At 51.1% G+C, this 142373-nt stretch overlaps 3 protein-coding genes and 1 pseudogene across 4 annotated transcripts; 1 reads left to right on the plus strand and 3 right to left on the minus strand.

Moving 5' to 3' along the window:
• Positions 1 to 2207: 2207 nt before the first annotated feature.
• On the plus strand, positions 2208 to 2650 carry LOC130864360 (programmed cell death protein 5-like; annotated as a pseudogene).
• A 27785-nt stretch (positions 2651 to 30435) lies between these two features.
• Nacc2 (NACC family member 2) lies at positions 30436 to 99402 on the minus strand. Of its 2 annotated transcripts, none has more exons than XM_057755261.1 (6): positions 99269 to 99402; positions 63888 to 64828; positions 38788 to 38952; positions 36908 to 37013; positions 36276 to 36373; positions 30436 to 35208 (listed from the first exon to the last, which is right to left on the minus strand). In XM_057755261.1, the coding sequence occupies exons 2-6, from the start codon at positions 64765 to 64767 to the stop codon at positions 34697 to 34699; spliced, it is 1761 nt and encodes a 586-aa protein (XP_057611244.1). In that variant the 5' UTR covers positions 64768 to 64828; positions 99269 to 99402; the 3' UTR covers positions 30436 to 34696. The 2 variants fall into 2 exon arrangements, with proteins under 2 accessions (XP_057611244.1, XP_057611243.1); XM_057755260.1 differs by lacking the exon at positions 99269 to 99402 and adding an exon at positions 66119 to 66403.
• Positions 99403 to 120391: 20989 nt separating this feature from the next.
• On the minus strand, positions 120392 to 124161 carry Tmem250 (transmembrane protein 250). The gene is made up of 2 exons (XM_057755154.1): positions 123737 to 124161; positions 120392 to 122488 (listed from the first exon to the last, which is right to left on the minus strand). Exon 2 carries the CDS (start codon positions 122375 to 122377, stop codon positions 121958 to 121960), a length of 420 nt encoding a protein of 139 aa, XP_057611137.1. The 5' UTR covers positions 122378 to 122488; positions 123737 to 124161; the 3' UTR covers positions 120392 to 121957.
• Positions 124162 to 133716: 9555 nt separating this feature from the next.
• LOC130864720 (60S ribosomal protein L10-like) lies at positions 133717 to 134454 on the minus strand. The gene has a single exon (XM_057755459.1). The coding sequence runs from the start codon at positions 134417 to 134419 to the stop codon at positions 133781 to 133783; it is 639 nt and encodes a 212-aa protein (XP_057611442.1). The 5' UTR covers positions 134420 to 134454; the 3' UTR covers positions 133717 to 133780.
• Positions 134455 to 142373: the final 7919 nt, after the last annotated feature.

Raw genomic sequence — 142373 nt, forward strand, 5'->3', positions numbered from 1 at the left:
GGTCTGGCCCGATGTCAGTCTGTTTTGCGCTGGTAGAACTGGTGGCGCTCCAGGGCTGGATGAAGGAGCAGAGTCTCCCGAGCCTCCCTGCAGCAGCTCTCCAAGGCTCTCTCTGCTGTTTAAGACAATTAGAGGCTGACTCAAGTGCCCAGTAAACCACAGTTTACTAAGTCCACAGTAAGTGAAAAATCAAATTTCATGATGTCCTTCCCTGATTGTTCTTGTGGGAAAGAACACTTTCCAAGATGCCTCCTTTCAAGAGTGACAGCACATAGAAGGGCCACCCAGACCCCGCCCCACCACGCACTATCGTCACGACCGCTGCTTCATCCCAGACTGTCTAGAGAAAACCCCTTTTCCCAACCTTCAGAGGTTCCGTGTGGTGCCAGCTGTGTGAAGCTCTCTTGCCCTCTGTACCCTCTGTTCTCCCTCACGTTGCCCTGTGATTCACCCAGGGCAATACCTATAACAGAGCCCACAGGCTCAGAATTAGGTTCCACCACCTCCCCAGACCCCACCTCCAAAGTCCTCTGGGATCTCATGTAGCCTGCCCACTTTGGGTCCTCCTTAGCTCTCCCCGTCCCCAGTGTACCCGTGAGCCAGTGGGGTGGCCACAGTTACTCTTGGCTGTCTAGAAGAGCTGGGGATTTAGCTCAGGGGTCTAAAGCTTTCCCAGCAAGCACAAGACCCTGAGTTTGGTCCTCTCAACTCTGGGAAAAGAAAGAATATAGGAGTCCTAGGGATGGCCATGACAGAGACCAACGCTGCACACGAGGGGGCCTGAGAGATCAGCTCCCTGTGGAACATGTCAAGACAACGGCTGAGGATGTGGAAATAACAAGGTTCTTGCCGGGTGGTGGTGTCGCACGCCTTTAATCACCCTGAATTTGAGGCCAGCCTGGTCTACAGAAGGAGTTCTAGGACAGCCAGAGCTACACAGAGAAACCCTGTAGTACGGGTTCTAATTGGTCTTAATAATAAAACCCGGAGCCGGGCGGTGGTGGCGCACGCCTTTAATCCCAGCACTCGGGAGGCAGAGGCAGGCGGATCTCTGTGAGTTCAAGACCAGCCTGGTCTACAAGAGCTAGTTCCAGGACAGGCTCCAAAGCCACAGAGAAACCCTGTCTCGAAAAACCAAATAATAATAATAATAATAATAATAATAAATAATAATAATAATAAAACCCAGAGTCAGATATTAGGGGGTGAAAGCTGAAAGACCAGAGAAGCAGAGCAGCCATCCACTAGTTCTTACCTCTACCGAATCCTCGGAACCAAAGCACAATATCCTGTCTCCACGAATCCTCAGATTGAATGCCATGAACTCCTATCTCCTCCTGTCTTATCTTCTTCTCTCCATCCAGCCATATCACTCCTGTCTCCACCTCCCTAGAGCTGGGATTAAAGGTATGGGCTCTGTTTCTCTTTTAGAATGATTTAATCTTCTGTAGCCCAGGGTGTCCTTGAACCCACAGAAATCCGTCTGCCTCTGTCTCCCAAGTGTTGGAATTAAAGGTGTGTGCCACCACTGCCTGGCCTCTTTGGCTAACTTGGGCCAGGTATACACAAGCAAAGGAACAGGGGCCAGAGCTCCCCCACTTCCTGCCCCAGCCTCATCTGACCCTTCCTACCCTGGCCAGGCTCTGAAGGCCCAGGAAACCCCTGAGAACATGGAGAGAATCAAAAGTCCAAAGATGAGCATCAGCCTTCTCCAGGATACTGTGGTACACCAGAAGATGAGACAGAGGCTTCTTGGGACCCCACTGGGGACTTCCTGTCCTTCAGGGCCTCCCAGCACACTCCTTCCCTCTACTGGGCTAGGGTCCTCTCTGTGTACAGCTCCAGGAGGTTCATCTTCTGTCCCCTTCACCAAGGGAGCCCTGTGAGTAGCCAGCTGAAGGGTCAAAGTCCTGAAGAAGGCCCGGAAGTTTCACCAAACATCTGCCCTGCCTGACAAGAACAGGCAGAGACCAGAGAGAACTAGACCCCCATTTCCTAGGCAGATTCCCCCAACCCCTCCCAGATCCACCCTCACTTGCTCACACCTTCACGCCCTCTTTTTAAAAGACATTTATTTATTTTTTTTATCTATGAGTATTTTTCCTATGTATATGTGTGTATGCATGTATGTGTGTACTATGTGTGTGCCTGGTACCCATGGAGGCCAGATGAGGGTATTCTAGAACCACAGTTAAGTATGTTTATAAATGTGGCTGCGTGACCCCCCGACGGCGGCTGCAGCTGCACAACGTGGGAGGGCTGCGCCATGGCGGACTGAGGAAGAGCTCGAGGAGCTGAGGAAGCAGAGGCTAGCCGAGCAGCAGGCCAAGCACGGGGATCCTGGTGATGCAGCCCAACAGGAAGCAAAGCAAAGGGAAGCAGAAATGAGAAACAGTATCTTAGCCTAACTTCTGGATCAGTCAGCCCGGACCAGGTTAAGTAACTTAGCACTTGTAAAGCCTAAAAAAACTAAAGCAGTAGAGAATTACCTTATACAGATGGCTCTGTATGGACAGCGAAGCGGGAAGGTGTCAGAACAAGGTTTAATAGAGAGATACTTGAGAAAGTCAGCCAACAGACAGAAAAGAAAACAACAGTTAAATTCAACAGAAGAAAAGTAATGGACTCCGATGAAAATGATGATTACTAAGAGGAAATGCTTAGACTTGCGGAGCAGCGTCTAGGGCAGTTACAACCTTTTAAATGTTTACTTTATTGTCTATATATGCCTTTTGAAAAAATAAACTTGTTACTCAAAGTAAAGCAGTTTGAGTTTTTCAGAATCAAAACAAAGCAAAACAAAAAGAATGTTTATAAATGCCAGGTGGTGGTAGTATACACATTTAATCCCAGCACCTAGGAGGCAGAGGCAGGCAGATCTCTGTGAGTTCAAGGCCAGCCTGGTCTATAAAGCAAGTTCTAGGACAGTCAGAATTGTTACACAGAGAAATCCTGTCTCGGGGGGGGGGGTATGTTTATAAGGCACCATGTAGGTGCTGGGAACTGAACCCATGTCCTCAGGAAGAGTAGCCAGCGCTCTCAACTGCTGACTCATTCTCCAGTCTGGCAGTTCCCTTTCTGGTCATCCTCACGCAGGGATATGAACTGATGGACTGATCCAGGGGATTTCTAGTGAGATAAGTGCCACTCTGAGTGACACATGAGGGAGAAGAATGGTCATGGCTCCCCCAACACCTTCCCACTCCTGTTAGGTGAGCCAGGGCACAGAGGCCACCGCCTGTGGTATGAGCGATGGCTTCCAGTTCAGCGCTAATGCGTAGGAAGAGTTCAGTAGCTGGTGTTTGGCGCCCGGATGCAGGAAGAACCCAGCGCCACTTCTGGGAACACAAGACATTTAAGTGACTTCCTTGATGAATATTTCATGATTTACATTAATGGCTTTCTGGTGTTTTTCATAACAAAACTCTCCACATTATGATGGGTTAAATGTGGTTATTCCGGCCACTGTCTCTCTCTCCGAAGTCTCTCCCAGAGCCAGCAACAGTGCCCCTCAGCCCTCTGCCAAGCTCTCCCCCAGACTCCCCTTCTGTGGGGAATGGTGCGATGTTTATCACAGCTGAGACATAAAATGGGGCAGCTGTAACAGCTCTGTGCCCCATAGATGGCCAGGGCCAGGGTTATGGCTCGAGCCAGCTTACAAAAGAAGTCTGGAGTCTGGGACTGGAGGAATTCACACAGGATCTGGTCCACATGTCCCAGCCTATGAAGTGTGTGGCTTATCCACCTTACACCCCAGAACTGCTTGGTACCATGCTCCCAGGAATCTAGTTTCTTTCAATAACTGAAGCTTCATCCGGGTCTGCTGTTTTCACTTGCTGTCCATCCTGTCCCGGAACAGCACGTGTTGTATCCAGTATCCCCCTAGGTTCCACTTGGCTGTACCAACATCTCAAGCATTCTTTCCTTTAGTGGCCTTGCTGGCTCAGAGTGCATCTGAGCAGGGGTTTTCTCTCCCTTTGGCTGGGTTCTCCCCTTCATGACTACGGGGATGTCCTGCAGAGGCCGCCCTCATCCCACCTTGCCAGCGCAGACTGTCATTTCTGTTGTCAGCCTTTTGCTCTCCTGGCAGGCCCCGTGCCAGGCTACTCTGTGGGAAGTGCCACCCCATTCCTGGCCCTAAGAAAGTAAATAACTGGGCTGGAGAGATGGCTCAGTGGTTAAGAGCATTGCCTGCTCTTCCAAAGGTCCTGAGTTCAATTCCTGGCAACCACATGATGGCTCACAATTATCTGTAATGAGGTCTGGTGCCCTCTTCTGGCCTGCAGACATACACACAGACAGAATATTGTATACATAACAAATAAATAAATATTTTTTTTAAAAAAAAAAGAAAGTAAATAACTGTGCCCCCACATGTGAGGGGTGAGCAACCAAGTGCCTGAGTGACCTGGAACTCTCTTCTGTGTGAGAGATTTGTCTCCAATCCCCCACTCACCCCTTGGCTCACTCCATGTAGCACAGACCCAAGGTGCTCATGTACTCACTCCAGTTACAACCCAGGCCTTCAGCTACTCTGGTTCCACCTGCTTCCATTCTTGGCCTTTCCGGTGGGCTCCTGTGCCCCTTTGACACAGGCATAACTGTCCCCTCCCCAAGGATTTCCTAAATACATAATTTTGCTAGTTTTAATTGCAGCTATACAGTGTGCATGCTAGGGTGCACGCGTGCACGCACACACACAGACACACAGACACACACAAGGTATTTGTTCTTGTGACTGGCTGCACAACGTCTCCAGGGCTCATCAATGTTGTAAGAAACATCAGAACTCCTTCCTTCAAAAGGCTAGCAATCCCCAGGAATTTCCCGAAATTATAATAAGGTATGTGTATTAGACCTTTTTTCCTGGTTCCAGACACAAGTGTCACAGAGATAAGAATGACTTTGGGAGGCTTAAGGAGGTGCCTGTGGTTTGGGGACCCTCCTTCAGAGTGAGTGTTCTAGGAAGAATGGCTGTTTCTTAGAGAGTTGGGACTACCACCCTCTTGAGTTCAATCCCCAGGACCCATATGGCGGAAGGAGATAAGCAACTCCCACAAGCCGTTCCCCCGAACTCCACATGCGCACTGTGGCATGGCATGAACGTACCCACACGTACATACCGGGGCACCTGTGAACGAAGTCCTGCAAACGGTGCGTGGGCACAGTAGACAGACAGGGCGCTTTTCTGTGACCCTACTTAGAGCTGCACAGGAGGAGTCAGGGATGGCTTGCTTTTGCCTGGGTGAGGTCTGCCAAAGCCTCAATCTTTGCCCCTGGACAAGGTCCCTTCCTTTCTTCTACCAACTGTGTGAACGTCACAACTGGTAGAAAAGACAGTACTCAGTCACTGGAATGAAAGCACAAAATAGCCACTGTCCGTGACTCCAGGTCTGAGTGGAGCTTCAAGGCTAGACAGAAGCTCAGGCTTCTCATTAGGGAGTCTTGGGAGACCTGAACCATGGAGGATGACAGGGACCCACTCCCACCTACAGGTGGCAGTTACCTATTCTAACCTAGAGGCCACATGAACACACCTGCTCTTCCCCTGGAACACCCAGAGATTAACTTCTAGAAATGTCTCTGCTTGGTCAGGTCCTCCCACTAGAGAGCTCAGGGACCCCACCCCCTTTTGGTGTCCAAACAGCCCCTTCCCGAACCGAAACCCCTGCTGGAGACAAGGTGTCACCAACCTCACTGTCTCCAGTTGTTGTGCCGAAGTGGGCAGGACCAGCTTACAAGAGACACTGGGAAGGATGGGTTTCCCTTCAAGTCACTACATATGCCTCCTATACCCTGAGTGCCCTTAGACAGCTCATGAGACCACTGAAGCAAGTGTGTGGGCACTGCCAATGCAGCCCAGCACTCAGAGTCTTGGTTCCCACAGTGACCACAGCAAGCACCCATTTGGTCCCTGTGAGACAGTCTCTAGCCTGGGCAGCAGAAGTGTGGCTGTCCAGGAGAGTCACACTCTCACCACTGAGATAGGAAATTGAGGCAAAGAAGGGATAGGATCATTTGCCTGGGTATTCCCAAATATTCATTCCTCCACCAACCCCAGCCACCTTATCCTTCCAGTAAAACCAGTCAGCTGGCCCTGCCCAGTTGGCACTCCTGGCCTCAAAGCCGAGTAGCCAGGCTGGTATCACCAGCCTCTGCTCCTTGGGCAGGTCGGGACACATGAGCTTCATTCATGCTCCCTGCTGAGGAGGTGGCAGGGACTCAGTGTTCTCCTGGTGCCCAGCCAGACAGCATCCCTGTCCCTTCCCAACTCAGGAGCTACTCACCTCCCAGATACACACAGCTCACAGTCCAAGCCCCAGAAACGCTTTTTTTTAAAAAAATATTTATTTATTTATTATGTATACAATATTCCATCTGTGTGTATACCTGAAGGCTAGAAGAGGGCACCAGACCTCTTTACAGATGGTTGTGAGCCACCATGTGGTTGCTGGGAATTGAACTCAGGACCTTTGGAAGAGCAGGCAATGCTCTTAACCACTGAGCCATCTCTCCAGCCCCCCAGAAACGCTTTTAACTTGAAAGGAGGCTTTATAGGTAGGGGACCTACAGGCTTGAAGGAGGAGAGCAGGAGCCCCATGTGGGAGAACCAGGCCACCCCTGACCCCTGGCCTAATCAGTGGAAAGTAGGAATATGAGCACCCTCCACCCCCACAGGTTGTCATAGAGACACTCAGCACTGGATTCTTTTATTTTTTTATTTATTTATTTATTTTTTGCTTTTTCGAGACAGGGTTTCTCTGTGGTTTTGGAGCCTGTCCTGGAACTAGCTCTTGTAGACCAGGCTGGTCTCGAACTCACAGAGATCTGCCTGCCTCTGCCTCCCAAGTGCTGGGATTAAAGGCGTGCGCCACCACTGCCCGGCTTCAGCACTGAATTCTTGGCACTGAGCATGGCTGTGTGAATGTAACCAAGGGTTCTCTGGAAGTGTCCTCTGGATACCCTTTACTTCAAGTGCTGGGCCCTACAGAGCTGTGGGCATTCACCTTCCTTCTGAGGGGTCACCCTGGGAGGTACTGCCAAGTCGCTCTTCTTCTAGAATCTTCCATCTACCTCTACCACTGTGCCATCCTCTCCCTTTCTCCTACTTTACCCTATCATGGCCTGTCCTCCCCTGGTCTGTCTTCTGTGGTCCCTTTAATGACATTGCACTTAATGGACACTCCACAGGGGCCCAGCCTCCACCATCACCTGGGAGAAACATTCCTAGGATGTCTATCAGGTCTGGGTTCACAGCCTGAGAAAATGAGACTACAAGATGTATGTGGATACTCTACTCTTGAGTTGGAAGCTATGGTTTAGACATTGGTCAGGGCTTGTCTGGGTCACCAGGCCCAGGACTTCAGGGTCAGAGCTGTCACAAGTCTCAACAGCCTTGCCTCTGTTTGAGGAAGGAGGCTACACCCCAAAGTGGGCAGACTTTGTCATTCAAGAGGGACTGGACAGATGTCAAGGCCATGGGACCTCATGACTAATGGAATTCCAGAGTCACAAAGCCTTGGCACCAACACACACACGAGTTGACTCCACATTTTGCCCCACTGAAGCCAATAGACCCTTGGAACTCTTTTTAACTCCAGGCCCAGCCATGAGCCTGGGTACTGAAGGACAACCTACTTCCCATTAGTCAGACACCCCACCAAAGAGCAGATACACCCAGATTCCGCAGGCGGCAATGACCCCAACAGCCAGGAGGAGGTAACCCCAGAGAGGTCTTCTCTGTGTAGTCGTCTCGGAGTTGAGTGGTACCAATTAGCTTCCCTAAGGAATAAGACAGCTAGGGAAAAGAAGGAGGGATGCTGATGAAATAAATCCCATGCCTGTAACTGTGACCAGCTCTGAAATGGGTCTCTAGCGGAGGCTGGAGAGAGAATGTTCCAGCAAGAAACTGTGCCCTGTAATGATCCTTGCCCATTTCTCTAATTGCACGTCTTCACCATGGGAAGGGAAAACAAACAGGGGTGAGGAGCCAAGCAGCAAGAATGGCATCATCGTCCCTGCCCACCCTCAGTTGTTGCTTGTCCTCCCTGTTAAGACCAGGACTACTGCTATAATATGACCCTGGTCATAGCCCCCAAATATACCTAGGCCCTGGCCAGTGGCTGCCTTTCTCCAGGGTTCTGGGGGACCCCTTCCTTCCTAGCCTTGCTGGGGTAGGGCATTTCCCAAGCTGGCACAGAGTGAAGCTGAGAATGATTTCTAATTAAATAAAACACAAACCAGGGGATTGTAGAGTGATTTCCCAAACCAGTTGGATCTTGAAGAACAAACATCCCGTTACTGTCACTTCTGCCAAGCGTACACATCCACGAAGCAGGGCAGACAGGAGCCAGTGATGAAGCTGGGCCTTTCCGGGCACTGCGCTTTGCCGAAGCCACTTTATGGAGCTCCTACCAGCAGAGGGAAATGACTGCTGCCAGCCTGATTTATTTGCCCCGACACTTTACGGCACTTCAGATTAATAAAAATATTTAATAAAGAATCAAGATGGTTTATCTGTAATGCAAAGAGAATCACATCGCCTATATTTTTATTACTGAAAAATTGGAAGCAGGAAGAAATAATGATATAAGCCACTGTGTAAATGACAAAAATACCCATTCTAGTGGCGTGCTTTGCACAGCAGCCTCGCTCTGCCCTGTAAACATAATGTATGGGTCGTCTCTTCGCGTGGATTCCGCAGTCTGCTCACTGTGGAGTTAATATCACCCCGCTCTCTGCGGCGCAGGGAAGTGATTAAATAAGAAATAAATTTGGCTGTCATTGCATTTAAAATCAAATCAAGGATCATTTGTTACCCCAAATGAAGCTGTTCTCCTTCCCTGCCCGTGAGTAGGCTGCTGTTTGCCGAACCATTTAGAAATGTGTGTACAGTAAACCGGCGCGTAATGGCTTGTACTATAACATGATCTTTATGGGGCTGCCACACCAGGCTGAGCTGGAGCCCAGAACAGCACATGGCTTTTTTTTTTTTAATTTAAAGTTATAGGTGTGAAACCCGGCAGGCTCATTTCAGATCTATCTGAGTCTTGTTGGCAGAGGTCCCGGGCAAGATGGCAAGAGGGTTACAGTCCGGGCACCCCGTCCCTCCCCGTTTATCAGCTCATGCTAATTGAGGTTCTAAGTGGCCCTACAAGATGGGAGGAAGGTTCATCTCCTGGGGTAAGAGCCACAACAGTAGCAAAGGATTCAAGAGTCTACCTGGTGCGTGGTGGGGATTAAGCAGCACATCACTTCAGAGTTTGGGGGTCCTAGACAGCCCCTCCAGGCTCTCACACAGTGAGCAGGGTACCTCCCATCCTGCTTTCCTCAGCTTCCAATGAGGATAGTTGGGCTAGCTTTAGCGTACAAAAGGGTCAAGCCTGAGGTAATGTGCTGAACCTATACTTTGGACTTGCCTGTCTCCAACTGATAGTGCAGGGTGGGAGCCAGAGGGAGCAGACTCTAAGACAGGTCTAAGTCCTGAGCCCCACCCAGTTATTCAGACAGTGCTTTCTCTGGGTTTGGTTGTCAGGAATATAATCCACTAGTTGAAGTCCAGCCACACTGAGTACAGAAGACCTTGACTCTGCTGTGACCAGTGTCCTCAGGATATGACCATACAGAGACAAGAAAGCCACTTCTGGGCAACAGAGGCACAGACAGGAAGCTAAGAACACAAGGGTACCCAACACCATGGGGAGCTGAATGAGGAGGAAGGGTGTCTTCTAGTGCCTTCTTTGACTGTAAGGTTTCTCCCAAAGGGACTTGGGACACCCGGATTTAAGGGAGGAGCTCTCAGCACTCAAATGTGCCCCAGGTAGCACAGGCCTCTGGAGACTAGGTGTCCCATGCTGCTAGTCAGGCCTTGAGAAGCACCACCATGAGGGAGGGAGTGACTGACAACCATACGAGGTGAGTTAGTGAAGGAATGGGTTGATCTTCTTTTTCCAGCCCTCTGCCCTCATCTTGTCTACAAAGCCACCTCTTCCAGCCCAGTCATGTGGTATGTAGGATACAGGTTCCTGCCTGTGTCAGGCAACAGGGACCAGCGACAGGACTTAGCTGAGCTAGAAGCCAGCTCTGACACTCAGGGTCTGATGGAGAGTACCTGGTAGGTGCCCTTGCTGTGGCCTCTGCTGCTTTCTTTAGATGTAGGGAGCACCCCTCATGTCCAGGGAAAACTTAGGGTGAGCCCACCTTTCCTGGGCTCTGCCCCCACACATCCAGCCCACATAACTTTTATCCCCACTCCAGATCCACACAAACTGGAGAGGGGAGACGCTTTGCTGGGGCAGACAGGCTAGAAAAGCTTCCTGGAGGTGACAGCCAGCCCATTCCCTAGCTGACAGCAAAAGGACCCCACTACTGGCCCCTAGTCTGAGTCAGTCTTCCCAGTCCCTCCACTCCTTGCATCTCCTAAATCTCATGTCCTTACCGTTTCCAGCTGTCACCTTTGCTCAGCTGTGGAACGCAGGTGTGCTCCATCTTCATGCTCCAAGCTCCCCCCTCGACTTGAGACCCCACTGACATCTGAGTTGGCAAGCTTCATACCAGAGAAAAGATACAGTGCTGGTCTGGTTCCCTGGCTTATCCCCTCAGGGCAAACCTTCTCCTGCCTGCTCCTGGACACCCTCCTGCCCAGCCTCTGCCAGTTACTCCAGGGCCAACCACAGTCCACACCTCCTTGCCAGCCACTCCCAGCCATAGAAGCCTATGAAGTCCAGATGGAGTAGAAGCAGGCTTGTCCCTTGCCCTAGCCAAGCCCCCAGCTAGCCTCACCGTTGTATCCCCTGAGATGGTGAGGATCCTCTAAGTAACCTCATGGCCTGTGTGGCCTGGCTACTCAAGCCAGTTCAAAAGCTTTCTGTTTCTGCCTCTTGTGTCCTGGCCAAAGATTCTCCACCCCTCGTGGCCCCTCCTTCTTGTTCAGGAGATGACCCCAGGGCCTCCCACGTGGGGATACTACACAAGGGCTCCACCCTGGAGCCACAGTGCTGCCTGGGATGCTTCTTTCAAAGATGAATTGGCACACATTTCCGGTCGCCCTTCTCCCTGGTGTCTAGACGCCGCCCCTACCCCCAAGAGTGTCTCTACTGGTGTAGAGTCTGCAGAGGACACACTGTAGGTGGGGTGCAGCCAGGGGCAACAGAAGGTGTGCAAGGGCCTGGAGAAGGGATGCACTCGCTGGCTCTGGAGTCACCGCAGGCAGGAATGCCAGCCCTACCTGGTGCAGCATTGAACCGGAACCTTTCCTGGAAAGTGGGAGCACCCTGGTGTCTACTCTGAGGGCTTGTTGAAGGAGATTCTTAGTCTACGGGGACACATGTCTCTGCCTTCTAACTATAGCTCTAGACTGAGCTCTGTGCTCTGATCCCAACCAACACAGAGAGACTCTCACGACTCACTGGACCCTCCCCAGCTTCCGTCTTCCTTGTGGGAGAGTCCAAGCTGTCGCTTTCTACCCAGGTCTGGCCCAGGACACTTTTGCCTTTTCCCTTGGGTGGACAGCAACCACTGCCACCAGTCTGGTAGACTTGGATAGAGGCTTTTCCACTGGCTGGGGAAGTGGGATGAAGTCCCTCAGCCCTGGCCTATTGGATGTCCCGGGTCTGTGCAGCTCAGGAGCCTGGCCAGCCAATGTCCACAGCTGTCTTTGCCAAGTACATTAAGGTTAATGTTGCCATCTTGTTAATGGCCTGCTGTGTTATAATGTGCAACATAAACTTAAAAATTAATTGCCTCACCTTCTGAAGTGACTCTAACTGCTCCTAAAAGGAAATATGGCTAATAACCGTAATTTTAACATCGATACTTATTGGGAGGTTATGTTTGACCAAATATCCTTTGTTAATTCATGATTTTACGTTCTCTCTTCCCACAAGGTGGGGGTGAAATCTTACTATGTGTTTTAGCCCTAACTTGAAAAAAGCCCCAAGTCATATAAAGCAGTCTGTGTGTACTCGTTGTGAGTTATGGCTACGGGTGTCATGCATGGTTACAGAGTGTCCGAATCACCCTGAGACATGGGTCTTTCGACTGTTCAGCTCCACAAGCACAGGTAGCGATAAGCTCCAGGTGGGCAGGCACTGTCCTTAATCACAGGGAGAGCATGGGGTGCAGAGGTGAACCCCTCTTTCCACTGTTGGCACCTGCCAGCTAGAGTAGAGTCAGTGGGAAGGGGAAAGAATGGCCACCTCTGTGGCCATGAGCCCCAAGTCTGCTTGTGGATCAGAGGCAGCTGCTGTTCTCCTCTTACCTTTCAGATCCGGGTGGAGCTGGAACACAGAGTTGTGGGTCAGGTGAGGGTCTGGTCCTGTAGGGCCTGAGTCACTGGGGTGGCTCCCAGTGACCTGGCTCACAAACCTACACCTGTGAAGGCCACGTAACCTGTTTGCCACCACAGAACACGGCCCAGACGGCTGGGGAGGGTTCACTGGCCCAGAGTGCCTCAGGGCCCACTAGATGGGGCGCGACAGGTATCAGAGACAGGCTGTGTGTGATTGTTCATCTCTCGATACAGGCCTCCTTCTCAGAAGTGGAGGAGGACACAGATCTGTCCCACTTTACGAAGATGGAGTCAAGGACGCAGGAGAAAGAAGAGCTGGGAGGAGAGGCCGAAGACCCAGTCCTGGAGAGAGGTGTGTGTGCATGTGTGCATGTGTGTGGGGGGTCGTGTGTACGTGTGCGCGTGTGCATGTGTGTGTGCATGTGTGTGTGTGCATGCGCATGTGACACATCACTTCTGAGGTCATCCATACCACTTCGTAGCATCTCTGACCCCTGAGGTTGTCCGGTGGGGTCTGCTAGATGCCAGGGCCAGGCCATCTGCAGTCCTAGCTTCAGGCAGCTCCTGAGATCAGTAAACAAGTCCTAGGGTTCCGGGCAGTGGTGGTGCTGCCGCCTTTGATCCTAGCACTCGGGAGGCAGAGGCAGGCGGATCTCTGATTTCAAGGCCAGGCTGGTCCACAAGAGCTAGTACACAGAGAAACCCTGTCTCGAAAAAAACCACACACACAAAAAGAAGTCCCAGGGTTAACTCTAAGTCACAGAACATTTGGGAAACTAAAGCAAAGGAGACATGGTCCCAGGGGTGGGCACCCCATCCCTTGTCTCTGGCATCCCCTGCAGGCTGGGGTACCGGCCTTGCTCAGTAATTCCGGCAGAGCTGCCCGCAGGCCCCTGCCTCAGCAGGTGGACTTTCATTGTCCAGAGAACAACAAATCATCCTGATGATAATGGGGATGAACGAGCACTTAATTATGAGGCCATGAGACTGCACGATTATTAATCTTAAAGGATGTAGGCCAGTCCTAAGGCCAGGCTTGGTGTCTCCTGGCCTCAGGGGACCCTGGACCTGTGGCATTGGCCTCGATGAACCAGTTAAAATAGAACCAGCTGAGCCCAGGGGTGTAGAAGGGAGCATGCTGCCTTGAAACTGGGGGGCTCTGAGAGTGCCAGGCCTCGGAGATTGCTGGAGCCTCTAACATCTTCATCCCTCAGCAGGATGCGTGGCAATGCAGGTCTAGGCTGACAGGAAAGCCAGTCCAGAGTTCTGGAATCTCAAGAGGCAGCACACAGCAGGGCTGACGGGAGTGTGACCCTAGCAACTCCTCACGTCCACAACGTTGAACTTGGACCAAGGACTGGAGCAAATAAGCGCTCATCAACTGCTAAAACCTCTCCCAACAATGATGGTCCACCACCCCATGCATGCCTAGGGCCAGGAAGTTCAGGCTGAGGAGAGTTCAGGTCCACAGCCACTCTTCTAGCCGGACTGAGTATCCAGGGTCCTCAGGGTTAGGAAGGAAATATCTCAGGACAATAAATGTACTTGTAACGGATTGACCAGCATCATCTGATAAAGAGACCCAAAGGCAGTCAGGTCTCCAGCCCCAGGTGAACCACAGAGCCAGTTCAGAGGATGCCCACTTGCCCAGATACAGGTGGTCCGTACCCAAGCCTCAGGGGTACTGTATACCCCTTACCAGGGTCCTGAGGGGATTCCAGGGTTACCATCTCCCCAGACTTCTTCAATCATTCCTGAGGTGTCACTGAACCCTGGGATCCCCTATTTCCTCCTGGGTCTAGGGGTACTCAGAGACTGCAGCAAAGGTGGCTGGACAGAAAGCAGCCCTTGGCAGATGAGGACACCAAGGGATGACACCCTGGGGATGCTGCCAGCTCCTGGGGGAGGCCGGCTAACAGCCTGGTGCCAGGCCGGGCAGCTTGTGTGAACCGCCTGCGAAGCAAGCTGGCGGCTGGCAGCGCTTGGCAGGCAGCGTCGGGGGCTGTTTGCAGACTGCCGCCGACAGCTTCGCAGCTGAAATTGCCCTGGGTAAACACAGGAGTGGATCGTGCCCACAGAAACTAGGGGGCAGGGAACAGAAGATGGAGAGGGTTGTTCTAGGGTGGCTGGAGCCTTCTGGGGTCTCCTGAGCCTCTGCCTGCCCTAGCTGGATCTGGCTTGGGCTCTGAGTCCCGGGTCTATGACTGGCACCTAGAAACCCAGCTTCCCATCTCAAAGGTGTGGGCCCAGAAAGACTGCTGGGGCTAAGGTGCCTGTCACCCTCCCCTCTGTATTTTAGGGCAATTGCTCTCCTGTCCAACACATTTTTGTCTAGGCTCTCTGAGGAACCCCTGGCCTCATCACACTGACCGGTGGGAATCTACCACCCTGTCCCTCCCAAGGAAGGTACCTGAGTGCTTGGGTCCCCATGTGTTTGAACTGACATGCATGTATTCTTCTGGGCATCACCCACTGTCAAGTGGTTCTGACACCCATGTTCTACTCTCTAGGGCCCAGGGAACCCACTTTAGGAGCTCTGCAAGAGAGGAGGTCGGGAGAGGAACAGAGAGAGCAGAAAAGAAAAACTGATGCAGAGGACAGCAGGAGAGCAGGGACTAGAGATGCCCTGGGCTTCTGTCCAAGCCTTGGGGCCTCCTTGGCAGCCTACCTGTGATGCAGTCCACACTCCCATTGGGACCGCCTGCAAGGTCTTGGCTTCGAAGATTGGCATCCCCTGACCTGGCCTAACACCTCAGGCTGCCCATAAGCTGCCTTAAGACAACAGACAGAAATTTCTGGAGACGAGGTCTCAGAGAAGCCCTGGGACTCCTGGGGTTAAGCGAGCCCAAGCAGAGCATGTTACTGAAATGGTAGAGCCATCATCATTGCAGGCATGACTTTCCTGCAGTATTGGGAATCGAACCCAGGACCCCATGCATCCCTGGCAGCTGTTCTGCCATCGAGTATATTCCTCGATCTAAATGCAGGCAAAATGCAGCGAAGGATGTTGGGACCACACCTTACACGTGAGCCTTGGCCTTCATAACCTCTCCAAGTGGCAGTCCCCAGCCTTTGGTTCAGGCCATTCCATTCCATCCTTCCTATCTGATCCCAGCAACCCAGTACACTGCATGCAAATGGAGGCCTCACCTTAGCTGGTGGGGCTCCCGTCCAGGCCAGGGATGTATGTGGCTGCTTTGCTGGCCACGCACAGAGAGGCCACTAACTCTTCTTAGGGCCACCCGGTACCACAGACCTACAGGGCCCAGCCACCTGCCAACCCCTACGGAGGCCCCTGAGTTCCCCAGAAAGAGGTGATAAATGTCGGCCAGGTTGCTTATTAATAGCACAAATGCCTGTTACAGGAAGTGTGGTGGGAACACAACTGGCCTGTGGGGAGAGCTAGCTGATGTTTGTCCAGTCTAATGCCTGAGGCTCCTCCTTTTCCTGGAGGGACAGAATGATTAGATTTATTGTGGGCATAAGATCGCCCAAGCACTTAGCGGCCTCCTGGCCTGATGTGAGGGGAAGTGAAGGAGAGGCTGAGGTGGGCTGGCCAATGGGGCAGTGGGGGTAGCTCCAGGAATCATCCCTTCCCCCACAAAGTGGACAGGCTTGTGGGAAGGGAGAGTGCAGAAAGACCACACAGAAAACACAGGAGGAGCAGAGACCCAGAAGCCCTCCTGCACCCTGCTCAGGGAAGATTTTTAACCATGCCTAAGTGCTAGTATCCAGGGAGGCCCCAAGTTCCTAGGCCAGATGCTCCCTGTCAGTAGGTCTTCCTCCCTTAGTGTGAGCTACCCAGACAGGCCTCACTCTGAGCCCTATCACTCTGGCCAAATGTTTTCTCTCAGCCTCCATTTCCCTTCCTGCTAAACAGACAAGGAAGGAAAGAGAGGCTTCAGGAGGATCCCATGGTGTGCACCAGACCAGCAGGACCCAACTGTGTGGAGCTACTGTAACTGATCTCTGCCCCTGAAAGCCAGCATAGGGGGTGGGGGAGAAGAGGGAGGAGGCTTGGAAGACAGAAGGGCAGAGCAAGCTGTCCCTGGGGAATGGGAAGAGGCTCTCTATCCATTTAGTATGTACGGTACCTCTGGGTGGGAGTTGGGTGCTTGATACAGAAAACATCAGTTTGGAGCTGTCAGACCCCACCAATATTCACAAATAATCAATGAGTCTTTAATTTCCATACAATGGCTATCATACTAAATCTTAAATGTAATGTTTGTGTGGAATTCTGAGTTTAAAGTGTACCTACACAGGCTGGACGGTGGTGGTGCACACCTTTAATCCCTGCACTCAGAAGCAGAGGCAGGTGGCTGTCTGTGAGCTCAAGGCCAGTCTGATCTGTGGAGAGAGATGCAGGACAGTCACGACTACACAGAGAGACCCTGTCTCAGAAAAAAAAAAAAAAAAGTGTCCCTACATGGCTCTCTGCTCAGTGACTCTACTTTAAATACAAACACAGTAAGCGTGCCACTCAGAGTGGCTCTGTCACCTGAACACTTGAGTCTGGTACCTCTCCAGGACGATTGGTTCTGTGAGGAGAAGGGCTTGACTGTGGAAATCACCAGCTGGTGGGTGGAGCCAGTGCCTGATATGATATCTGAGCGCATCAGGGACCCTGGAGACATAAGGCCGTGCCAAGGCACTAAGGGGTGGTTCACCACAGCTTCTGAAGTACGATGGCAAAGGAGGTCGCTACCCCAGAGTACTAAATGAGTCTCAGCCTGGGCCTCAACTGCTTCACGCCTGCCAGGCTAGCGTGGATTGGAGCTCCTAGTGAGCTTGTTCATGAGGGGCTACTGAGAAGCCGGCCTTTTGCGCAGGTACATTTGACAGCACCTGCTGTCAATGTGCTGTGCATTGCGGTACCCAATACATACTGAATGGCCAAGGGACTTCCAGCGGCCATCACACCCCAGTCCTGTAGCCACTGCGACTCTTCTACAAAATCTCAGAGTTCATACACTTCCAAAGGTCTCCCACAGACCATGGTGCTGGGGCCCCATCACTGGCAGCTCTGGCTTCTGAGTGCAGGGCCACAGTGCGCATGTGTGCCTGTGGCTCATGGCACAAAGACTGGCTGGAACAGCTGGGCGGTGCTGGCGCACACCTTTAATCCCAGCACTCAGGAGGCAGAGACAGGCGGGTCTCTGTGAGTTCGAGGCCAGCTTGGTCTACAGCGCGAGTTCCAGGTTAAGCTCCAAAGCTACAGAGAAACCCTGTCTTGAAAAATGAAGAAGAAGAAGAAGAAGAAGAAGAAGAAGAAGAAGAAGAAGAAGAAGAAGAAGAAGAAGAAGAAGAAGAAGAAGAAGAAGAAGAAGAAGAAGAAGAAGAAGAAGAGAGGAGGAATGGTGGGCTGGGGACACCACAGTGTGCCAGGTCCACCTCAGAGTTTTGAGGATAGAGGACAAAGGGGAAGATTGGAAGTCAGAGAGGGACCTGAAGCCCTGACCAAGGCTTATGAGAGAGAAGGTGGCATAGAGCAGTGTTAGCTCCCTTGTGGTACAGTGGGACTCAGTGCATCCCAGCTCAACAGACAAGGATGTCGTGGGGACCCCGTAACAGCATCACTCCTTCCTGGACCACACGCAGGAGGTGTTGTTGCTCTGTTTATAGAGGAAGAGGTTGAGGGTCAAGGTGTCATAAACCACAGAGCCTTCTCTTTTTATTTCAGGCAGGCATTTGTGGCTGGACTAAGTTTTCCCTCAATTCTTAGTACAGAATCATCCTGAAACTCTTTTTTATAATATTTATTTGTTTGTTTTATGTATATGAGAGTTTCGCCTGCTTGTGTATATATGCATTGCCTGCATATCTGATATCCACGGAGGTTAGAAGGGGGCGCCATCATATCTTTCTGGAACTGGAGTTACAGATGGCTGCGGGCCACCATGTGGGTGCTGAGAACCAAACCCAGGTCCTCTGCAAGATCAACAAGGGCTCTTAGCTGCTGAGCTATCTCTCCAGTTCTTTAGGGTCAGGTGGGTGGTGGGATCCCTTTAGAGGCCTGGTGTTAGGCCCAGTCTTCCGACCTTTGGCCCAGCCTTCCCGCCAACACATTTACCAATTACTTCCTACTCACCAGGCACCAATGAGCAAACAAAGCCTCCGACACCCTCACTGTGGACATGGGTGTTACCTCATCTAAATGGAAAGGCCAGAAGTAAGGCGGAGCTGGAGCCAAGGCCAAGTGGAAAAAGGGTGGCTGGGGCATTCCACACCTCTCAGCCTGTGCCTGAGCTGTGGACACTCCCAGGGAGCCTTGGGTCTGGCACCCCTCCCCCAGGCAGGCCATTCCTCGGAAAGTTTTACACATTTTTTTTTTCAGAGCTGGTTCTCTGCCCGGATCACAGCCGTGGTCTCCACGGTAATTGACTGCTCTCTAATCAAATTGATTTTCATTCCAGAGAGTCCTGCTGTCCGCCTCCGTTCCAGGAATGGTATTCTGAGCAGTCGGCACTCGGTACGGATGTATAATCCAACGGCAAGAAGCAGAGGGCATCGTGGGCCTCTGCCAATCGAGTGAAGCCTAAATGGCCTGAGCTTTCAAGCCTAATAATTTATGCTTCCCACTCGGGAAGGGTCACTTGCCAACCTCTCTGCCGTGGGAAGAGACGGTTCTGTATTTCTATAGGGTGGCTCTGGAGCCTGGCTGCCAGGCATCCCTCTTTCCACCCCACCCTGAAAGACCTCAAGGGTGAATCTTCCACACCCAAAGTGCAAGCCCTCTGCAGTGGCCCAGCGTGAATCTGAGCGTTTGTTTGGTTTTTCCCAGACAGGGTTTCTCTGTAGCTTTGGAGCCTGTCCTAGAAATTAGCTCTTGTAGACCAGGCTGGTCTTGAACTCACAGAGATCCGCCTGCCTCTGCCTCCCGTGTGCTGGAATTAAAGGTGTGCCACCACCGCCTGGTGGAACGCTCCTAGAATCCCAGCCTAAGCAAACCCAAGGCTGTTGCAGCCCTGGACTCTTATCTTCTGACCCCACCGCCCCAAAGGCTAATGACTTCCCAGTCTCTAGGCCTGAGCATGGAGAACATATGTTCCCTCCAAAGGACCCAGGTCCTCTTTAGTCGGGGTCAAGCTCAAGGTCTCTCAGACACCCCACATTCTTCCAGTGTGCTTTCTGTAGTGTTCCGTGCCTGCCCTGAACCCAGTTCCTTGCCCCCATGCCAATCAGAGCCAATGTCGACTACATTCCATTCTTTTCATGACTCTGGGTAGAAATGAGAGGGACAGCCAGTCCTAGGCCCTAACACCCTGTCAACTCTCCCTGCACCCCTTGGCCTGTGGCACTCATAGGTAAAGAGACTAGGCACCTGCCAACACTACACAGGGCTCCCCAGGCTTTGCTGGGAGCAGGGCAAAGGCCTCCTTCTTGCTCCTGTTGCTTCCTGGCTGGGTGGGAGCTGCCACCCTCTCCAGGCCTCAGTCGCAGCATCCATGTGGTAGGGGGTTGGGGGAGATAAGACAACAGAAGAGACTTCACTGTATGAGGTGGGTCCGGGTGACTTGGATGATCTCCTGGGACTACCCAGGTCCTCTTGGAAACTGCCTTCATGAGCCAAATGATGAAGCCCTCTTTTCCCTGAACCTTCATGGGATCTCAGGGTTCATAAAATTTAAGCCTTAAGACTCCCACGGTCTGGGGCTCCAGGGACTGAGGCTACCTATCCTGCTCCCCTGGGAGCACAGGCCTGGCACTTAGAGGAAATGAGGGACTTTTCTGAGACCCCTGGGCCCACTACTAGGCACAGGCAGGCCACTGGTCTCACGCCCATCTTTTATCTAGCTCCAGAATCCTGGCTTTAGCGGGGCAGAACAGTCACTGGTCTGACGAAGAAGAGAGGCTGTGTCTAGGTGTGCTAGGTACAGTGACCATGGCTGTTGATGACGCACCATGACCAAAGAAACTCGAGGAGGAAAGGGTTTGTTTGGCTCACACTTCCACATCACTATTTATCATCAAAGGAGGTCAGGACAAGAACTCAAATAGGGCAGGAACCTGGAGACAGGAGCTAATGCAGAGGCCATGGAGGGGTGCTGCTTTACTGGCTTGCTACCCCTGGCTTGCTCAGCCTGCTTTCTTTTCTTTTTTCTTTTTTAAGAATCATTTATTAATTATGTATACAGTATTCTGTCTGCATGTATGTTGCAAGCCAGAAGAGGACACCAGGTTGTGAGCCACCATGTGGTTACTGGGAATTGAACTCAGGACCTCTGGAAGAACAGTCAGTGTTCTTAACCTCTGAGCCATCTCTCCAGCCCCCAGCCTGCTTTCTTATAGAACTCAGGACCACCACTGGGATGGCCCTACCCTCAGTGGGCTCTCCCCAATCAATCACTAAGGAAATACCTTTTAGCTGGATCTTATGGAGAGATTTTTTTTCAGTTGAGGTTCCCTTCTTTCAGATGATGCCACTTTGTGTCAAGCTGACATAAACTGGTAAGGACACTGGGCCTCCTGCCTTCACATGCTGGTGCTCCTGGTGGCAGCTATCTTGGGAGTATAGCTTACAGGTTAGATGAGAGCCCAGCCAGAAGCCAGGTTCTCCCAAGTCATTCTTGTTGAGCCTGGCTGTGGCTTGTCAGTGGTCACAGCTTCAAGATCCTGATCCCAGAAATCCAGGCTAGAGGCATTGTGGTTGTAACCAGCTTGCCCTTGGAACAGATGGTTCATCCACCTATACTGGGGCCTTACCCTCTGTGACATTAAAACAGATTTGGAACAGCCCCCAGGACAAGCTGGTCTCCCTGTTCCCCCTAATTTCTCACAGGCAGCTCAGGGTCTATGAGAAATGTTTTCAGGAGGCCAGTTATGGTGGCACACACATCTAATCCCGGCACTTCTGAGGCAGACACAGATGAATCTCTGTGAGTTTGAAGCCAGCCTGGTCTATGTAGTGAATTCCAACCCAGTCAGGGTTACATAGCGTAGGAGTAGAGAGCTGCTTGTTGGTTGCTGGTTGCTTAGCCCCGAAATAATCACACAGAAACTGTATTAATTAAAGTCACTGCTTGGCCCATTAGTTCTAGCTTCTTCTTTTTTTTTTTTTTTTTTTTTTTTTTTTGGTTTTTCGAGACAGGGTTTCTCTGTGGTTTTGGAGCCTGTCCTGGAACTAGCTCTTGTAGACCAGGCTGGTCTCGAACTCACAGAGATCCGCCTGCCTCTGCCTCCCAAGTGCTGGGATTAAAGGTGTGCGCCACCACCGCCCGGCCTAGTTCTAGCTTCTTTTTTTTTTTTTTTTCAAAATATTTATTTATTTATTATGTATACAATATTCTGTCTATATATATGCCTGAAGACCAGAAGAGGCCACCAGACCTCACTACAGATGGTTGTGAGCCACCATGTGGTTGCTGGGAATTGAACTCAGGACCTTTGGAAGAGCAGACAATGCTCTTAACTGCTGAGCCATCTCTCCAGCCCTAGTTCTAGCTTCTTATTGGCTAACTCTTACATCTTAATTTAACCCATCTCCATTAATCTGCATATCGCTACGTGGCTGTGGCTGTGACTTACCGGGTAAAGTTCCCAGCATCTATCTCCAGTCGGGGTTGGGGTGGGTGGGGCGGGCTAAATGGCTTCTCTCAGACCCCGCCTTTCTTTCTCCCAGCATTGGGTTTAGTTTTCCCTGCCTAGCTAAGTTCTGCCCTGCTATAGGTCCAAAGCAGTTTCTTTATTCATTAATGGTAATCACAGCATACAGAGGGAAATCCCACATCACCATAGTGAGACCCTGTCTTGATTAACAGACTAGTTAAAATAAAAGAGAGAAAGAAAGGAAGGAAGGAAGGAAGGAAGGAAGGAAGGAAGGAAGGAAGGAAGGAAGGAAGGAAGGGCTTTAGGGCACATAACTAAGGCACAGAAGTGCCCTAAAGCTTCCAGGGCTCTTCTCAGACTCAGGAGCAAACCGCTTCCTGGCCAGAACTGGGAAGGGGAGACTCCAGGGCCCAGCATGCTCTCCAGACCCAATCCCAGGTCAGGTGTGATCGCATCAGAAACTTGGAGAAAAGTGCAGCCCATGTTTCCTGGATGGACAAGGGTAACACTGGCCAGTGCCCACCCTATAGCAAACAAAAGTCACAGAAACACAGAGCCCCGTGGGACAGGCCCACAACCTGTTAACAAATGGCTCTGTGAGTGTGTGAGGACCGAGATGAAGACCCAAATTGGAACCAGAGGATACTCAAGGTGCCTAACACGTGTAGGGCGGCAAGCAGCCTGTGGGCTTGCCGGTGGCCATGGAGAACTTTGACAAAACAAATGAGGGACAGGAGTGTAACTCAATAGTGCACCTTGTCTAGCATGTAAGGGGCCCTGGTGCCATCCCCAGTACCACAGAAAAAGAAAAAATATGTAAATCAGCATGATTTGTGAGGGTGGGGAGAGTTCTCAAGTGGAACTGATGTGTTTTGGGGTGTGTGTGTGCCATGGTTCACATGTGGATCTTGTGAGGAGGACAACTTGTGGGAGTTAGTTCTCTCCTTCTCTTATGAGAATCCAGGGTACCCCACTCAGGTTGCCAGTCAGCCTTAGTGGAAAGTGTGTTTACTGCTGAACCATCCCACTGGCCAGTGGCTGTGAATTCTTTTCCCTGTCAATATAGCTCAAGCGAAAGGACCCTAACCCCTAGTGCTGGTGTGAGGACAGAACAGGAGGCAACACAGGATCCCAGGGGCACTGAGACCTTTCCTCCTGGGGCTGTTGTGAGTCCAGCAACAGAGCTGAGCAGACGTGGGCTGTTGGGGTTCAGTGAGCAATGGTGCTATGCAGTGAACTGTGAAGGGTGACAGTGTGGCTTCACAAAGGTCAGTGCAAGGGTGGCCGTGACCCAAGCTCTGCCTCCATTTATAGCATCACCTACTCTGCACACCAGGACAGAGTCAAGTCCACCGGAAAGCAGGGGCTACCCTCTCTATGCCAGGGGAATAACACATGGTATGCAGCCTGGTTCTGACCAGAACTTTTCCATCTCTAGGACGTCCCCTGAGTGCCGAGTCCCCACCTGGCCCACGTAGACCTACAGAGCAAAACTACATTTCAACAAGCAAGGGTAGAGAAAGTGCCCTTGCCTACACAACCTGGGGAGACTGAGGCACGGAAGCGCATAAGCTCACAAAGAGCTGGCCCCACGCAGGTACTCTAGTGTTCAGTCAGCATGTTTCTGCTGCATGGAGTCATTTCCCACCAAGAAAGGGGGATGCTTGGTAGGCAAAGCTTAGCAGACAAAACGGGCAGAAGAAAGGCCTCACAGGGGAAGAAGGGAAGGGGTTTTTGACCTTGACCAAGCAGGGCAGGTGAAGGAAAGTAATACCTCTCTGTTAGGTGGAGGCTCAACTAGTGATGTTGAGTGGCTCCGACCACTGTTGGTGGGAACACTAGTGACCTCAGGTGACAGTTAGGAAAGCACAAGCCTTCCTCTGCAGCCTAGAGCCTTGCTTACCTTGAGAGTAAACTGAAGGACTAGAAACTGGGTGACCCCACCACCTGGGGTGCAGAGGTGACCAACTGTGTGCTCGGAATGCACTGACACACCTAGTCCTCCCAGCAGCAATGAGGGGGTTCCTTTCTATCTCTTCCACTCTTGAAATACGTGTGTGCTGCTACGAGCTGAGACCATCTCCTCAATGGTCAGCCACGCGTGTGGCTCTGACTGGTGGAAGTCCATAGACTCTCGGCTTGTGTTGCCACCACGAGAACATTTTGTTCCCAATGATATATTTCTCAGAATCTATTCCATCATTAATCAATGTATATTTTATTTGTTTTTTGAGACAGGGTTTCTCTGTGTAGCCCTGGCTGTCCTAGAACTCACTCTGTAGATCAGGCTGGTCTTGAACTCACAGAGATTGACCTGCCTCTGCCTCCTGAGTGCTGGGATTAAAGGTGTGCACCACCACAGTTCAGCCCACAATGCATGTTTTAGTAAAATACAATGGCATAAAAATTTACCATTTTGACCATGTTTTACATGTATGTATATATATATGAATGTAGAGACACATGCCCATGGCACACATGTGTACACATGCATGCATGCATGTGATCGTGTGCATATGTGTAAGTCAGAGGACAACCTCATGTGTCGGTTCTTACCTTCCACCTTGTTTGAGGCAGGGTCTCTTGTTTATTGCTCAGTACACCAGGCAAGATGACCTAAAAGCTTCTGAGAATTCTGCTTTTAACTCCCATCTTGGCATAGAAGCAGTGGAAGTAAGATGTGTGTTACCATGTCCAGCTTGACGTGGCTTCTGGAGAACCAAATTCTGGTCCTCGGGCTTACCCCACAAGTGCCTTGCTAACTGAGCCATCTCCACAGCCTCCATTTTAATCACTTTTAAGTTTGCTGCATCATGCAGCCACACACCTGCGCAGGCCCTGCCACCATCCATCCAGAGAACGCCCATCTTCCCATACAGACCCAACCCCACTAGCCAACCCAGACCGTGGTGCCAACTTTCTGCTGTCTGTCTCTGTGGATCAGGGGACTCTGGGGACATCATTTTGGTGAAGTCCCATAGAACATGTCCTTCCACGACTGCCTCACTTCCCAGCATTTTCGGGATCTGTCCCTGTGGTGGCAGGTGGCAGACTTCCTGACTAGTCAGTCCTCGACATCGGTGGACACTGGGCCCTTCTTTGCTGTTGGAATGATGCCCTGAGTTCATGCTACAACAGCTCTTCAGGCCCACACCCTTGCTGCTCCCTGGGGACTCCGACTCACCAAAGCTTCTTCTTCCTAGGTTATCTGACTGAAGCCCAGCAAGAACTCCAGCCTCCTCCAGCATGGAGGCACTGGGAGGTTATAACGAGCCAGGCTATCTGACTCAGATCTGCCAATTCCAAGAAAGGGCCTGTTGAGTGCCTTACCCTGCTGCTAGGTGTCCCAGGCTAAACTAGTGATGTCCTGGCTGTCATCACCATCCCACTCCCACGTCCTTTCCATTCCTAAGGAACAAGGCACATAGCTTATTCTTTCCCTCCTCGGTGAAAGATTGGAGAAGTTCCCTGTGTTAGGGTGTGTGTGTCTTGTCCATGATTGACTGAGTGGCAAGGGGAGGTGTCGGTGGCTCAACAGAGGCAGGTACCAGAGAAAGGCGCCAACTCCAGGGTGGAAGCCCCAGTTCCCAAGTCAACTACATACACTCCTATATGGAGTCTGAATCCCCCAACACCTCCTAGTCCCTACATCAGACCCCCAGGCCCTGGAGTTCCCTTGTGGAAGTCACAGAGGAAATCTTGTCCTGTAAGGAGATGACTGACAATTGGAACCAGGAACCCTACCTTCCAAGAGCTGCAGAGTGCAGAGTGCTAGCCGCCACCCAGGTGACCAAAGTTAAGCTCTCAGTGGAAGTCCCTGCGACTGCCCTTCCCAGGTGAGGATCATAATGCCCTCTACTTGCATCCCAGGGTGAGAGGCCAACAAGGCCAGGGTGAGGCTGGCTGCTGCCTCCTCCTCAGTGAGTATAACCAGAAGCCAGGATGGCCTGTGTGTGTGCAAGTGTAAGGCTTGTCAACAGTCTGCCATAGAGAGCAATGTGTTTTCTGTACCTCGATAGTAGGCTTCTCTGCCAGCACAGTTAGCCAGATCAAGCCAAATTGAAGGAGTAAAAGAACAGGTTTGGGATGAGAGATGGCTCAGAGGTTAAGAGCACTGGCTGTTCTTCCAGAGGTCCTGAGTTCAACTCCCAGCAACCACATGGTGGCTCACAACCATCTGTAATGAGATCTGGTGCTTTCTTCTGGTGTGCAGGCATACGTGTAGGCAGAACACTATATACATAATAAATAAATCTAAAAGAGGTTTAAAAAAAGAACAGGTTTGCTTTGAGCAAAGCAACTCCAGGTGAGTTCTCCAGCTCCAGGGATTGAGGCAGAAGAGGCAGAGGAAGTCACACACCAGAATTAAAGCAGGGAGCCTAAATACCCTGTAGGTAAGGAGTGATGAAGTGTCTTCCAGAAGGTGGTGTGTGCCCAAGTATGGTAGGCTTTAGGCCAGAACTTGGGCTGCTGGCAACTTGAGGGGAGGAGCCGCTGCAGCTGCCAAGAATGTGAACTGGGCTTTTTGGCATCTTTTTCTTTGTTGGAGATTTCCTGACAGGGTGGGGTTTGGAGAGAGAGGAATGGGGCTTTCTGGATCCAGCATGAGTGAGCTGGAGAGTCCAGCCAGAGAGAAGGGTTCACAAGGCCCCACCTCTCCCTGAGGAGCTGCAGGTAGTTAATGGATGCTGGGGAAAGAGACATTATCTTCAGTGGTGGAGCTACCTGTAGCCTCCTATGCTCTTGTCAATAGCCCTTCACCCATGTCTCCATTGTTTTATCTTCTAACTTTATTTCTATTTTGCAGGTATGGATGTTTTGTCTGCATGTATGTATGTCTGTGTACCACATGTGTGCAGTGCACGCAGAGGCCAGAAGAGGGCAATGCATCCTCTGGAAAATGAATGGATGTGAGCTGACAGTTGGGTGCCAGCAATCAAACCCAGGTCCTCTGGAAAAGCAGCCAGTTCTCTTAACCGCCGAGCCCGAGCCGTCTCTCCTGCCTGCTCACCTACGCCTCTGTAAGCAACCTTAATGAAACTCAGTGGCTCACACACACACAAGAGACATAGAGCAGAAGGGGACTAGATGGAAAGAGGAAGGGCATCTGTGGGAGTGTGAAGAGAAGAGAGGATGATAGTTGAATCAGAATACATCGTGAACATGTAGGAAAATTATCATAGAACTCATTATTATATGTAATTCATACATGCTAATAAAAAAGACCAGAGGGCCATAGATGGCTGCTTTCTGGGGTGACATTGTACTCTTGGGGTGACATATTTTTTAATTACATTTCTTTTTTTCTTTTTCTTTTTTTTTTTTTTTTTTTTTGGTTTTTCAAGACAGGGTTTCTCTGTAGCTACGGAGCCTGTCCTGGAACTAGCTCTGTAGACCAGGCTGGCCTCGAACTCACAGAGATCCGCCTGCCTCTGCCTCCCGAGTGCTGGGATTAAAGGCGTGCGCCACCACCGCCCGGCTCTTTTTTTCTTTTTGTAAAGATTTATTTATTTATTATGTATACAGTGTTCTGTCTGTCTATATGCTTTCTGGCCAGCAGAGGGCATCAGATCTCATTACAGACGGCTGTGAGCCACCATGTGGTTGCTGGGAATTGAACTCAGGACCTCTGAAAGAGCAGTCAGTGCTCTTAACCTCTGAGCCATCTCTCCAGCCCCTTAATTACATTTCTTGAAAGAGAGAGAGGGAATGGCATAGAGTCGGGGGGTGGTGTCAGAGGATAACCTGCAGGAGTCACTCTCTACTTCTGCTGTGTGCAGTCCAGGGACTGAACTTAGAGCATCAGGCTTGGCACCTGCACCTTTACCTCCGGAGATGATTTCTGTTCCTGAGGCATCGCAGGATGGAACCACATACCCACTAGAAATCCCCCACATAGAAATCCCCCACATAGAAATCCCATCTCCTGCTCCTCACCCTGTTCTGTCCCAACCCTGCCCAGATGGAACCACATACCCACTAGAAATCCCCCACATAGAAATCCCCCACATAGAAATCCCGTCTCCTGCTCCTCATCCTGTTCTGTCCCAACCCTGCCCAGACAGCTGCCCTGGTCCCTGAGGAGGCAGTCTGCTTTGCTAGAATTCTGTCTTTATCCTGTCCGTCTATCACTTAAGGATCCAGGAAGACTGGTACCAGCTTCTTGGCTCAGGGATGCAGAGTTTAAAGGTGGGAAGGGGATCTGCCTCAGTGACTCTGCTGGCTCTGACTGAACCCCCCAACCTCCAAGTCACCCAGTCACTGAGCCCCTCCAACCCAGCAAGGGGCCTGCTGTATCTCCTTCTGGGTCTGGTCTCTTTGGTCCCCTCCTAGCTCTACCCCGCTCCCTAAGGACAATGTGGTAGTATTATACTTCTGTAGGGGCAGAGACTGCTTCTTCAGGCCTCCCTGATGCCAGCTCTAAGTCCTTGAATCCACCCCTTAGCCCTTCTACAGAAGCCTGCGGGATCCAGATCTTTGGGGGTTGGAGGCTGGATCCTTAGAGCAAAGAGGACAGGGCAGGCCTGCCCCTCCTACTGCTGTAGAGCTCCGCCCTGGCTCTGAAGCTCCCACGTCCTAACTGCATAAAAGGGGGTCCTGGCTTTAAGCTGCTATGCGTGCGGTCCTTGCTGCCTTCCTCTCCTCTGTGTGGGTCCCTTAACAAGTGGCCCATGATCTTCCACAGGCAGAGTCGTGAGAGCCAAAACAGAATACTTCCACTTTGGTAGGGCCAGCTCTGTACAAAGTCACATTCAGGTCCCTCTTAGACTGGCAGGGAGGGGGCTGGTCCACCTATGAGCAATGCAGGAGTATGTGGCTTGAACAAGTCTATCATGTACCCACACGCACACCCTCTGCAGGCCTCCCTGGGCCAGCAGCCGTTTCCTACTAGATCATAAAAGCTGGACAAAGCCAGGGGCCTGCTGATGCAGCATCTTCCTCCTTACCACAGGACAAAGGGATGAAGGGGCTGTGTTCAAACGCAATATGCTGACACAAATTTTCTGAACATAGCTAGATTTTGTCAGAGGCTCCAAGATCACAGGGTCATGGCAGGGGCAGGTCGGAGGATGTATCACTGGTGGCAACTTCACAGCTTTCTCGGAAAGCCAGGATGACTCTGGCACTTGGCATGTGCTGAGTGGTCAATTCCAGAGTTCCTGATAAGACAGAACCTGTCTCACACCAATACTCCCTGACACACATGAGGTCATCTGGCACTATTTATCCTGGCTGCTGGGGGCCTTGGCATCGCTTCTGGGTGAGGGTCTTGGGCCCTTCTGGGTATGCAGCCATGGTGCATGGCTAAGAATCCACCAGCCCAAGTGGATGAAGGGTTAGGTGGTGGTAGTAGCAGCAAGGGTGGGGAGTTTAGAGCCGGAGGGGAAAGTGTCTCTAACGGCCCCCTCCTAGAAATGGGCATGCATCCACTGACTCCAGTCCAAGCTGGGCCTGGTGGTAGGATGTGAAAGGGGATCTGGCTCAGTGCTTGCCTCTCAACACCTGTGACCTTGTCCCTTGGGCATTTTGATGGGGACAGGGTGTGATGCTGTGGCTCCTACAGAGAAGATGGCTCTGGGTGACCCTCCCTCAGACCCTCTTGACTACTGTCCATCCCTTTTTTTACTGGGGGGTGGGGGGCGCTTGAGACAGGGTTTCTCTGTGTACTAGAACTGGCTGTTCTGGAACTCAGTTTGTAAGAACAGGCTGAACTTGAACTCAGAGAGATCTGCCTGCTTTTGCCTCCCAAGCTGAGATTAAAGGCATGGGCCACTACACCTGGCTCTAATGTTCATCCTTTCTAAGAAGAGGGTGATCGTACTGTGTTGGACAGGGGTCTAGGATACCTTCTTCTGGGGACATACACATGGGGACATACTCATCAGCTCCTGATGAGACAAAAAACAGGTGTACTAGAGAATCTACCCCAAACTCCAAAAAGCAGGTGGTTCTGAAGCCTATAAAGAGGGAGCTAGAGATGGGGATGGGCTCCTGTCAGGTGACCAGAAGTGGTCCTGGGGAAACATGCATAGGCTGCAAAAGCATGGAGCCTGCCATGCAGGGCCTGGGTTTTGGGGGTGGTCATCCTTTAGTGGGATGCACGTAGCCAGGGTTCAAGGTAAGACCTCAGATGCTGCTTCCAGGACCCCCTTCAGAGGTCATATTAGAGCCGGATAGATGCCTCCCCTCCTCACCCCACTCAGAGCCCAAAAGGATAAGGCAGTGAGGAACAGAAAGAACAGCTGCCAGACCCAAACCCCAGAGCCCCCGGCTCAGCCTGGATAAGCTCCACCCACATGTAGTTGCCCCTCTGCCCACTTGGGGGCAGGCCTGGCCAAGGGGAGGGGACAGAGGGAGCCACACATCCAGAAGAGGACAGGTGGACCAGGTGAAGAGGAAGAGCCACTTTGTTGACAATAAATTAAATATAACCATGACTCAGGCTGGGCAGTGGCCCACTCCTGTAATCTCTCAAACGGGGACTTTTAGGCCAGGTAACCCATGTTCTTCCACAGCCAAACCTCTTCCCGAATTGTTCCCAGTACCCTCACCACAATCCCACTGGACAAACAACGTCCCAGAAAGCTGGATTTGAATTGACTTTATTATTCTGTAAATGTGAATTTTACAAAGCGCTTTACAATTAATGATGACATCCTTTTGTTTGTCATGGACTTCCACCTCTGAAAGAGCTCTGAGCGCAGGCTCGGAGCCCTCGGCTTTCCCTGGTCAGCTTGCCCACAATTGCCGTGTTTTAGTTATTGATACAATGTTGTCAGCCATGGCTACAAAGTAACAGTCTTTTCGCTACAGGGTCACAGCACAGAAAGAGAGAGAGGAGGATGCTGGAGGGACAAAATAAAGGCCTCCTCCTCCCCTGAACAAAAGAAAGCCAAGATGTGGCATCTGCTCTAGCTCGGTGGTTCTGTGAAGCCCTCCTGAGAGGTAGGGGAGCAACTGATTTTATTAACTTATTTTCTAACAGTCATGAGTTAGGATACTACTTCAACCCCTAGACAGTGCCTTCAAAACAACCCTCTCTTGGGCCCTTTTCTCCAAACATCCCACCAAAGGGACGAATGTTCTCCTTGCACCCAGAACGTTCAAGTAAAAAATATTTATACATTTTATACTTTCTTTTTGTCTGCTAAAAATAGTATTGCAAATTTTGGCTTCCTTTGACATAAAAATCACAATTGTGTGCAAAACGCTTGCAATGAGGTGACTGATGGGACGCAAGCAGAGGCTACTCAATCAGAATGCTTTCGATCCTGCATCCTTTTCCTTTCCTGGGACAACAAAACAAACAAAAGCAAACACCTTTGCCATTTCTAAAACACTGTATCAAGCCCTTATTCCAGCAGCACAGGCCAAGCTGGCTGAATCATGCAGAACCACACAGCAGCACCATTCGAAGCAGTGGTTAAAGCTGAGATGTCACATGCTCACCGTTCCAATTCGGGATCCACAGCAAGCAGATCCTAACAGGCTCTCTCGAATTTTCAGCTGGTCGGTGGGCCACCTGCCCTTCCCACTTCACCTTTGGGAAACCCAAGCAGGGCACAATAGGGTGAGGCGGGGCAGCACTGGACTTAGGAGGTTCCTGCTGTTGAACCAGGTAGCACCAGGCACCCCAGAGTCCCCTGGAGGGGACAGGCCCTGCCAGCTTGCCAGTCCCTAACAGGCCCTTCCTTCCACCTTCCTCTTGGTTCTAAATAAATGCCACACAGCTAGTTTTCCTGGAGGCCCAGACCTGCAGTCACACCATGCAGGACCCTTAGGGTCTCCTTTCGATTGCCTTTCACACACCGCTGCATCCACATTCAAGGGCAAAGTAAGACACCAAATCAGACGCTAGCTGAAGCAACTGGTATAGAAAACAAGACAGAATTCAAGTACTGAGTCGGCCAGGCAGGCAGGTAGCCCCTCCAAGCTCACAGTATCAGCCCTGTCTCTGGTCCCTTGCCCTGGGCCCCGCTAAGCTCATCCCGGCTGCCTCAGGGACGGCTGTTTGCTCTGGGAGGGCAGAGGAGGGGTGGCTGGATTCAGCCCCACCCCAGCGGCTCCAACACAATCCAGTCCCAACTGTCCTCATGGCAAAGATGCTGATGTAGCAATAGTTTCTACAATAGACTCTACATAGTATATGCATATTGCTAGTAGTCAAGCTGGGAACAGAGGTGCAGACATCTGACGAATACTGAGAGGATCTCATCTATAGGGTCTGGACAAGCCAGGGACACGTGGCAGGACAAGACAGGCCCGATTCTGGAATTAGTCATCTTGTAAACAAAGGAGGGGAGTCTGGTTTTTAAAATTGGTTTTCCTTGGAAAAAAAAATAATCAAAAGATGCTAAGGCACTCTGGAAGGCCCCTTGGAGCCCAGGCCTGCCACCCGCCTGCCTTGCAGTACATTCAGGATGCAGAGGGAGTGCCCCCCCAGCAGGTACAGTCATTGGCCATGCATGTCTGCAAACGCTCCCCACCACGTCCACCACGGGACACATTAGTGCAAAACGCTCTGCCTGGCCCACCCGGGGCACAGGGAGAGCTCAGAATCCATTCACATTTAATTAATATTATTGAAGTTTTACCTATAGTTCTTGCCTTCCTTACCCAGAACAAAACAGATGGCAATTATAAACATTAAAGGACAGAGGTTGAGGACATTGTGCTAGCCCGAGCAGTGGTCAGGCATTCTGTGCGGCCACCGTCTCCTCCAATGGCCAGCGGCACCCTCCCCATGCTGGCCCAGGGAGGGGACCATGCCCATATTGGAGTGGAGGGATGAGAGAGAGCCCTTCTGCCACCAGCCAAAACAGGTGGGTCTGTCTCCCAAAGGTCCCCAGGGATGGTCAAATTAAAGTGCAAATTTGGGTGGGGAAAGCAGATAAAGGAATATTCCAGAGGCGAAGGGCACAGCCCCCCACCCCCCAATCCTGCCATACCCTCCACAGTTCTATGGTCTTCTCCCAGCACCAGGAGGGTTTGGTCCAAGTCACTAAACGGCTGGCTGGGACTGCAAGCTACCTAGGACTACGATGGGAATGGGGGAGGTGAGATCCATCTCTGGGTGGCTAGTTCCAGAGTCGGATACTAGCTAGCCTCCGTACTTACCCCAGGAGCAGGGAGAGGGGCTCAGGTCAGTTCCCACAGTGCCTTCCCTGATGCCCCGTTCCCTTTCCCCAACCACAGGTCTTTCAGAAGAGGGGAAGACATGTACTTAGATAGTCAGCACAGTGCGTGGGCTACCTGGGAGGCCGCTCCAAGGCAGGGCAGCGCCAGCAAAAATAATAAACTAAAGAGGGGGGACACACAGAAGGACTAAACTGGACCTCAGGCTCTCCTACCATGGCCCTCCAGATGGGGAGAGGCTACCCAGTCTATGGGCATACGGCGGGGGGGGGGGGTCATAGTGCAGCAAATTCAAGATGTATAGAGGGATGGGAACACTAGACCTTTCTTTCAGGTTTGGAATCGTGGGTGTCCTTGGGCACTTCAGGAGCTGCTAGCCTTTGCAGGTGAGCAGGCAGTCCCTGGACACAAGTCCAAAAAGAGACACTTGGGTACGTGGTCTCAAGAGCATATCCCACACTTAGAAAGGAAAAGATACTAACTACTCCCCAAAGTTCCTCCCTCAGGCACCACCCTCAGGATTTTCTAACTTTCTGGTCCCCAATGAGATCCACATCTGCCTACTACCCCAGCCCAGGCCTATGCCTGCCACCAACAACACAGGCACCCACAATGAGCGATAAGCCCACCCCGAGCAGTGGAGTCCTGCTAGCTAGGCCTGACTTGTACACGCTTGCTGTTCTTTCCTGGGCCCCCTCTACCTCCACTGGGAGGCCAAGATGGAGGTCCATGAGTGTGTATTCACCCAAATCTGTGGTAGGCTGGGGATAGATATACTTTAGTCCCTCACTGATTTTTTTTTTGCTCTGTTGGGTCTGAAAGTTTCCAAACCACAAACAAAATAGATCCGAACTAAACAAAAACAGCAAACAAGCAAAATCCCAGAGTGGCTAGGGAGGCAGAGGGTGGTGAGGGCAGCCATGGCCAGGGGCATGGAGACCCTGGGGGGGTCAGCAGGCCAGCCGCTGGGGGTCTAGGTGGAGCTCAGTGAGGACAGGGGTATGGGGAGAGAACGCCTCGTCCTTCCCCTACTCCCAGGTGACCAGCCACAGCCACTGCTGCAGGGCCATCACTGGTTTCTGTGCACGTGCGCGCATATACACACACTCAGTCTCTCTCTCTCTCTCTCTCTCTCTCTCTCTCTCTCTCTCTCTCTCTCACACACACACACACACACACACACAACGACTCACTCTCTCACTCTCACACACACAGGTGGCTTCTTGGGAGGAAGGAAAACAGGAGAAATCTGGTCTCTGGAGGCCCAGCACTGCCCCACTGGGGGTCCTTATGGGTAAGAAATGGAGTGTCATGTCTCTGCCCCCCCACCTACAGGCCACTACTACCCCAGTTTCCGCTTTCAGAGAGGAATAGGAAGGGTAGATGAGGCAGGGTCAGGGCCGGACATCAGGGACCTGGTGGCCTCTTCTACCTCCCCAAGAAGGGGGAGGGAGCACTACCACGGGAGACTGAGCTGAGGAATATCAAAAAGTTGCCCTGGGACCTTCCTCCCAGAGCTCGGCCAGTGGCCTAAATGTTTACAGTATAATGAGTGTGTTTGTTTCCTTCATCCATTTTAAATACAGGCAGAATAAAAATCACATTTTTGTCAGGCAGCAGTAGCAGTTCAGTAGGTAAGTGGCTTGATCACATTTGTTTGTATTAGTAACGCATGCAAGCAGCTTTAGTACTCGGTCCCTTGTGAGTCGGCCTTGCCGGCCCTTACAAGGTCCCTGCATAGGTGCCCTCTGGCCTTCTCGTTGCTGTGGCCACCGGTGTCTGAGGCCTGCTGGAGCTGGTGTTGCCCTGCTCAAAGGCCTGAGAGGGGCTCTGGCCATCAGCAGGCAGTGGCTCGGGGGCAGCCACCTCCTGGATAACTGAGCCTGACCCATCCGCCTCCTCACTAGCCTCGAAGGCAGGGTTGGCTGAGGCGCTCAAATCCGCATTCACAGCGTCAGTTCTCAGAGCCACGATGGTGGCGGCGTCACTTCGTCGCTCGGCATAGATGCGCTGCTCGAACACCTGCGAAGCAGCCGGCGGGAACTCGGGGTCCAGGGGCAGGCTGGCGGCTGAGGCGCCCATGACGGTGCGGTACATCTCCACACCCTCCGGCAGCATGGACTTGATCTTCGGTAGCCAGCGCTTGCGCACACGGCGAGCATTGGTACACATGTCTGCCGCAATCACGTTCATCTCGCTCTCCTTGAAGCTGGGGGCGAAGTTCTGACAGTACACTGCAGGGAGAGGCGGAAGGACGTGTAAGAGTGGCTTCTCCCCTCACTGCTCAGCCCACTGCTGCCCAAGTGTCCACGGAAGTAAGGTGGCCAGGGCTGGCCTGTCTGTACTCTAGGTTCCCACTGAGACCCCTCGATTTGAGCTTTGGGATGATGTCTATGGCAGGTTATTCAGCTTGGGTGCCCACCAGGTTTGGACCTGTATCTAACTTCTCTGGTCTTCCCACCTTCACCTGCAAATCGGGACAAGTAGAAAGAGGGTCCTCCCCACATGAGGAGCTGGTTTGCCAATGCCCTGGTTTCAGACACAAACAAAAGGAAGGTGGGTGTCATCTTCAATTATACAAAACAACAGCCTTCCTCTGTTTCCTAGCAGGAGCTGGAGACCAAGGTCAGGCCCAGGTCCCCACAGAGCAGGAACAGGTCCCTAAAAGCCCAGCATCTTTGGGTCCTGTTGTCACCTCCATTCCTCAAGACTGCAATTACCCACTGCTAAGACTCTTCCTCTAGAAAACAGAATTAGTATCACAGAGAGAATTTCTAAGCAAGACAATAAGATGTTTCTTCCACAGGCGGCTGTGCTCTGGGCCAGTCTCTGTGTGTGTTGGGTAGCACGGTTTCTTCTGCATCTGAGGGTACGGGGCTGGGCGGTGGCTTGCCACAGAGATGGACTGGGCTCCGCCCCACCACGCAGGAGCGGGAGGGAGGCAGGAGCCGGCCGAACAGATGGCAAAGGCTCAAAATAACCTCAACATGTAAATAAGGGGTTTTGTTCAAAAAGGAAAATTAGATCTATTTCACATATTAAAATAGTTTCGCAGCTGAATTCATCACACTTGGAAACCTACCAAGGACGTTAACACCTCGAGACGAGTTTTGCTTGCTGCTCTTTTCTCCCTCCTGGTCCCAGTCCCAGTGCCACAGGCCAAAGCAAGCATTCGAGACAGGAGCCCATGGCCCAGAATAACCCTGGGGCCCAACTTAGCCTGCCTGAGGTTGGGATCTCAATTCTAGATGGGATCCTGCAGGTTCCCAGACCTCGCGGTTACCCGGCGCCACCCACTCACGTTTCACAGCGTTCAGGACTCGGCTGTCCAGTGGCTTTCGGCTCGGGTCACTGGTGGACGAGCGTATGCCAGTGCCACAGCTGTTGGCCAGTGTGTTCCTGGAGGAGGGATGAAAAAAAGAGGCAGGGTTGGTTCAGAAGTGACCTAAGGAATGGGGCCCTCCACCCACACACCGCGTGAAAAAGCCAAAATCACCACACCGCCCCTGTGTCTCCTTTGAACAAGTGTGCATGTCTTCTGAGTCAAGGCCAATGTGGGGAGAAGGCCCAGCCTTTCTGTGTAAGGGAGAGCGGGCAACCTGAGCGACTAGCTCTGGCACTGGCCATGAGACACCCAGCGCCTCCTGAGTGCGTTGCTTTTCCTTGGGGAAGGGACTCTGTTGCCCCACGCACATGGTGGTGCATATGTGGCTTCTCACTTTGGGGAGGGGGACACAGCCGGTCTTTCTCCAGGCTGAGCCCTGGCATAGAGGATGTGCTATCTTTCTGGAGCTTTTCCAGGGCATCTCTAGGTCAAATGTCCACATTAGTGTTAGGAATGAATGCAACGTTGTGAAAGCTCCAAGCTTTGATGACCAGAAGCTCACAGCTAGAGGAACCTCTAGAATCTTCTGCCGCCCCCTACACACCTACCTGTCAAAGAAGGTGGCCAGGAGCCTCCTCAGCAGGACCTTGTGCTTCACCCCTGCGCACAGGTGGCAGTTCATGAGCTGGCCACGTGTGATATAGACCCCGGAGCCTAAAGCCAGCAAACATCAATGTATGAGGTCTTTAGCATTATAGACCAAACCTGGCCTCATGTCTTCTAAGGGAATGCTAGGGTGATAAAAAAACTGCAGGGGAGCCTAAGGAGGGACGGAAGGTGAAAAGGGGTCTCCAAAAAGAAATCTCAGTTCTGCCCTGCTGGAGGATACTAGGGTTGGAGGGTGCTAAGGCCAAACTCTTCCCAACTTACACCATCAACTGAAATCTAGCAGGGCTGGGAATGCTGTAACAGACCCATAGCTCCAATGTCTCCTAAACTCCCAGCTTCCCTTTTTTTCTCTCTCTCTTTTTTTTTTTTTTTTTTTTTTTTGTTTTATTTTCTCAAAACAGGGTTTCTCTTGTAACAGCTCTGGAGACCAGGCTGGCCTCAAACTCACAGAGATCCGCCTGCCTCTGCCTCCCGAGTGCGGGATTAAAGGCGTGCGCCACTATCTCATCTTATTTCTGATGAAGCATGCAGGAGCTAAACCTTTTTTGTTTCAAGACAAACTCTTAATGTATAGTTTAGGCTTGCCTCCAAGTCTCAATTCCCCTGCTTCAGCCTTTCAAGTACTTGGTTACAGGTGTGCATACTGCACCAAGTTCCCAGACCTTCCTCCCAATGGCTCTGCTGTCTATTAGGTCTTGGCAGAAAGAAGAGCCTAGGTCGCTGGGCAGTGGTGATGCAGGTCTTTAATCCCAGCACTCAGAAGGCAGAGGCAGGCGGATCTCTGTGATTTCGAGGCCAGCCTGGTCTACAAGAGCTAGTTCCAGGACAGGCTCCAAAGCCACAGAGAAACCCTGTCTGGGGAGCGGGGGGAGAAGAAAAGCCTAGATGAGGAAAGAAACCTGCAGTCACCTAAGGAACAATTCTACCCTCTTAAATGGCTTCACAGCAATCTGAGAGACTGTCTCTAGCTCCGAGAGAATTTATCATATTCCAGGACTTGGTTGGAGCAGTCCCACATTGCCTACCGGAGAACTGGTAATAAAGTCTCTAAGGCAGTGGTTTCCAGGAGAGGGGACAACTGGACAGAATCTGGAGTTCCTGTACTACTAAAACTGGACCTCAAGATGCTGCCAGGATGTAGCAGTAGGGGGTATCAGGCAGAAACAGGAGTGGGTGGCTCAGGCAGGGCTGAGGAATCTGTCCAACTTGCTAGGTGCTTCCCAAGTAAACAAAAAGAGCAATTAAAGACCAGATACGGTGGCTCACACCTTTAATCCCATCACTCATGAGACAGTAGCAGGAGGATCTCTTATGAGTCGAAGCCAGCCTCAAGGCAATTACAGCAAACAGCGTGGGGACCAATGGGGTGCCACCTACTTGGATCTTGTTGGATACTGCCTTACAACATGCAAGGACCCCAACACTACAGGGATGGATGATGTTTCTGAAAAGGTGCTTTCCTTGAGGGCTTCTGGAATCCACTCTGGACTGAGATACCATTCAGACAGACTGGACAGTGGGTTAGGAGAGACACTGGTAAACATGACTTCTTCTGTTACCTAATTTAAAATGCACCATGGATATAGCCCCTGCCAATCAGGAGCCTGGCCAGCTCAGGGGACTCAATTAAAATGCTAAATTAATTCAATTGAATAACTCCTCTTAATAACACATTCTTCTAAAAAGAAATCAGAAGAAATTTAAGATGTTCTTTTTGTCTTTCTTTTTGACTGGTGACGAGTGAGTGCATTGTTCACAGCTGAGAAATAATGGCTAGGACATTTGCATACAGTGACGATGATGAGCGGGGCCACCTCACCTGCTACAAGCTCCAGTTTCTCTCCAGGGTCACCCTCCGAGTAGAGCTTTGGGTGGCAGCGGTACCCGATCTGGCTGATGAGGCTGGCAGGCAGCGCTACCAGGTCGCGACGGATGAGGACACAGGAGCGACTTTCCAGGGGCACGGGCTCTGGCTTCTCTTGTACTAAGGCAAAGAACTAATCCAATTAGGTGGGAGTCTGCGGGTGAACCTGGGTTGCTCTGCACCTGCCTACCACATCCCCCAAGGCCCAGGTTAGAAACACTTCACATCAGTCTGAGGCTAACCTAAACCCAGGGCGGCCAGCCCTCCACACTATACACGCAGTGTGCCCACCTCCAATCCAGCCCTGGCCTGCAATGATGCCTGATAGCATAAATGGGAAGACAGCCAGTGAGGAACGCCTGCCTAGGCCTGGCAACAGGCTGCAGAGGGTGAGAGGTGGTTCCCACAGTGTCCACCCAGTTGGTTATTGGTTAGGTGGGAAGGAGGGCTGGGAGGGTGGCATAGGGCATGTTCTGGAAGCAGGATACAGACAACATGACCAGAAGAGACCTTGAAGCTGCAGGCGGAGTTTGAACTCAGCAGTCTGCACCTTTCAGAGAGTAAGGCTGCCAGGAAAACCCATGGAAGACACAGGCAGGGAGGGAAACAGAACAGGGCCCCAGGCTCTCTTCAGAGTGGCTTCAGGCAAGAGGTAACCAGACACGACTAGTTCTACTTGGCAGGTGAGGGGATGAGTATCTTAGCACATTCGGGGACATGGCCTCTTGGACTATTTTGGCCTGGCACAAGAAAGTGCTCCTAAATATTTGTCAAAAGCAAAGACAGACAGTCCGGCATCCCTGTTGTCTGAGAATGTTCTGGCAAACCGTGTCTCCTCTGCACCTGCAGCTCTGAGGCTGCACCCATGATGCAGGTCCACAGGTGAGTGCAGGACACCAGTTAGCCAGCATCAGCATCCAACAGGCAGGAAGTACCGTCTCTTACAAGTCACAGAGGGCTCGGGCCAAGGCTTCTTATGAAGGACTACTTGCTGGGCACCCTATGCTACAAGACACAGGAGGCCCGGTGGTCCTAACCCCAATCCTGTAGTCTCAGTTCCTCCATTTCCCCACTGCCCCTCCAGCCCCTTTTCCCAGGAGGCCTTGCACTTGGGCTAATCTTTTGGCTAATCCTTGGTCCGTGTCCATGTACCCATGGGCCACACAGACTGGCATTAACACGTACTCCACCTTGCTCAGAGAGAGGCCACAGGTGCCATATTACTCTCTCCCGTGTTCTTAGCACACAGGTTAGGTCCTTAGAAGGCCACCTGTTCCCGGCCAGCTGTTCTCTGCTGTGTGTTTCTATATATGTGTATGTATGTGTTTGTATATGTGTGCATCTGTGTGCGTTTATGCATGCGTGCTTGTGTATCTGAGTGTCTGTATCTATGAATGTATAAGTCTGTATGTGTTCATGTCTGTATCTGTGTCTGTGTGGTGCAGGCAGGACTTGGCCCTAAGACAGCTAGAATCTGTTGGCCCCACAGGCTTAGAGCCTAGCAGGCTCAATGCAGGTGGCTCAGACTTCGACCTTGCCCTGAGACAGCTCCAAGATCAGACACAGGTATACCTGGTTGTTCCAGATAGGCTAGCTTCCTGTCCCTCCTTACAATGACCACACAGTAGGGATGCTCAGCGCTTCTCAGCAGGGGGCCACTGTGCAGGGGCCCCATGAGGACAGATGGCACAGGAAGGATGTGCAAGTCATTTTGACACACTGTTCCCGAGAGAGATGTTGGGACATCCATCCCTAAGGGCCAACATCTGGATTCTGAAGTGACCACCCACACCCTAAGGAACTGTCAATCACTACGCAGGAGGGGTTCGAGAACAGAAGACAGGGTGGGAAGCCTATGTGAGGCTCAACCCTGTCCCCAGCATCTGAAGCTGCAGAGCAGAGTCCCCAGGATGCCTCAGGCCCACTGCTGCAGCTCTGGATAGCGTCTCCACCTGCGTCTGAGGAAGTCTCAAAGCCGGCAGACAGTCAGTGAGGACAAAAGCCAGAAAAATGGAAGTTGCTGAGAGGCAGACCCCTGCCTGGTACCAACTGCTGGTCAGGCTGGCCAGGTGGCATTTCCCAACCAGCGGAGAATCGTTACAGCCCGGAATTACCCAGAGACTGAGGGAACACATCAAACAATCCGGATGGTATTTTAAAACATAATTATCCGCCCCTCGCCCCCCGCGCCCCGCCCGCTGTGATTACACATGCAAACGAGCAGCGCCAACGCTGTGCGCTGTGCGTGGCATTTACATAAAGAGTGTTCACCAACAGAAATAATTCTCCGTCCTCAGCCAGCGCTCTCTTGAGATGTTTTTCTCAACAGCAGAAGTTGTTTGCGCTCCACATGCACACCCTCCCCAGCCTGGCTCCCCAAGAGCCAGAGACTGTCAGCCCAGAGCCCCAAAAAACCTCTTCTATTTCTGCCCTGCCAAGTGCTGGATGCTGTCGTCTCTAAAAATACACTAAACCGAGCCTTAGCTCATTGGCGAAGGTACTCTGAACTCCTTCGGGTGCCTCTGCCCCTGCCCCAGGTCCCCATGGGGTGGCTTTAGTCACCACTCTGGCTACAGCGTTAAGAGGCAGCTAGGTGTTAAGGGAAACTCCAGAGACTTACTCCCACAGGAGACTGGACCTTTATTCCCAGGAGACCTCAACGGGCACTGAGTCAGGGCTGGTACTTGTTCCAGGTGTGCTGGGACTCCGACATCCCTGTTTGCCCCACTCCCTACCCCCACACCGAGGATTGTGAGCTGAGGAGAGCCTGTGATGACATGAAGTTCCCTGCATCTTGATCTCCGGTACCGGGAGACTTAAGTCTCCTATCATGTGGGACTGGTTCCAGTGGTACCAATGTCACTTTTCCATACCCCAGACCAGGTGACAAGGCTCTGGTTTCTAGGGCTGAGCATCCTAGGGAGAGCATGCTGAGGCATAGTTAGCGACCTCGATGAAGAGGTGACTCAACAGTGAAGTGTAGCCTTCCTGGTCACAGCAGGAAGACCTGTTATGGTGGTGCCTCCTTTCCCCAAGACCATTAACCCACCCCCTTTAGGTCACACCACAGAAGCCAATTGGATACTAGTGGTCACATGGTATGTGGGCTACATTCCAGGGCTCTTAACATGGTCACCCAGGGGGCTGCTAAGTCTCTGAGGCCCAGAGGCACCAAGTCTGGGTGGTAGACAGGCAGGGACCCAATTGTCCAAGAAGGGCTCAGAGCACAGAAGGTCAAACCTGTAGGATTTCACTTTTGTGAGGTTCCCAGGTGTAAACCATATGTAACCAAGAGGTAAACTATTTTGAGTGGGGAATCCACGTCAGTTTGGGAAGTTGTCAGAAGTTCTATGGATAGGATGTTAGTGATGGCTGAACAATGTGCATATGTTAATGTCACTGAACAGCACACTGAAAACGACTGCAAAATGCTACCTTATATTATAGGTATAAGCACATTTAAAAGAGGAAGAGGCTGGGCATTGTGGCTCAGGCCTAGAATCCTAGCACTTGGCAGACAGGAAGATAAGAGTTCAAGGTCATCCTCGTGAGACCCTGTCTTACCACGTTCAGCTGGGATGAGGCCCTGCAAAAGGAGAGAGCAGGAGAGGGGGAGGGAACAGTCCGTTTCCCTCCCAGGAGTCTGCCCACAGGAGACTATCCAGCAGTAGCTCCCCTACTGTTCACTGATATCCTTGGGGTGAAGCATGCCAACAGCTCCATTTCTGGGAACCCCATCAAGAAGTCTCAAGCCGATATGAACAGCTGACAGTGAGTAAGTGGCCACTCCGGTCAGAGCTGCAGAGGCCTGGGGATTCCTACCTATTTCACAGACTAGTTGTACACACCACCCCCTCAAAATACAGAATCAGAAAACGAACCCTAGTTCTTAATTGTTAGTAGAAAAAAAATGATCCCATGATGAGAGAAAAATGCCAACACTAGAAGACTCCCGGTAAGGCTGCAGTCATCGAGACCGCATGGTACAGACAGACAGACAGACAGACAGACAGACAGACAGACACTCATCCCAGAGTGCTGGCTTATACTGGTGTGAGCCAGTCAGCAGAGCTGGCTGACTTTTAGGCCCTTTACAGTCACCCCACACCAAAACCAGGGCCACTCTCATTCGGACCCTCATTCCTCTAATGCAGAAGTGACTCTGGAGACTTTTAGAAGTAAACAGCAAGAAAAACCTGTTCTTGGATTTGGGTAAGAGTTCTGACATGATCCCGACAGCACAAACCCTGAAGCAACCAGAAATGTCAGTTCTTCAAAGTGAAAAAAATAAACAAAAAACAAAAAAAACAGAAACAAGCAAACACTTAGGCGAAAGTAACAAAATAAGTGGCTACGGTGGGAAGGACAAAGAAACCCTCTCAAAACCCAACTTTTAAAAACAACAACAACAGCAAAACGAGGGCTGGAGATGGTTCAGTGTTAAGAGCACTGACCGGCTGCTCTTCTAGAGTTCCCGAGTTCAATTCCCAGCACACATGGAGGCTCAGAACTGTAGTCCCATGAGTTCCAAGGCCCCCGTCTGGTGTACAGATGTACATACAGACAAAAGTGCCCGCACGCATAAATAAATAAATCTTTAAGAACAAACCAACTGAACGTCTGTTTAAAACATGGGCAGACATGGAGAAGATTTATAGATGAGAATGTGCACTGGTAAAGTGCTTGCTCAACATTCAGCCAAGAAACGAAACTGAAGCCGGGTAATGGTGGCGCACGCCTTTAATCCCAGCACCGAGGAGGCAGAGACAGGTGGATCTGTGAGTTCGAGGCCAGCCTGGTCTACAAGAGCTAGGACAGACTCCAAGGCTACAGAGAAACCCTGCCTTGAAAAACTATTAAACAAAAAAGAAATGGAACTGAAACCACAATAGAATATCATCCTGTTCTTTGAAGTCAGGACCTAGAACCAGTTACAAGGTGGAACATGGCATCCCTGCGCTGTCGGTGAGAGCGCACATGAGAGCTACCTTGAAAAGCAGTCCCATGGCTTGGCACAAATCAGAGTCTGGTAGTGAAAGGGTTACACTCATGAAGGACATCCACCTGAACACAGTAGCCTTGTGTCTCAGAACAGGTTTATAGGGATGAAGAGCAGGAAGTTTGGAGGAGGTGAGCAGACACTAGACCTCAGTGATTGATGGCTGGAAATCAGGGTATGGGAGGTACTACCTGTGCACCCAGACAAGAGGAACCCCACATATGCCCTGATCTTCCACAGAGGATTGTGTCTCACCCCCAAACACACACTTGCTGCCTAACTAACACCACCCAGCCCTGACTCAGGAACTTCTGATGGCCAGGGCCTAGGCCAGCTGAATGTCTGTAAGGTCTCCTTCCTCTGGGTGCTGAGGGTGGGCTCCATGACTCCATTGGCTCTGCTGGCTGGCCCAGCCAGCTGCACACTCAGCACCACTGGCTAGTCGGTGGCCCGTCATCCTGTAAGGGCCCCACACACTCGGGCTTCACCAGTACAGGCTTTTCCTGAAGCAGTGTCCCTCCACAGCTTCCAGAGTAAATAATAAACTCTAATTGCCAGACATGCCCAACATTACCTGGACATACCCATTTCAGGGATGCCAAAATGTGGGCCAAATCCATCCCAGATCCAAGGTAATATGGCAAGTTGGATACACAAAAACACAAGCTGGGTAGGGAAACCCAGAAAGGACAGCGGATGTGGGACCAGGGGATGTACACATATTCGTAGCTGATGTGGGCTCCTAGGGGTAGGACAGAGGGGCCTGTGGTCTCTGGACTCACTATGTTCCGCTGCCAGAGAGACTTAAGCAGTAAGGGTACACACTCAACAGCACCCACAAGGGGTGTCATGTCAGACCCAGTGACCAGACTTCTGGATCTAAATACCCTCCTGGGCTCTGTTTTGAAGACCACTGTGGCTCCCATGAAGTGACCTGGTACCCCATGTTTATTGGCTGGTGTAGCCTTCATACCCACGGTCCCCGCCAATGTTCCCCCTAAAAGCCAAGCTTGTCCATTCCTTCTTGCTATCCTGCTATGAATTTTTCCACTTCACCCAATGACACCTCAGAGACACACAATACCACCCTCACACAGGATAGGGTGTGTCTTCCTTGACAAGTGGCATAGAGAGAACAGGCCATGGTCACACAAAGGGCATAGACCAAAGTAAAGATTTCTCTGTGTGGCGGTAACCCTAGGACACTTAATGGGCTGGAGAGATGGCTCAGTGGTTAAGAGCATTGCCTGCTCCTCCCAAGGTCCTGAGTTCAATTCCCAGCAACCACATGGTGGCTCACAACCATCTGTAATGAGGTCTGGTGCCCTCTTCTGGCCTTCAGGCATACATGCAGACAGAATATTGCATACATAATAAAAAATAATAATCACTGTGCTTTAAAAAAAAGAAAGAAAAGCCATTAACCTAGAACACTTAATAAGTTAAAGCCAGGCAAAGGGCTTAGCTAATACCTCACACTTATGTACATATACACACATATACCTTGAGCTTGGAAAAACACCTAGAATGGGGTACTTATGGGTACCAAGGAACAGATCAGGAAGTAATTCACCCTGGAGACCTTGCTTCAGCTACAGAGTCACCAGGGCAAGAATTTCTTTGTGGAGAGCAACTGTAAGATCTGTGCTTTAAAAAAAAAAAAAACCTGGGGGGAGGGGTCTTCAGTGGCCAGGATTAGCAGGAGTAGGACTGGGACTCCAGAGAGAAGGACAGAGCGTGGTGGGGCGCGAGGGACAGGGTAGGGAGACTTGGGGAGCCACAGGACTCAGGGGTGGAATTCTGAGCACCATGCTACAGTATCCCTGGGTGTCTCTGTAGAATACTAAACAGCAAGTATGCAGGACAAGACTCCGAAAACAAGAGCCAAGACACGGCGTGGTGGTTTCTGTCCTGGGAGGCAGACTAGATCTCAGAGCCTGCCAAGGCAGTTCCAGCTTCCAGCTGCAACCCAGAGCAGCTATGGTTGAGCCTGGGGCTCAGAACACAGCCTGTGGTGGGCCCACCCAGGGCCTCTCACCACAGTCTGGGAGGACCAGTGCCCAGGCCCTCCTTGGAACAGCTGTTCGGGCTTCTAAAATGTTTTTAAGTAATGCCCAGCTATCAAGGAAACAATACTAGGAAGACCAGAAAACAGCAGCAAAACTATTAGACGCAGACCAAATGAGAAAAAAAAAAAAATCGATTTACAAAAAGACATTAGATCTGACAATTAGCAGATGTAGACTTTAAGATCTCTGCTGTGAACGTGGGAGGGAGTGGGGAATAAAACTGGGAGCCTCAAAGAAGACCAGAATCAATAAGGAAATAAAAGACGACAGTAACTAAAATCCTGAATCCAGAAGGGTGATTTGGGGGAAGAATTACACAGAGCAGATAAGATTCGTGAACTAGAAAATAATTCGATCCTAACACTCAGATGTAGGAAGGAAACGAAAGAAGAAACAAAAGCAGCAGAGAGCAGCGGCTGAAGAGGTCGGTGGTCAAGAGCACTGACTGCTCACACAGGACACCGCTTCAGTTTCCACACCCACATGGCAGCCCACAACCCTCTGTAACTCCAGTTCCGGGGGCGCCCTCTTCTGGCCTCCATGGGCACTGCACACACGTGGTGCACAGACATTCATGCAGGCAAAACACTATTACGCATAAACAATTTTTAATCCTTAAAAAAAAAAAAAAAAAAAAAGGACAGAAACTAGAATAGGAGACACATTGGAGAGCCTGGGCCTCAGGAGCAGGCGGCACTGGTAGCAATTGTGCTCCAGAGGGAAGAAGGAAAGAAGGCCACTGTGCTCGAGCCGAGTGCCAGAGAGCCAACAGTGGTTGGAACACAAGCCCCTTGGAAGGAAAGTGGCCCCGAGCAGGTCGGTCTCTGCCCCCTGCGTGCTGGGATTAAAGGCGTGCACAACAACAAGCTGCTCACAGGATTAAGACACTCCAGGGCGGCGGCAGAGAAAGAGGTGTGGGAGGCTCCTGGGTAGAAATGCTTTGTGATGTAAGTCAGGTGGTAAACGCCCCAAAGTTTGTAAAACACTAATGCAAAGATGCTGAAATCATTTGCCCTTAGAAGGACACCATAAAAACACACAGGTCTTATTCACAGAAAACAGGACACTCGATTAACGCAAAAGGGTAGGAAAAGAACAAATAAAAAGGAAGGAAGGAAGGCACGGCAGGGGTCAGTCGGAATGAACTGAACCCTAACAAGCAGGTTGTTTACAGGAAATGCGAATGGGCCCTGTACTCCAACAACTCAAACCTAGGAGCTGGGGTACTGCCTGACCCTGTGGGTTCCAGCCACCCAGGAGATGGAGGGGAAAGGATGGCCAGCCTGGGCATCCCAGGAATGCCTATGTAACACAGTGAGACCCTGCTTGTCATGAGATAAAAGGCAGCTTGAAAACAAGAGGCAGGTACAGGCACACAGCACATAGAAGAGAGCTGGGTACCATGCAAATGTCAGACCAGAAGGCATCAATAAAAAGAAACACTGCCTGTCTTACAGGAAAACAAGCCTGGGATTAACATGCACCCAGTACAGCCAGGAAGACGGCGGCAGGAACTCAAGAGTCACGCACTGCCTCTGCGCCCGCCCAAGACCAGGCCGACCTGGAAGAACTCCCAGCTCTGCCTTGAGCCTGGGTGCAGCTTATAAGGCAGGCCATGCAACCGCCTCTCAGCACATTTGGAACTAAGTAGGGCAGCAGGCAAGGCTCCACAGACTCCAGAGAGAGGAGGAGGGCAGAGTGCACTCCCGGACCACACAAGACTCAGACGGCTAAGATGAATTTAATTCTGAACGCGCCTGAAAGATCAAGCAAGGTCATAAACCCAAGAGCCATGGAGGCAGGGGTCATGTATCCGAAAAGATATGTATGGATCATAATGAAGACAACAGAGCACAGCAGAATATGCTGTGGTAAGGACCTGGCACCACCTGGCATTCAGGGTAGTGTGGGAACACCGGGCTCCATCCCAAAGCAGGATAGCTCGCTCACAGGCCTAACAGTATGGAGATGATTTTATTATTTATTCTGGGGCTTAAAAATTTTAAATAGTGCAGGCGGATCTCTGTGAGTTCGAGACCAGCCTGGTCTACAAGAGCTAGTTCCAGGACAGGCTCCAAAACCACAGAGAAACCTTGTCTCGAAAAACCAAAAAAAAAAAAAAAAATTTAAATAGTTTGACATGTGTTTTGCCAACATCTATGTCAGTGCATCATGTCAATGCCTGGACCCCTGGAGTTGGAATTATTGATGATTGTGAGCTACCATGTGGATTTTGGGAATTGAACCTGGGTCCTCTAGAATACCCATGGGCTTAACCATTGAGCCATCTCTCTAGTCCCTAATTTTTTGGCTTTGTAAACTGATACTAAAACATACACAATGTAGCAAGCCAGGCATAGAAGTATATGCCTTTAATTCCAACAGGCAAACGGATCTTTGGGAGATCCAGGCCAGCCTGATTTACATAGTGAGTTCCAGATAAGTTAAAACTAAACAATGAGATCCATTCTATCTTAAAAACCCAACCTGGGTCCTCTGGAAGGGCAGCAAGGTTACCGACTGCAGAGCCATCTTTCCACCCCCTTGTTCTTGTGAGCAAGTCTCACTCTGTAGCTCAGGTTGGTCTTGAATTTGAGTGAGACCCCACAGCAAGGGTGATTTCATCCCAGGAATACAAAATTAACAGTACAAGGCAAGCCATGGCATTGCATGTCTTTAATCTGGGGGAAGAGGCACGCAGATCCCTATGAGTTCAAGGCCAGCTTAGTCTACATCGCAAGTTCCTGGACAGCTAGGAGCTATGTAGTGAAACCCTGCCTCAAAAACAATAAAGTAAATAAATTAACAAAATACAGCTGTGTTCTTTGTAAAGATGCTTCATGCATGGAGGTTGCGTACAGGACAGGGCTCCCTTAAGATCGCACTACTCGGTGACACAGTCTGACCTTCATTTTGCAATGTGCCCTCTAGGATGCTCTGGATCTAAGGTTGCCCAGTGCAGGCCAGCATTAAGCAGTGTGATGGTCTGAATGAGAATGTTCCCCAGGCTCAAGTATTTGAACACTTCAGTCTCCAGTTGGTGGCCTTGCAGGAACAGGGGGGCGGGCAGGCTTTAAGGGTCTGTAGCTTTGCCACACTTCCAGCTTCTACATGCTTGTGGTTGAAGATGTGAACTCTTTGTTTCCTGTTCCCATGGCCACCTGCTGCCTGCCATGCTCACCCCCAAGCCCTGCTATAATAGGGTCGACCTCTGGAACTGTAAGTCCACCTTAAGCTACCATGGTATCTTATCACAACAGAAAACTAAGACAATGGTGAGAGGCTATGGTTAGGGAAAACAAAAAGCTTTCGTCAATTTTCAACTTTTTTGGGGGAAAAAAACCTTAAGTCAAGGGGAAAAAAGAGAAATAGCCTTAATTTGATAAAAACAAAACAGCAAAACCACAGCAAGCCTAGAACGGCACCGCACAATGGGTCTGATGTATCAAAAGCTTTTCCTGAATTGAGGAACGAGAAGGAACAAGAAATCCCAGCTAATGCCAAGAGGCAAGAAAGGGATACACACAGGTTATCACTAGAAATAAAACCATTAGTCAGGCGGTGGTGGTGCATGTCTTTAATCCCAGCACTCGGGAGGCAGAGGCAGGTGGATCTCTGTGAGTTTGAGGCCAGCCTGGTCTACAAGAGCTAGTTCCAGGACAGGAACCAAAAGCTACGGAGAAACCCTGTCTTGAAAAACAAAACAACAACAACAAAAAAATAAAATCATGGGCTGGAGCTGGGGCTCAGATGGCAGAGGGCTTGCTTAGCAAGCACAAAGCCTAGTTAGATCTCTATCACCACATAAATCAGGTGTGTGTCTGAAATACCAGCACTTAGGTGAAGGAGAATCACAAGTTTAAGGTCAACCTCAGCTTCACTGTGAGTTCAAGTTTACACGGTAAAAAAGGGGTAAAAAAGGAGGAAAAGAAACAATAAGGAAAAGAGCAAGCTAAATGTGGTGCCATATACCTGCAAATTACCAGAGTTGGGAGGTTGGGGCAGAAGGATTACAAATTAGTTAGCCTGGGATACACACTGAATACTTGTCTTTAAAAAGATTAAAGAAAGTAAATAAATATGTAAACAAGTAAATTTGTGTGTGGCTCAGTGATGGAGTTCTTGCCTACAATCTCCTGGATTGGAGAGAGAGGAAGGGGGGGGGGGGGCAGGCAGGAATGAGTCAGGCTTAGCAGAGGACATGATTATATACAGACAACCCAAAAGACACTTAATGCAGGTAAACCAACAGAGTCAATCAGAAAATGTGTCACCCAATTTGTTTCTATATATTATCAAGAGCAACACACAACTACAGAGAAGCTTAAACATCATGTAATCAAAACAAGAAATGGATTTCCAGGAATAAATGTAATGGAGGATTGCGCGGCACTCTGAGAAAAACTGGGACATCAGATGGCCACAGCTGGATGGAAGGAGTCCATGCGATCCAGAGTCCAGGCTGCCCTTGCGAGAGGCAGCTGGCACCTTGATTGAACAGGACTTGAAAATGAGGCCAAGGTCAGGCCAAGGTCAAGAGTGAAGGGAACAAAAAGCCTGAACTAAGTCCCTACAGTTCACAGAGATCTTACCAGGCACTAACGGAGGGGACACTGGCATGGGGCGGTGTGTAAAATGTCCCTCTCAATAGTAAGTGACAAAGTGGCAGGGAAAGTATGAGCCCAGAACCAGGGTCAGGCCACACTCGAACAGGAATGTACCTTTAAGAGGTAACTTAGAGGCCAGGCTTAGTGGCCTTTAAATTCCAGCATTCAGGGTAGAGCAGGAGGATTTCTGTACATTTGAGGCCAGCATGGTCTATACAGTGAGTTCTAGGAGAGAGGAAACCCCGTCATTAGGAGGATGTGACAGACAGATGACAGACAGACAGACAGAAGGGTTTGGAAACAACAGCTCCAATTCATGAGTTCGTTGTTCATCTCCAACTCCTCCCCTAGGGTCTCACCATATTCCCAGGTTGGTCTGATTGCTAGAAGGGGAGACAGACAGACAGATGACAGACAAATAGAACACTATTATTGAGCAAGCTCAACAGTAATGAATAAACCCAGTCCCAAGATCTTCATTTCTAGATATTCCTTGAGCATGGCTCAGTGGGCACACCACTTAAGAGTTACAAGAAGAGCAGGGTGGTGGTGACGCACGCCTTTAATCCCAGCACTCGGGAGGCAGAGGCAGGCGGATCTCTGTGAGTTCCGAGGCCAGCCTGGTCTACAGAACGAGTTCCAGGACAGGCTCCAAAGCTACAGAGAAACCCTGTCTCGAAAAAACCAAAGAGTTACAAGAAGAAAAGAGGGGAGGAAAGGGAGAGGGAATGGAGAGAGAGGAAAAGAACAGAGAAACAGAGAAGAAGGGAGGAAGAAAGGGAAGCTGGTCCCCACTGAAAGTTAAAAACAACTAAGTCTTGGATAGCTATCAGGAGAGATAAAATGAACCTGGAATGTTCTTACTGAATATAAAGTAGTAAGAAAATGCTTTTTAAAAATACAGTAATTAGCCAGGCACAGTAGTTCCTGTCTTTAGTTCTATCACTGACTCGGAAGGCAGATACAAGCTGATCTCCAGAGAGAGATCCAGGCCAGCCAGGACTACACAGGGAAACCCTGTCTCAAAACCACCCCACACACAATAGAAATGTATATGATAAATCACAGCAACAGTTAAAGGAAGAGAATAATCAGCAGGCAATGTCAGTAGGAAGGAAACTCTACCATACCGGCTGCTGGCTATAACTTTAGGTGTTGTGGTGTTAGCAGTCACTCCTGCAACAAAGAAAAGCAACCTGTGCCCAGCACCACCACAAAAAGGGGGGCTGCCTAGACACGGGAGACCTGCTGTGTCCTCAAGCACGGACACTGGCTTCTCCTGGCAAAGCCCTTCTCAAAACTACCCTAGGCAATGTCAAAAGGTCAATAGTACTGTTAAACTGGTGTTCGAACCCCCTACTCACCAGGGGGAGCAGCAGGACCCTGTGGAACTGCAGAGTCCCCACCCACCCTGGAGGATGGTGCCTGGTAGACAGACAGACTGTGAAGCCAGTCAGGACTGACGTAATAACCTGGTGATGCTGATGCCTGGGTGTGTGTGTGTGTGCTGCACCTGCAGACCCAAGACCAGACCACAGAGCCGGAGGACAGAAAGCTCGACGGACGTGCTGACCGTGGAAGGAAGGAAACTGTTTGAGGCATGGTATCTGTAGCTCACACAGAATGCTTTGGAAAAACTACATGTGCAGTGAGAAGAACGAGGGGACACACATGACAAACGGGGGCTGCAACCGTGCGAAGGGCGTAAGGATGCAGCTCTGAGACCTCATCTTTCGACTTTTAGACAAGTTTAAAATAACTTCAAATTAAAGCACTTTTATTCTTTATACATGAGAGGGTATCTCATATTAAGGTGGAAAGGTTCTTCAAACAGTACATAAAAGCTGTGGTTGATTTTGAAATTTTAACTAACTTTATATCAAAATTACATTTTGTGGGTGCAGCTCAATGGGAAAGTGCTTGCTTATTAGCACGTTTGGGACCCTGGGTTCCTAATACTGGAAACAGAGAAGAAAAGGGGGAGAAAGGGGACAAAAAGGGAAGGAAGGAGGGAGGGGAGGAATTGAAGAATAGAGGTTTATAACATGCATGTCTGAAAGGCTGGGAATGGTAGCACATGCCTAAAATCCCGAGCACTTAGGGGGTAAAGGCAGGAGGATCAGGAGTTCAAGGGCATCCTTGCCTGTATAGGAAGTTTGAGGTCAACCTGAGCTATAAGAGATGCCATCAGAAACCAATCAACCAACCAAACAACGAACATTTACACAAGAAATGTCTGATGAAAGATGCTAGGTCAGCAAAACATGGTGGTGCATGCCTTCCAAGCCAGTAGAAGCAAGCAGGTCTCTATGAGTTAGAGGCCAGCCTGGTCTACATAGCGAGTTCCAGGACAGTAAGGGATATATGGTGAGACCCATCTTAGAGAGAGAGAGAGAGAAAGAGAGAGAGAAAGAGAGAGAGAGAGAGAGAGAGAGAGAGAGAGAGAGAGAGAGAGAGAGAGAGAGAGAGAAAAGGAAGCTGACTCAGAGGCTGGGAAATAAATGAAAACTGGTAAGTCACTCCACAGAGAGGAGAAAGAAAAAAAGGGACAAGTTGGGCACAGTGGCTCATGCCTGTTATGTAGCATTCGAAAGGCTGGAGCAGGAAGACTGGCCGCAAGCTCTCTACACAGCCTGAGCTACATAGTGAGTTCTAGGCCAACCTGGAGTGAAAGTCTATCTCAACAATAACAACAAAAAAATGGGACAAAATATTTAATATCCACTTCTCCAACTATGCTTGACTGCTGGAAATGTGACTCCCCCAAAGAGGCTCCGCATGTCACAGACACCCAACACCAACAAAGTCTAGCATCCACTTAAATTGAAAGTTGTAGCCAGTGGTAGCGGTGCACGCCTTTAATCCCAGCCCTTGGGAGGCAGAGGTAGGTGAATCTCTGAGTTCCGAGGCCACCCTGATCTACAGAGTGAGTTCAAGGACAGTCAGGGCTACACAGTGAAACCCTGTCTCAAAAACAAAACAAAGCCAACAAAAATGATGTGAAGAACCACAGAAAGGAGAAATCCACCAATGAGAGCCAGGAGTGGCAAGATGCTGACATTTGCAGACGAGGGTTTAACTGCTTAGGCTAAGCATGACCAGTGCACTAGAAACAAAAGAGGGAGGTATTCCAGAGGATAAGATGGAGCTGTAGCCGGGCGGTGGTGGCGCACGCCTTTAATCCCAGCACTCGGGAGGCAGAGGCAGGCGGATCTCTGGGAGTTCGAGGCCAGCCTGGTCTACAAGAGCTAGTTCAGGGACGGGCACCAAAGCTACAGAGAAACCCTGTCTCGAAAAACCAAAAAAAAAAAAAAAAAAATGGAGCTGTAGACATGAAGACCCATGGGCGTGAGTAACTAATCTTACCTAAAGGCTAGAAGGAAAAAAATCTAAATAGTTAATAAATGAGCAAACAGGGCTTGCAGGATTGTCACAGCGGTCTCTGGAGGGCAGGAGACGCAGAATGTAGCCTGGAAAGACAAGCAGAGCAGGGTGGCTAAGAACACACACTTCTTGTGCAAGACAAAAGCGCCAAAACCAGGTCTGGCCAACCTCGGCTATCACCTCCTTCGAGGTGACGTCACTGCCTTCGAAAACCAAGGCACTGGCAAACTATACAGAAAACACTTTTTTTTAATTAAATTTTAATTAATTTATTTATTAAAGATTTCTGCCTCCTCCCCGCCACAGCCTCCCATTTCCCTCCCCCTCCCCCAAACAAGTCCCCCTCCCTCGTCAGCCCTAAGAGCAATCAGGGTTCCCTGCCCTGTGGGAAGTCCAAGGACCACCCACCTCCATCCAGGTCTATTAAGGTGAGCATCCACACTGCCTAGGCTCAGAAAACCCTTTTAAATACTGTATACAAACCAGACCTCAGTGAGGTACAACTTTCATTATTTACTTGTTTTGAGACAGGGTTTCTCTCCTAGCCCTGGCTATTCTGGAACTCACTAAGTAGGTCAGACTGGCCTTCAACTCAGAGATCCTCCTACCAAAGACTACAAGTATGTGCCACCATACAGGTAATCTAAAGATAATTTCGAATTTTTCAGAATTCATCACTGGTTAAACAGAACCAAAGATCAATCCTCCAGCAGAAAGAAAATAGTGTCAGACAGAAACGCTAATCTTTCCCAAGGATGAGGACAGGAGGGAACACCGGGCAAAAACAAAGCCGTGTCCACTCACCCCTTCAAAATCCTAATGCCATTTATGGAGCAGCAGACACACGAACTGAGGACTCAGTGTGACGAAAGGAGACTTGCTTAGGCATAAAAAGAACAAACCTTCAGACACATGTGATCAAACCTCAACCAGGTATGGTTCTAAGGGCACACGCCACTTAACTGAACCTCAACTGTGTGATAGCTCTAAAGGTACGGGTTGCTTAGGGTCCCATTTATACGACCCAAAACAGGCTCGTGGTTGCCAAGAGATGAAAGGAAAGAGCTGCCTTTGAGGGGCCAAGAGAGCTGGACCAGAAGGGATATCCACCTGATCTCCACTGTGAGACTCCACTGCAGGCGGGCTCCCAGGACTCCTGGTATCTATCTGCTTGGCCTCAGAGAGTAGCTTTTATTCATACGAATGCCAAAAGTTACTAAACAGGGGAAGGATAAATTGTAACCAGCCACGTAAGGTAAAAATAACCTATTTCAAGACTCACTGCTCAGAGAACGGAAAGGCTGTGTGACCACAAAGGCACAAACGAGACGATGCGGGGAGAAGACGAGGAGGTGAGCGGTGCAAGAGGGGGGCAGAGCACAAGGCAAGACACAAATGCCAGCTCAGAGCTGCAGAAGCAGCCAGAGCCAACAGCGGACAGGAAAGGGATGCCAGGGAATGTTCAGGGAGGAGAAACAGGAGCAAACAGCAGCAGCATGATGGCGGGCTGAACCCAACACTTCCGACTGCGCAAGGCAGGGTGTCAGACAGGATTAAACTAAAAACGTACACCCAGCCATCCACCATCTACGAGAAGTGTGCTCCCCCTGGATGAGTTAAAGGAGGGAGATGCGCCAACAGTATTCTATTAAGACAACTGGAGCCCAGTGGTGGAGCACACGCTTAGAATGAGTGAGGCCTTGGGTGCCATCCCGAAGGGAAGAAGGAGAAGGGAGAAGAAATGAGGGAGGGGAAGGCTGGAGTGGATCTATTAACACCAAATTAGACTTTAGAGATGGATAAATTCCATGAAATACACAAATTAGCATGACAGGAACAAGATGAAAGGGGAAATTTGAATGATTCTATATCTAAAGCAATATTGGTAATTAAAGAAAACTGTAATTGGTAATACACTGGCAATTAAAATAAATTGGGAATTTAAAGCCTTCCCACAATTAAGAACAACAAACGCCAGGCTCGAGCGGGCTCACCAGTGACACAATCCTACCTACACTTTAAGCAGAAAATGCCAAACTTATATGAGCTCTCTCAATAGTAATAATAACAACAAAGGAAGGGGCTGGAGAGGAATCTCAGCAGTTAAAGGGTGCTTATTGCTGGGGCAGGAGAGATGGCTCAGTGGTTAAGAGCACTAACAGCTCTTCCAGAGGACCTGGGTTCGAGTCCTAGCACCCACCCGGCAACTCACAACTGTCTAAAACTCCAAGATCTGACATCCTCACACAAACATACATGCAGCAAAACACTAACGCAAATAAAATAAAAATAAATACACTATATTAAAAAAGAAAGAGTGCTTATTGCTCTTTTAGAATACCCAAGTCTAGTTCCCAGCATCCACATCACTTACAGGACCACAGCTACCTGTAACTCCAGGGGATAAAACACCTCTGACCTCCAAAGGTCCTCTACACTCAAGTATACACACACTCACACACACACACACACACACACACACACACACACACACACACACACCTACCTAAAAATAAATTGCCGGGTGGTGGTGGCACACATTTGGGAGGCATAGACAGGTAGATCTCTGAGTTCAAGGCCCTCCTGGTCTACAAAGAGAGTTCCAGGAAGTAGCTGGGTGTAGTGTGATCCATGCCCTTAATTCCAGCCCTTGGGAAGCAGAGGCAGGGGAGCTTTGTGATTATAAGGCCAACCTGGTCTAGATAGGGAGGTTCCAGGACAGTCAGAATACAAAATGGGATCCTGTCTCAAAAAATTAAAATTAAAATTAAAGAAACAAATTTAAAAATGGCAGTGGAGAAGAGCATAAAGCCAGCATTTCCCAGCTTCTGAATGAGGCCAGGTGACACATGACTTAAACCAGCTCTTTGTGAGTCCGAGGCCAGCTTGGACCAGGCAGGGCTATGAGACCCCGTCTCAGACAATCAAACAGACAAACAGACAAAAACACAAAAGAAACACAGGTCAGCAGCTTTCACGGACACGCATGACCTTTCTCTAGAAAAGCTAGCCAACCGAGCCTAGAACTGTGTAGTTGTATCATGTTACAATAAGGCAGTTTGGCCGGGCGGTGGTGGCGCACGCCTTTAATCCCAGCACTCGGGAGGCAGAGGCAGGCGGATCTCTGTGAGTTCGAGACCAGCCTGGTCTACAAGAGCTAGTTCCAGGACAGGCTCCAAAACCACAGAGAAACCCTGTCTCGAAAAACCCAAAAAAAAAAAAAAAAAAAAAAAAAAACAAGGCAGTTAGTACCAAGAAGGCAAAGATGGGTCAGCATGAGGACAGCATGGGAAGACACCCCACCAGAGGAAGGAGGCAAGGCTGCCTTGTGTACCCTCAGCTAGCCCCGCTGGGGCAAAGGGGAAGGTTTTGTCCCCGAGACCTATACTCTCACCACCCAATCTAGCGTAGAGACACAGAAGTGAAAAGATCGTTAAGGTTGGAAAAGAGGCGGTGAAACGCTGTCCCAATGCTGTCCCAAAAGAGCAAGCAGGGGTGTGTGACATTCCAGGGAACCTCTGGACCGCCTGGGACTTGGAGCGCAAGATGGTAGATGCAAGACCAATATACAAGACTGGCTTTGGGGGGCTGGAGAGATGGCTCAGAGGTTAGGAGCACTGCCTGTTCTTCCAAAGGTCCTGAGTTCAATTCCCAGCAACCACATGGTGGCTCACAACCACCTGTAATGAGATCTGGTGCAGAATATAGTATATGTAATAAATAAATAAATTTAAAAACAAAACAAAACAAAAAACAAAACAACAAAAACAAGACTGGCTTCGTTTCTACAAAGACTGGCAGGGTAACTCACAAAAACAGCGAATTAAACCCTCTAAGTCTGTAGCCAAACACAGGAGAACACCACCAGCAAGTCTTCCTGCTCATAGCTTCTGTGAACTAACATTAAACATCCACGAACTCATTCTCAACCTTCAGGGAAAGCATGGTACATCATTAGGGTGGAATCTTACTTTGCAAGAAAAAAAATGAAGTAGCTATCTGTCTTTTATACTAAGGGCTCTTGATATCAAACGCGGGAAGATGGTCACTAAAGTCTTGACACTAGAATGCTGTCTGATACCCAGACATAGTCTGGCGGAGAGCGGGGAAGTAAGATGATTGTTACAGGGTTTCTCTGTGGCTTTGGAGCCTGTCCTGGAACTATCTCTGGTAGTCCAGGCTGGGCTCGAACTCACAGAGATCTGCCTGCCTCTGCCTCGCCTCCCGAGTGCTGGGACTAAAGGTGTGCTCCACCACCGCCCAGCTGGTATGGAGTTTTCTAAAGAGATCCATGTTCTAAAATTGATTGCGGTGATGGCTGCACGATTGGGAATGACCCAAAACCACTGAGTTGCAATAATTTCAGGAGTGATGGCCACGGCCCACAGGCTGTACCTCAGCAAAACTGCTATGTGTATGAATGGCTGATGACTAGAAGTCACAGTGGGAGGCGCGACAGCATGCAGGAGGCTTGGGGATCAGAAGTGCCATTTTGTACAGAGGTTGTCCTGCCCACTCTGCCAGACAGCTGAGCCCTACAGACACCAACAGAGACTAGGATAGCAAAATAGTTTTGAATAGAAAACACAAAGGGCTTTGCTTCACACCCAACGTGGGGAACTTATTTAAAGCTAAGGTTACTCAGCCAGCGGGGAATTTGGCAGAAACAGAACTCCAGAACAGACCTTCTCGAAGGTGTGAATTCAGTACAATTCCAACATCCATATGGAAAAAACGAGCTATCCACTTACCTCACATCTCACACAAAGGGACCCAGAGATCGGAATGTGAAGAGCACATGCATACCGAGCTCCGAGCTCCGGCTTAGGCAGACAAAATCTTAGTAAGCCAGACTCAGGCTTGCAATTCTGAACCAAGACTGCAGCAAAGCCAAGACCAACCTTGGATACATAGAAGACCATCTCAAAAAACAAAAATAAAACCTCTAGTTGGCCACAAAAATATGAATAAACGGGTCTCGTTGGACATAACAGCTCGTCCTTTTTTTTTTTTTTTTTTTTTTCTTTTGGTTTTTCAAGAGAGGGTTTCTCCCTGTAGCTCTGACTATCCTGGAACTTGTTCTGTAGACCAGGCTGGCCTCAAACTCACAAACTGCCTGCCTCTGCCTCCCAAGTGCTGGAATTAATTAAATGTGTGCACCACCACTGCCCAGCTAGAAAATCTTTTTATATATATTTGACAAAGAACTTGTTTGTAAATTAGAGCAGAAACTCTTACACACCCTTTAAAGAAAACTGGATAAAGGGTTGGAGAAATGGCTCTGTGGTTAAGAGCACTGGCTGCTCTTGCAAAAGACCCAGATTCAACTCCCAGCACCCTCATGGTGGCTTACAACCATCCTTAACTCCACTTCCAGGGCACCCAATGCTGCCTTCTGACTTCTTTGGGTACCAGGCATGCACCAGTAGACATGCAGACACACAAGTACACCATTCATACACACAAAAGAAATCTAAAAATAAAAAGGAGGCAGAAAGAGCGACAGGGACACAGGACAAAAACCGATACCATATTGATGAGGGCCAAGCACAGCGCAGACCACCCACATGTAGGACAACAACTTACCAAGAAAGTCAAGAGTACACCCAGGGACACCAGGGACACCTGCAGAGGGGCAGAGATTCCAGAGGAGCCATAGTGCCAGCCCCGAATTCAAACGCATGTGTTACTATAGGAAAGCCACACCTCAAAACCAGCTTAACTGGCTGGAGAAATGCTCAAAGGTTAAGAGTGCGCATGCTCTTGCAGAGAACTCAAATTCGGACCAACATCCATCTCAGGTTATTCACTATTGCCTGTAACTCTAGCTCCAATGGCGACCGGATGCCTCTGGCTTTTCATGCTAATGTGCACATAACCACACAGAAAGACACACAGACACACATCATTTTAAAAACTAAATCAGGGGGCTGGAGAGATGGCTCAGAGGTTAAGAGCATTGCCTGCTCTTCCAAAGGTCCTGAGTTCAATTCCCAGCAACCACATGGTGGCTCACAACCATCTGTAATGAGGTCTGGTGCCCTCTTCTGGCCAGCAGGCATACACACAGACAGAATATTGTATATATAATAATAAATAAATAAATATTTTAAAAAAAACTAAATCAGAAAGAAAATAATAAAAACTGGCTTAAGGTGATGGATGTGGAAGTTTATAGTTATAATTCCAATACTTGGGAGGCTGAGGGAGGAGACATAGGCCAGCAGGGCTACATAGTAAGACCCTATCTCAACAAAACGGAATAACTGCCTAAAGTGGAAATCTCAGGATTCAAGGATTCAAGAAAGGAGGCTATGGGGAAGAACCCTGCTAAAGCCAAGGCTAGACCAATTGAGGAGGCACCACAATAGGTGTCCAAAGAACCTTAGGGGAGCCATCTTGCTGGGACAGTCACATGGGCCAGCACTGCTTTTACTTACCCCAGCTGCAAGGTATTGTCTTTAATCGGGAAGCAGATCCTCCTGCAGCAGCCAGCAGCATCCCTACCTATGCTAACTTTCCTTCTTGGGCCCCACCCTGTCAAACCAGTGATAAAAGCACCCCTGTTGGGTCCCTCTATTGGCCAAGCTGGGCTCAGGCTACAAGTCCCTGCCCAGGCAAAGAGTAATCAGTGGGGCGTCTGCAGACAGCACCCTAATACGGCCCCCCTCTTTTCTCTTGGGTGGAACACTAAGAGGCACCATGCCCCTGAGCCATTCAGGAGCGTCTTTCAGTAAACTGCCTATCTTGCTAGGAAAATTGGGATATGGTGAGCAAGACTACCCAGACATGAGCCCTCCTCAGCACACTGGCTCTGTGCAGGCCTGGGCAGTCAGCCAGTTCTATGGTAGCAATCTGCCATCGCTCCCCTTTCAAACTCCAAGCACCACCTTGTGGGTTTCTCTTGGTAAGCAGAGTCATGTCACTATGCGCTGGGCAAGTCCCAACGGTGTCCATCCATGCCAAGGAGCGTGGATAGTGGAGACAGCGGGGGAGCAGCCACAACTCCCCCTAACTTTATGCAGTCCTCACGTGGTGACCCACAAACATGGACACCAGTGCTTCTGCCTCAAAGAACAGCCAGTCGTAGGTGCCCTCGGAAGGAAGATGGCATCAATGCATCTGCAGGGCTTTGTCTCAGACTTCTAGAGAACAGCAGCTGGCAGCAACATCTGAGATTTTCCAGGGTACAGAGGAGTTGGCCTTGCCATCAGTGCCTACTGAAGGGTTGGGGGAAGGCACAGCATGGGGAGCTCAGTGACCTGGGTCAGGATTTCTCATGGGACAGGACAAAGAGGCCTGCTGGAGCTGGTCACTGCCATGCTCTCTTGGTCTAACTACCCTAACCTTCATCCTGCCCTATCATAGGAACGTCCTTAAGTTGACATGACCTTGACCTGAGCCACAGCACAGTAACTATGTTTCCCAGAAAGTGAAGCAGCAGCTGCTTGTTTCTACCACTATGGGGTGGGGGGGATGCAGCGCAGATTTACCCCAGAAGATGAACAGAAGGCTTTGTGAGTAAAACCTGAGCACAACCAGGTCCCTTGGTCTCCCCAGACCAGATCCCACACTGCCCCACTGGGTCTGCGGCTGTGACTAAGGCAGCCTCTCACTCTTGGGTCACTGTCTGCGTGTAGACAACACAACCCAGTCCGGAGCCCTGAGAGCTCAGATAAGCTTCCTGTGCCAGGGAAGGAAGGACAGGGTTGTGGGGAGGGAGGAGAAGGGAAGTGGTTTGGGCTGTGGCTCTGTCTGTATCCTTGGCTATGTGGGATCCAGGACTGGAGCATCAGTCTCCTGCTCTTGAAGCGCTGGCCACTGCCGCACTGGAGGCAGACAACTGACAATCTCTCTAGCTTGGGGAGCATGGCTCCAAGAGTACGCAATTGTGTGTGCTTTACTCCTGGAGAGGAATTACCCATAGCCCAAAAGGAGTGACATTGGACATCTTCTGCCTGTCCTCTCGTTCTCTCTCTATGACTACGTGTCTATCCCAAGTGCCCATTGCCAGCACAGCAGGGCTGGGAGCAAGTTCCTCTGTCCGCTGCCCTGCTATGAAAGTCTAGGGCACTAGAAGGGTTACCCTCTGTAGGCTGAGATAAGTGGGGTGGACAGGAAGCAGAGACGGGTATCCTGCTGTGTAAACTGAGACAGTCATGCCTGGGAGGGTGGAGCTCTGTCCTGCCACAGAGCTTCTCCGTGGCCCTGCTTCTAACAGCAATGTCTGACAACTAAGATCAGAACAGGAGTCAGAGGGAGGGGACAAAAGTGGCTCAAGGCACAGTGGGGCTGAGTTACGAGGGTGCCGCATTATTTAGGGAGGCGGTTAAGACAGGGTCTAATGTAACCCAGGCTGGCCTCAAACTTTCTATGTAGCCAATAACCTTGAAGTTCTGAACCCCCCTGCCTCCACCTCCTAGTGCTAGAATTACGGGGTGGAGCATCATGCCTGGTTTTAGAGGTGCTGTTTCGAGCGGTACAGCAAGGCACACTGCGAACGGTTCCTAAAAAAAAGGGTGGCTAGGGGGGTCCTAGCAGCCATTACACACAGGACACACAGTGGACAGCAGACTTGTGGGTCCCTGCGTAGCACTGGCCAGCCCCTCCCTTGGGAAACTGAAGCCAAAAGACTCTTGGTAGGAGCACCTGCAAACAGTCCTGAGCACAGCAGCTCAGACTTTGGCGTCTTGCCTGAGCAAGGAGCAACGGGCGACCAGTCCAAGTGGTGGGCACAAGTCTACCCCCAGACAAGGCCAGACCCAGGGAGCCTGCAGCTGCATGGTCAGTCAGAGCCAGGTCTTCCCTACCTGCTCATCCCATGGCTCGCTTCCCAAGCACGCCCAGGGTAGCAACGTCACCACCAATAACCTAGATTTTAACCAAGAAATCGCACACCCCCTTCTCTGCCCCACTTACGGGTCTGCTGAGGAGAAAGACACAAGGAAACCTAGACTGTACACAGGGGCCAACAGAGCAGGGCCAGCCTCACAGCCTGTTTTCCCGCACACCCCATCACCACAAAATGGGTCAGGCAGGATTCCCTCCTGATACCCAAGCCCCACAGAACAGCCTTGGTGAGATCTCTGCCCCACAGCCCCTAAAACTGAGAACTCTCTGTGAACCAAGAGAGCTGAAGTGTTCCACTCTGGATAACCTTCCAAGGCCACTGTCCAGCTGGCTCCTCAGAAAACCTGTTGAAGCAACTGTCCCTGTGCAGGCAAGGTTAAGGAGTCTGACTGGTCAAGCATCGAAGAGCAAGTTTAACACATGGATACAGCATACATTTTGCTCTGTTCCCACTCTCCCAAAACTCCATAGCCAAAGCTAACCCAGGAGGCAGGAGCTGTACAAGGATGGTCCTGAGGGACGAGTGAGATCGGACCCTTTCCTGGCTCTGTGGAATCCCAGCGAGCAGACCCCCTGCAGAGTTGTGTTCAGCCATCAGTGTGGTGTGGAAAAGAGACTACAGAAACCGCCAAGCCTTGGGGTCCGGGAACCAAAGGCTTTTGGTCCTTCCCTGGCCTCCTAACTGGTGGTCAGCAGGGGTGGAAGACCCCACACACTGGTGGTTTCCCTGGAGTGGGCCTGTCCACCCTGACCAGTCCAGTGGCTAGTATGTATCTTGCTATCAGGAGAAAACCAGCTACCGTCCTCACCATGAAAAGGAAACAGAAGTTATCTATGCAGATCCAGGAAGGCTATAGCCCAGTTCTGAAACACTCATACAGAAGTGCAAGACTCATTAAACCCAAAGGGAACTCCTGGGCCAGAAACCTTCAGCTCCTTCACTTGTTCCATGCCAGGCAGAAACTCTCTGCACAGTCACCCCGCTACGACTCTGGCCGACTAGGTTCCATCACCTCCTGCCTAACTCTCCCAGCCCACACCCCTTGCCTACAGCACAGTGATTCTACACCAGGCTGCCCTCATCATACAGGCCCACTATGCAGCATGCCCTCGGTAGGCTGTTTGCCAGGCCCTGCCATGTGTTACCTGCATAGTTTCCTGTGGCCTTAATGTACATCTGGCCGTACTGCTCCTCCACCATGGTATCATAGGCCTCGTCATCCTCCTCGTCCTCCTCGTTGTGGTAGGAGGTAGGGCTGTCAGTGGTGGGTAGGCTGCTGGCCCCAGGACTGGTCCGCTCCCCCTGGGGATAGGGTACCTGCTGGATGTTGGGGATGAGAGTGGCCAGGCTTGGCACGCCATAGTAGGAAACTCGAGGCAGCTTTAGAGGGGCTGTGCCAGGCGTCCCTGCAGCACCTGTAGCTACTGCCACACCATCTCGAGGGCCTGTCTCCAGTGGGCGCTTAGAGGCCAGGCCCGGGCCAGTGGCAGGCGGCATCTCCATGGCTTCATGCTTTACACGGGTCAGAAGTGGGATGGGCACAGAAGGGGATGCGACATAGGCAGCAGTGGCCGGTTGCAGCTGGTTGCAGGGACTCTGGGGCTCTGAGCTGGCATCCTCAATCATGGCGGTCTGCGAGTCACAGTGGGGTGAGCTCACCTTGAACATGAGGTCTGTGCCCCGCTCTACGATGTGCTGGATCTGCAGGAAGCCTGCTGTGTACATGACCACGAGCTGCTCACTGGCCGCCATGGTGAGCTTGCCCGTGTAGCAGAAGGACAGAATCTGCTGGAAGCAAGCAGGCGGCACAGTGCCCGGCAGCTCGAAAGCACTCTTGCTGTTACCACTGAAGAGGTCTCGGAAATAGAGGCTGCTGGCGGCCAGGACGGCACGGTGGGCCTTGAAGGCCTGGCCCTTGACCACAATGGACACATCACAGTAGAGGCCCAGCAGGCGCTGCTCATTCAGACAGCCAAGCACTGTGTTCCCAAAGTTGGGGATCTCGATGTGCAGCATCTGAGACATGGCGGGTGCCGGGGTTGGGTGGGCTTCAGACTCAGCGTGGGGCAGACTGGATGAGGCACATCTGTGGGGGGAGGGGACACTGTGGTCAATGAACTGCCAGAAGCCCCCATCCCATCTAGTAACCAGCTCCCAGCCTCTGACAAGACAGAGGACAGTGCCCTGCTCAGGCACTCTCCCTAGGTAGAACCCCCCCCCCCCCAACACACACACATACACCAAGGGCTTGGGGGTGAGCTGCTCAGAATCCAGATCCTGGCTTGGAAGCAGGACCGAGATCCTGAGTCCCTACACAGGTACCTCTGTCACCTACCCCATCCTCAGCACCCATGGACTGCTCCCAACAACTCTGAGGAGAGGGCTTCGTTCTCCCATCTCAGCAGAGGACACCTCACAGAGGCCTGAAGCCTCCAGAGAACAAGACAGGAGTGAGCTAGACAGACAAGTCACCCACTGGTTATGATGGGAGGGGTAAGAACAGGACGAAGCCCAAGATTGATCTCAGGGACTCCTCTCTAGAGGGAAAAAGTTCCCTCTGAGCCAAGAAACCCCTCACTGCACTGCCTTCCTTGGGAAGAACGTCCCAGAGCAGAGAGAGCTTTAGTTTCAGGTTTGTTTTCTCTCTTTGCCGGCTGAGCAGCCTGCGGAGGGCACTCTGAGGAACTGCAGAGCAGCTGCCCTCCTCCCACATCCCTTGCTCAGCTTCAAGCTTCCTCTGAGGGACAAGGAGGTACGAGGAGCATTAGGAAGGTGGACTAAGGCCGGGAGAACTCTGTGGGCTCCTTCCTCCACTCTTCCCTTGAGGACAGACCTCTTATCTGCCGGGTGGAAGGGCTATGGTGCACTCTATGCTTCCTGGTGGCTCTCTCGCTCCCCAAACCCGGACCCAGGTCCTGAGCGCCCTCAGGGATGCAAAAGGAGTTGGCGCTTGTCGCAGAGCAGCCTCGCGCCTGTGCGCCCTCCCTCCGCCCCACTTCCAAAACTGGCCAATCCCTGCTGGCTTGGTCCCAGCCCAGGTAACTAGAAGGGTCTCAGGACTAAACCCGCCAGGGGGCAGGGGTGGGGGCAGGCAGCCACTGTTTATCAGCACAGGACACTGCCGAAGGCGGGTGGGGGTGGCCGGAGAAGGCTCAGGCCCTGGCCCAACTCTGCAGAGCCGCACAAAGGGCCGCTGTGTCCCGCGGAGGAAAGTGCGGGCGGCCGCAGAGGCGCTGGGTGGCTGGAGAGGAGGGCGGAGCCACCCTGCGCCAGGAGTTGGGCAGGTGGGCGCAGCGCCGGGGCGTCCCGCAGTGCCCCCGCTGCAGAGAAGTTGCTGAGCTGGCCCTTAGGCATCAGCCAGAGAGGAAAGACCTACCTTTAGCGGCTGTGGCCGGCAGCAGACACTGCCCGCTCAGCCTGGCAGCAGGCTCCCGCACGCCGGCCCGCCAGCTGCTCGGGGAATGCAGCAAGGAACCCTGAGGTGGGGAGGGTGTGAGGAGCCCTGCAGGAGGGGTGGGGGTGGCAGAGAGCTGGGCGCTGGGCTCGGCGGCCGCAGCTCAGCTGCACCCAGGCCGGCTCTCCCGGGCAGCGCACAGCATCTCAATGAAGCAGCCGGATGCAGACGAACATCCAGGCAGCTCTCGGGAATGAATAGCCGCCTTTGATTTGGGAGCTGAAGTAAATGCCAGCTCCCAGCCTCAGCTTTAAAAACAGTGGCGCGTTGGTGCCAGAGGAATGCACGGCTCCGGGTGTTGGTGCAAGACAGACTTTTGATGACTCACTGCAATGCAAACAAAGATGGCAGAAATACTGTACTGTACGTGGAGAAATGCTTCGTGGTGCCACGGCAACTGAGACAGCTTGGAAATTTATAGTGCAGTTTTGCATATGAATTACCCAGTAAACTGCCTCTCTGCCATCCTGTACAGACCCAGTGTCAAAGCATTTAAACTATTCCAAACAGTCTGCAGAGCTGGCAGAGCATCTAGCTTAACTCTTCCTAGGTAGCGAGAAGCTGGGCAGGAGGCAGGGCAGGGGGGCTAGGGAGTGAGGAAGGATGGATGGCAGAAACAACGTGGGGAAGGGGTTCAAGCTCAGCCAGGAGAGGGGGGAAAAAGAGGATGCCAGAGGGGTCCTAAAGAGGCACAGACTGGGAAGGGGCAGGACCCTGGACCTATCTCCCCCACTTCTCCTGGGGCCTCAGAGCCATGTACCTGAGAACCCTGATGAGCTACAATAGGCCCTGTGGGTCCAGAACTTTGCCTCCAGCCCACCCCCATCTTCTTATCCCTGAGTGATTCTTTAAGAAAGGAACAACTCTGTGGCCAGGCAGACCCCTGCAGAGCTGAAGCCTGCCTGCTCTTTGGTCTCTCTGAAACACATCTTGGAAAGGAAGACCAGCTATGCAGCCTGTCTAAGGTGTCTCTCTGCCCTTTATGAGGTCTTTTTCTAGGAAGGTGCAGCCATGCTCTGCTTGTGCAAAGGGTAGGCACCTCCTAGAGGCTTACACCATTTGCTTAACCGCAAGGGCCTTAGGGAGAGCTACAGACATAGCCGATATCAATTTCCCTCACCTGTCACTAATGTGCTTCCAGAAAAAAAAATATTCCACCTGCAAAGCTGGACAGGGTTAAGGTAGCAACAGTGATGTCTACTGAGCAGTGCTATCAAGGTGACACAGGCTGGAAGGAGGTGGCGGCATTAATGGTCCCTCATTCCCAGTGTACCCTCCAAGGCACCAAGAGAACAAAAAAAGAGCCATCTGGCACCTCCCTATATACACACTGTGGGCTCCAGACAAAAAGCCGCTGAACAGAGATGGGAGGAAATCAGGTGTGGAAGCTGCTAGTAGCTCAGCCTGCAAAGCCCTCCAAGCCTTTCTCCAAATCTTCTTTGCCTCCTAAAGGAAGTAATGAGGACCCTCGGGATGGCCGTGAGGCTCACTGGGACTTCGAAGCTATTAACTTGTCTTCAAGCCAGCTGAAGGGCTGTTTCAAGGCCAGGAGATCCAGGGTTTTACAGGGTCACCTCTGGGCCATACCCTACCCAGAACAGACCCTCCACTTTCCTACTTAGGAAACCTAACAAGTAGGCTTATAAGCCCGTCTCGGGCAGGACTAGGCGTGCTCAGGGCTGTATGGGCCACTGGCTGGCTGCTGGGCCTGACTAGAGAGGGATTGTGCTACTCAGGGATATAGCACAGAAGACAAAAGGGCTTCAGCACCCACCACAGGCAACCCCAACCAACCAGAGGCTCTCCAGAATCCTCACAGGGGGACAGAAGCCAGCAAAGCTGCATATTACCCAGTTCCAGTAGGGTCCCAATACCCAGGGCTAAGCTGATCAGTAACCAGGTACAAAGAATCAGAGGACACAGTAAAGCTCCTGGGATCAGCCCCTGCCTGGCTTGTGGGCCAAGTTGAAATTCTATGTCCTGCCAGCATCAGCCATTTCCTATGACCTGCAGTCTCAGGTGTCAGCTGTGCACTGGGGGTCAGGGTGGACTCTGGGGAAGGTAATGAGCGTGCGTGGGCCCGCTACCGTGTAGACTGACGATGTCTACAGTTCGCTTTGACCTGAGCAGGTGAGGCATTTGTGTCCATACCCCAGGGGCTGGTGCCCAGGACCTGGGCCAGTCGGGCTCACGCAGAAAGGGGGCCATTATTCTCCCAGAAGGTGATGAGGCCAACCTGGTCCCCAGGGACTGAGGACAACTGGCTCCTTTGCTACCTTGTCCTCAGGTCACCTGTGCTGGCAAGGCTGATGCCTGCACCCAGCCTGCGAGAACCAGACCGGGGCTGGTTTTAGGTTGCTTTCTTAGAAGCCTTGGCTGGGGCGAAAACAAAGCTGAACTTTAGGAGAAAAGAATGAAATAAAGGCTTGGCTTACGCTCCAGAACCCTGAAAGTAAGACTCGTTAGGGCTGACCCCAGGCTGCAGCTAGAGGATTGGGAGCTTTGCACCTAAGTGGGCCAAAGGGCGGCTTGGTGGGAGGGCCAGAGCCTGACTCCAGCAGCGAGGCCTCCTCTCTCTACATTCACCCTATGTAGTGGTGTCCGGCTGTGCTCTGCAACTTCTGGACTCTTCCAGAACTCAGTTTCCCTCCTTGACCAGCAGGGCTTTCTACGGTGAGCTCTGCTATATTCGTTTGCTTATGGAAATTTCTAGAGTCAAGCAGTAAATTAGCAATCTTTGCCTTCGCTTATCCCATCCATCCTCACAGTGCCTGCACTGAGAAATGATCTCTGCATAACCACCTTCAGGACGGACCCCACCTTGAGAAACCCATGAAAACATCCCAAAGCCAAATACAATCCTTACCGCTAGTCTCACCTTTGGTACCTTGCCCCTAGCAGAGGCTCTTAGGAGTTCCCAGAAATCTTCAGAATAGGAGATGGGTGAAGTCTTTGTAGGTAATTCCCCAAGGGAGACTAAGGTCCTTGAAAGTACCAAAACCAACAGGTAGATGTGGAAAGCAAACTGATGCGGGGGGGTTTATTAGGGACAGAGGTGAAGGTTCTAGAACTACATCCAGACACACTTGCACACAGGGGCCAGGCAGCGTATCACCAGAGTTCAATTCCCAAGCAGAGGAGATTCATTCATGTCCAAGGAAGGATTCCAGCGAGAATACAGATTTCATCAACACAGCACTCCAGGTAGGTATACCCAGGTCTCAGAACCATGCCTCTGGGAAGCAAAGGCACAAAACATCTGGCAGGCACAAAAACCACTCCAAGGATATCTCCAGGGACAGGACAAGTTCAACAATAAGCACAGGCCAACCTTCACAACATCCCCAAACCAGTGTCAGCTCCAGGGCCTGGAGGTCCTGTCTCGAATCTGGCAGAAACCCCTCCATCCCACCAAGGACTCTAGGAACTTGCTAGACAGTGGCACAGCACTGGGAAAGATGGTGCTTGGTGTGTCTGCATGATGACTACCAGCAAGAGAAGGAAGGAGAGAGAAATTAAATTAATTTGCAGGATTTAATTTTGTCAATTTAATAAGAAGTTCTGGGCCTCAACAAACACACAGGTACCACCACACAGTGGAAGAAAGAAGGTACCGCAAGGAAACCCTACCCGGGCGGTCTCGCCATCCCAGTCAGGCCAGAAGCACCAGAAGGTCTGTACAAGGCATCAACCCCAGGAGGGACTACAGATGGAGGCTACCAGAGGACATAGGCAGGAGCATGTGGGGTTCCAGGAACACAGCCTGGCATGAGCTCAGTGAAGACAGCAAAGAACCCCTTTCTGCTAGGGAAGGGAGTCTGCTTCCTTCCCAACAGCTGACTAGGCATGCCATCACCAGGGAATAGTGAGGGGAGGGGGGGCACCAGAGCTCTGGGTTAACCCTCCCAGGGTCCTGGCTGCTGGCTTGGGAGTGTTCAGGTCTCCAAGAGCTGGGTGAGGCACCAGGTTGGCCCTGAGGTTTGCATTAAACTTTTAAAACGCCATCAGGCAGAGCTGGGCTGCCCCCCAGCCTTGCTGCTAATGGAATCTTCAGCATCTCACACAAGGCAAGTAGAAGCAAGGGCTGCAGAGCGTGGTCTTGGCTGCCAACGCCCCTTCCCATGCATGGTGCTCATGCTAACTGCATATGCTGCTTGCTTGCCCATTTGAACCCCTCTAGATGGTCCAAGGGAGAAGACTGGGATCACAGACCAAGGAGCCGCAGGCCCAGAGCCTGAGTCCTGGACATCTGATTATTAAAGTCCCTGGCTTCCTACTTTTAATATCCAGGGCCATAGGAGTCTTTGGTCACCAAATGACAAGAGCAAGGAGGTGAGGTCTGGTCCTGCTCAACTGACTGGATTCTGGGTACCAGAGCCACCACTGTATAAGGGCCCCAGGGTTCTGTCACTAGAGGAGAACATATCTCAGCCTCCATCCTTGGGCAAAGAGAAGAGGTACAGGGATCTCCCCAGCTCTGGGTCACAGAAGAGGAGACAGTTCCAACATATGATAGGTCCCTAGTTCAGGTGACAGAAGAGGAGGCAGTTTCCCAAACATATGATAGGTCTCCTTGGAGAAACAGGGAGGAACCACATAAACCCCTTTAGTGAGGCTCTTTCCTTCAACAAGTCATGAGCAGCCTCCACCCCAGACCACAGGCCTGGGCCATAAAAGCCTGTTTTAACTGCACAACCCAATGTTTGCCTGGAAGCTTTTTTCTTCCCTTTCTCTCTCTCGCGCTCTCTCTCTCTCTCTCTCTGAAGGAAAAGGGAGACAAGCCAATTCAAAAGTTGGCTCGTCAATCTTTTCACCCTCGCTGCTCTTTGTCAGTCCTTAGGGAGGACAAAAACAACGTGTGTGTGTGGGGGGGGGGATTTGAGCTGCAACCACCCACACCCAAGGATCACAATGACAGGCTTGCTATTACTAACGATGGTCAGTCTTGCATCTGACAGCACTGGGCCTTATGGATAGTATGGCCCAGTAGAACCTTACATGCGCAGGGACAGCACAAGCAGACAACACCTTCTAATGTCCACAGCTCGCCTAAGGCATATTCACCTGTCCCAATCAGTCCATGTCCTTCTAAGTCAGTGGTTCTCAACCTGTAGGTTGCAACCAAGGGATTGCATATCAGATATCCCACATATCAGATATTTACGTCACGATTTATAACAGTAGCAGAATTATATATATGAATTAGCAGTGTGATCATTTGATGGTTAGGAGTCACCATGACACGAGGGACTGTATTAAAGGGTCGTGGCATTAGGAAGGTAGAGAGCACTGATCTAAGCGCTGGGGCTTTTACTCGATAGCGGCTGGAGTAAGCGAAATAATGCATGTCTTGCAGAACAGGTAAATCACTAGGAAATGGGGGTGCGGTGCACCAGGAATGCCCCCACACAAGCCCAACACCCTCCCTTGTTGTATCTGACCCCTGGCTTCCCAGCCCTCCAGACCAACTGCAAAATTCTCCTGAGCCACAGTCTGGTTCCAGAAGGTTTCCAAAGAATTAAGCAGTGTTTTGAGAAGAGCCGACAATCTTCCCTACTCGTATTTGTAATTTAAATAACGTAAGCTTGAAGAGTGTCTCCCTCGGGCACAGTTTAATAACTTAAAAAGCCAGTGCCAGCTCAGCATGCACCTGCCCCCTTGGCCCTCCCTGGGAAGCAGACTCCCTGTTCCTGGCCCACCAGGGTTACTCCACAGCCGACAGCAGGGGCAGCTGTCTTTGCCCGCCCCTTTCACTAGTGGGCCTGCCGGTAGGGCATGTGACCTTGACCCTCCCCACCAAGGCATTAGGGGAGGGTCACCTGGATCTCAGGAGCCCGACAGGGGGTGGCACAGACGCCTGCTGGGCTGTGGGTCACCCAATCAGTACAGACAGCCACTTCCCAGCACACCCCATTTTTAATATTCATAGATCTCCTCATCTGCATATCATGCCATAAATAGTCAGAGAGGCGAGGTAAGACACAAAGATCCCCTGCATTTCTAATTATGCTTAAAAAGCTAATGTAAATCAGAGACGCACCGAACACTAAATCAGCTGGGAGGGCACAGCCGAGAAGCCCCCAGCTCCACGCCCAAAGTAGCTGCTAGTGACAGAGGCCCAAAGGACCCAAGAATGACCTTGGGGGCAGTCAGTCACACCTGGGTGTGTCCCCAAAATAGGACCACAGGCATCCTTCCATTTCCTCACCTACCTGGTCCAACACAGTCTCTAACCACAACAGACGCCCAGCCCCCACTCTCAACAGAGCAGCAGACACTGGACAGAAGGAAAAAGCTCTTGGGGCTGCCATGGGTCCTGAACACCACACACCTGGCTGCACACACCTATCAGATGCTTCCCTTCTTGGGGCCATTTCTGACTGAAGGGCCAGTGCTAGGCAGAATATCAAACCAATGAAGAGTGCCCACCCCAAATGACAGCATGGTCCCTTGAAGGTTCCAGTCCTGAACAGGCAGATGAGGTACAACTCCCCTACCTTTAGGGAGAAGAGCATGGAGACCCACAGGATAAAAAGTTCTGGGCCAGAGGTGGGGGCACAAGTGAGGGCCAACCTGGGAACCCACACTACCGCATATGGCACTAACCCAAGGGTGGCATTTAAACAGATCCCAGAATCTCAGGGCAGTGGTATTGCTGGAACCCCATCAAGGGTACTCCAACAGACCCTGGACCAATACAACAGAAAAGGGACAGTTCGTAGTATTTAGCTCTTCCCAGGATGATCAGGTGGGATCAAGGACCCAGACAAGGGCCAACTCCCTGTGCTGAGAACAGAAGACATGTTGAGGGCACTTCTGGCCACCAGCTAGGGAACACAAGGCCAAAAGCGCTGAGTGAGAGGCCAGGGGCTGGATGAGGAGCAACAGCCACTTAGTCCTAGACACCAGTCCCGGCAGGCAGTCTCAAGAAGGACATGCCAAGTCTGTGCGGTAGAGGACCAGGGAACAGGGCCCTGTACAAAAGCTTTGTACCTCGACAAAAGTAAGAGTAGAGAGTGGCCTGCAGGTATCAGGCTTGGGAGCCAGACCCAAGCACACAGTTCAAGTGTTCCTTGGTCTTATTTGTCATTTGGGTGTAGCTTAGAGACATTAGTGCAGAGGTTTGCTGGAACCTGGTAGACACTGAATAAGAAACATCTGTCAGCAAAGCATCTAGGGTCAGCAGTCCCAGCCACCAACACAATCAGATGGAAATGGTTCTCAGCCAGGAAGGTGGGCCTCTGTGCAGGGGGTCCAGGGCGTGCGAGCATGTGCGTGTTTCACACTTCCCCAACTTGACTTAGGGCCCTCAGTCAAGACTCAACCTGACTTCCTATCCAGGACTGGGATGCTGACCCTCTCCCTCTAGGCCTGTACTGGGAAGGCCAACTTGGAGGACCTGTGGGAGGCACAGGCCCAAAGACACAAGAGTTACCCTGCTCACTGTTGGTGAAGCGACTGCCGCCCGCATCTGCCCTGGCAGCAGGCCCAGAACTATTTTTAAGCCCATTTACTAGAAATCCCACAAATTAAAGGAAATATGGATAATGCAGCAGGAATCCTGGGGGGCAAATTAAGGCTGCACAGAGTCTGCTCATGTTCCACAGCGGAGTCTTAACTGGGAAACTCGCCTGCTCAACCTGTGTGTAGCACCCACTGAGTTCCATAAGGAGGGCTGGGGACTTGCACTGGGCCCAGGGACTAGAAAACATCCAGTGCCCAGACTGTTATACATCAGGCCATAAAAGGTAATTGCTGATATGAAAAACCTAAGCGCCCAGCTCACAGGAGTCCTCAGACGGGGGATTCCAACAGCTAACAGCAGCAGCAGCTGCAGCCACTCTTTCCAGAAAGTGAGGTGTCTCTCTTGGCCCCAAGACTCACCACATGTCCACTCCTGCTAAAGAGGTTCAGGAACCCACGCCCTCAGCCACATTCTACTCTAGCAAACAACCAAAGCCCTCGGGAAAGGCTGTGATGAGGCCCTCACTGGCCAATTCATGTGGCTCTCACAAGCCGCAGGAACAAGCTGACACCTCCAGATTGTACAGAAACTGGGGTACAGAGCCTGAGTGAGTGGGAGCTGACACTGGGAACGGCACAGGCTACCGGGACAAGCATCTGTTGGGTTGTGAATAGATCTGGGCGGTGTGGTCCCAAGTTAGGTGTGGTGGTGTGTGCCTTTAATCCCAGCACTCAGGAACAGAAGCCCGTGGATCTTTGTGAGTTCAAGGCCAGCCTGGTTTACATAGTGAGTTCCAAGACAGCTTGGGTTATGTACCCAAAACACAAAGCAAGAATTAGGTTCAAATCTGACGGCCTCCAGATACAGGGGACTCGGTCACCACGATGGATGCTTGCCAAGGACCCCGTTCTGTCACCAAATGTCCAGCCCTACCAAGTCTAAAAGTTCAAATTAGGGCAAGACAGAACAACACTGGCATTATACCCTTTACCATGGCCATAAGGGGTACACTCTGGCTGGAGGCAGAGTCAAGCACATTCTCCTCGACAGGAAAAGGGGAGGAAGGGACAGGTCTGGATGTTGACCACAGCAGCCACACCACACCTGTACCCTGGATCCAGGCAGTCTCCCCTGATAAGATGGGTCTGCTGGGTTTAGGACAAGCAAAAATGCAACAACGGAACCGGAACCATGTAACATCAATCTTGGGTGCTAACAAACTAAAAAAAGCTATCTAAACCATTGGGGCCCGACCAGGCCCCGCAAACCCATAACCTCAGGTCACCAGCAGAGACAAGGAAGATTTCTCTGGTCCAGGGAAAGTCTCTCCAGCTTGCTGCTTACCTGTACAGCTGTTTCCAGAAATCCTTCCTTGGGGAGACATAACCACCTACTCCTCCCATAAAGCCCCAAGCTCCATTGCTGAACCTGCAGCTATCCCAGACCCCAACTTCAAAATCCTCCTTCTATCTCACTCTTTCAGGCAAGCTGCCAACATTAAACCTTGCCTGCCTCTGTTGTTTTTTCTCTCAAATAAAATTTTCCCTTAGTCCATTTTAATACTTTTTTTTTTTTGGTTTGGGGTGTGTGTGTGCGTGTGTGCGTGTGCGTGTGTGTGTTTGTAGACAGGGTTTCTCAGTGTGGAGCCCTGGCTGTCCTGGAACTTACTCTGTAGACCAGGCTGGCCTCAAATTCAGAGATCTGTCTGCCTCTGCCTCCCATATTCTGGAATTAAAGCTGCGTGCCACCAGTGCTCAGCTTTTAAAATTTAAAATTCTTTTATATTACCAAGACTAAGAAATTCAAAAGGGAACAAGGTGTGGTGCTGCGCACCTCTAATCACAGCACTCAGGAGGCTGAGGCAGGTGGGTCAGAATTCAAGGTCACCTTGAGTTACAAAAGGCAGGTGTGGACAGCAGGAGAGTGCATCAAAACAAGACAGAGCTGGGCCCTCCCGGGCTCACAGACTGAGTAAAACTGTTTTTATAATCTACTCTTATGCCTGGGCGTGGTAGTACACGCCTTTAACCCCAGCACTAGAGAAGCAGAGGTAGGTGAGTCTGGAGGTCAGCCTGGTCTACACAGCGAGTTCCAGGACAGCCAGAGCTGTTGATACTCTATCTCAAAACAAACAACACATCCTGCTACTCTAAGCTACAGTAGTTTAGGCTGTGCGGTACTGATAAAAAACAGGTGTAGATTAATGGACTAAGAGTCTTTAAATGACTTCATATGTGCATGGCCGGCTGATTTAATAAAGATGCTAAGACCTTTCAAAGGAGAAAAGAACTTTCTCTTCAAACTGCGGCTCTGGAACACGGGGATGAGCACACATGTGAAGACGAAGGCAGACCACAGACAAGCATGAACTGTCTAAGCAAGGGCTGGGGAGATGGCTCCGTGGCTAAAGTGCTTGCTGTACAGGCATGAGGACCTGTGTGGATCATAAAAAGCCAGGTCACTGGAGCATGTTCCTGTAACCTAGCACTTGGAGGCATGGAGACAGGTGGATCCCAGGGGCTTTCTGACCAGCCGGTATAGCCAAATCAGATCCCTACGGTCAATGACAGACACTGTCTCAAAAAATATGATAGAGTGCCTAGGGGAGACACGAGATATAGACCTGTAGCCACCACATACACCTGGACACACACGTGGACACGCTACCTACCTACCCACTGCCAAACACACAGTAGGGAAAAATCTATTAAGGAATACCTGCTAGTCATATTTATGATGCAGTTCATACCTAGAATATATATAAAATATGCAAAGCATCTAAAGAGACTTTCACCAAAGAATGGGCACACATGTCTGATATCATAAAACACAGTATCATTAGCCAGCAAGGACACTAGAGGGAAAACCACACTGAGGAGCTGCAGAGGTTGGGAGGGGGGCAGACACGTGGGTCTAATCTGTAACCAGCTTCCTCTATTCCCAGCACCAAAAACAAAAGAGAAAGCGCAGGGGATAGCCAGTGGCGGGAACATGGTGGGATGTGAAACGCTGCCACCGCTTTAGAAAATAAGCCGCAAACTCTTCCAAAAGTTAAACTGTATTTCTGCATGACCTAGAAATTCCACTTATAGGAGTGTTTGCAAGAGAAAACACATTATCTACCCAAAAGTTTGCAAAGCACTGGTTACAACAGTCAAGAGGTGGAAGTAGCCCAAGAATCTATCAACCAAAGAAAGATAAATGAAATTTGGAAAATCAGATGGTAGAATATGATTCACAACAAAGGGTAAGGCATCTAATAAAATGCCATAGAGGACTCTTTAAATGTCAGTGAGAAGCCGGGCGGTGGTGGTGCACACCTTTAATCCCAGCACTCGGGAGGTAGAGGCAGGCGGGTCTCCGTGAGTTCGAGGCCAGCCTGGTCTACAAGAGCAAGTTCCAGGACAGGCTCCAAAGCCACACAGAGAAACCCTATCTCTCAAAAAAAAAAAAAAAAAAAAAAAAAAAAAGTCAGTGAAAAAAGCCAGTCACTGAAGGCCACACTGTGGCCTCTAGAAGAGGTAGGTAACTAATAGACCAGAGAGATTAGAGGTTGCCCAGGGCTGGGGCGTACATACTAAAAGAGTTTGGTTGTTTCGGTTTTTCCAGGAAGGGTTTCTCTGTGTAACAGCTCTAGCTGTCCTGGAACTTGCTCTGTAAATCAGGCTGGCCTCGAACTCACAGAGATTCCCCTGCTTCTGACTCCTAAGCAGTGTTTGCCACCACGCTCCACCTAGTTGTTTGTTTTTGAGTAATAAAAAATGTTCTGAATTGATTTCCAGGAAGGTTACACAACTCTGATCATACTGTTACCTGGATCATAAATTATGACCATATGGGCAGACTTTGCAGTACATAAATAAAGATGTTTCGAAAAGGAAAAGCACTGAGGGTGGTGGTGTGTACCTGTAGCCCGGTGCCTGGGAGCAGAGGTAAGCAGATCGATGAATCTGAGGCTGGCCCGCTCTACTGAGCAAGTTCCAGACCAGCCAGGGCTACACAGTGAAACTCTGGGGGCGTGGGGAGGATAAAGAAAAGAAGATACTGAGAAGTTGAGATGTGAAGATCACAAGTTCAAGGCAAGCCTCAGTTACACTGTGAGTTCAAGCCAGAGTGAGTTACACTGTAAGTTCAAGGCTAACTTGGCTGCAGAGCAAGCTCCTGGGCTGTTAAGATTGCTAAGTGGGTAAAGGTGTTTTCCACCAAGCCTGGTGACCTGTGTTTTATCCCTGAGACCCAAAGGGTAGGAGAAACCAGCTCCCACAAGTTGTCCTCCAACCTCCGTGAGAGTACCGTGGCATGTGCACCCTCAACCCCCACAAACACACAAATAAGTAAATGCAACTAACTAATTAAGAAAAATGTATGACCCAGATCTACACCACGTATAAGAAATCCTCAAGCCGGGCGATGGTGGCGCACGCCTTTAATCCCAGCACTCGGGAGGCAGAGACAGGCGGATCTCTGTGAGTTCGAGACCAGCCTGGTCTACAAGAGCTAGTTCCAGGACAGGCTCCAAAACCACAGAGAAACCCTGTCTCGAAAAACCAAAAAAAAAAAAAAAAAAAAAGAAATCCTCAAATATGGTGCTAAAGAGATGGTCCGGCAGTTAAGAGCATGTATTGCTCTTGCAGAGGCCTGAGTCAGGTTCCTAGCACCACATGGAGTAGCTCAGTCGCTTGTAACTTCAGCTCCATGGGATGAATGCCCCTGGCCTCTGTGGCACCTCACACACAGGCACATACCCACCCCACAGGCATTCACATACATAATTAATTTTAAATCTTCAAATATAATAATATAGGCAGGTAAAAAGAAATGGACAGGAAAAAATAAATGGTACAAACACAATCAAAAGAAGGCAGGGGCTACTTCAAAATTAAAACAAACAAGCCAAATAAGACATTGGAGAAGGACAGGGGTCTGCCTACAAAGAACACTCAGCTACACACTATGTGGACACCAGAAAGCAGTACTTCTAAGCAGGAAGCAAAAGGAGGCAGAGCCAGAGGCCTCCAGGAATCCTCTCCAGTCCTCTGACAACTGATGTAACGACTGAACAGAAAATCAGCAACACCACCGAGAACTAAACACTGTTAACTCTCAGGATCTAGCCAATATTTTTGGACCACCCGCCCAGCAGCAGTTTTGGGACTTAACTGTCCCAGAGCCTTTGGAGTACTCCCCAGGATAGAGAGCATCTCAACCCCCAAGCCCCCGAAAGACAAGAAACAAGACTTGAACTTGAGCGGGGGCTGTGGTGTAGTGGCAGAGCCTTACACAGTGTTACAAGACCCTGGGATCAAAGGAAGCATAGCGGCTTACCCGTGAAGTTCGAGCACTTGGGTAGCAGGTAGCAGCAGGGGTGTCGGGCGCTCAAGGTCAAATCAGGATGCAGTAGCCCTTAGCAAGTTTGAGACCAGCCTGGTGACGTAAAATTCTGTCTTGGTAAAATTCTGTCTCAAGACGGGTGGTGATAGGGTGGTGATGGTGCACACCTTTAATCCCAGCACTCGTGAAGCAGAGGCAGGCGGATCTCTGTGACTTCCAGGCCACCCTGGTCTACGAATCAAGTCTCAGGACAACTAGTATTGTACAAAGAGAAACCCTGTCTCAAAAAACAAAATAAGTGCCGGGCGGTGGTGGCGCACGCCTTTAATCCCAGCACTCGGGAGGCAGAGGCAGGCGGATCTCTGTGAGTTCGAGACCAGCCTGGTCTACAGAGCTAGTTCCAGGACAGGCTCCAAAACCACAGAGAAACCCTGTCTCGAAAAACCAAAAAAAAAAAAAAAAACCAAAATAAGTAAGTAAATAAATAATAGAACACTCACTCACACACACGCACATACACACACACATATCAAAAAAAAAAAAAACATCAATATGACAGGCATGGTGGCCCACGCTTGTAAACCCAACACTTAGGAGGCTGAAGCAGAAGGATGCAATCAGGAGTCTGATGCCAGCCTGGGTCACACAGTGAGTTCTAGGGTGAATCTAGGCCACAGAGTAATAAAATCCATTCTTATCTTGAATAAATGAATGAAGGAATGATAAACCCTGAGACCCATCCTTAGCACAGGAACAGGGGAAGGAAGGGGAGGGGAGGGAAGAAGAGGAATTACAGTAATACTTTCTGACCACTGCCACAAAGGAATCAAGCTGGAACTCAAAGAAAGCAACAAAAAAACTCTCCCAACACTTAGAAACAAGCAGCTGATTTCTGAGAAATTGATTCACGTTCCAAACTAAAGGGAAAAGAAGCCAGGCGGTGGTCTAGTGTCTTTATAGTCTCAGCACTTGGGAGGCAAAGGCAGGCATATCTCTGTGAGTTCAAGGCCAGCCTAGTCTACAAGAGCTAGTTCCAGGACAGGCTCCAAAGCTACAGAGAAACCCTGTCTCAAAAAAAAAAAAAAAAAAAAAAAAAAAAAAAAAAAAAAAAGTAAGTCCTTTTAATGCCGGCAGAGCCGTGAAGAAACGTGCATCTATGACAGTAAACAGAAAAGTATGGGGGGGGAAATCAGTAAAACAAAAAGCACTCTTTCTGTTGTTGTTAGGTTTTTTTGGGGGGGGAAGGGGTTTGTTTTTGAGACAGGGTTTCGAGGGGAAACCGAGGCTGGACCATGCATGCCCCAGATAGGACTGCAGGGTAAAGAGCTCCTGGACTAGAGTGAGCTGAAGTTGCCAGGATGCAAAACATGTAAGACTCATGAGAAAGGAGGGGGTAGGTGAGAACTTAGTTACTTTTCAATTGCTACAGTAAGATACCATGACCAAGACAACTTGTAACACTGTTTAATTTGAGGACTAATGGTTCCAAAGGGTGAGTTCACTACCATCAGGTAAGGAAGCATGGTAGCTGTCAGGAAGGCCCCAGGGCTGGAGCAGTACTCTGTATGTAGGAGTCAAAAAAGGCTAAGTGGGCCGGGCGGTGGTGGCGCACGCCTTTAATCCCAGCACTCGGGAGGCAGAAGCAGGTAGATCTCTGTGAGTTCGAGACCAGCCTGGTCTACAAGAGCTAGTTCCAGGACAGGCTCCAAAACCACAGAGAAACCCTGTCTCCAAAAACCAAAAGAAAAAAAGAAAAGGCCAAGTGGGAATAATAGCACGGGCTTTTTGAAACCTCAAAGCGACAGACCTCCCCCAACAAGGCCACACCTCCCAGCCCTTCCTAAACAGCTCTCCCAACTGGGGACCCACCATTCACATAGATGAGCACATGGGGCCATTCTCATTCAAACCACACTGAGCCTGGCAGACTTTACAGCAGTCTTAGCAATCACCTCACAGCCCCAGCCGGGACCACGTGTACACAGGAGACTAGTCTCTCAACTCATCCAGGAAGCCATGGAGAAGCACTGGCACCTGTCCCCTGAGAGCTGACATCCGCGTCACTGTCACAAGTGCGATGCAGCCGCCGCACCTCTCAGATTCTCTAACGGTTCCCACGGGAGCACTGAAGGTAAATATGTTAATTTGACTTCAATCATGACTTAAAAAAAAAACACAGCACACACTAGTTAAGGCACAGATCCTAAAAACCACTCAGACATGTGTGTGCTTTGCACGTACTCAGCAATTGGAAGTCTGTGTTCCTTTTTGGGGGCCCAGAAGGCAGGATGCTCCCCTAAAGTGGGCAATGAGGTGGATGAGGAAACCAGGGAAAAGTGGGGTGTCTACCCAGAGTGCTATAATATGGCAAGATAAGACAGGATTCTTGCGTGGTCTGGCTGACACACAACCATCCATGCTGGCCAAAGCAGTGGGTGCCATCCTTTGGATTCTAAGCACGGGACACTTTCTCTAAGCACAAGGCTTCAACCACTGAACCTACTTGAGCCAGCTCTGGGAGCCATCCAGGCCAAGCTAATAATCCAGAGTTCCTGGAAGTCCTCTGCAGGGACTGAGGGGCAGTCAGCTCTCAACTAGATAATAGGGACACTGTCACAGTATAGTCTAAAGGGCAGGACTGGTGGCCAGCCCTCCTTATGTCCAGGTAAGGGGACCGTAGGGCCCAGTAGAAAGGACATGGAGGGGCAGATTCACTCAAAGGGGAGTAAAAAAGCCACGTAGCCCTCAGGGTAGGAAGGTGGAGCCAGGCCTGAAGGCATCTGGAACTGAGGACCCTCTATCTCGTTCCTCTGGTCTCAGGAGCCCCAATCCCAGCCTATGCTACATGTCCACGTATTCATATGGCTGTATTAGCAAAGAGGAGTGGGCCTGAGACCTCCCCCAACTGCCTCAGAACAGGAAGTTTCTAAACCTGGAAGCTTATAAACTCCAGGTGAGGCCTCTGAAGCTCAGCGAAATCCCTGAGACTCACACTGTGGGCTGAGCAGCCAGCCCCATGTGCCCCCATTGTTCTGGGAATGACCAGCAGGTTACTCAGTGTAGTCAGCTGTGCAGACAGGAACCCTGTTAGACAGCTGCAAACAACCATTTCTTGCTATGGGGGCTCCCAAGCTGGGGAGATCCTCAGATCTGAGCTGATTCCATAACACTGGCTGCCAAGATCAGCCACGCCCACCCCGGCACAGAACCACATACCATCCAAGAAGGACCACTGTATTCTGTAGAGAGCCCTGCCTGCCCTTTCCCCTTGCCCAGTGAAGCCTCTCTACACCACTTTTCTCTGAGCCTGGGCCTCTCGCTGCTCCACCTGGGGGCCCTCCTCTAGAGGCACCCAGAATCCAATCTAGGTCCTATTAAACACAAGGACATATACTGCCAAGAAGAGTCATAGGAACTTATCTGCATCCCAGAGCATCAATGCCCAGCCCTGTGGACAGAAGACTTTAGTTCACAGAGGGCACTTGTTGAATTTTCCAATTTGGGAGTAGTGCGATGTGGGACAGGTAGGGGCCTGAGTCTCAACAGAGGCACCACAGAAGAGGCAGAGAAAAGAAACGGAACCACCTCAGAACTGGCCAACTGTACCTGGCAAAACCACTCATCTATAGAAGGTGATGAGGACACAATCCTCTGATGCTCAAGACAGCAGTCCCTCCTGTACCCTCTACCCCAAGGGCACAGGAAACTTTCCCATGAACACCTGGGCTTCTGACCAAGGAAGGAGGTAAACAGCCCTGGGGGAAGAAACAGGGCGTTCCTATATCACAGAACCAAAGAAGACACAGGAAACAATCTAGAAGAGAGATCCCTGGCCAAATGGGGCCCTTGAGGCCGGTTCAGCACTCTCAGGATGCTGGAAACCCAAGCAAACACTGGCTCTCTCTGGGAGGCAATGGTGTTGGGGCTGCTTGCAGGCACATGGTTGGCAGAGCTAATGGAGCAACTTCTACACTCCACTCCCCAAGCAGAGCTAGGGCAGATGCAGAGACATGCCATTGGCTGTGTTTCTGTTACTCTGCACACCTGAGGGCTCAGATCCTCAGTCAGGATCACAAGTGAGGGATGCCTGAAACCTTTCTGAAACCCTGGACCCAGAGAAGGGTGAGAGTCGCCATAAGCCAGCCACTGCTGCCCACTCAAGCCAGGACACAGAGCTCTGTCCTGCCTTGTTTACCCTTCCTGGATCACCTGACCACATCAAAGACACCTGGCTCAGGTAACACACATCAGCAGAGCCCAAAGATGCAAAAGAATCCAGAGGTGGTCAGCAGTCACACTGATGCTCTGATGTCTTTGTGCCACCTGATCCAGATGGGGTCCATAGCAACTAGACTCCAAGACATCTGCAGAACCCTAAGAGAATGTCAGGACACAGCCATTGCTAGACCCAGCTCCTCTGTGACAGCCCTCCTGTCTGACCACACAAGGTCACTCCACCTCTTATGTCCTCCTCTATGAGATAGGAACAGGGATAGCAGCTCCTTCCCAAAGATACTCCATCCTAAAGTACCAGGGCACCTCATCCCTAAGGCAGAACCACATGATCCAGAACCCCCAACAGTGTGCGGATGGAACTCATCAGTCCTTCTGCCCCGATGCAAACAGGATGGAGGACCTTGGACCTCCAAACCCAAGAGGTAGCTCTGACATCTGCTTGGTTTCCTTGAGCCAGTGGCTTGGCCTCTGGAGGCTCAGGTTTACTACCTCTGTCCTCCCTGCAAGGGAGGGGCAAGTGTGAGTATGTACTGGGCAGGCCAACCGGTGAGCCAGGGCACTGGGCCAGCTGAGTCCTACCAAGCACAAGGCTGTGCGCCCACATGTCAGGCCCCCTGCCTCCACTGCCCCCCTGCCAGCATCTCTCCCCGAATCACACCTGTGGCCCCTGGATCCCTGTTGGGGCATTATTCAGATATTTGAGCACCAGGGACACCTCCCCCAAAACACCATCAAAAAGCCTGCACAATCAGCACAACTCCTGGGGTTCACTTTCTTCTCCCTTCAGGAAAAAAAAAAAAATCAGACAATCTTCTGTAAGCAACTGAGTTAATTTTCTTACTCATTTCCCATCTCACACGGCCTACCTCAGACCAAGATCACCTCCTGTCCTTTCTCAGGCCCATGAATTACAGAGCTCAAGGGAACACACAGGTGTCACGAGGATGTTCTGCCAGGGCAGACCTGGGCTTAGGACACAATGTGTCGATTTTCTACTGGTAGGACTGGTAAGTTTGTAGAGAGCTCTTCTGACCCTGTGCTGGTCCTAAGCTTCAGAAACATCATTACCTCTGGACTGAAGGTCAAAATGTCCTCCCCGCACCACCCAGGGAGGGGCAGGGGCGTACAGGGTTGGGGGGGGGCAGGGACGACTGGGAACTGTTCTTAGAGGGCTGGGATTGGGTTTCTGTTCAGTTATTGATGATTTTTTGTTTTGAAAAGCAGGGTCTCATTCTGCAGCCCCAGCTGACCTGGAACTCATTCTGCATCCCAGGTTGGCCTGAAACTCTTGGCAAACTTCCTGTCTTAGTCTCTCAAATGCTAGGCCTATAAGCATGAGCTACCATGTCCCTTTTCATTCGTTTGTGATTTTTGAGATGAAGTCTCATTATATTTTTCTGGCTGATCTCACATTCCTACACCCAAGCAATCCCATGCCTCAGTCTCCCAAGCAGTTGGCACCACAGGTACACAAAACCGAACCTGTTTGGTTAAAAAAAAAAAATTCAGGGTCAACTGGGCCTGGCGGCACATGCTTTTGGACCCAGTACTCAGGAGGCAGAGGCAGGTGCTCTGAGTTTGAGGCCAGCCTGGTCTACAGAGCAAGTTCCAGGATAGCCAGGGTTACATAGAGAAACCCTGTCTCAAAAAAACAAAAACAAATTAGATCCAGGAAAAATCCTAATCCAAAGGGCAGCGCAGTGAGGTGGGACCCTGGGGAAGGAGCTTGAGTCATAGGGCAGAGCTTCAAGAATGTATGTCCCATGGCTGGAGAAACAGCTCAGCAGTTAAGAACACTCACTGGTTTTGAAAAGGACCAAACGGCAGTTCACAATTGTCTCTAAGTCTAGTTCCAGGGTTCTGAAGCCTTCGCTGGCATCACTGAGCACTGTAAGGGGGCACACACTCAAACACACAAAATAAAAATGAATTAACCTTTAAAAAAAAAAGTGTGGGTTCCCATCTCTAATCTGGGTCAGGTTAACTATGAGAGGGGTCACAGAGCAACCTGAGGTACAGGCCACTCATCCTTCTACCTTCCGTGTGAGCTGGGGGTGGCATGAGTCCCTGCCCTGTCCAGAATCTATGAAGAGCAGGCACCAGTGACATGCTCTTGGACTTCCAAGGCCTGTGAACCCAAATGATCCTCTAGTCTCCGTAATCACCCAGTCACGGGCGTCCTGTTACAACAGAAAGCAGACTGAGACAAAGACTGAGTGACGCTGGGGGCCCAAACTGAACTGACGAGAACCTGAGTCCAATACGACCAGGGGCTGCTGGTATTCCTGCAGGCTGGCCTGGGCAAGACAAACTCTTCCCCCACAGCCTGAGGAGGAGTGCAACTTTGCAAAACCTAAACTACACATTCTGACCTTCAGAAGTGTAAACTTTCCAGCTCCGAGTCCTTCACCACATACTAGTCCGTCCTGACTACGCTGTCTGCCACACAACTCTAAAGGGACCCTGCCAGTGTCAATCAAGAATAGCCAAGCACTCCGGGGTCCGGAGAGAAACAGGACTTGCAGCTTTTCTCCCCCTGTAGCATCACAATCTAAGGAAGAACAGGGGACACAGACAGTAAGCAGTACCACCCAGCACCAGCTTCGAGCTTCTCTACACGGACACCCACCCACCCTTAGGCTCTAAGGATCCCAGAGGGACATGCTGTTCACAGGATGAACCCTGCCTCTCAGTAGAGCTCTGTGAGTTCAAGGCCAGCCTGTTCTACACGTGAATTTCCAGGTTTGACAGAGCTACACAGACTACACAAAAGGAAAGAAGGGGGGGAGGGGGGACCTGGCACTCCAGGAACAGTTATTGATCAGGACATACCCCGAACATTCCTCACCTCTCTTAGTCTGCAGCTTCTGGCTTCTACTGAAGACTCAAGTCCTCTGCACACACTCAAGATCGTGCACCTGTTCCTCAACCAACGCCAGCCTTAGAGACTCTGGCAACAATCCAAGTGTGGCAATTCATGCCCATAATCCCAGAACACAGGAAGCTGAAGCAGGAGAATTGCCATGACTTCAAGGCCAGTGTGGGCTACATGGTGAGTTTTAGGGCATTTGGGGTTATAGTGAGAGACTGTCTCAAAACGAGAGAGAGGAAAAAAAAAAACGAGAGAGAGAAAACTCAAACAGGTAGACATATCCCCCAAGTGACTCGGAGCACAGTTCTAAGCATGCCACCATATCCAGCTCTAGAGATGACACCAGAGGACACAGGGCTGCATGTGGGATGCTTCTGCCCAAGACATGGCAAGTATGAGTCAGGGATACCACAAGTAGACCCAAATGGGAGGCATTCTCCCAACTGGCCTGGACATTTCAGGTTCTCTGGAGCAAACCCTTGCTAACTCCATTCACAGCGGCACCACATTTAGCAGGCCCACCAGGGTCCTCCAGCCGTCAGGGGGATATCCACATGATCAGCTCTAACTCCGCACTTACCGGCACCTGCCACGAGGCAGATGAAGTTGGAAGGCGTTAGAGTAGTCAGTCATCAAGAGAACAACAATCCAGGCTGGGATCCCCTCATCTGAAAACTCCAAGCTTTCTGACTGCCATCTCACAGCTGTGGACCCACATTTCCACAGGGTACCAGAATCTCAAGCCAGTTCGCACCTGCCACACAGTCGGTGGTCACCTCCCTAACAAAGGGTCAGGATGTTGTTCTGCTCCTTCTTTGTAATTTGGAGGACGCCTGAAAAGATATGTTAATTCGGCTGGCCTCCAGAGAGAGCCGGCACACAGACAGGAAGATAGGAAGCTGGGACAGAGACTGCATAGAAAGGTGTGGTCAAAGGTGTGGATGTGACCAGAGACATTCACCTGGTTACCTAGGAAACAGGATGCTAATGAATTACCCCCTCAGTTTATGTTTTTGTACATAAGGCTGTTTGGAGCATAAACATAGAGGAACTCTCAGGATGCAAACTCAGGATTTCATTGAGGGATCACTGAGAATCTACCAATAAAGCCATGTGAGTTGTGTCTTTAATCTCACGCCACCCCTCTGGTCGGGAGAAATAATTTAGGGGCTGGGATGGCACGAAAACCCCGACACAGCTGAACCCAGGAGATGGGTCAAAGTCATTCCACCACAGGGGAAGCCAGCTTGGGAGACCGCACCTGTAACCCTAGGGAGGGAGAAGTTAAGCAGAAGAGTTGGAAGCCAGCTTCCAACTGGGTTACACAGTAGGGGCTGTTCTTAAGAAAACAAAAACAAACCAAGCCCTCCAATACAAACAGGGCTACTGAGATAGCTCAGTGGGGTGAAGGAGTTTGTCACCAAGCCTGTTCACCTAAGTGTGTGATGCCTGGAAGTCACATGGTGGGAGGAACAAACACACACACACACACACACACACACACACACACGAAGCAAGCAGGGCAGTGATGGTGTGTGCCTTTAGTACCAGCACTCAGGAAATGATCCAGTGATACTCTGTGTAAAAATTCATTAACGATAAATAGTATTAAAACGTCTGTGGAACAGCATTTATCTGATCATTTTACACAAAAATAAAGTAACAGCTACTTTCATTTATTACTATAAAATCCAAGGCATATAAAAGCTTCGTACCAGGTGGTGGTGGCGCAGGCCTTTAATCCCAGCAGTTGGGAGACAGAAACAGGTAGATCTCTGTGAGTTCAAGGCCAGCCTGGTCTACAAGAGCTAGTTCCAGGACAGTCACCAAAGTTACATAGAGAAACCCTGTCTCGAAAAACCAAAAAAAAAAAAAAGAAAAAGAAAAAGAAAAACAAACAAAAAAGTTTTGTGATTTGAATCATTACTTTCTTATTCGTAGTTTTTTTTTAACCACCACTTACTGAATACCTTTTATGTATCATGTATATGTTGACTGTGTTAATTTATGTTACTGATTTTTACATGGGCTGGAGAAATGCCTCAACTGTTAAAGGCTAGGCTCACGTACAAACGTACAAAAATAATTATATAACACTCCTGTCCTCCCCCTTTGCCTTCTTGTTGGTTTACTATGCGAATTAAATGAAATGTAGCATTATTTATTTTATGTAATTGTTCTTTTTTTTTTTTTTTTTGGTTTTTCGAGACAAGGTTTCTCTGTGGCTTTGAAGCCTGTCCTGGAACTAGCTCTTGTAGACCAGGCTGGCCTCGAACTCATAGAGATTTGCCTGCCTCTGCCTCCCAAGTGCTGGGATTAAAGGCATGGGCCACCACCACCCGGTTATGTAATTGTTCTTAATGAACACTCTAAGCATAGCACAATTAATAAAAGCCCAGAGACAGAAACTGTTCAACCTGAAGGTCAAAAAAGCAAAACAGCCAGCCACTGGTTCTTACCTCTACCTCAGTCAGTCGTTAATCGCGATCTTGCCTCCAGGAATCTCAGAATGAGACTGTGAGAGCTGTGTTCTCCCATTTTATATTCTCCTCTGGTGCTGGGATTAAAGGCGTACCTCACTACCGCCCTGTTTCTATGGCAAACTAGTGTGGCTACTGGGATTAAAGGTGCCTGGTCTGTAAGGCTGATCAGTGTAGCTGTTTTCCTCTCTGAACTTCAGGCAAGCTTTATTTATTAAAATTCAAATGAAACGCCACTCCATCTAACTGTTGTTGCTGTCCTAGTTTTGTTCTATTGTTGTATTAAGGCACCACGACCAGCTGGCAGCAGTGGCCCACGCCTTCAATCCTGGCACCTGGGAGGCAGAAGCAGGCGGATCTCTGAGTTTGAGGACAGCCTGGTCTAGAGAATGAGTTCCAGGACAGCCAGGGCTACAGAGACACCCTGCATCAAACAAAACAAAACAAAACAAAAAAAATCAAACAAAATATAGGAAGCAGAATTCCAGTTACTTCCTAGTTACTGCTACTATTGCAGTGTAGTCAATAATAAACTATTCTTCAACATAAATAAGTAAATCCCTCAGATTCACTGAAAATATCAAATTACCTTCAGGACACAAAAAAAGTTTTTTTTGTGGTTTGTTTCTTTGTTTTTTCCAGACAGGGTTTCTCTGTAGCTTTGGAGCCTGTCCTGGAACTAGCTCTTGTAGACCACGCTGGCCTCGAACTCACAGAGATCCGCCTGCCTCTGCCTCCCGAGTGCTGGGATTAAAGGCGTGCGCCACCACTGCCCCACACAAAAGTTTAAGATGCAACAAGTCACCAGATGCCTCACTATGAAGGATGTCCCTGGTTGTCAGCTGGTTTTGCAGCACGCAGGGCTGCCGAGGTCATGGCCTGTGCTGGCACAGGTAGGTAGCAGGTGGCCTTTGGCTCTTGTCTGAACCAGATACACTGAGGCCTACTGGGTAACTTACTGGGAAGCATTCTTTAAACAGAACATGTAATTCCTAAATCTGATTATCTTTAAGCTTTTTCTCAAACTTCTGAAGCATAGTCTCACCCACCAACACCGGGTAGCCCGTTTATCAATGGAAGCAGGGACAAGAATGGAAGCCAGTCTCACTGTGGAGTGCTTAGAAAGGCAGGGATACCTTTCACAGCTCTTGGCCTCAGACTGGAGGAGACCATGTCACCCATCAGCTCCTGAAGAAGGGGATCATGTCTGAGTCATGGGCCACATGTTCTGTCACCCCCTCAGAAGCAGCACACAAATCCAGCCAAGGTCTTACATGCAGCAAAGAAGGCACTGACAGTCTTCCCAGAGACCCCTGCCAACTGGCAGATACAATGCGGAGGGGAATCTCCAAACTCTGAGGGGTCCCATACAGTGTTAGGGTTGGGTAATTCTCAAGGATGTTTTGGGATGCTTCCCATCTTCCTGTGTCCTGATTGGTGGTCCAGAACTGAACCCCAGGGTAGCCTCCAGCGGCCTCGGGGGGCCCACAGGCTTTATCCTTCACACAGTTGGTCACCTGAGAAGAGGGAGACACCTAGAAGCCTGCTGTGTCCCAGGAGAGAAGCCAAGGCTGTCACTTCGTGCAAGCCCTCCCCACTGACACCATCGTCAGACGGGCAGGGCTGCTGCTGGTCCAGACACCAGCTTGGCACGAGGTCCCAGGAGCAAACGGAGGGAAAAGACTGTGCAAGGGGGCAACAGCATTGGTGCAGGCAAGGTCAAGGGTGCCTAGAACTGTGCCGCCATCCTTCCCTGCGGTACCCCAAGGAGATCTCCTCCCTTCAACCTCCCTACTGCTGCACTGTCTGTCCCTGTGCCAGCCATGTCACCCCAGGACTTCACTGTGACCCACGCGCTTCAGTTTCCAGGCCACTTCATGTGACACAGACTCACCGCTAAACTGGGTTACAATAATTAACACAATGCCTGCCTCTCTTATCCCAAAGCTTATGTAAGCCTCGGCCCCGTTTCCCTCCTTCGGCCCTCTCTGCTTTGCTCTCCCAAACATCTCTAGCTGGACTGCTACTCACACATCCTCTGCAAAGTTTTGAGACGCAGTGGACGCTGTGCTGAGGCCCATCCTGCTGGCCAGTACTGCAAGAGCCACCAAGCACAAGGGTTTTCTGTCCTGGACCAAAACTTCATATCCCCACTCCCCAAAACCTCCAACAGGGCCTTATTCACACACAGGGAATTGACTGGTTAAGGAGCTGAACTGAGCTCAACCAGAGGAGGGAAGAGGCTGCTGGGACACGGAGGCAGCAGCCAGAATGGTGCGGACAAGGTCAAATGTGTCTACAACTATAGAGCCAGGAGAAGGTGAGAGGGGCTTGGATGTCTGCTAATGTTTTCAAGATTCATTTCGGGAAAGGGCAGGAGAGATTGCTTAGTAGCTAAAAGCACTTGCTGCTCTTCCAGAGGACCCAGGTTCCATTCCCAGAACCCACACGGCAGCTCACAACTATCTGTAATTCCTATTTTCAAGAGATCCAACACCCTCCTGGCCTTCATAGATACCAGGTACACATATGGTGCACAGACATACATTCACGCAAAACACCTACATGCAAATATTTTTTAATTAAAAAAAATTAGCTGGTGGGAATGCAAGCTGGTACAACCCCTTTGGATGTCAGTGTGGCAATTTCTCAGAAAATTAGGAAACAACCTTCCTCAAGACCCAGCAATACCACTTTTGGGTATATATCCAAAGGATGCTCAATTGTGCCACAAGGACATGTGCTCAACTATGTTCATAGCAGCTTTGTTTGTCATAGCCAGAACCTGGAAACAACGTAAATACCCCTCGATTGAAGAATCAATTAAAAAAAGATGTGATACATTTACACAATGAAGTACTACACAGCAGAAAAAAATAACGACAACTTGAATTCTGCAGGAAAATGGATGGAACTAGAAAACATTATTTTGAGTGAGGTAACCCAGACACAGAAAGACAATTATCACATGTACTCACTCATAGGTGGTTTTTAAACATAAAGCAAAGAAAGCCAGCCTACAAACCACAATCCCAAAGAACTTAGACAACAATGAGGACACTAAGAGAGACTTACATAGATCTAATCTACATGGGAAGTAGATAGAAAGTAGAAAAAGAAGCCGGGCGGTGGTGGCGCATGCCTTTAATCCCAGCACTCGGGAGGCAGAGGCAGGCGGATCTCTGTGAGTTCGAGACCAGCCTGGTCTACAAGAGCTAGTTCCAGGACAGGCTCCAAAAACCACAGAGAAACCCTGTCTCAAAAAAAACCAAAAAAAAAAAAAAAAAAGAAAGTAGAAAAAGACAAGATCTCCTGAGTAAATTGGGAACATGGGGACTTTGGGGGAGGATTGAAGGGGGGAGGTGAGAGGCAGGGAGGGGAGCAGAAAAAAATGTAGAGCTCAATAAATATCAATAAAAAAATTTTAAAGATTATGTTTTATGTGTAAGAGTGTTTTGCTTGCTTTATGTATAGGCATGTGAACCACCTGGGACTGGAGATACAGATGGTTGGAGGCACCACGTAGGTGCTGTGAACCAAACCCACGTCCTATGCAAGAGCAGAAGTTAAGTGCTCTTAACTGCTGAGCCATCTCTCGTTTTGTTTACACTTACCTGCTTTTAGTGCCTTTTAGGTCAGCCTAAGGCTATCATCCTTTAAAACAATGCCCCTCCTGCAGACCACACACAAGACAGTCCAGGCAGCAGTCCTACAGCAGCCGTCCTCCCTCATAAGTGGAGGGGTAGGGAGCAGCAGGAAAGAAGTAGCTGGCTGTGTGATTAGGAAGACAGCTCTTTGGAACACCCTAGGATATGACACAAGGTGGCCTCCCTAGTGCCGACCATGGATCAACCCTGGCCAGCGACCCTGATGACTAAAAAGGAGCGCTGTATGCTATTCAGAGCTTATGATCAGCTTCCCTCATTTCACACACAGAGAAACTGAGGCCCTGGATCAGGACCCAAGTGCAGTGGTGGGCAGGGCCCACACCTCAGGAGGATTCTGGGTATGAAAACCTAGCACTGTGAGCAAAAGTCACAAGGAATAAGCATCAATATGATCCTTGAGAATGCCCCATACCTCTTTATCAGATGCCAGATTCTGCACCACCCCAAATCACCCTTGCAGCCCCCACCCCACATGCACGCTCTTCATCCCCTGCCCTGGAAAAGCTAAGGGCCCTCCCAGGAAGGTTCCTACTTTCCAGACCTTGGTTCTATGCCAGATTTGGGGTACAGGAAGGAGATTTGGTGACACCCAGTGGGCTTCAGTTTCACCGCACTAGAGAGGGGCATCTTTGGTGGACCAACTACTGGGCTTTCACTGGTACCAGGTAGATACTGTTTCTAGGAACCTCCCCCGCAACAGGCTTTTCCACTGTTTAGAGTTAGGGCCATTTTCTAAGGTACCCTGTTACAGTGAACAGTGTAGCCAGACCGCACCACATCCATCAGGATGAACTTGGAGCGTACACAGGAGAGAACACTTCCTCTTTGTAAGGCTGTAGCTGCCACCAGACCCCCAAGACCAGCAGGACAACTGCTTCCCCGCCCCCCACCATATCCATTCCTGGCGGCTGCTGAGCTGCATAAGCTGAGTGCCCATGTCAAGGCCCAGCCACAGTCACATCACAGTACACCACAGCAAGCCTGCCTATCACTGTAGCAAAGGGGAGCAAAGGATGTGGGTGAGGCTCCACAGACCCAAGGTGCTGGGCTGCTGCTAAACCTGAGAACCAGGATGGCCTGGGTACACAGGGTGAGGGGAAAGGAAGAAAAAGCCTCAGGCCCAAGGACAAGGGCCAGGGAGCCAGACTGGCCCCCGCCTGCAAGGATTCCCCAGCCGCAAGCAATTTGCATAATATTCTTTGCAAGTTAATATCAGACTGATAATGATCTCCCTCACAGCAGAGCGGCTGAGGCGCTGTTACAACACTAAGTAATCATATTTTAAATTATGTTTCCCTTTATAGAAAGGTGTTGCAGAAACACAGCCATGAAATCTGTCTGTTGCAGCCCACGGCCAACCACCTGACCATCTCCAGCACTGCCAGGTGCCCACAGAGCTATCCCGGGGAGCTGGTCCAAGGAACAGAGAGGGGCTGCTGGCGGTGGGTCACATGAGCACATGAGCTCATTTATATGTAAACATGGATGTGTGCACCTGTGCACACACATCTGACCTGCCTGCACAGAAGCCACACTGCTGCCCTAAACTCTCAGCTGCCCTGAGAAGACCTGGGGATTTCCTGCTTCCCATAGCCCAAAACCCTAGCCAGAAACATCAGTCACAGGCCAAGGAGAGTGATGGGATAGAGGGAGGAGAGAGTCTTATTACCCACCCCCAGCACCTTGGCTCTTCCCAGGGAGATAAGAGTATCCCCAATCCCACCTGGCTCTCAGGTCACACCCTCATTCCTCTGGGGTCTCCCATTACAAAGCCACACCCCAAATGCACATCTTATAGCCAAGCAGGGATGGATGGGCCCTGCGCCTGCCCCCAGTGAGGGAGCCAAGCTTTCCCATTTTCTACTCTCTTCATTTGGGAACTAGAACTGGCCACTCAACCTCTATTTTCTTAAAAGCTTTTCCCCCCTTTTTTTTAATTTAAAAAAAAATCCAATTATAGCACAAATCTCTCAGCAGGGGTCAGTGTGGAATAAGAATAGCCAAAGTTAATGGACATGACACAGGCAAGATAAATGCCTGAAGGGTTTCAAAAGTTGTATGATGCGGATTTCATTAACATTTTAATTGTAATGTATCTTTTTAATCTTCTCTCACCCTAATGGCTTTATATCCAAAAAAAAAGAAAAAACTGCTGACAACAACGAAAGTATCAATATACAAAATTTAACAAAGGCGCTTAGTAGCGCAATAGTAACCAGATTAAATGAGCAAAAACTGTGTTAACATTGTGATTTTTTTTTTAAAGAGCAGAGTCAAGAGTGGAGAGGGCAGAGGAGGAGAGAAGGGAGGCCAAGGACGAAGCCCCAGGGCTCCAGGAGGGAAGGGGATGGTCCAGTACTGGGGTGCCACAGAAGTCAGCAACAGGACAGGACAGCAGGTCACCTCCCCCACACCCCAGCAACACAGGAGATGAAGGGGAGAGATTCAGAAATGGAGGATGTGAACAGAAGCCTCCCCTTTATGCCCCTCTTCCCAACAGGGCTGGGGATGAGAAGGGCCACTCAGCTGCTGCCATCAAGAGGTCGCCAGCATTTCATACTGGAAAGGCTACTTCACCAGCAGGCACCAGAGCCCACTATGCAGTCAAGGGCCTCAGCCCACTCCTGACTACAGACACACTATTACCTATGACTTTTAAAAAACGGTGGGTTCCAAAGTATTCTTGGCTCTGACTACAGAGGAATGGGGACATTTTTATTTTCAATCATCAACAGGCATTCCGTGGGGGCTGGCTTTGCTGGACCCAAAGTACTGGACCCCAGATCCTCCTGCCGTTCAGACTGCCATCTCTCTCCACTGGAATGCCAGGGGGCACTAGCCACCCCAGGGCCAGACAGCTCGAAGGCGTGACTCCCTGCTCACCCCCAGTGACTATATAAGGGCACTTTCAGGCCCCGTTGATCCCGCCCCATGCCCCGCCCCACCCCACCCCTGCCTGCTTCCCAGACACCAGTGAGGGGCGGGCCTAGAGCTGGAGGCCCATCTGTGGCCGGATGCCCTCCTGGATGCCAGGCTTGATGCAAGGAGGAGGGGCAAGATTCCTAAGAGCCCCAGCCAGCTCTTCCCCGGGGACCTGGAAACAAGTCCAGAGAAAAAGCCTCCTTCTCCCTGGGACTGCACCAGCCTCCCCTTAAAGGGCCAGCAATATTCCCACCAAGGGTCTCACCATCCCAATAGCACAGGCCAGGCAGAGCCAGCCAGCGCCAGCCAGCTGGGAGACCTGGAGTGGGACCCAAACAGGGAGGGCCCCACAGCCTGGGGAGGGGGCAAAATCTCCAGTAATCTGATCTTAGGTTCCCAATCAAGCAGCTTCCCAGAACCCAGGCCCGGCACTGCAGACACCAGGGAAGGCAGGGCCCTGGGTCAGAGTCCATTCTCCACTCTGCTCAGAGGACTCCCGGACTCCTGTCTGGGCAAGGGACAGGACTCCAAACAGAGGACTCAGAGATGCCACCATGTTCACACGGGTCTCTGCTTCTAAAACCCAAACTTGCAAGCTCAAAGCCAAGCCTGGCTCTAGGAAAGCGAGGACCGCAGGAGATGCCAACAGAGGCAGGCCTAGGGAAGAGTGAGAATTTGCTAAACCAGCAAAAGAGGTCGCCAGGATCATTGCATTGAAGAGCAGGCCAGAGTAGTCACCTCAGGCCAGATCACAGGCTGCTTCTCCAGTGGTGGGGGCCCAGCCAGGGGTGGCAGAAGGCTGAAAGGAAAAGAAACCCAGGACGCAGTAGCAGGGGAGGCTGTGGGCAGGGCTACCCACATCTGAGGAACCAGGTAGAGACTACGCTAGCTAAACTTCCCCCACCACCTCGTGATAACGCGGGACCAGGCTCCTCACCCAGCCTTAGAAAAGTATAAGATAGAGATAGTCTGGGAATAGTCCAGAAACTCCAGTTTTATTGTGAGGGGAGCAGCAAGCCAGCTTTAAGCAGGTTCCTGCACCCCTCCATCACCTGACCACACCCAGGCAGGGCAGACTCCACGTGCACCCTCATGGGGCCAGGTGCAGGCAGCCTATACCTGCCAGGAGCAGCTAAAACCAGTATCCCAGGGGCTGGTGGTACCAGTCTCCAGCATCACCACAGGGCTCTCTGCTCCCTTCTCCATGGCCTGGAGCAGGGTGTAAGAACACACACCTGTTATTTCAGGTTTTAGGAGGCTGGAGGATCAGGGCTTCAAGGTCATCCTCAGCTACATATTGAGTTCAAGGCCATCCTGAACTACACACAAAAGACTCACAAAAAAAAAAAAAAAAAAAAAAAAAGCAAAGCAAAAGCAGGTCTCAAAGTCCACACAGTTTCTTCAGCCCAGGATGACCCCCTAGAGACACAGCCATGGGTACCAGCATCCACCCCCATTCCAACCAGCCAAAACTCCTCAGAGCTGGAAGGCAGCCTTTGTCATCCTGCGAAGCCAGGCCCAGTTTGAGGCCAGCAAGGGCCAGACACAGCACATGAGCAGCTCTCAAGGCAAGGGTGGGTACCAACAGTGAAAGCAGCATACCCAGGGTGTGGGGGCGCACATCAAAGTCACTTTCTCAAATATGCTCCTAACGCTGGGGTGTATGGCTTTGTGGCAGATGAGAGCAGGGACTGAGGCCTGACATTGGTTCGTGGTCACTAGACCCAGAAACAGAACCCCCTCAGCAGCCCACCCCTACACCCAAGCTGACTTCAACCCCCGCTCCCCGCTCCCCTGTAAGCTCTCCAGAGAACTCCCTGGAGGCCACCAGGCTAGAGAAGCAGAGTCCACAAGCCAAGGGGATAGGGTGATTTCATGGGCTAGAGCATGCAGAAAACAGGTCTAGGGAAGGGAGTGGAGGAAATACGGACAGCCAGAGCTGGCAGCCACCGGGTGCCATGTGCACTCTAGGATCAAGGATGTCAGAGGCAGGGACTCAATTCTTGTTGAGGCAACCACAGCTCTCGGTTTCTGCCCCATTAGTGCTGGATCCCTATGCCGAGATCAGACAAGACCCTAGCGATCATATCGACCCCCCCACACACGCAAATCAGGAAGGAAGGACCTCTGTAGCAAACAGGGCCTCTGCGCACCAGCCAGCTCACCACTTGAAATCACTATTCTGAGAGGACAAATGTAGGCTCAAGAACTAGTCTGAAAAGGGGGCTTGGTGAGGCCGTCAAAGTTCTGTACAAGCCTCTCTCCCAGGAAGAGGCACTCTGGATGCCCCACGCATAATGCCAGCAGTCCGTAATTCAGACTGATGGTGGATGCACAGCCCAGGAGCAGCCTGGTGCTCAGCTCTTGCAGCACCAGCGTTTCTCTCTGATAGTGTTTCCCAGCACTCTAAATGGCTGCGAGCTCCGGGAATCAGCGGGGTTCAGATGCCAGGGTGCACACCCTTCACACAGCACCATCCTGCCATGGGCATGACCACCGAGAAAAGATCTCTGGTCACTGAGAACTGACAAGTGACACTTCCTTCTACTTGTGCTAATTCCAACCAGCTGGCCCAAAGAACAAGGGACAGCTGCGCCTGGGTCTCACCTCTTTCCTTCATCTGGGCTCCAGCTGAGGTGCCACCCAATAAGGAAGTGCCATGGAGCATCCTTGAAGGAATGAAGAATGAAGGACACTGGTGGATGGAGTGGGTGGGCTCCACGTGCCTGGATAAGATTGTTGGAGGTTGGGACTAGACAGAATGCCGGCTGTCCATCCCCTAGCTGAGCAAGCCCTGTCCCCTCAACTGTGAAACGAAAAGTCACAGCCAACTCTCCCAGGACATCATGAGGATTAAAGACCACACAGACTGCAGAGCCCCACGGGACATCCTACCCTCATCTTTAGCCAAAATGGAAAAAAGGTCAAGAACTTGTAGGAGGAAGAGGACAGAAAAGGGAACCAGAGGCAGGAGAGTAGGGTCAGAGAGCTGCACCTGGGAGGACCGGGACATGAACCTGCACATCAATTGCTCAGAGGGCTTTACTGGATCAAGAGCCCAGCCAGGCCACCAAGGATCATGACCCAGCCCTCTCCACCCCTTTATTAGCTCAGAAGCAACACTTCGCAGAGGTACACCTGGCTAGTCCAGAGGGCCCAAAAAAATTCTCCATCGGGAAGCTCCAGTAAGAGGGAGCAGGGGACAGTGGAAGTTGCCGGGGAAGTAAGCTCCAGGGAGCAGAATAGGGGAGCCCACATACCCTAGGGTTCAAAAAGCACCAGGAGGAAGATATCAGCAGTTAACAGCGCTGAACAGATCTGCCCGGGGAAACGAACCCGGAGAAGGGCTAAAGCAACACCGCTGACTCCCGCAACATACGCAGGGGAGGAGCAGGTACCGAGTCCCAGCCTAGGGTAAGAAGCCATTGAGACGCCCAATCTCACCTCCCCCAGCCCCAAACACCCCTAAGTTTTCTTGGAGAAGAGTACGGAGACCTTAACAACTTTGCAGAGATGCAGAAACAGGGACAAGCCAAAAGCCCCCTCCCACCGCAGCGACCCCCAGTGTCTTCCAAGGTTGGAGTTATCACCAGAGAGAAAGGGAGGCAGTGACGACCCCTGCCCACCAACTGGCCCACCTAGCTAGAGAGGGCAGGCACGGGCCGAGTCTGGTGCGCAGACGCGCTGCCTCTGACCTGGCCGGCCAGGAGGGGTGTGTCCCCTGTGCCCTGGCTAGGGGCCAGTGTCATCAGGGCTTTCCCTCCAGTGCAGGGCAGACCCGGGATCTCCCGTGGCCAAAGGACCCCGGCGGGAAAGGAAGACGCTAGCGCTCCAGGAGCCCCAGCTCTGGAGGGGCCGGGGCCGGGGCCGGGCTCTGAGCCGGGACAGCTCGGCGAGCCGGCCCTCTCCGCCCCGCGGCCCGCGCGCAGCTCCAGCGCGGCCCGCACCCCACTCGGCCGCGCCCCGGGCGCGCGGCGGGCACTGCGGCAGGCAGCGGGTGCGCAAGTTGGGCGGCCGCGCCGCGGAGTTTGCGGGAAGTGCGGCCGGGACGACTGGCCCGCGGCGGAAACGGCGCGACGCGCGCCAAGTTGGCCGTACCTGCGGGCACCCGGCCCGGTCCGGCCTGGGCAGCTGCGGCGCCGCCCGCGGCAGGAAGTGCTCCGGCGTCCCCGAGCTCCGGCGCCCGCGGACTTTCTCCGACCTCGCCCAGCACCGGCGGCCGCACCGCGGCGGGGGCGGGGCGCGGGGGAGGCGCCCGCGGGCTGTTTAAAGGGACAGAGCGCCGACCGCGCGCGCGCGTACTCGTCGCCAGGTGGGCGCGGGAGAGGGAAGCCCAAGGGGGTCTGGTGGGAGATCCCGACACCGAGAGTTGCTGCGCCAGCCTTCCCGGGCGCTTAGCGTCCGAGACTGCGCGAGGCACCAGAGGGGCTGGGATCAGCGGCCGGACAGGGGAACGACCTGGGGCGCCCGGTCCCAACCTCTTAATTCCCCGCGGCCGCGCTTACAAACCCACCAGTCTTAGGAAATCGCGTGACCGAGCAACCTTGGAGCAAGTACCTCCGGGCGCGAGTACCTCCTGCCCACCGACTTACAGCAGTCTGGAGGAGACTCGAGTAGTCCAGCCGGATGGGATCCAGGAGTGTAACAACCCCTAGTCACCAGCAGCCGGGCTCTGTTCGCCCAAGGCCATACTCTAGTGACAGATCTGGTTTTAAGTCAAATGTCTAGAAATTAAGCCGACCACACTCCTGAAAGTACCCAGGAGTCCCCTGTTTACCCCTCCCAACCTGAGTCCCTTTGTGCTCAGGCACCAGTGCCCTTTGAGGGTCACAGCCATCCTTGACTCTATACCCACACGGGTGGCGCCAGGAAAGAGGTCATGAGCAAGGTCACTGGGAGGAAGGGCATTAAGTGAACAAAGTTGACCCATCCCTTCCCGACCTTGGCTGCTGGCTAAGGTCATTGAGAGGCATAAGCTTGCGGGGCATCCTGGACCCTGGCCTCAAGCTTAGTCCTTGCCTTGGTCAGAACTGACCCTTAACCTGAACTTGGCTTCAGTTCTGCTTCTAGAAAACACCTCCATCCCCAACCCCCACCCTGACAGCCCACTAGCTCATTCCCGTCTGCCCACCCAGAAGATGGCTATGGAACCTCAATCCTGGGCTTTCCCCAGAACCCCACTTCGATCTATCTAAATTTGGCCCCAGGTCCAAAGCCCAGCCCCACACTCCCAGCCTCTTTAGTGCCCTCTGATGTATTCAAGAAAGCTGGGGAGAGGGGCAAGAGTCTGCAGGCTAGAGACCGCTCAACACACCGGACTGAGCTGGAGGTAATGTGGACGTGTGAACCTGGCTGTGAACGAGCATCACTGCCACCAGCTCCGCACAGGAGTGAGTAAGTGAGTGGAAGGGCTGGGTTCCCCTGAGGGGGGAGCACGCCTGAGGCCCAAGCAGAAAATGGCAGCCATGGAGGATTCCTTCAGGCTCCTAACCTTAAATATCCTCTCCAGTGCCTTTAAGAGGATCTCTGTCTAGCCTGGTCTACATAGAGATACTGTCTCAAAGAATAAAAAAACCTCAGCTCCAGTACACCAGAAGCAATTCACTAGGCACTGAAGTCCTCCCATTACCAGGGCTGGGTCACTGTGTACAGAAAGGACCCCCTAGGTGGTGATGGTGCCAGGCACCCCTCACACTCTCCTAGTATAAAGGAAAGCCATTCAGCTAGCACCTCACAGTGTGCATGTTTGCTTTATTCTTTTGATTTGTAAATGTTATTATTATTAACATTAGTATTTGGCAAAGCTAGAAATGAAATCTAAAACCCAGGGCTTCCTTGTGTACTGGAGCACTGCTCCCAGCCCCAAAATATTTTCCTTATTTTTTTTATGCGCATTGATGTTTTGCCTGCACGTACGCCTATGTTAAGGATGTCGGATCCTGGAACTGGAGTTACCAACAGCTATGAGCTGCCACGTGGCTGCTGGGAATTGAACCCAGGACCTTTGGAAGAGCAGCCAGTGCCATCTCTCCAGCCCCCAAAGCCTTTTCTTTAATGTTATATTAGGAGACCACCAGGAGATGGCTTTAGTCAATAAAGCCTGTGCTATGCACACATGAGGAGCTTGGTTAAGGTACCCTAGACTCACAATAGAAGCCAATCAGGCATGGCTCATGAAAACTCCAGATCAGTAAATAAAGTGGAGAGCAATCCAGATACCTAACATCATCCTCCATATGTATGTGTACAGATGTGCAGATGCCACCTGCACACATGTGTGCCTACACACATGCAAGCACACAGACATGTGAAGAAAAAGACGACAGGTAGCAGTCATTCCTCAGGCATACACGACCCTTCGCTTGCCTCCTTGCACATTTTTAACACAAGCATGAAGTATTTACAGATCCTAGCCTGGCCTGGCCTGGCCTGTGCGCAGAACATGAGCACATTGCCTAATTCAATGTTGACAACAAACCTATGAGGTCAGCTCTCTTAATTCCTGTTTTATACATGAGGAGAATTCCGTTTAGGAGGAAGATGCAGGCCAGCTCGGGGCTCACTTAGTTCATGTTCTGCAGTAGAGACTCTACAGAAAGAGGACTTAGCAGAGTGTGGCTTCTGCAGTGCAGCTCCTGAACTTGAGCAGGTAGAGTAAGACCCCCCCCAGCAGGAGCCGGGCGGTGGTGGCGCACGCCTTTAATCCCAGCACTCGGGAGGCAGAGGCAGGCGGATCTCTGTGAGTTCGAGACCATCGGGTCTACAAGAGCTAGTTCCAGGACAGGAACCAAAGCCACAGAGAAACCCTGTCTTGAAAAACAAAAACAAAAACAAACAAACAAAAAAAGACCCCCAGCAGGAGGCATGGGGGGAAGGCGGGATACAGCTTGCACACAGCTCGCCAGTCAAGCAGGGGGCTTTTACAGCCTGTCTGCCTCACAAACAACCACCACTAGGAAGTGCAGGGTCACCTTCTAGCGAGCCCTCAGGGTCTTCCTCCTTTTATTTGGAAAACAACAGCCTGGGATAAACCCTAAATAGCCTAGTGGGGTGTGGTGGTACACGCCTTAATCCCAGCACTCTGGAAGCAGAGGCAGGTGGATCTCTAAATTCAAAGGCAACCTAGTCTACAAAGTGAGTTCCAGAATAGCCAGGACTGCTATCCAGAGAAACCCTGTCTCAAAAAATGACAAACGCCAACAACAAAAAACTCCAAACAAACCCTCCAGCCACAGAGATGGGGCCCTAAGCAGCCACACACCCAAACCATGTCACAGGAAACTCTTTGTTTCCCTGGGAATCCTGATAGTTTAGGAGCTCCTACCCCCAGGACTGAAGTCCACAGAGGCTTGTGGGAGAACTCCAAAATTATAAGCAGAGCAAGATGTGGGTCTAAGCCGGGCGGTGGTGGCGCACGCCTTTAATCCCAGCACTTGGGAGGCAGAGGCAGGCGGATCTCTGTGAGTTCGAGACCAGCCTGGTCTACAAGAGCTAGTTCCAGGACAGGCTCCAAAAACCACAGAGAAACCCTGTCTCGAAAAACAAAAAACAAAAAAAAAAAAGATGTGGGTCTAAATGCCCAGGCCTAGGGTGAGAACTGCTTCCTTCCCTCCAAGACTTGTGTTATGGCTGTTTCCTCCACCGATGACGTTATGCGATGGAGACCGTGTTCCCCTCAGAAGGGCTCTTCCCACCTTCTACACTATAGCCAGTATTGGCTTCACCTGCTACACTTCTGGCCCACCTCAAGACCCAGGAGCAAGCAGCCCACCCGGGTGCTTGTGTCATGAATACATTTTACAGCCCTCCACCTCTACCTTTGAGCCCAGGATAGCCCACTCTCCTCCAGATAAGAGCAGGCCTTCCTTCGACCCTCCCAGACCCTCTCCAAATCCCACCTCACAAGGTCCTGTTGTTGTGACCAAGTAGCTGACAAGACCATCTTAGGCAGCTGAGCATAGTGGGGTACACCTGTAAGCCCAGCACTGGGAGGCAGAGGCAGGCAGATCTCTGAGTTCGAGGCCAGCCTTGTCTACAGAGTGAGTTCCAGGACAGCCAGGTCTGTTACACAGAGAAACCCTGTCTCAAACCCCCTCCCAACACACATACACACGTACACACACAAACTCTCAGGGGGAAAGGATTTATTTTCACTTACAGTTGAGGGATACTGTCCATCACGGCAGGGAAGGCATCACTTGCTCACATTTCTGTGGGTCAGGAAGTAGACCTAGGGAATGTCCCCCCCCCCAGCACATTCCAACCCCAGGCTAGCACCACCCATGCAGCAGCGCCACCCACCTCGAAAGTTCTAGTCACACTGGGTTTTACATGGAATGTCTTTCACAGTGCTGAGCCTACTCTTGTGCCCCAGTGCCTTTGTTCCTGCTGTCCTAAGAATTAGCTGTACCCAGCTACCCATTGCTGGGCACATTTGCCTGTTTTTTTTTTTTTTTTTTTTTTTTTTTTTTGGTTTTTTTTTTTTTTTTTTTTTTTTTTTTTTTTTTTTTGGTTTTTTGAGACAGGGTTTCTCTGTGGTTTTGGAGTCTGTCCTGGAACTAGCTCTTGTAGACCAGGCTGGTCTCGAACTCACAGAGATCCGCCTGTCTCTGCCTCCCGAGTGCTGGGATTAAAGTGCTGGGCACATTTGCAAACATACTTTTTTTTTTTTTTTGCTTTGCTTTTTCGAGACAGGGTTTCTCTGTGGTTTTTGGAGCCTGTCCTGGAACTAGCTCTTGTAGACCAGGCTGGTCTTGAACTCACAGAGATCCACCTGCCTCTGCCTCCCGAGTGCTGGGATTAAAGGCGTGCACCACCATCGCCCAGCTGCAAACATATGTATAATGATAGCACTCTGCAGGGAGAATCGGGAATTTAAGGTCATCTTCAGCTAAGTAGTAAATTCGAGGCAAGCCTGGGCTACATTGGCAAATGCTTTTAGTCCCAGAACAGGGACTAAAGAGGAGAGACAGAGGCAGATGGATCTCTGTGAGTTCCAGCCAGGGCAATATAGTCAAGTCCTATCTCAAAACACACACACACACACACAACAACACAAGAGAAACAAAGGAAACGTATTCAATATGTCTACATTAGAGAGGCCAAAAGAGGGAGACAGTGAGTCCCAAGACTATCTTCAGGGTGCTGACAGGTTCAGTACTAAGCAAGGGGCTAAAGGTATGCAGACTTCAGTATTCCTGGCCTTGTGCTTCTGCTCTGGTCCATCTTACAAGCTGGTCTGCTAAGTTGTTAATGTGTTCATTGTCTTTTGAACCTAGGGTTTTACAGTGTGCTGGTAAGTGCTCTACCACTGAATTGTGTTCCTGGCCCTAATTTTTTTTATTGACTTTCTTTAGAAATATATAATTTATTTTTATTTTATTTGCATTGGTATTTTGCTACATATATGTCGGTATAAGGATGTCAGATGTTGGAATTACAGACAGTTGTGAGCTGCCATGTACGTTCTAGGACTTGAACCCAGGTCCTACTAGGGAGAACAGTCAGTGCTCTTTTTTTTTTTTAAAAAATATTTATTTATTTATTATGTATACAATATTAGGTCTGTGTGTATGCCTGCAGGCCAGAAGAGGGCATCAGACCCCATTACAGATGGTTGTGAGCCACCATGTGGTTGCTGGGAATTGAACTCAGGACCTTTGGAAGAGCAGGCAATGCTCTTAACCTCTGAGCCATCTCTCCAGCCCAACAGTCAGTGCTCTTAACCACTGAGCCACCTCTCCAGTCCCTCCCAGGCCTAATTTGTTCATTGTCTTTAGGAGAGGGCTGTAATCTGTTCTGTGGGGCTTTGGAAGTCAAAGGGAATCCATAGGAAAAGATCAAGGACAATAGGAGAACAATTTATGTCTTCAGCCAAATGAAGGAGACAGACGGCAAGTGAAGACACACAGACCAGGACTTCATTTTGCTTTTGGTTACCTTGTGGGCCCACATGAAGTATCAATGCTTTTTAGCAGAAAGTTCAACTCCTCCTCTTCTTTTCCTTTTTTTTTTGGCGGGGGGGGAGGTGGGGTGGGAGAGTTCTCTGTGTAACCCTGGCTGTCCTGGAGCTCACTTTGTAGACCAGGCTAGCCTCAAATTCATGGAGATCCGCCTGCCTCTGGCCTCCCGAATGCTGCGATTAAAGGCGTGCGCCACCACACCACGATCATTTTGGTGAATTACAGGTCAAGCGTGCCCCCTCATACCAGGATTATTTTGGTGGTGGAGATGAAGCCCAGTCTTTGTACAGGCCAGCACCCTACTAACTGAGCCATATCCTTAGCCCCAAAGCAGCTTATAAACGCCTGTTTCCCCTGCGGGAAAGAGTCACAAGGGCTGCGTGGCACTCCACGTCCCTGCTTGACCTACATACACAGGTACAGGCCCTCGTTTGTCCACTGTCTCATTGCTGGCTGCAGCAGCCCACAGAGTCTGCAACATGAGAGCCTGAGGCTGTCTGTCTCCTTGTCCTGGGAACTGCCTGGGGACATGAGGGGGGTGGTTTGCCAGCAGACGAGGAATCCCTTTGTGCCTGTCTGAGTTTTGGCACCTCTAACTGCACTAGGTGACCAGGGTGTCTTGTCAATAGGGCTAGACCCCCTTCCACGGTCCTTTACCTGAGCTGCTCGGCCGGCCAAGAAGGCTATACTCCCCATCTCCCCAACAGTAAGCCCACCAGAGTTCCCTCAAACTGGCTGGCTTGTAACACCCAGGACTGCAGGTGGGCAAAGGCTGTTCTCAGCAAGACTGATCCAGAACACGAGGAGGGGCCTCTCTCCACCACCTCGCTGGGGACCCAGGCGGCAGCCTCGCCAGAGCAGAATCCTGCTGGTCAACTGTGGACACCAGCCCACATTGGTCTTCACTCTGAGTCCAGAGCCTGGGTATCCAGCTCAACAGGCAGGCTATACAGACTCAAACCAAAGCAAGATGGCCTGAGGTATGTGGGTGGAGCCTCTCCTACAGAGCCGCCCACAAAGGCTCCTGCCCTTCCCCTGCCTTGAATCTAGTCTCTTGGCAGTTACCAGTTAATGGGTATGGACTCTGGTTGAGGCCACAGGCCATGTTTCTGGCCCCTGGCCAGGTTCTACTTCAAACAGGAAGTCACCGTGAGCCTCCACTGACTGAGCTCCTGGGGCCTCCAGTACCTTTTTTTGGTTTTTCGAGACAGGGTTTCTCTGTGGTTTTGGAGCCTGTCGAGCTAGCTCTTGTAGACCAGGCTGGTCTCGAACTCACAGAGATCCGCCTGCCTCTGCCTCCCAAGTACTGGGATTAAAGGCATGCGCCACCACTGCCCGGCCCCTCCAGTACCTTTGAATGTCATTTCTGGGATCAATGCTGAGTCCAACAAGTTAGCCTTGGCTCTGAGGCCAGACACCAGTCACTTCTAGGAGGCTCGTGCCCACACCAGGCACTCATCCCTGTGGCGAACAGGAATGGGCTGGCTCAGGAGGCAGGAAGCCGGTGTCAGGCCCCCAAGTTCCAGCCCCAGTACTCAAGGGCCTCATGAATGAGGCAGATCTGCTGGACCCATGTGGAAAGGGCTTTAGGTGCCTATGTTTCTGCCTGTCCTGCAGACAGATGCAGGTGCTTGGGAAGAGGGTAGCATGTGACTCCTGGTGTGTGTGTGTGTGTGTTCTTGCTCTGTCCCACCTGTGCCTAGTGACTATCTGGCTTCCACCTTCTACCTAGCCTGCCATCTGCTAACTACATTATCCTTAGCGGCCACAGGACCCTTGTACCTCTGACTCCTCTAAGATAGAACACGTTGCCTTCCCACTCTGACAGCTGAATTCCAGTCATCTTTCAGGCCTGGGTGATGGATGGTTATGTGACAGTTTCCCTGAGATGGAAACGTTTTATCCTTGAGGGCAAACTCCTTAAGCCAACCGGTAAACAGTTCAAAACAGCTTGAGGAAGTCCCTGAAACTGATCAGATTCACTAGGCCCCCTTCCTCACATGAGTAATCAATAAACACCTGAAGAGTCACTCTCAAAGCAGCCAAGCAGCAAAGAAGACTCAGACAGACCAGCTGCCTGGAGAAGTAGCAACCAGCCAAACTGCCAGAAGAAGTTTAGAACAACCAAGTCATTTGGAAGGGACATTCTCCCACTTGCAGGCTGTGCAGTGAGCTCCAGGTTCCCAGCTTCTGTGAGCTGTCACCCATGCTGGGGTGGACTTTGGTGATGCAGCTGTCTTTGAGTCATGTCTGCTCCTGTAAGTACCCCCTCTCCCACATTCCTGTAAATAACCCCAATAAAACTCATTGGTTCACTATGTTGGACATTAGTGGTATCTGTCATGGTCTCCTTATCTGGGGTGAGAAGATCTGTGTTGTGTCTCCCCAGGAAAAGTCTTGTCACACAACACAGGTCCTCAGGGAAAGTGTCCTCAGTACCCCAGCCAGTGCTTGGCGGCAGCAGCAGCAGCAGCCACAGCTGCAGAGGAGCCCCCTTCCTGGGACTGAAGGGTCAGGAGCTGCCACTTACTGAAGGCACAGAATCTACTCAAGTTCTTTGACTGTGTGACTTAGATTCTGAGTCCAGAAAAAAGATGGCCTGGGATTCTGCAGGCCAAGGGCTTCCTTGCTGACGGGAAGAGATGATGGGCACCTCAGATAGGGGCTATAAGAAAACAGGGCTTCTGTGAGGAGCTTCTTGTGGACTTCTGTCCCAGGAGAGAAGATTGGCCTATGAATAGAGTGTATGGGGGTCGGGGATACCGTGTGCAGGTTGGTACAGTGCTTGCCAACATGCACAAACCCCCGGATTCTATCCTCAGCCCTGCGTAAACGGGGTACGGCACACACTGCAACTCCACCATTTGGGAGGTGGAGACACTAGGACCAGGAATTCATGTCATCCTCAGCTTCAGAGTGAGTTCAAGGCCAGCCTGGGCCACAGGAGACAGCTGTCACGCTGCACACATGGTGAGACCCCACATACTCTCATTGCTGCAGCTAAAATGGAAAGAAAGAAACAACTGAGCAGTCAGGACTGATAAGATGTGGAAAATTCAGAATCCTGAGGGTGGCTGGGGACATGTGTCCAGGCACAGCTTCAGAAATCACATGGCATGGGCCAGGCGGTGGTGGCGCATGCCTTTAATCCCAGCACTCGGGAGGCAGAGGCAGGCGGATCTCTGTGAGTTCGAGACCAGCCTGGTCTACAAGAGCTAGTTCCAGGACAGGCTCCAAAACCACAGAGAAACCCTGTCTCGAAAAACCAAAAAAAAGAAATCACATGGCAGGGTTGGAGAGGTGGCTCAATGGTTAGGAACACTTGCCATTCTTGCAGAGGACTTGGGTTTAGTTCCCAGTACCTACATGGTGACTCACAACCATCCTTAACCCCAGCTGCAGCTCTAGTGCTCTCTTCAGCCCTGTGCGCATGGTGCGCACACACATACACGCCAGCAAAACACTAATACACATGAAACAAAATCAGGCCGGGCGGTGGTGGCGCACGCCTTTAATCCCAGCACTTGGGAGGCAGAGGCAGGCGGATCTCTGGGAGTTCGAGGCCAGCCTGGTCTACAAGAGCTAGTTCCAGGACAGGCTCCAAAACCACAGAGAAACCCTGTGTTGAAAAACAAAAAAAAAGAAACAAAATCAGTAGTCACATTTGAAAAAAAAAAAAGAAAAGAAAAGCTAGGTGGTGGTGGTGGATGCCTTTAATCCAAGAGGCAGAGACAGTCTCTTTGAGTTCAAGGCCAGCCTGGTCTACAGAGTGAGTTCCAGGGCAGCCAGGACTGTTAACACAGAGAAACCCTGTCTAAAAAACCAAAAAGAAAGAAGGGAAGAAAGAAGGAAGGAAGGAAGGAAGGAAGGAAGGAAGGAAGGAAAAAAAGAAAGAAAGAAAGAAAGAAAGAAAGAAAGAAAGAAAGAAAGAAAGAAAGAAAGAGAAAAAGCAAGCAAGCAGCAATCCCTTGGGAGTGGGGTGGTGGTGGCGCATGCCTTTAATCCCAGCTCTTGGGAGGCAGAGGCAGATGGATCTCTGTAAGTTCAAAGCCAGCCTGATCTACAGAGTGAGTTCCAGACAGGCTTCAAAGCTAAAGAGAAACCATGTCTCAAAACCCCACCTCTCAAAAATGAAATTCCCTGACAGACTCTCCCCATCAGTGCACAAAGGGTGACCCTATAGCCCAGCAGCCCTTTCTCTGAGTGAGCTCCCAAGACAGGTGAAAGTAAGGAGTTGGGACAGACAGCAGTGACAGAGAGCTTACCTACCTATAATTAGATAAATTTATTTATTTATTTATTTATTTATTTTTTGGTTTTTCGAGACAGGGTTTCTCTGTGGCTTTGGAGCCTGTCCTGGAACTAGCTCTGTAGAACAGGCTGGTCTCGAACTCACAGAGATCCGCCTGTCTCTGCCTCTCGAGTGCTGGGATTAAAGGCGTGCGCCACCATCGCCCGGCTAGATAAAATAATTTAAAATAAATAAATAAAAGCAGGTGTCAGTGGGATTACTTGCACACGCGTGTATATGTCGGCATATCAAACAACGGTGGGAACAGCAGCAAGCAATGAGGGCCAGTGGATAAGCGTCCAGGGGTCCATCCACACAACACAGCCACCTCAATCTCATCAGGGAGGAGGTCTGCCACTTGCCACCCCAGGGATTGACTCTGAGGATCACAAGCTGAGAAGTGAGCCACTCACAAAAGGTTATATCCTGTGAGCCTTCACTCCGGTGAGGTCCCCAGAGTCCTCAGATCCATGGAAACCAAAGGTGGGGTGAGGGGATGGGGCGGGCAGCCAGAGTTTGAACAGAGGCAGTAGCCACAGGAATGAGGTCGGTGACAGCTGCCTAGCAGTGTGATTTAGCTTAACACATTGGGCACTCAGAAACCACTGAGATGGTGCAGTCTGTGTTGGGTTTCACCATCACCCAAAAAGTGCCCCACAGACACCAAGAGGAGGGGCAGGAGTGGGGCACTTCTGGCTCCCACTGCTGATAGGTGCCCCATGCTGTGGCTACCCCGACAAGTCAAGCCCTTCCTGAAATATATGGGCAAGGTGTTGGAGACTGCTGCTCATGGCAATTGTCCCCTTGTCCCCAGGGCAGAAATTTCTCCTTGCATCTCTATTAATTTATTTGGCTTCTAATTTTTTTTTAAATTTATTTATTTATTATGTATACAATATTCTGTGTGTATGCCTGCAGGCCAGAAGAGGGCACCAGACCCCATTACAGATGGTTGCGAGCCACCATGTGGTTGCTGGGAATTGAACTCAGAACCTTTGGAAGAGCAGGCAATGCTCTTAACCTCTGAGCCATCTCTCCAGCCCCTTGGCTTCTAATTTTTGTGGGGTTTTTTTGTTGTTGTTTTTTGGGTTTTTTTTTTTTTTTTTTTTTTTTTTTTTTTTTTTTGGTTTTTCGAGACAGGGTTTCTCTATAGCTTTGGAGCCTGTCCTGGAACTAGCTCTGTAGACCAGGCTGGTCTCGAACTCACAGAGATCCGCCTGCCTCTGCCTCCCGAGTGCTGGGCTAATTTTTGTTTTTTGACAAGGTTTCTCTCGCTATTTTGAAACTTGCATGTAGTTTAAGCTGCCTCAAACACACAGAGATCCACCTATCTCTGCCTCCCAAGTGCTCTATTAAAGGTGTGTGCCATGTCCAGTTTGTTATCTCTTGATTGATTATAGGTTGACGGATAGACAGGCAGCAGGCAGTCTACCCTAAAAACCATGCACACCCAGCTGTTTTGGACACACACACTCCTTTTATTCTGTTGATTCACCTCTCAGACCAGTGTCCTTGACCTCAGCTCCTGCTACATAGGCTTAGGTCTGGAAATTTGCCTCAAAGAACCAGAGATCTTAGAGTCCCTGAGAAGGTAATGTCAGAGTCAGCTGGCCTGCAGTTCACTTCAACCCTGTCTGGGCCCCGTTTCATTGCATTCACTTGGCATCATTCCATCTACCCCTCAGACTCACTGGAGGCTAAGCCAGGGTGAGCATGACAGGCCTGGTTCCACAGTACTTGTAAGCCTGGTGACCCAGATGGCCCTGTCTGCTTGTGAGCTGGTGGAACAGGTGAACAGCGGAATCCCCGCACTGTTCACTCTGATAAAAGAACCCCACCCACTTCACCAGTGAAATTCTTTTTTTCTTTTTTTTCAAGACAGGGTTTCTCTGTGGTTTTGGAGCCTGTCCTGGAACTAGCTCTGTAGACCAGGCTGGTCTCGAACTCACAGAGATCCGCCTGCCTCTGCCTCCCGAGTGCTGGGATTAAAAGGCATGTGCCACCACCGCCCGGCCACCAGTGAAATTCTAAGAGCAGAATCAGGTCCATCTAAGCCTCAGCCGTCCCCTCCACCTCTCCTTCTGCAGGAAAGCTGTGTAAGGCCTTTGTTTAGCAGTCGGATGTAATTAGAGGTTGGAATAAAAATGTGAACTTATTCACCTGGCCGGGCTCCTAAGAAGCCCTCACATGGGTAGCTTCTGTGAACCCTGTGACCACCCACTGAGATACTTCTGACTGTAGGAGCCTGAGTCCCGGCGCCAACCAGCCAGGGAAATTGAATTGTACCCTGTTCCCCTCTATTTGGTCCAGGCACAAGCAATGCGGACTGAGATGAAAGCTGGGGAAATTCATCATAGTCTCAGACAGGCTGACACTGGGGCTGGGCATCTGCCAAATGCTGAGTCCTGCTCTGTGGTGGTTTGAATGACCCCCATATATGTGAGTGCTTAGTCATCAGGGAGTGGCTCTACTTAGAAGGATTAGGAGGTGTCGCCTTGTTGGAGGAAGTGTGTCACTGGGGAAATGCTTTGAGGTGTCAGAAAGCTCAAGCCAGGGCTGGAGAGATGGCTCAGTGGTTGAGAGCATTGCCTGCTCTTCAAAAGGTCCTGAGTTCGATTCCCAGCAACCACATGGTGGCTCACAACCATCTGTAAAAAGGTCTGGCGCCCTCTTCTGGCCTTCAGGCATACACACAGATAGAATATTGTATACATAATAAAGAAAGCTGGGCGGTGGTGGCGCACGCCTTTAATCCCAGCACTTGGGAGGCAGAGGCAGGCGGATCTCTGTGAGTTCGAGACCAGCCTGGTCTACAAGAGCTAGTTCCAGGACAGGCTCCAAAACCACAGAGAAACCCTGTCTCGAAAAACCAAAAAATAAATAAATAAATAAATAAATAAATAAATAAATAAATAAATATTTTTAAAAAATTATTAAAAAAAAAAAAAAAGAAAGCTCAAGCCAGGCCCAGTGGCTGTCTTCCTGCTGCCTGCCTATCCAGATGTAGAACTCTCAGCTAATTCTCCAGCAGCGTATCTGCCTGCATGCCACCATGCCCCCCTGCCGTGATGACAATGGAGCGAACCTCTGAAACCATAAGCCAGCCTCAATTAAATGCTTCCCTTTATCAGAGTTTTGTGACCATGGTGTCTCTTCACAGCACTAGAACCAAGACAGGCTCTGTCCATATACCACACGTGTGCTTGGCCCCACCACTGGGCCTGCCATGGAGATGCTCACAGAGTTCCTGTTGAACCCACAGCCCAGAGTCGGTCCTGAAAGGGTGTGACCAGGAAGACACAGGTGGGCTTTCATCGTCATCATCCTCAGGGTGTAGATCTCTCTTTGGGGCAGGGACATGTGTGGGCTCCTAGCCAAGAGAGCTTGGATCCCTTCTGCACGAGAAAACTGGGTGAGTATTTTGGTTTCTTGTCATTGCTGCAGAGCCCGTGACTCCCTCTGCTCAGGAATTAGGGCAGGACGGTTTTGGTTTCTGAATGCTTCCCCTCCATTTAAATTGGATGCTCTAATCTCCTTCCTCTTTTGTCCTAAATTTCCCTCTGCTGCTCAGCGCAGCTGCTTCACAGCTGTTGCCTCCGGCTTTGGAGGAGGCTGAGGGTCGAGCTGGTTGCAAGCAGTCGTCTTCCAGGAGGGACAACAGAGCCCCAGATAAATCCTGCCCAGAGGGTATGGCACTTTAGGTGTTATCTGTATACCCTTTGCTGGCCATCATGGGGACGAGCTGGACATACTGTTTACAGAAAGAAGTCCAGACGGGGTCAGCAGCTAGGTCTGACACCGTCATTCAGAAAGTGAGCACAGAAGGCCTATCTCGTGCCAGGCCTGGGGACGCGAGAGACAACAATCCATTCATGTGCTTGCTCACTCGTTCATTCAACAATTGGCCACTGAGTTCAAGGCCAGTGCTCAGAGAGCTGGTCTGGCACTCTCTGCGGGGTTACTCCTAGACTCTGGCCCATAGGATGCAACCTAAGGGTAAGGAAGTCTCAGGAATGTGTTTGTGCCACTCAGTTCTTCGGATCCTCCCAGCTTTGTATGGTACCCGGAGGACTACCAAAAAAAGTGGGGCCAGCCGGGCGATGGTGGCGCACACCTTTAATCCCAGCACTTGGGAGGCAGAGGCAGGCGGATCTCTGTGAGTTCGAGACCAGCCTGGTCTACAAGAGCTAGTTCCAGGACAGGCTCCAATAAAACCACAGAGAAACCCTGTCTCGAAAAACTAAAAAAAAAATGTGGGGCCAGCAGGATGGATCTGAAATCCCCATCCAGGCCTCCACAGAATGGGGCTGTACGCTGTGGGATAGCCTTTGGCTCACTTAGGATGTTCCCTACACTGTTTCTCTACAGCCTGCAGCCTTGGTCCTGCCTCCTGTTTCCTCCCTTTATTTCACTGGTCCTGGAGCAGACAGTGGCTAAGTGTGGGAAGGCATGGAAAGAACACCTGTCTGCCCTCTATTTACCTTAGACCTTGTCTCTGGCAGGACTGCCATCTGGGTTTCTTCTAGCCATCAAAACATCTAGAAGGAGTAGAAAACAACCAAACCGAAATGAGAAACAGAACCGTGGAGGTGCGCCTGCATGCCCAGCACTCACAATGACACACCTCTGCACCAACAAACACATGACAGGCACGCACCTGCTGGCAGGGATGGGCGTGGGGTTGAGGTGTCAGCCTGCAGGTGCTGTGGCCGGTGCCACCAGAGATGGTGGTGTTCAGGGGGTGCCTTGCATATTACAGAGCCAGGAAGACAGACAGGGTTATCACAGCACAATTCGAAAAACACACAAATAATTCATGTTATTATGATGTCATAGAGCTGTAAATAATGAATTTTCACTAATGCTGGGCTTCCTCATTCCCCAGGCAGGCGGCGGGCGCAGAGTAAAGCCTGAAACAGCTGGGACTGGGAGAGACACACATGGAGCTCCCATACTAGCCCCGTCTAAGTAACAACTGTGTTCCCCACAGAGGCAAAGAGGGAGCGGCCATGCTGGCTGTGCCTACTGGATAGACTAGAAAGCCCAGCAGGCTGGCCCAACACACAGTCTAAAGTTACTGGGACTGTCTGGAAAACTAGCTTAAGCTGCCTAGCACTTCAGGCTGTACCTTGCTCAGGAACTCTGATGTCAGTCTTCCGGGGGTCCATCCTAGGCTGCATACAAAGATCACCACTCAACTATAGCATCCACACTAAAACTTGAGCAGACTGCTTCAGCCTGGTCCCCAGACTGAGGGTGGCCACAGGGCAGGATGCTACCTGCTTGTCCAGAGGGTAAGGGACCTGCGGGAGTGGCGGGGTGCACAGCCACACCCCTGATGGTGCTTTCTCCATACATCATCAGCTACCTGGTGGGTCCCATTTCTGGAGCCACCACAGGTGCCACCATCAGAAGCCTGGACTTGATTGATCTCTGCATGAATATTCATGCAGCAGCCGGTAGGACTGTCATTAATATTCCACGAAAGGGGAAAGAATACCTGTCCTTATTTCATGAGTGAGGAGTGAGGTCAGTCTGAGGCTGATGACTGCTGTGTCCACCTCTGAGCTTCCAAGCTTGACAGGGTGTCCGTCTTGCCCCCACTCCCACCCCACACTCGCACAGGTGACCCGACCTGTCACAGTTCCTGCCTGCCTTACTGGCCATGCCCCCCTGACCAATCCAGCTCTCTCTTTCAGCCTCTGGCCAGCCTCACCTGACCCTTCAAAGCCCTGGCTCTTTCCCACCCTGCCCGTAATGCTCACCTGCACCAGTAGCCCCATGGTAACAGGATACCAAGTGTGGTGTATCAGCTCATCAAACTTGATTCCAGGTCCCCTTTCTCAAGTGGTTGGCACAGCTGTGCCCCTAGACTGGGTCAGGGATCCCCACAGACTCCCCTGTCCTGTCCAGGGTCCACAGTTAAGACACAGCTACAAGCTAGACTTCCAGAGAAGAGGGTACCTGCTTCAATCCCTCCCTGCTCTGTTCCTGTTCATACGGGAGCCCCTGGAGCCCCAGCCTTTGTCTTGTGCTGGCTAGTCTGTATGTAGCTCAGGATGGGATGCCCCCCCCCATCCTGGGAGATGGCCACAGTTGGCCCCACCAGAGATGGACAAGAACTCTACCCCAGACCTTGGCTTCTGAGAGACTGGTTGTGTTGGGGGTGTGCTGGGGAAGTAGGGGCTGTCTATGTGGAACAGGATGAGAGTTTCCACAGTACCAGAGGTCCCAAAGCACAGCTCAGCGGCACCACACCCGGGCCTCCCCTCAGGGGCCCGTGGCACCCTCCTATAGCTGCTCTTCTGCAGGAGACTGGAAAGGCACTGCCAAGGAGGGGGAGCTGGACAGGGAGAGAGCGAGGGGTCACCTGGCAGACTGTGCCCTTCAGTCTGCCACCCATCCCCAGGCGCAGTGCGGGCCACACAACTCTGCCCGAGGCCCCATGTGACACAGCTGCCAACAGGCCCGGGGAAGCTGCCTGGCAGGGCGGGGGAGGGGCCCTGGGCCCTGGATCGCTGAATCAGCTGCGCTGGACCATCCAAGCCTAGGCAAGGCTGCTGCTGGGGGGCAGCTGCCTCTTTTGGGAACTGCTGGGGAGGCATGCCAGAATGCTGGGATTTCCGGAAAATAGCCCCTGCTTGCTTCAGTCCGGGACTGTTGCTTCCTGGGAGCTAGTGCCTCTAGGGCAGGGAAGGCTTCTTTAGTACGGCCAGGCAGATGGGGACCCTTCTTCCCGAACAAGACCAAAAACGGAGAAGAGAAAGGCACCCTGGCTGCTGTGGATCTAGCACGTTTCCGTCCCCACAAAACACTGACTCAGCATGCGAAGGCGCCGCTGGCTCCCTCCCCCTCACTCGCTGGCAGGGATAGGGCCTTCCCAAGGTCAGGGGACGTCAATAACTGTGCGGCTGAGCCTGGCAGCACAGGGCTGTGCTCTGGGTTGCCCATGCCATCCTTGCTGAGTAGGGACCATCTGGCTCCCTTCCTGGCACCACCCTGGGAAGGTCACAGGTCCTGTGTTGGTTTGGGTCTCCACCCGGGACAGCTGGAACTGCTCCTCGGCACAGAAGCAGCGAATGGGAGCCTCTAGTCCATCCCAAGTCTTGGGGCCATGCAGCACCTGGCTTCTTATTTCTAGAAATTCCCCAGCCACACGGCACCCTTCTTGTCGTCACTCGCCCTCTGCTGGCTTCCTGGCTCTGATCCCATTTGCTACTGAGGGAGACTATTATATATTTTATATAGACTATTATACATATATATCCTCTACCCAGGATTGTAGGTGACACACAGTGACCCCTTCCCTGTAACCTCACATGGGCTAGAAAGAACCCGAGTCATGGGGAGACAGCATTGGCTTCAGCCTTTCCTTCTGTATCGCTCACTCCTGGCTGAGCTTTCCTACTGCAGCCTGCTCACCTCCACTTCTCCTTCCTTGGCCCTGGCTCCCAACCATCCTGCCCAGGGACGAGCCCCCAGGTCTTCATGGGCACAGTCCCCTCTACCTTGGATGCCCCTTTCTTGTTGGTGTGGGCCATATATTGCCACCCTCCACGAAGACCCAGAACCCAGCTCTTGTCTCTCAAATTAACATCTGGCCACCTGAGACTGCTGTCCAAGTGCTCTCCCTGGGTCCCCTGAGCCAGCTCTAGGCTGGGCAGCCCTGCCAACCTCAGAACAGTCCTAGCAGGTGGCTGAATTCCTGGCCTTCATGCCTCACCTTTCCCACCACCCACTGGGTAGCCAGCACTCCTTGCCTACCCTTCTTTACAAGGCCAGGTCACAAGGTCAGCCTGGAAGCTGTCCCCATTGTCTTTTTTTTTTTTTTTTTAAGATTTTTATTTATTATGTATATAGGTTTCTTCCTTCATGTATCCTGCAGTACAGAAGAGGACACCAGATCTTATTACAGATGGTTGTGAGTCACCATGTGGTTGCTGGGAATTGAACTCAGGACCTCTGGAAGAGCAGCCAGTGCTCTATTCCTCTGAGCCATCTCTCCAGCCACCCATTGTCTTTTTTTTTTTTTTTTTTTTTACCTCATATGCAGCATGGGCTCAGGGTGGCAGCAGCTGACCAGATGGGCAGCTTTGTCAGTGTTGATCCAGTCATGGGGGACTTCTGTGGACAGGTACATTGTATCTGTGCCCAAGGCTGGCACATCATTACTTCCCCTGTCCTCAGCTCCTCCTGCCCTACAGCAGCTGGGTCGTTCCTTTTTGGTAGCTTTGGAGCCTTAGTCCTGGAACTAGCTCTTGTAGCAGGCTGGCCTCAAACTCACAGAGATCTGCCTGCCTCTGCCTCCCGAGTACTGGGATTAAAGGCATACACCCCCACTGCCCGGTCATTCCCATTTTTATACTCCAATGTGGTGCCTTTATAAACAAACTAATCTGCTCGAAACAAGACATTTAGAAGAATTTCAGGCCTGGGGAGTAGTCCTAACGTGTCTCTCCACCCTGCATAGGCAAAGTCACTACTGGAGTTTCTTGGGTTATGCTTCAAAATGCTGCCTTATCCAGGACCTGGCTTATGTGTCTGTTGCTAAGAGCAATCACCAGCCTTCCTCAGACAGGTTGCAGCCCCAGATACTGCTCAAAACATCACCTAGGGCCTCAAGGCCAACACACTTGAACAGTGCTAATGTCCACGTAATGTGACCCACAGGCCCATCCTGCTGAGCAGGGAAGCCAGGAGTTACTTCATAACTCTCAAGTGCCAGGAGGGCTCTTGGCTATCAAGAGGGACTAGCTCAACCAGGTTCTTTCAAGGCCTGTGGTGCACTAGGAAGCCATGGCTTCCAGATCCTGGAGCAGGTTAATACCTCTATTGTGCCAACCACTGGCCCTCGGCTACATGTGATCTGAGCAGCTCGGTTCTTAGTAGTCATGTTCCCCATGCTCAGTGGCCCAGTGGCCCGACAGGGAAGTGATGATGGTGTCCACTCAAACAAGGCCTTTCAACTTGATTTCTTGTTCTTCCCAGCAAAGGGACAACGGGGAACACTCCAGGGCTTTGGGTGAGACTAAGTGAAAGCATCTTGTCTATTACAAGTTCAGCTCTGGTTCTGTCCCGAGCACTGTAAAACTAACCAACCAACCACTCCGGACCCACAGAAAACAAAGCAGGCCCAAGAAGTTCCTGGAAAATGTGTGTCTCCTCTGGTTCAGTGAGTGGCTCAGGCGGCTACTGTTATTGCATAGCTACCCTCACCATGCCTATCTGCTACTGAGCCCAGCTTTGGATTTTCTCACAACATGACTTTACCTGGGCCAGAAGCCCCATTCATACCAAGCCCCAGCCCTGGTCATGAAGCTAAGCTCCTCATCCTCAGGTCCTGAGCTGTCTTGGACAAAGGAACTGCAATTTACTTTTATTAAGAAATTACAACTTGCTAGATGTGGTGGCGCATGCCCTTAATCCCAGCACCTGAGAGGCAGAGGCAAGTGCATCTCTTTGAGTTCAAGGCCAGCCTGGTCTACAAAGCTGGTTCCAGGATAGCAGCTAAGGCTGTTACACAGAGAAACATTGTCTTGAAAAACCACACACACACACACACACACTTACACAAAACAACAAACAAACAAACAAAACCCCCTAAAACTCGGGTGTGAACTTGCTGTTGTACTCCTTACTTCCAGCACTCAGGAGGCAGAGGCAGGTGGATCTCTGACTTTGAGATCCAGACACCTGCCTGTCTCTGCCTCTTGAGTGCCAAAATCAAAGGTGTTTGCTTCCCTTGCCTGGCTGAGACCCTATCTCAAAAAACAAAACAAAACAAATCACCCAAACAAGATGCAAGGCTGCAGAGGTGGCCGTTAGTAAGAGTACTAACTGTTCTTCCAGAGGCACTGGATTTCTTCCCAGCACCATACAGGGGCTCACAACCAACCAATTCCAGAGTCATCTGTTGCCCTCTTCTGGCCTCTGCAGATACCAGGTCCCACATGATAGACATACATACATACATGCAGGAAAAACACTTGTAGACATAAAACAAAAAAATCTTTTACACACACACACACACACACTGCTGGTTGGTGGTGGCACACACCTTTAATCCCAGCACTCGGGAGGCATTGGCAGGTGGATCTCTGTGAGTTCGAGGCCAGCCTGGGCTATAAGAGCTAGTTTCAGGACATGCTCCAAAGCTACAGAGAAACCCAGTCTAGAAAAACTAAAACACACACACACACACACACACACACAAAACAAGCCCCAAGCTGGACATGGTAACTCATGCTGATAATCACAGCATGTGGAAGTTCAAGGCCAGCCTATACAAGTTAGCGAGACCCTATTCCCTACCTCAAAATTCCTAGTAACGACTAGAGGGCTGCTTCAGCAGTTAAGAGCAGGGGCCACTCTTCCAGAGGACCCCGTTTTTGATCTCCAGAACTTATATGATGGCTCACAACTGTCTAATCCCAGTCCGATAGACTCCAGTACTTTCCTCTGGCCTACATGGGTACCAGACATGCAAGTGGCACAGACATACATGCAGTCTATACAACATGCATGCGGAATTAAAAAAAAAATCCCCAGTAACATCCCACAAACACAGCTAAAAGAGAAAGCTTGGTTTCCTGCTCCTCCCAGCATCTAGACATTCATCTCCCAGTGAGTAAGGCACCCACAGGGTTTCCCGTCCTCTCTGGAAAGCAACAGAAACGCAGCCCTCACTTTTATTCAACAACTCAACTCCAGACTCTTGGCAGGCCAGCCGACATGGTAGAATTACTGTTTTGAGGATTCTACACTTAACATTAAAATCAGACACTTTCAGAACTCAATCCTGCAGGGAATGGTCTCTGACATCCTACACTCCATTCTTTGAGAAGGAAGAGATTTCGGGCTTCACTGTCTTAGAGCACTTACCCCGCACGTACGGGGCCCTAGCACATACAGGGCCCCAGCACAGCAAAACATAAGCAATCACGCCATCAACACATTAAAAAAATAGGTTTAATGCAGGTGATTCATCTCATAAAGAATTTAACAGGCACTCAGGACACTGGGCAGCTGGGTGTGCAATGGGTGACAAGGTCCTGTCATCTTTCCCACCACCAGCCCTCAGACACACCCACTGTCACCCAGCAAATGGGGCTTCAGGCTGCTCTGAGGAACATGAGCTAATAAACAAAGAACAAAGCTGCTTTGGGGGAAGTGTTATTTAGTGCAAACAATTTTCTGCAGCAAGCAAGCAGCGGGGGGTCCACTGGGAAGGTACCTCACCTGCTGTCTGGGGAGGCAGACAGACTTCCTCCTTGAGCCCTCCCGCCTAGAACAATGGGCACAGTTGGCTACAAGTAAAAGAGCGAGGTGTCAGTCCTGCATCTTTGCTTTCCCTGCTTGGGTTTCTTCAAGTTTCTCTTCATCGGAACACAGCTGGTTTTCCTGGCAAGGTCGCATCAAAGGGGCCGTCCCCATGCCCAGGTGTGGGGTGACAATTTGGGGTGAAGCATGTGTTGGCAGGATCTGCTCAGGGTCCTGCTCCTGCAGTTACTACTCAAAGCACTTCACTTGTCACCCAGGCCCCTGTCACCAGTGAGAGCCACAACCCACTCTTGACAGAGGCCAAAGGTAGTCAGGTGCTCCCTTCCTTTTTTATCTCACAAACCCGGGCCTGACAGCCATGTGGGGAAGGTGCAGCTAGCTCGTCCAGGCTGCCCGCTGGGCTGGTAAATGCCACCGAGGAGGCACAATCTGTTTGCTCCTCCTGTCTTCCACAGGTAATTTACCCTAGCCTCTGGGAGGCTGCTGGAGGCTTCCATCCCTCAGAGACAGTCACAGCTCCTCCCAGTGCTAAGGGGAAGTGGCCTCCCTAGGTTCCTTCAGTGTGTGGAGCTCCAGCATGGCCTGACACAGACCTGCCCAGAGTACGGACCAGTCCCTGCTCTGGAGTCCAAGCCTGGTGTCTGTGCTCTCTTGTATCAGGGACGGGTCAACGCCATATATGGGGTCCTGCTGGATGGCACCTATGCAAACCAAGGTGACCCTGAGACCTGCCTTGGGGTACAAGATGGACACAGTCACCTGGTGACAGCAAAGAGTGCTCCATGGGCTTGGGATCAAGCAGCTCAGAAGGGGGCACAACTAGGGGCAGTAGCAGGTCTAGGTCCCTGAGGCTAGCGCCAGGATCAGGGCACATAAAGGGGCTGTGCAGCCCAGAGGCACCCTTGTGTGTCCCACTGGTTGAGCTGGACAGTGAGGATGTCACACAGAAGGTCTCCAGGTGCAGAGAGGACAGATGGCCCCCCCACTGGACAACCTGAAAACGTACAGGCAACCAGAGGCGAGAAGCTAAGAGGGATGTCACACGTTTGGGAAACTGCACAGGAAGAGTAGCGCAGAAGCCACCAGGGAGATGTGGTGTCCCCATCACAGAGTAGTCTCAGCCCTTTTCGCTCCTCAGTGGGAGTGTGTGCTTCAGGCCTTACCTTTGGAATGGGGCAAAAAGAGGCCCCTACCAGCCCCATCCTTCAAGGAAAGAAATGTGGCACAATCAAGAGCCCCATGGAGGCTGGGTCCTCACATGTCCACAAAGACCATGAAGCACCAGCCCAGACCCCCAACGAGCAGCATGGTCACATGGATGCCGTAGATGAGCAGCTCGTTCATGAGGCGGAAGTCCACACGCCTCCGCCCCAGCAGCAGCAGCAGCACCGACAGCTTGAGCTGGAAACGCAGCAGCACGCGGACTCCCAGGTACTGCAGGCAGAAGAGCGCGGCCAGAGCGCCCCAGAGGGCCGCTGTGAAGAGGCTGCAGCTGAAGTAGAGCAGGAAGCGGATAAAGCCGTAGAGCCAGCGGGTCTTGACGTACACATCGAAGTTGTTGTACTTGGTGCGGGCCAGGTGAGAGGTCCTCACTGGCCCGCAGGCTGCATGCAGGCAGGTGGTGTGCGGGCCGTGGAAGGAGCGCACCCGCCGCGGGATGGGCATGACCGGCATTGGGCCCGGGCAGCAGGGCTAGTTTGCAGTGGGAACGCAGCGTCCAGATGGCTGGCATAGGTGTCATCAGCACCTAGGAGCCCTCAGCCGAGCCTTGGGGGAGGTGTCGGCCTGCAGGGAGAGGCACAAGGAGATTGCCAGATCAGACTTAGGGTGTCCCTGCAAATCAGTTGCACCCTAAGCTTGTCCCCTTAATCTCTTCACAGACCCACACCTGTGCAAAGCAAAAGTACTGCTGTATCTCACGGCCCTGGGGAAGCGACAGTAATTATGTCCCTCTCTTAGCAGCTGCCAAGGGAGGGCCCCTCTAAGGGCCATCAGTGATAGGGGACAGGAGTCTAGCTAAGTCAACTCCTTATAGTTCCTTGAAGACCCCATGCACTACTCTGCTGGTTGCATTCCTTGGCCCACTATTCTCCGGGACTTCCTTGGTGACTTATCTAGCAACAAGCTCCTTCAAGGACACCCCCATGCAAAACACAATGGGACTGGAATGACGACAGGGTGTTCACATTGCCAGACCCTAAGGTCACCTGCTGGACCTGAACTCTAAAAGTATTTTGGCAGGCTACCTCACCTCCCACTGCTCTGCTCTGTAAATGGAGGCAACAAGACCTCTTTCCCGGGGGCTGCCTGTACACGGAAGCATTGCTGGCTTCTCTAGGCTGGGCATAGGGCCAGAGTACTCCAAACTGGGCCACAAAGAGAGGGGAAATGACATGTGGTCCATGTTTCACTAAGGAAATGTCATTTTGCAGCTGCCTATGTTAATTTGTGGATGGGGAAAAAAATAAAGTTCAGACTATACGATATTAGAGAGTAAAAGTTGGTAATAGGACAGGGAAACATCGCCAACAGGCTTTTGCGAGTTCGACTCCAGATGAGCTTCCTCCGCCGCCGCAGGTCCTGAGCAAATGGCCGCCAGTGCAGCTGTGGCCGAGGCTCAGTGGGAAGAAACCTGTCACGAGCCCGGGGGCTTTAGCTATGTTTTACCCAGCTAGATGGGGAAATGGCCCTCATTCGGGTGTGTCACTGGACACCGCGTAGTAAGGGTTTGCATTCTGCAGCAGGTGTACTCGGGTGGAGGTGCGTGCACTCCAGCGCCTCCCAGTCCGCCCTGGGGCGGCCCGGCACCATGGCACGCGTCTCCGCGCACGGGACCCCAGAGCAAGAGGCTCCGTTCTCCAGGGCCGGACAACCCAGCGCTGGAGACGCGGCCCTCACAAGCCCGAAGGCTACGTGCGACCCCAGCCCTCTGCCCGCGTCCTCTGCAGGCGCCACTTCCGGTGTCGGGGCGCCGTTGCCGTGGAGACGGTCTTTGGATGTACGGCCGGTCCCCGCCCGTCCTCGGCCGCTCACCCGGTGCCCTCTCCGCGGCGGTGCCGGTGTCCGGAACCATGCGGCAGGCCGACGGCGCTGGGGACCGGGCCCGCGGGCGAGCCTGTGCCCCGGGATTACGATGCCGGGGCGGGCTCATGCCGCCGAAGATGGGGTCACTTCGCGCGGCTCTTCAATTGCCCCCGGCAGGTGCCGACCCGGAGGGGTGGGCGCGCCCGGGCCGGGCCGGAGGCATTTGTCCTAGCGTGGGAGCCGTAGCGTCGTCCCTCGGCGGCCACCGTAGCGCGATCCTCACGCCCCCTCCGCCTGCGCCGACACCGTGGAGTCTCGCAGCGCCCGCCTCGGGCCCGCGCGAAGCGTCCGGGAACTCGACGTTGTCCGAGGGTGCGCGCACCGTGCGCGCGCGCCCAGAGTCGTCTATGACGTCATGGCCTGCGGCCGCAGTCGGAGGCATGACCTATCCTGCGCAAGCGCAGATGGGGATCTAAGGGCTCTCCGGCGGGGTCGACTCCGTCTTGGTGCGCGTGCGCAATAGTGGGCGGGGCGTCCCCGCTCGGGTGTGAGCCGGCAGCCTCATTTCGCGTGATGCTCTCAGGCGCTTAGTGCTCCCGTGTGTCAACGGGCGCTGCTAGGCACGCAGAGAGCAGAGACGGTTGGAGATGAGACAAGCGATCGCGGGTTTTAGGGGTACCCTCTGTGGAGCAGGGGGGTCCTGGAAGCTCCAGCAAAAAGAGTGAGGCTGGTGTTCCACCGGTCTAAATGACCTTGCCTGGTTCCTACAAGTAGGTGTCAAGAGTTTGAACTAAAAGTTGATGTGGTGTGCTCTTGGTGTTAGGCTGTGAAAGGAAGCATGGGTCAAGCCGTCATCCCACGGAGGACCAAAAAGTGGCTCGCCCTTCACAGTCGTTCCACATTGACCCTCCTGCCTACCAGATGCAGGCTCCCCAGGGAAGGAAAACAACGCAAGCCAGGCGGTTCTTGGGCTCAGCGCAGGCCCTTTGCAGGAAGGAGAAGGTCAGCTAAGAATTGACTTGGGGTTGACTACACCTTTGCACCCGCACAGGGGGTGCTTGGAGGTCCCAGCCCACTCGGGACCAAGAGCTGCTGCAACCTGTGGCATGTGCACATCCCGCCTCTACCACCTACAAATAAATAAATAGATGTAAGAAAATAAGTAAATGTACCATGCGTCATGACATGCGCCTTTAATCCCAGCACTTAGGAGGCAGAGGCGGCAGAATTCTACGCCAGCCAGGCCTACGTAGTGAGAACGTATCAAACAAGCATCTTGGTTTAGTGAAATGGTTTAGTGGATAATGCATTTGCCACCAAATCTTAGTACTATCCTTAGTACCCACATAATGAAGGAGAAGATCGATTCTCTCAGGTTGCCCTCTGACTTTCTTTTTCTTTTTTTTCTTTTTCTTTTCTTTTTTTTTTTTGTTTCTCTTTTTTTTTTTTTTTTTTTTTGGGTTTTTTTTCGAGACAGGGTTTCTCTGTGGCTTTGGAGCCTGTCCTGGAACTAGCTCTGTAGACCAGGCTGGTCTCGAACTCACAGAGATCCACCTGCCTCTGCCTCCCAAGTGCTGGGATTAAAGGCGTGCGCCACCACCGCCCGGCTTTTTGTTTCTCTCTTAATGTTTTTTCAAGACAGGGTTTCTCTGTGGCTTTGGAACCTATCCTGGAACTAGTTCTTGTAGACCAGGCTGGCCTCGAACTCAGAGATCCACCTACCTCTGCCTCCTAAATTCTGGGATTAAAGGCATGTGCCACCACTGCCCCGCTGTCCTGTGACTTTCATACTTTCACCCCCACACATTCACACACACATACACACACACACATACACACACACACACACATACACACACTTTTTTTTTTTTTGTCTTTTTGGGACTGGATAGATGACTCAGTTAAGAGCACTTGATGCTTTTTCAGAGGACCTGGGTTTGGTTTCCAGCATCCATAGGGTGGCTCACATTCTGTAGCTCCAGTTTCAGAGAATCCTGCACTCTCTCCTAGCCTCCATAGGCACCAGGCACCCATGTGGTACACACACACATACACATAAAACAATTTTTCAAAAGAATTAAGTATTTTACAAAGGTTGTGTCTTACTGAATATGGTGGTTCATGCCTTTAATCCCAACACTAGGGAGGCAGTGACAGGAGGCTCTTTCTGAGTTTAAGACCAACCTGGTCTATATATCAAGTTCTAGGACAGCCAGAACTACATAGACAGACCCTGTTTCAGAATAAAGGCTGTATATTAAAAAAAAAATGGAGAACCATAAAGATATCTGATGTTGTTCTCTAGTCCCCATATGTGTGTGCATGTGCGTGTGCACAAACACACACAACATGCAAGCACACACAGAAGTAATGTTTATAATACACCGTCTGTAGCTGTATAGGGTGGCCCTCTTCTGAGATTTCATTTGGAGGCAGGAGGGTCAGTATCAGCCTCTGCTGCATTGTGAGCTGGAGCCCATGGATTATGTGAGACTTTCTCGAAACAAAAGGAAGCGTTTGTGTTCCCCTCGCCGCTGGCCTTGGTATCTGTCACCATGGGATGATGCCTTTCTGTTCTCCTCTGTCCTTAGACTCCCTCCTTGGTCCTACGACTCAACTCATTCCAGGGCAAGCCTTGTTCCTTTACTCTTCTTCTGTCGTTCTGCTCCCCTCCCCTGTGCTCACCCCCGTCCCTCCTGTAAGACCCCACTGAATGCTCAACATCCCAGAGAAGCCGCCTCTACCATACATTCCTCACCGACTTTGAGGGTCACTCTCCCCCTGGCTCAGAGGCCTCTCACCTCAGGTCACTGTACACTGAAAGAACTCAGGAAGTCTCACTAAAGGATGCTTCCTGTTACCTCCACCCCATCGCATCTTGGAAGGGTTGGGTACGACCACTGAACTGATTGCAGAACCCTCTCGGGACCTGAAGCCCGACCACAGCAGGGTCATCCCCAAGGAAAGAAGGGAGTCCCACCTATCCTGTTTGCTGCAGGCTTGTCCTGCTAAACAAGATCTGGAGCCTCCATCAGCTTCTGCTCTGCCATCTGCTCTGTGCTTCCCTGTGGGCAAGTGGTGGACAGTGGCCTGGCGCCACCTGCTGGGACTGTTGAGGGCCTAAAGAGACTAGAGAAAGTCTAAAGTTAGAGTCTAAGCCCAGGTATGGGGCCCAGAGACCCAGGGCCAGCTCATTCTTGTCTATGGTTGCTTTGGTGCCGTCACGACAGAGCAGTCAGAGTACGGTAGCTGTGTCAGACCCAGTGGCCCTCTTGCTGTCCTCACTGTCCAAGAATGGATGCAGCCCTCATTTGAAGTAAGTGTTGCCTCACTTTGAGCTTCTCTCTTCTGTGATTTGAGTGAAGAAACAGGCCACATAAATCCTAAAAAAGCGCTCCAAGGACAACAGCTTAGCCTTTATTTTACTGACAGGGAGAGAGATGTTTTTGTTCAAGTCAGGCTTGACTCCAAAAATACAGGATCAACCCACCATGGTTGGATGTTTGCTTGTGTGCCCGTCCACATCCGCCATACCCTAGATGGCATCATCAGTTGGTACAGCATGCTGTAGTGGGCATCACTCATCAATTCTGCATACCAAAGCTCAGTGTTTATTAGTGGCCCATTCCTCTGGTCCTTGGTGACAGAATTTCAACCCCTTGAGATAGTAGTAGTTCTTGATAAAAGGCCCAGGTCTCTTGCATCCCCACCACAATTGCTCCTTTCCCCTAAGAGTCCAGGAAGGGTGCCCATCTTCTCAGGCCATAGTCATGGTAGAAATGACAGATGGTTGTCAGGCGATGGTAACACACACCTTTAATCCCAGCACTAGGGAGGGAGGGAGGTGGATTTCTGAGTTCAAGGCCAGCCTGGTCTGCAGAGTGAGTTCCGGGACAGCCAGGGCTACACAGAGAAACCCTGTCTTGAAAATGAAAGAAAGGAAAAGGGAAGTAAAGGAACTGATGGCTGAGCAGAGGAAGCAGTGTCCCTGACCCGGCCTGACTCCCATGACCCCTTCTAGCCTCTCCAGGCCTCAGTTTCTCTGTCTGTAAAGTGAGGAAGCAATACACAGATCCTCACAGGAAGTTGTGGGACGAGGCTCACCGGCCTGGTAAAGCTGGCAGAAGACGGCCTGGCCCGTGGCAAGGCTCAGCGTTTGCTGCTGCTCCAGAGCCAGCCTTCAGGTAGCACCCTATGTCCTCTCCACGAGGAACACTCTTCCTCACTGCCCAGAGTTGACTAAGTCACTGAGAAGGCCAGGCCACAGAGCTCACTGTAGATCTGCCCTCACAGATCTCTCCCAGGGACGGAAGGGATGGCATAACAGCTGACAGTTGCCACCTTGAGGCAGAGCAGTCAGCCCTGGGGAGGATCTGAAGGCCTCTGGCCAACAGCCAATGTTCACTGTCGGTAGTGAGCTGACCCAGAAACACTGCCAACCTGGAAACACTGTAAGTCTTTTCTCCAGCAGACAGCTCAAACATACCTTCTGCAGCTTTAAGAGAGACTCCAGGACAGACTTCAGTCCCACCTTGCCCCAGTTCCTGGCTTATAGACCTGGGAGGGCATAGAGGACCCCAAGAGACTGAATTACATCCCCCAAATCTGTATGTTGAATTCCTAACCCTTATGCCCTCAGCACGTAACTATTTGGAGACTAGGCCTTCAAAGAGATCAATAATATAAAGTGGAGTGTCTATGATGATAGGCCTTAATCCAGGGTGACCGGAGATCTTGGTATGGACACTCATGCAGAGGGACACACAACTGGATGACCAGATGAAGACGGGAATAGGAGACAGCATTTATAACCCAAGGAGAATGTCCTCAGACGAGCCAAACCCTACCATACCTTGGTTTGGGCTTCATCACCCTGGGCTCTGAGGAATGGATGCCTGTTCTGTAAATTCCCCAGGCTTTGTTACATCAGGAGGTGTAGACTAGGTCCTTCCCATCCCTACCCTTCCACTTTTTGTTGTTGTTGGTAGTGATGGTGGCGCTAAGGATTCAACCAGAGTTCAGCATACTAAGCCAGCCGTGTTGTATTTCAGTGAAGGCTACCACACTCTGTATGATAAGTCATTGATCTGTCATTGACCTCAGGCAAGGAGCATCCTGAGCTTATAGGCCATGCAGGCCCATACACTCTAAGGGCCATCCTCTTCCTAGGTAGACCCTAGCACCCGCTCTGTTCTCCCGGGTCAAGGGGTACGGCCTCAACACCTTCCATTCATCCCATAGTGCCCTTTCTTCTCAAGTCCCTCCCTCATCATTCGAAGTCCTCGCTCAGGGTCAGAGCCATCGTCTTGCGCCTTGGTCACCTGTACTTATCCCCAGCTAAACTGTTAAATTGTTTTCGTCTGCCCAGAGTCTCAAGCTAGAGGCTTCTGGGCCAAAGCTGCCTTTGCTTTCTGTTCTGCTCTGGTGTGAACATGCATGGAACAAGATCATTCTTGTCTGTGGCTGCTTTGGTGCCTTTGTAACAGCAGTCAGAGATGGGTAGCTGTGTTAGGAAGCCAGACTCTTGCTGTCCGTATGTCTGAGAATGGATGTGTCCCTCACTTGAAATGAGTGGTTTTCTCACACACGAATCCTTATAAAGAACTGTAAGGACAACAGCTTAGCCTCCATTTCACTGACAAGGAGAGAGATTGTTTTGCTCAAGTCAAATTTGACTCCAACATGCAGGATGAACCCACTGTTAGAAATAATCCTTAAGAGGCAGGCGGAGCCGGGCGGTGGTGGTGCACGCCTTTAATCCCAGCACTTGGGAGGCAGAGGCAGGCGGATCTCTGTGAGTTCGAGGCCAGCCTGGTCTACAAGAGCTAGTTCCAGGACAGGCTCCAAAACCACAGAGAAACCCTGTCTCAAAAAAGCCAAAAAAAAAAAAAAAAAGAAATAATCCTTAAGAAAAGCCTCTCCGCTGATGCAAGATTACTCCAATTAGACCAGATTAGACCAAATCAGAAATGCCCACGTTTAATGAATGCAGTGCTCTCAGGTGGCCAGGAGCATAAGGGCAGGGATAGTGTGCACAAGCAAAACCCAAAACCTGAGCCTAAATAACCTGTGGGAGTGGTCCTGACCCTCCCCGGAGAGGGGTCAGCATTTGGCAGGCTTTCCTGGAGGTGGAGTCCAGACCCAGGGGGAGGGGCTGCCCATTCCAAAGATGGGTGCCAGGGGCTGGAATGAGGCCCCTGACTTAATATTACACCCACCACTTGTGAATGGGTGCTGTGCTCCAGGAGTGCCCTTCCACATGCTTGCCTTGTGATGAACATTCAAGACAGAGGCTGGAGGGCAACAGGCCTCAGGTGTGCAAGGCCCAGGGGTCTCAAGACCCATTAGCTCACCCAATTCTAGCCATATAGGAGGACAGAGGCTGCCCTGGACCATAGAGAAACACCCACATGTGCTACTGGAAGCTTTGTGAGTGGCATGAGGAACCACTGGACCATACTTTACCAAGCCACACTTGGTCTTGTATATTCCTCTCCCCTCGCCTCCTCCCCAGGTAGTAAGAGGCAGGTATAACACTGTACTTTCCTGAGTCTGAGTTAGCAATCCCTTGTAGTGTCTCTTAATGACCTAATGATGGAGAAACCCTTAGTCAAGGCCTAAGGCAGAAATAAGTTCTCAGTAAACACAGCCACCAGAGAAGGAAATGCTCCTTTGGCTGTGGAGGTAGAAGATCCCGGTAAAGGAAGACAGCAGCACCATGGTTTCCTCAAGACCAGAGGCCCTTGACTGGTGTTGGGTGTAGAACCGCCTAGCCTTCAAAGGGGTCAAAGAAACTTGGTTCAAAGTTAGTTTTCTCTGGGTTTCATTCTTGTGCTAATTTCACTGGACACTCAACTGGATACTGTTGAAGGAACCGTTTCTTGTCAAGGGTAAGGATTTGTAAGGATTTGTGACTGAGCTTATCTTTGCTCCAGAGCATGGACGATCTGCTTGGCTCCCAGGGAATGGCACTGGGATATATTTTACGACATGCAAAAGACAAATACAGTCATTTATATGTCACGTGTTGCAATATAAATACTAACTTGTACTTCTTTCAAAACTTTTAATGACTTGTATCCAGTCTGGAAGATTTATGGGGCAAAGGGGGATGGTTCGAAATGTCACTTTAAACATATTTGTCACTTTGGCAACAGCACCAAAAAAAATCTGGAAGATACCTCACTCAGAAATAAATCATAAATGGATGCATCTTAAAAGAGGTTTATTTTGGTCGTTAATGGTTGATAGGCCCCCCAGTGCAGGATTTAAAGTTAAATTATGCAAAATCAAAAACAAACCTTATAATACTTAATCAAACATGCATAAAACTGTCAGGCCCAAATAAATTCTCTCAATTAACTTGCTTCAGATTGTGATTGCATTCGCTAATTTAATCAGCCCCAGAGTGATGTGGAGGCTAGGGAAAAGATGAATTCCTGAGAACACACCCTAAGGGGGAGGGACGTGCAGGACCCTAAACCAGGGCAGTAGCCCTGTGGCCATGGGGACCATGTACAACAGCATGATACATACATACATATATATATATATATATATATATATATATATATATATATATATATATATAGTTGCTTTTTTATTTATGTGCCATACTGGGGATGGAACCCAGGACCTTGTGTGTGGCAAGCAAGCTCTCTACCGCTGACCTGCATTCCATTTTACCCTTTTACTTCCTTCCTTTTAGGTCCCTCTTATGAAGAAGATAAACTCTAGCCTGAAGAGCTGCCCCACCTCCACTGCCTGGTATTGGGGAAGTGAAGGGCAGATTTCTCCATTGTGACAGTGTCCCCTTCATAGCTACGATGCTTTGCTTGGCTCTGGGGTCCTGGCTCTCTCCTGTAAGGTCCCACCGCAAACTCCCACACATCCCTCATGTGAGGACCCCAGTGGAACTTACGACCTCTGTGAGGTAGGCAGTTTCGGTACTCTCTCCAGAGGTGTACACTGCACCCCGCCACCGGGCCTGAGGTGGGAGGATTTGGCATGTACGTTGTGGGAACAGAGCCCACACAAAGGCATGCCTTGTGCATATCTGAACCTTAATCATCCGATGCCGCAGACTATGGCCACGTCCAAGGGATCTTTGAAGCCAAGCAGACCGCAGCTAAACCCCGAGACCTGGAGACCTGGACATTGTGTGCATTCTACGAACATGGCCGGTGTTGTGCAGACTTTTTTTTTGTGTGTGTGTGTGTGTGAAAGGTAACGAGCTGATTTCATCAGAAGCAAGTGTGCAGATGAGGGAAGAGATAGAGTTAGAGACACGGAGAGAAAGAAAGGGAGAGACACGGCGGGGTTGGGGGGAGGCTTGTTCCCACCTGCTGCCTGAGCCTGGGGTTCCACCTTGTCCCCTCTTCAAGTTTGCTCTTGTCCCCACATTTTAGTAGGAGGTGTTTGGATCCATCAGCAGGGACCCATTGCACCTGTTTCTCCAGTTACCCTGGGCCTTGGAGTGGATGAAGTCTAAGCCCAGGCCTGGGTGCTGATGCTTTGTTTTTTTTTTAATTAGCAGAATAGGGAAGATGGCGAGGACCTGGGTCTGCAGCCTGCCGTGTTTCTTGCCTGACTATATATAATGAACGTTTATTGTGTCTGTGAACCCCTTCATAAATCTACCGTTAACAGCTACGTCATATCCAGCATGCAGCACCCTCTCAGTCCCCCATCATTCTTCTGCCGCGGGACATGCGAGTGGGTGCCAACTTTTCGTAATTATAAATAATGCCTCGATGAACATGCTTGTAATAAATCTGTGGGCATTCAAGCATCCAACAAGTCCCTCGGGATGGATTGACCAACTGGCCTTGGCTAACTTTTCAAGAGTCTGGGCACCAGACAGGAAAACTCCCTGCTTCATTAGCGGCATGTTATGATCTCTGCCCGCTTTCCAGCGCGGGACTCCAAGCACGGGATCCTGGTGTGATAACCCTGCTTACCCTGGGAACAGACTTCCTCTCTGGCAGATTGGCCAGCAGCCAGCTTCACAGCAAAGGCTAACAGTGCTGTGTGAGGGGCTGGGGTGACCACCTCCTCTCCAGGTGGACGGCTTCAGAGTACCCCAGAGAGACCCTCGGTACTGGTCACCCTAGGGCTCGAGAGTCTCTGTAATGGAGCCCGAGGTTGCCCGGAAGCTGCTGAACATAAATGGGGTGGGGTGGAGTAGGATATGGAGGCGGTGTGCGCCAGGGAGCCGGGAAGAAAGGACTCTGTGGCTCCGTGACAATGAGGCAGCTCGACGCTGTAAATTCCTGTAAACTAGGGGCTGCTGCAGAGCGGGTGCAGGAACGGGGAGGTCCCAGCAAGAACTTTTGGCACCAGGCTCTCCAGACTCCCAGAATCTCTCCCAGAATTTGTTGGAAACGAACTGGAATGAACAACTGGATGTAGAATAGGTTTTCAAATGAGATTCCAGAGCCCTGGGGCAAATGGAGATCAAGGGGGAGCGTGAACCCCCTGGCGGGCTCTGGATCCGAAGCTGGAAACTCGGATCAGGCTTAGCGTAAGCACCAGGTGGCGCTGCTGAGCTGGCAGGGGGCGCCCAGGCCCAACACTGAGACACTTTGTCTTTCAGAAGTCCAGCTGATGGCTGTGTGCTCAGTGCCCACTGCCCTGGCATCGGTCCGTGCTCTTTCCAGAGAGTTCTTTTTTTTTTTAAAGACTTCTTTTTTTAAATTTATTTATTATGTATATAGCGTTTTGGGCACCAGATCTCATTATAGATGGGTGTAGTCCATCATGTGGTTGCTGGGAATTGAACTCAGGACCTCCAGAACAGCAGTCAGTTCTCTTAACCTCTGAGCCATCTCTCCAGCCCTCCAGAGAGTTCTTGTCTGTCTGTTCTCACCACGATCAGAAACGAGGACACCAGTTCTTCATAATCACGCCACACGTGCCATTCTGTCAATTTTTTTTTTTGGTGTTTTTTTTTTTTTTTTTTTTTTTTTTTTTTTTTTTTTTTTAAGCAGACTGGATGTGAGATTTATTACTGAACATGATTTGGTAGGGTACAGGAGAGCACCGTGAAAGCCCTCAGGAGTGTAGGGCTCGCCACTTGTCCAGGGGACCACGATTAGGAATATATTTGACCCCACAGCCATCAGGAATGAGTCGCTTCTCAGCAACCATATCTTCAAATTCATCTGCATTAAACTTAGTAAAGCCCCATTTCTTTGAGATGTGGATCTTCTGGCGGCCAGGGAACTTGGCTCTACGAAGAGCCTCAATCACATGTTCCTTATTTTGCAGCTTAGTGCGGATGGACATGATGACCTGGCCAATGTGAACCCTGGCCACTGTGCCCTGGGGCTTCCCAAAGGCACCACGCATGCCTGTCTGGAGTCTGTCAGCCCCAGCACAGGACAACATCTTGTTGATTCGGATGACATGAAAGGGGTGAAGCCTCACTCGAATATGAAAGCCATCCTTGCCACAACTCTTTACCATGTATTTGTTGGCACAAATACGGGCAGCCTCCAGAGCTTCGGAAGAGAGTTGTTCGTATTCATCTGACACCATGTGGCCACAAAGCGGGAATTCATCAACTTTTGCCTTCTTCCGTCCCAAGTCAAAGATGCGGATTTTAGCATCAGGGACACCTCGGCAGAAGCGAGACTTTGGGTACGGCTTGTTCTTACAATACCGGTAACACCGGGCGGGGCGGCGACCCATGATGACAATAGGACCGTCGGTAGCGCGCCGGAGGAAAAGAGCTTTTTTGGTGTTTTGAGACAGGCTTTACTGTGAAACAATACTGACTGTCCTCACTCTATAGGCCAGGCTGGCCTCAAACTCACAGAGATCCTCCTGCCTCTGCCTCCTGAGTGCTGGGTGTGATTGTGCTCTCAGGTGAAAGTACAGTAACTTTCCCTATGAGAGAAGGCAGCAGTCACCACACCTGATCTCAGAGATGACTTGAAAGTGGCCACACAGCTGCTCTGATGAAAACAAGGACTGTCCTGCTTGGAGGGTGACATTCTATAAAAGCAACCACCCTCAGATTCCTCTCATTTTCCCAGTAAGACACTCTTGTCCTGTGAGCACCAGTGCCTACCTCTGTAGGTCCCTCCTCTGTGTGGTCCTACAGAACCAGCCTTAGTGGCTGACCCATGCACACACCCAGGTGCCTGAATCCCTGTGTGCCTTCTGCAGCTGCACACAGACATTCTTACCAATTTGTGCAACTGTGTAGTACAGCCTTCTCTGGTGGGTCTGGTGTCCCTGCCGAGGGCACATTGTCAAGTCTGGATCCCAAATTATACAGATGCCATGTGACCTGGTCTGTCCAGCAAACACATGCTTAGGTTCCTGTGGCATTCATGCCTGTCCAACTGTGATATGACATGCCTCCCCTCCTGTTGATTCCTGAAGGTCTTCAAGCTTCTCTGATGGGAACACAGCTGCTGCTTCTTCTTCTTCTTCTTCTTCTTCTTCTTCTTCTTCTTCTTCTTCTTCTTCTTCTTCTTCTTTTCCTCCTCCTCCTCCTCCTCCTCTTCTTCTCCCTCCTCCTCCTCCTCCTCCTCCTCCTCTTCTTCTTCTTCTTGTTTCTCTTTGTAGCTTTAGAGCCTGTCCTGGCACTCGCTCTGTAGACAGGCTGGCCTAGAACTCACAGAGATTCGCTGGCCTCTGCTGCCTCCCTAGCATGCACCACCATTGCCCACTCGGCTAGGAGGACAGTTTATTACAGACAAACCCCACCCATGGGTGGAGCCCCAGCTCTTCCCTCCACCACAGGAGCTATCTGCTTGGCCTGCCACTTAGGGAAACCAAGCTGCCTGTGGTTACAATTCAAACCCTGTTGCTGGACATCTCTCTTGCCCATGATTCTTTCTCCTTCTGGCCACTTCCTTGGCTCCCTTTCACCCCTTCAAATGTCTTCTTTCTGAACCATTTGTGATTCAGCTCAAGCCTCCTCCTCTGGTATACTGGCTAATTTTATGTAAATTTGATAAAAGCTAGGGTCATTTGAGAAAAAGAGTTTCAATTGAGACAATGCTTCTATAGGATTGTTCTTTAGGACATTTTCTGGCTTGATGATTGATGTGGGAGGGCCCAGCCCACTGTGGATGGGTCCATCCCTGGGCTGGTGGTCCTGGGTGGTCTAAGAAAAACTGATGAGGGGGCTGGAGAGATGGCTCAGAGGTTAAGATCACTGGCTGCTCTTCCTAAGGTCCTGAGTTCAATTCCCAGCAACCACATGGTGGCTCACAACCATCTATAATGAGATCTGATGCCCTCTTCTGGACTGCAGGTGTACATGTAGGCAGAATACTGTATACATAATAAATAATAAAGAAAACATTAAAAAAAGAAAAGAAAAGAAAAGAAAGAAAACCTGCTGAGTAAGCCGCAAAGAGCCAGCCAGTCAGCGGCACCCTCCTTGGCCTCTGCATCAGTTTTTGCCTGGAGTTCCCTGTATGACTTCCCTGGATGATGAGCTACAGACTGTCAGATGAAATAAACTATTTGCTCCCCAAGTCGCTTTTGGCCATGGTGTTTTACCACAGTAATAGAAACTCAAAGTACGGCATCCAGAAAGCCCTCTTGATCCCCGGGCCAGATCCGCCCAGAACTCTCAAGGGATTGTGTGTCCGCACCTGCTGTCTGCTGAGTTTGGGGCTCCTTCTGGACGGCGCTGGGTCGCTGATAGGGTAACAGACACGGAGGTACTAAGGGAGACTGTTATCGCGTGACCTGCCTTGCACCTGCCCTGAGGAAGTCAGGTGTCAGCTAGTAACAGCTCTCCTTGGTGATACGTTGCTGGTTCCATTACAGAGGCTCCCCCGAAGGAGGTCCTGAGGCAGCCCTTCCAACCCGTTCATGGTGTTCATCTGCCTTGAAGTCAGGGGAACTCCAGCCCTGCCCATTTGCCTTCACCCGAGAGCCCAGCCATTCCCTGTTGCCGTCTAGCAAGGCTCTGAGTTGTGTGGTAAGAAGAGCCTGCAGCCAGTACGGGAGCGATACAGCAGCCCAGAGACCCTCGCCTAGGGGTGCACTCGGGGAATTCGCCCCCACGTCTGACCAGAGATACAGGCTCAGCCACCAGGGGGCACATCTGGCCCCAGATGGCACTTGGTCTGAGCTGGGGTTAGCCCTAGGCTGCAGTTCTCTCCTGGGTCGGGGCTGGTGGAGGTCTGAGCTCTGGCCATAGCTGTCTCCGGACTGTGTTGTGAGGCCAACTCATGTACCTTGGGCCCCTTCATCTCACCTTGGGTCTCTCTGCTCACCCCGGAATATTACCTCATGTCACGGCAACACATGGTTCATCTCGGTTTACTGTAGCTCATAGCAACTACAGCAATTCTCCTGGCTCACCGCTGAGTGCCTCAGTACACTCTGGCCACCCTTTGTGTTTTGGTTTACCCTCAACCTAGTAAAGTAGGTTACAGGGCCTTCAATAAGGGGCAACCATGCTGGGCCCTGACTCAGGGACCACAGCAAGATGGTGGGCTCTGACTACAGAAGCCTGGGCTTCCTTGGAGCACTCAGGGGATGCTTTTAGGGGTGATGATGAAGACGAAGCCTATCGGGGCTCACACTCCCGTCACAGGTGACGAGGGTGGAGCTGATTGGTGGGCACAGGTGTGGGAGTGTTGGAGGCACCACGCTGCTCTTGGGTTGTCGATGGTTCTATCTCAGGTCATCACAGCCCCAGAGTCCTCTGACCCAGTGGGCTAGGTCCCCATCTGACTCTAGAGGGCCCGCTCGCTGGAGGACCCTGTGTGTGTAGAGAGGTGGGGGTGTCTCCCTCCCCACTGGCTCAGATGGATAGAGACCGGTGCTTTTGGAGGAGCCAGTGGAGACTAGAGCAGTTTTCCGCTGCCGACACTAGGGGGCAGTCTTGTGCTTTCTTTCCACTCCTCATCCCGTCCACAGAGATGCAGTCGGAGCAATGGTGGTGAGAGTCACCAGGGTGGTAGTGACAGCACCCCCAGTTGTGCAGGGGAGCATCTGCGGCTGCTTCATTCTGAAAGGAGGAGATCGTGTGGGTGGCTCCAGGCTTTCTTGAACACCTGCAAAGACCACCCCCAGGACACAGAGGACACAAGCATTAGACTGTTCAGTGAGGTGAGTGTGGTTTGTTCACACTCACATGGTCTCCCGGGCTCAGAGGGCCAGCAGCAGCTGGTAGCAAAACTGGTGAAGTGTGTTGTGATAGATAAGAGAGGCGCTGCATTTTGAGTGTGCCCAGCACTTGTGTAAGACTTCCGGGCTTCTGGTCACTATCCGTGCAGTTGTTCTGCATAGGTGTGAAAAGAAATCCCACAGCCCGGTGACCAGTTCAGTTTGTTTTCATCTGGAGGTGCTGGCTATGGCTTGGACGGAGGCAGTCATACCCTTGCCCACTTCTGTCTGTCATCAGCCTCGCATCTCGGCAAACATCTTCAAGTCAGAGAGGCCCTGGCAGGCCTCAGGTGTTCCAGGATTGCAGACAGTTCCTTTATGTTTGAGCAATCTGAGTAAGCTATTACAAGGAGACGATGGGCCAATGGAAGAGTTGAAATGGAGCTGAGGGTATAGCTCAGTGGGTAGAGAGGTTGCTTAGCAGGCATGAAACCACAAGATCAGTCCTCAGCCCTGCAGAAGCTAATGTGGTGGAGCATGTTTATAATCTCAGTGCTCCGGAGATCGAGGCCGGAGAAGCATGTGTTCAAGGGCAGCCTCAGCTATGCGTATTGAGTTCAAAGCTACAAGGACCCCATGTCAAAAAAAAAGCATAATGATGAAAAATGACTTAATGAATTGTATCCTTAAAATACATAGAGGAGCTTTGCTTGGTAGGGAAGTTTAAGAATACTTTTTTTGTGGGGGGAACTACTTTTAACACTTTATCCCTACCCAAAGTTCACAGTTCTCTTCTTCATGTTGTATAGTGTGTGGGTTTGACAGCGGTGTGTGATGTTTGTCCATCACAGGGTTCCACAGGACCTGCCACAGCTGTAAGTCCCTGTGGCCACTTCTCACCTCTTGTGGTTTCCCTCTTTTAAGTTGCAGTCCTATTTTATTTTACTTTATTTCGAGACAGAGTTTCTCTGTAGCTTTGTAGCCTGTCCTGGAACTAGCTCTTGTAGACCAGGCTGGTCTTGAACTCACAGAGATCCGCCTGACTCTACCTCCCAAGTGCTGGTATTAAAGGCGTGCACCACCACCGCCTGACTGAGTCTCCTGCCTCTTTAAGTTGTATTCTCTCTGGCCAGGTAGGGGAGGGCCCCACACTGTCCATACAGGAAGACACAAATCAGGAAGCAAAGGACTCACACCTGTGAGTCCTGACAAACCAAGTGCAGACCACCTCGTGGCTCAGCCATGTCCTGAGTGTGGCCCGATGGGAAGTATGTGTGTGTGTGTGATGGGACGGGGATGGTCTTAGTCAATGACTCTGGCTTCTTGGCAAAAGTTATTTTGCTCTTGCCCAGTGGTATATCCCAGAGGTCACAGGTATGGCATGGTGTCTTTGGAGAAGCAGGAGTGACTCCATGTCAAGCAGGCAGGTCCCAGGTAACTCAGTGCATCTCCCCGTCAGAAGTGTGACAGGGTGCCTGCTCTGCACGGGGTGGCGGCTACCTCAGACATCCCTCTGCAGCAGTCCTTGCTGATCCTCTACGCACACAGTGACTGGGAGATGTGAGCCAGGTGAATAATGAACAGATGCTCTCTCTTGGGAATCGTCTTGTTTTCACAAAGGCGGGACAGGGGGCTGAGCACCTAGGTGTCTGAGCAGCGGGGCAGTAGGAGAGCTGGAAGAAGGTGCCTCGCTTTCACCCATCCTTCCTGTCCTCAGTGGTCAGTTATCCCTAGATCTCATCCCTACGGGGGACAGCGGCTGAGCAAAATCTACTATTTGACAGCTTCAGAGGACTGGTCCATCACATGCTAGGTCTCAGGAAGCCTTCGTTCTGAAATGACACTTGTGGCTTGACACAAGCTGGTGACCTGTCCCCAGAGGTGGGTGCACAGAGGCTGGGGTGAGGGACTAGCCTTGCGGCAGGGTCCCTCGTTTGTTGATATCAGCACTTCGGCATTATTTATGAATTCATCTATTCGGCAGGACAAGCCTCTGTGCATTCTGTTGCCATGGCAACCTTAAATCCGGCATCTTATTAATTCTACATGTTATGAAATAAATATAGATCAGACAATCGCAGTAAAGGTTCTATTTTTTTTATTATGCATTTGGTTCCCGCGCCTGGGTGGGATGCTCCTGGCACACGGCTTCCCTCGACAGACATCCATCAGAGAGGAGAGCCTAGGCTGACTGGGAAGCTGCACCTGCTCACATGCCCCAAGGCTGAGAGCCGGTGGGGGAAGGGCGTAATGTAGCTGCACATCAAGGGTGAGACTGACAGACTCCAGAGGGATTGTGGAGTCCTCACAAGGCAAGGGGCAGGCTGTGTCCCAGGTGCTTCGGGAAGGATCACGGCTCACTGTGGACTGGAATGTAGGATCAAGCCTGTGAGTCTGAAGCGTCAGACTGGGGGGAGCTGCTCTGGGCCCTGGAGTTCCTCCTGGCACCCAAAGACTGCTCATTTTCCCAGCAAAAGGGGATGTCTCATCAGAAAGGGCGTTATTGCTGCTGTCCATCCATGGTGTTTCAGTCCGGTCCAGAGAGGCCAGGGCAGGAGTTGGGGGTGTGGCTCAGTGGACAGAGCACTTGCCTAGTCCTGGGTTCCATCTCTGTATAAACCAGTCATGAGGTAGAATCTTGAACCTCAGCACTTGTGAGGCAGAGGCAGGAAGATCAGAAGTTCAAGGTCATTTTTGGTTAGTAGTGAGTTCGCGCAGCGCAGGCTACAGGAGACTGAGTCTTAGAGAGAAAGGTGAGACAGTGTATGAAGGCCAGGGAGTAGAGGGGCACCTAATGGGCTCTCCGAGTCAGCCTGCATTTTGGGGTAACTGTGAGTGCTATCTGGGCAGTAAGAAGGCTCTGGATGGCTTTGGATCCGGAAGGGAGGGTTGTTTTCACCTCCACTTCAGAGAGATGTGAAGTCCCGAGCACAGTTTCCTGCTAGCTGGGACTCCAGCCCAGGCCTGTTCATAGGTGACCCCCATGTGGGCCCTGTCCAGACTCTGAGGCAGTGGTTACACTCACACACACACACACACACACACACGAACCTCTCAGGACAGTCCCCACTCACCCACTGCAGACCAGGCAGAGGTTGCCTGTCAGCGACGATGCCCCTGGGCCTGGGCAACAAGTGCTCTGGGGTCTACGGGGTCTAACAGGGGCCATAACAGTGCTGTCTACCCAGTGACTGTCAGGAAAGCCAGCTTCCCCAGGGCTTCCAGCTTCCTGTGCAACCTTAATGTGTCACCAGTGTCTATAGTGGTCCCCTTGTTTCAGGTGGCTGGGGTCTGCTGTAGGATCTGCTCCTCTGTGGTCATGGGTTCTCTCAGAGTCCAGGGCTTGGCGGCAGGCTGGGATCCCTGGCTACCCATCACCCTGCCATGCTTCCTGTCATAGAGCCAGCTCCTGTGAGCACATAACCCATCGATCCTCCCGGCAAGCTGCCAGCAACCAGCATGGACCACTCAGCTGCTCCCAGCCCCCAGGGTCCGATCAGGACATCGACAGAGCTGCGCGGTGGCCATTTAATTAAGCTTAGTTTAATTAAAAACCCGGAGTTCTTGATTAGACTGGGTAATTGATTTAATTTTCTATGGGATTCAAGTGCCAAATACCTCTATGGTGTGAACCCCTGAATCCTGGGGGATGAACACCTCTATGGTACGAACCTCCAAATCCTGAAGATGTAGATGAACCGAAAGAAACACAGTCCCAGGTGTGTGAGGTTGACTCCCACTATTCACCCATGCTTCTCAGCTTTCCCCAGGGGGAAGGACCTGGCCTGAGCCCTACTTAAAAATGGACTTCTAGCTTTCTCTTCCGGTCACAGGCGCTTCGGGAGCCGCCGATTACAGTCCAGCCATGGCCAAGTCCAAGAACCACACCACACATAATCAGTCCCGGAAATGGCACAGAAACGGCATCAAGAAACCCCGGTCACAAAGATACGAATCTCTCAAGGGGGTTGACCCCAAGTTCCTGAGGAACATGCGCTTTGCCAAGAAGCACAACAAGAAAGGCCTGAAGAAGATGCAGGCAAATAATGCAAAGGCCATGAGCGCACGTGCGGAGGCCATCAAGGCCCTGGTGAAGCCCCAGGTGGTGAAGCCCAAGGTGCCAAAGGGCCCCACCCGCAAACTCACCCGCCTGGCTTTAATTGCTCACCCCAAGCTTGGGAAGCGGATTAGAAGCTACATGGCCAGGGGTCGTAGGCTCCAAAAAACAAAGCCCAAGGTTCAAGCCAAGGCAGAGGCCTCAGCTGCAGCTCAGGCTCCCAAAGGTGCTCAGGCCCCTGTGAAGGCCCCATAACAAAGGTCTCAGTCTGCCAATGTGAAGACAGATGGACTGGTGTGAACACCTACACAGTATTTGCAGATGTTCAGGACCTTATGCTGTTTTTACAAATAAACTTGAGGCAAGTTCTGTTAAAAAAAAAAAAATGGACTTCTAGACACCGTTCCATGTGGGTCCCCACAGGGTCCAGGTCTCAGTTTCTTCTGAGCTGAGGAGAGAGGCGTATTCCCACAGTGGCCCTAGACAGCAGCAACGTGTCTTGAC

This window comes from Chionomys nivalis, chromosome 22 (assembly GCF_950005125.1).
Source record: "Chionomys nivalis chromosome 22, mChiNiv1.1, whole genome shotgun sequence".
Classification (NCBI taxonomy): Eukaryota; Metazoa; Chordata; class Mammalia; order Rodentia; family Cricetidae; genus Chionomys; species Chionomys nivalis.

What these genes read in the sequence shown, in the direction of transcription:
- LOC130864720 (XM_057755459.1), bottom strand. Translation starts at nt 134,419, where the DNA reads ATGGGTCGCCGCCCCGCCCGGTGTTACCGGTATTGTAAGAACAAGCCG.
- Nacc2 (XM_057755261.1), bottom strand. Translation starts at nt 64,767, where the DNA reads ATGTCTCAGATGCTGCACATCGAGATCCCCAACTTTGGGAACACAGTG. An exon ending in GGCCACAGGAAACTATGCAG is followed by an intron (nt 38,953 to 63,887) that starts GTAACACATGGC and finishes TCTTTGCCTTAG; the next exon opens with TACAAGAGAAGCCAGAGCCC. An exon ending in CTGGCCACCTTCTTTGACAG is followed by an intron (nt 36,374 to 36,907) that starts GTAGGTGTGTAG and finishes TCCCTCCTCCAG; the next exon opens with GAACACACTGGCCAACAGCT.
- Tmem250 (XM_057755154.1), bottom strand. Translation starts at nt 122,377, where the DNA reads ATGCCGGTCATGCCCATCCCGCGGCGGGTGCGCTCCTTCCACGGCCCG.